General features: G+C 43.0%; 3 protein-coding genes and 1 non-coding gene across 7 annotated transcripts; 2 read left to right on the forward strand and 2 right to left on the reverse strand.

The window, feature by feature from the left end:
• Window positions 1-203: 203 nt before the first annotated feature.
• GUCA1C (guanylate cyclase activator 1C) lies at window positions 204-30728 on the reverse strand. Of its 2 annotated transcripts, none has more exons than XM_033146696.1 (4): window positions 30531-30728; window positions 8735-8884; window positions 4156-4243; window positions 204-471 (listed from the first exon to the last, which is right to left on the reverse strand). In XM_033146696.1, exons 1-4 carry the CDS (start codon window positions 30726-30728, stop codon window positions 341-343), a joined length of 567 nt encoding a protein of 188 aa, XP_033002587.1. In that variant the 3' UTR covers window positions 204-340. The 2 variants fall into 2 exon arrangements, with proteins under 2 accessions (XP_033002587.1, XP_033002588.1); XM_033146697.1 differs by having other exon boundaries at window positions 204-493; window positions 4123-4243.
• Window positions 30729-51158: 20430 nt separating this feature from the next.
• MORC1 (MORC family CW-type zinc finger 1) lies at window positions 51159-101860 on the reverse strand. 2 transcript variants are annotated; one of them, XM_033146699.1, is made up of 27 exons: window positions 101722-101860; window positions 97163-97216; window positions 94820-94854; window positions 93072-93140; window positions 88315-88402; window positions 86660-86768; window positions 86241-86400; window positions 84712-84817; window positions 83084-83209; window positions 82015-82094; window positions 79692-79765; window positions 74147-74211; window positions 72775-72918; window positions 71128-71282; window positions 68096-68224; window positions 67248-67353; window positions 66535-66667; window positions 65782-65847; window positions 63583-63804; window positions 62651-62743; window positions 59747-59813; window positions 59018-59120; window positions 58100-58246; window positions 57271-57361; window positions 56674-56724; window positions 55588-55770; window positions 51159-51767 (listed from the first exon to the last, which is right to left on the reverse strand). In XM_033146699.1, exons 1-27 carry the CDS (start codon window positions 101790-101792, stop codon window positions 51708-51710), a joined length of 2787 nt encoding a protein of 928 aa, XP_033002590.1. In that variant the 5' UTR covers window positions 101793-101860; the 3' UTR covers window positions 51159-51707. The 2 variants fall into 2 exon arrangements, with proteins under 2 accessions (XP_033002590.1, XP_033002589.1); XM_033146698.1 differs by lacking the exon at window positions 94820-94854.
• A 1319-nt stretch (window positions 101861-103179) lies between these two features.
• C4H3orf85 (chromosome 4 C3orf85 homolog) lies at window positions 103180-108866 on the forward strand. 2 transcript variants are annotated; one of them, XM_033146700.1, is made up of 4 exons: window positions 103180-103299; window positions 105878-106011; window positions 106960-107045; window positions 108137-108866. In XM_033146700.1, exons 1-4 carry the CDS (start codon window positions 103251-103253, stop codon window positions 108252-108254), a joined length of 387 nt encoding a protein of 128 aa, XP_033002591.1. In that variant the 5' UTR covers window positions 103180-103250; the 3' UTR covers window positions 108255-108866. The 2 variants fall into 2 exon arrangements, with proteins under 2 accessions (XP_033002591.1, XP_033002592.1); XM_033146701.1 differs by having other exon boundaries at window positions 108109-108195.
• A 16427-nt stretch (window positions 108867-125293) lies between these two features.
• TRNAG-UCC lies at window positions 125294-125365 on the forward strand. Its single transcript has one exon. It is a non-coding gene; the product is annotated as a tRNA-Gly (tRNA).
• The last annotated feature ends 18814 nt before the right edge of the window (window positions 125366-144179 follow it).

Below are 144179 nucleotides of genomic sequence, written 5' to 3' on the forward strand. Positions count from 1 at the left end.
GAGCGATTTATCAGCACAGGATCTTCTGGAAATGCTCGGTTTTTCTTCTTCCTCTGTATAGTTCTGTTTTGCTAATTCCCCCATTACAAGCAATGAGAGACTGTCTGTTTTTGCTGCACTAAATAGCTTTTGTGATGCATGTAGACAAATGTTGCGCTCTCACAGTGGCTGCCACATCCACTGGGAAGGAAAAAAGGGGGGAAACAGATGACAGATGGAGCTGAAGTGACAATTCCTCCTGGAGCTTCTTATATCCTGAACAGTGGATGGGAAATGTAAAAGTCAGTGCTGAAATTTAATAGGTTCCTTGTCACAAGTCCCATTTATGTTATGAAAAGTCTCAGACGCTGTGTCTTCGCCCACTTTGTATAATTTTCAGTACATTGGAAAGGTCAAAGCTCTTTGAAATCATTTCCAGGAGAGTTTCATCGCTTTCCACTCCATTGATGAACTCTTCTAAACTCAATTCCCCTAGAATAAAAAACCATAAGTGCTTAGGAATATACACAGGTAATTATAGATTGTAAGAACTATTTCAAAATACCATATCTTTTAACCCCTAAGCTCTTCAATGGAGCAGTAACTCTCAAATTTAGGGAAAATATTATTAAACACCACTGGAAAATTTTTAAGCTCTCCTAGGACTTGGCAAAGACAATGCATGAGTTTAAGGGTATGTCTGCACTACATAATGAAACTGGTCAAGACCAGCATATCCCAGTTGTTTCAAAAAAATGCTATCATGTTGTCGGAGATGCTTATCAATTCAAATCTAGGAACCAAAGTTTAGTCAAGCTAAGCTGTTTAATAGAATTCTCACTTGTCTTCCAAATCTCCTGGCTTCTTTTGGGGGAATATATGATGTTCTCCTTGATTTGGCTTACCTCCCCATCATAACATATTAAACAGACTCGGGTCATCTTAATTCTGTTTTTGTTTTGACAATTTATACACTGCTTAATTAGAATTGCATTTAAGCTGCTGTTCAGCAAATGATTTATTAAGAAATTACATCTAGTACCACCTTAACGCTCTTGGTTTAAGATAAGCTCACTTAATAGCCTTGCTGCCCGTAAAAGTCATTAAGAGAAATTGCTGATGTCAAATTTTGGATATTTCTAATATTAGAGTTTGGAATTAGTTTAATAAATTGATTATATGACTTGCATAAAAAGCCCATTGCATTGCACACCTTTTTAAAATAAAAGTTTTTAAAAAGTAGACTTGTTAAATAGAACAATAACATGCTTTTACTCCAGCAATAATCACCAGCTGGAGCTACTACAAGAATAATCAAAAGAAGAAGAGGAGGAGTTTGGATTTGATATCCCGCTTTATCACTACCCGAAGGAGTCTCAAAGCGGCTAACATTCTCCTTTCCCTTCCTCCCCCACAACAAACACTCTGCATTGCATTGCGACGTAGTATTTTAAAATCCCCCTTAATGCATGTTGTTTTTACTAAAACCACTGCATCTGATACCCCTTTTGCTTTGTACAGTCCAGATGATTTGGTAAGAGCATTTAATGCATTTCTGAATCCTGCGCTGCACATGCAGAGATAAGGTGGAAGGGAAAGAACTAGTGTGATGTAGCATGCAAAGTGCAGGCCAGAGTCAGACTTGGCTTAGATCCAAAGCAGACATGAAACATCTACACCCACCATATATTTAAAGCACATGGCTTTCCCCAAAGAATCATGGGTGTTGGGGATTGCAGCTCTGTGAAGGGGGAACTAAAGTTCCCAGGCTTATTTGGAAGAAGCCATCTGCTTTAAATGTATGGTGTGGAGAAAAAACATGGCAGGTACTTCCGGCGGCTGACGCCATTATGGGTGGTCGTGGGATGCTTCGGCTGCGAAGCACCCAGTTCATTCCGGGGGTTAGGAGCCCTGCAGCCGCATAGCGGGGCTCCGGTTGGGGTGCGGGAAGAGCGTCCCGCACCCTGGGCTCCCCGGCTGTGCCCGTTGTGGCTCCGAACCCTTCCCCCGCACCCCCTGTAAAGGGGGAGTGGGGGTGAAGGGACGACGGAGCCGGGCTATAGGGGACATGCCCCAACCGGGATGGAAATGCGGCGGCAAAGCCTGTGATGAGCGTCTAAGTTCTACCTGTCATTAAGGAGCTGATAAGAACCCAGAGGCTGTGAGTAATTGATTGACTCTTTGTTTTCCTGGAACGCTCTGGGGGAAAGAAGAAAGGCAGCCCGCCTCCCTCCCTTCGGCTGGTGAAAGAAATTAACTCTTTAAGTGACTGCTGCCACATCAATAGAAAGTATTTGGAATTTGAAAACTGAGTCTGTTGAGATCTCCCTTCGGGGGTTAATTGGGGAAAAAATATCTCCGCTTGAAGTTTTGGTCTTTATACTCCGGCTTCGGAGAAATGGCGGCGACTTGGTTTGTCGTGGGAAAAATTTGAAACAAAGGAAGGAAGAGACAGGAACTGAAATCTGACACTCACCCTCTCTCTTAAAATGCTGGACTTCGCGCTCACACTGGCATCGAACTCAGATTTAAAGGATGAGGAAAAGCTCACTATTTTGCAGATGGAATTGCTTAATCGGAAACTACAAGTCTTGAGTGGAATTATTCATAAAAAAGATCTACTTTCCACAGAGGAGGCTTTTCAAAAGTTCTACACAATGGAATCATGCCTTGGCAAAGAGCTGGGAGGGGCGTTTGAAAGATGGTCTGAGATGGCTGGGCAAATCCGGGAAAAGCAACCGGAAATGGGAAAACTTACAATATCCAGACTCCGAGGTGGCAGCTCGGGGGCAAGGGACATGGAATTAAAATTTTTACAAGAAGAAGAAGCAAAAGAAACGGAGGAGCCCAGAATGCAGATGAGAAACGCCCTGAGGCTCGATGCGGGGTTTGCTGTGGATGCTGCCTGGATCTGTGGACACTTGGAGGAAGACAATGGGAGATTTGGCGCTGGAGAAAGACAGAAAAAGACAATGGATAGAGGGGGAGTGGGTTGAAGTATTAAATGTATAATCTAAATGGTCTGCCATGGTATCCGAGGTCGGAGTGTGAAGTCTGTTAATGATAAGTTTATTTTAAATAAGTAAGGAGATATTGAATTTTAAGTTAAAAGCAGCATGATAAAGGACAGAAGAAATAAGTTTAGCTATAAGAATATTTGGTTATGATTTAAGGTATAATGCAAAGATTGAGATAAGTATGTTTTCTTTTTTTAAGTAAAGTTAAATTTTTTACAGAGAAAAGTTGTTAAGGAAATAGTATATTGAATTAAAACCGAAGGTGAAAAGGCGGGGGAAGTCAAACGTCAAGATTCAGAACTAGAAATTTTTTTTTTGTAAGGTTATAAATAAGAAGAAGAATCCTGACTTTATGTGTATTTGTATTTGTTTTTGTATTTGTAGGTGTGGGGTTGGGTTTGTGTTATATTATGAAAATGCTAATAAATTCTGTTTAAAAAAAAGAAAAAAAGAAAAAACATGGCAGGTACGGTGGTACCTTGGTTTATGAACTTAATCCGTTACGGAAGTCTGTTCTTAAACCGAAACCATTCTTAAACCAAGGTGCGCTTTTCCCTAATGAGGCCTCCTGCCACCGGTGCCTTTCCACCATTCGGCTTCTGTTCTTAGACTGAGGTAAAGTTCGCAAACTGGGACATTACTTCTGGTTTTGTGGAGTTCGTAAACCGAATTGTTCGTAAACAGGACTGTTCTTAAACCAAGGTACCACTGTATTTGGAAATCTGGAACAGAAAAATAAGCAGAGAGGAAAAGAGCAAGCAACCTGCCTCCTGCATCTAAATCCCTACCTTCCTCAGAATGCTTTGGTTGAAAAAAATAATTGAAAGGCAAAAGGCATTGAAAGGCATTTAGTTTGGGACTCAGCTATAAAGTTCCCCAGACGGCCTTTCTAAAGTACCTCTAAAGTGAGGCTAAAATGGGGTTTCCATGTATTCCAGCCCATGTTCCTTGGAGGAAAGATGGGATAGAAATGTGTAAAAAAAAGAAAAAGGATCCCGAATAGACCTGCAACACTATTTCCCCCAAATAATCCATACCACACCTGCTGAGAGCTTTGAAGTGGTCAGCTGCTGTCATCATGACGCCAAGTGATTGACAGTTTGGCTGCCCCACCCACCTGTCAAACTGGACCCACACTTGAAATTTTTTATAATCTTACCGTCGTTGTTAATATCTATCTTCTGGAATACTATGTTTGTGAATTCTTCTGGAGTCAATTCTTGGTTGCCATTGATAGCTTGAATGGCCTGAAGGGATGGAAAAAATGCAAACATGTCAGCAGGTCATAATGTGAATAGAATTTATGGCTGCTGTTTCGCTCAGCATCTGAGGCAGGGGTGGGTGGCAGGAGCAGGCATAATCTCCAGGAAATCTTCAGTAATGAGGATTGTAAATTAAATTAATATAACAGAACCTAAAGGATTATAGATCCAATTAGCATATCATTGAAGATCCTGTCGGGACACGTGATTATTCTTAAACCCAGCTACGTACATTTTTATCCTGCCCTGGAGAATGTGTTCTTTCAGAATATTCCATGTCATTTAAAGTAAGGATTATTTTTATACGTATTTTATACGTATGTACATGGTGTGGAAGCTTAAGCAACTTTTCTCATCATATAAATATATACATACGTACAGTGCTTTTTTCTTAAAAAAATGTTTAGGGGTACTCTCATTTTCCTACTCATATTGAAATACTGTCCCTCAATGAGGCCAAACTTAGATTCACAAAATGTTTAGGGGTATACGTACCCCTGCGTCCCCCAGAAAAAAGCACTGCATATGTACACACACACACACACACACACACACACAAACTTAATCCTAAGCATCATAAAAATTTGAAGGTATTTTTCATATTGCACAGGAAAACAGGCTTTACGCTACTAGCCATACTGACTATTACCGCTATCTATCTTCACTACTGCTGTGCTCATCAGTGTTAGAAACCGAGATATGAAAGCTAGGAGCTAAATGGCACCTTAAACCTAGGTGAAGGGTGCAACAACGGAATGTGTAGGCATGCTTTTTTACAACAAGAATACAAAGTCGAACATGAGTGAACTGCAGCTAAAGTATTACATTCATTTTTCACATAGTCTAGTCCTTCCCCTGCCTGCCCCCCTAATATTCTCAAGAGGGTCTCTTCTCCAATCTTCAGAGAGTAGCTGGAAGTGGGGAGGCAGAAAAAGGTCCTCCTTTCCTTCCACTCTTCAGTTTTAACCTGAAATCTTAGATGCAGAGCTCAGAAACTGCTTGCGCTGATGAAATTCCCTGTCGCAAAATGCACCTAGAACAATGGGAGTTTCGAACACTATTGCTCTTGTCCAGCTCGTAGCCTTCCCACAGACATGTGGTTGGCCACTGTGAGAACAGGATGCTGAACAAGATGAGTCATTGGCTTGATCCGGCGGCTCATTTTACGCTCTAATCTTGATCTACTTGTCAGAATTTATGGAAGGGAAAAGTGGAAGGGAGCTCTTTTCCCAACTTAATGTACTTTCTTATGACATTTTCACAATGCCCCAGTTCTGGCTGGGGCTGATGGGAGTTGAAGTTCCAAACAGCTGGAAGGCTCCAGGTTGGGGAAGGCTGATACAGAGCCATGCTAGGGAAGGGGCATTGTGGGAAACTAAATCCAACCACATGGGGCTGCTGAGAGTGCCAGTTCAGAACCTTTATTCAGAGGCGCCTAGCGTGGGTATCGGCAGTGGGCCTTGACAGCTACCCAAGGATGCCAGGTGCCGGCACCAGCCTTGTACAGTATAATTCCCTCTCTTTCACCACATTGGGGACAGGGAGATCTCATTGCAGGCCCATGTTCCCCTTTCCCATTGATTTCTGGAACAAAAGAGAAGCCGTGAGCGACCGTCTAGCCCAGGGGTCTGCAACCTTTAAGACCAAAAGAGCCACTTGGACCCATTTCCGAAGAAAAAAACAACAACTGGGAGCCGCAAAACCATTGCGACATTTAAAACAAATACAACACTGCATTTTATTTTTAAAAATCCGATTTAAATTAAAAAAAAATCTGATTTAAATAAAAAAAATCCATTATTTTTTTAAAAAAAATCATTCATTTTTATCCACCCTGGGGACCACTACCAGGTCATAGCCTGATCCAAGGTGGGTTGCAACAGCATACGAATATTTGATTTGTTTTTTTTAAAAAAATGAGTCCTCAACTGCACACTTGTGTTAAATGTTTGTCCCATGTCTAATTGAAGACTGCTGGCTTTTACAATAATCTTAGTGTCTTTTACCCTTAATATTCCAGACCAGATGCTATGTTCACCTCTTCCAACCTCCTCTCTTGCTAAATAAAGCACAGAATTGCACCAGAGAAGCCTGTGATGTTTGTGCTGACTTGCATACAGGTGGCTTTTGAGTTTAGAAACAGATAATGGAAATAACCAAATTATTTTACTCAATACATAAAAACTACACTATAATGGCTATAAAAAGTTGAAGGTGGTTGTTAATTATAATTATACAGTAAAGGATTATTACTACACTGCCATAAAGATGTGTTTACTTAATAAATTAGTTGCAACAACAGCTGCTACCAGGCTCGTCAGAGTCAGGTTGATGGGGGAAGGTGGGAGTTAAACAAGCACATTTTTCTGAGTATTTTGATGTAGAGGTGTTTTTGTTAACACTTGTGAAGTTACGCTAATTTTTCAAGCATGCTTGACTAGTCTAGAGGAGAAGCTGAATAAAAATGCAATAAGTTCTCATGTCCATTTAGCTCCCCATGACTAGCAAATGCAGACTTTTCTACTCAGAGGTAAATCCCACAGTCTACTCCTGCAGTCTAAATTATGCAACATATTTAACATATTTAACAGTCTACTCCTGCAGTCTAAATTATGCAACATATTTAAAATGGAAGCATAATGTGAAAAGAACAAACCAGCTGTGCATAATACATACAGGTTGCAGGTTTTTCTGTTCTTAAAAGCACCCTTTTATTGCATCGATGCTCTCTGGGTTCAGGCAATGGTAATACCATTGCATCCAAAGGACAATAGTCATTTGACTTGGTCTTTAGTTATTTGGTGTTGCTTCTTCCATCTGCTTTAATTCTGGGAACAAACAGCTGGTCTAGTTCAGCTGCACCCCACAAAATTGCCCTATTATCAGCTGCCTGTGGTATACACAACTGTAGACCTGTCAGCTGCAACATAGTCCCACTTGTTGCATGTACTTTAAAGGTACATGCAACACTTGTTGCATGCACACTTGTTGTAAAGGTACATGCACACTTGTTGCATGTGCTCCCCAGCCTAGGCTGCAGATAATACGGGGAGAATGGCTGTGGAGGCACAGAGCTGAACTTCAGCAGGAGAGCCTCGCTGAAGTTTCTCCCCCCGCCGCGCGGGGCTTCCCCCTCCCTGCCTCCGCTCCCAGCGCGCGTTTACCGGGCTGCACCGGACGGGCTGCACCTGCCTCTGCGCGGCGCCGCCCCCTCCGCCAATGCCACCTGCCGCCTTAACCCCTTGGCTGCCAAACGGGGACAGGATCCCGGGAATCCTTCTCCTCTTGCCAGTGGCTCTCCTCTTCCCACCCCGACCCCTGACGGGGGATTCCCGCCAGACTGGAGCCCCCGACACCCGCTTAGCCATCGGAGCCCGGCTGGGGGGCGAGGAGGCGGGCCAGCTCTCTCGGCGCTCCTGCTTTCCCCATCCAGGCGCCCCTTTTGCTTACCCGGAATTGCCGATCAGCAGGATCTTGAGGTGGGAACGTCTGAACATGGATGCCATGGTTGGCGGAGGCAGCAGAAGCAGCGCCCCGAAGCCCGCCGCGCTCTCGCCGGGGCCCATGACCACGCATGGCTCGCCAGTGCCGCTGGGGAAGAGGAAGAAGCCCGGGCCGGGCTCGGATCCAGTGCAGGCGGCGGCGGCAGAGGAGGAGGCGGCGGCCCCGCTCATTGCTCTCCCCTCCCCGCCTCTGCGCGCTCCGCCCCCGCGGCCAGGAAGGAAGGCAGGCGCCCGCTTCCCTCCTCCTCCTCTTTCCCCTCAGCGGCCCGGCCATAGCCAAGCGCGGCGGCGCAGCCAACAGACACACAACCAGGCCGCCCGGCCGGCAGCGCCTGCCTGACTGAGACGAGCTGACTGACAGGCACTCAGCTCCTCCCCCTTTTAGCGCGAGCGCGCCGAAAGCGGAGGGAAGGCGGGGCCTTGGGGGAAGAGAGAGAGAGGGAAAGAAAGAGGCGGGGTGGAAGGGCGGGGTGCGTGCGCGCGCGTGTGTGTCTGTGAGGAAAAGCAAAGCCGGTGTAGGTAGGGCGAAGCTGGGAGACGCAAGGGCACAGGCGCGCTCTTCTTTCTTCGCGAGTCCCTTCCTCCTCTCTATCATACTTTCTACTGTAGCACGCCTCTTTCTGACTGTGGGAGCGCCCCCCCCCCGCCAAGATGTTGCGCCGCCCTCAGCCTCCGGAGGTGCTCAGTCTTTCAACGAAAACATGGAGATGTGGTAGAATGAAAACAAAGTCATTTTCGGCCGCCGGCCAGCTGGAGAAGTGGGCGGGCGTATCCGCCCCGGAGCCCCGGCAGCCCCGGAGCCGCGGCAAAGGTCCAAAAGAGCCGCATGCGGCTCTGGGGCCGCAGGTTCCCGACCCCCGGTCTAGCCAGATAATGACTGAAACAGGCAGTGAACTACAGCCAAAACATCAACAATTGATTTCCCATAAAATGCTTCATGGCAAATATATGCTAACATATACCATTACCTTACCGTGAATATGCTTAAGAGTTCTCTTTTGTCAATAGTTCCATTCCCATCAGCGTCATAGAGTTTAAAATACCATTTCAATTTCTGGTCAATTTTTCCTCGTATAACCAGATTTATTGCAGCTATAAATTCCAAGAAGTCGATAAACCCATCCTAAAGAAGGAAAGAAAGATAAGTTTGTAGCATGTATAGCCCTTAATTTATTCCGGCAATAATATGAATAAGTGGCTGGTCTGCTACAAAGAGAATACAAGCTTAACTGAAAGCATTTTACACTGAAATCCCCCCCAGGGCATTCAAAAAATGTGAATATATCCGTTCATACAAAAGCAATACAGAAAAGCTTTAACACATAAGGGCATGTCCTGACTGGTGACATTAAGATACTCTTTTTTCCTCCTCAGTGATTATTTCTTGTATAAACGATCAAACTTTTGTTCTTAGAGACTTCATAGGCAATTGGTTTTTCACACAAGAAATGCACTATTGATACTCATTTGTTGTTGGGAGTCGGATAGCTGGCAGTTCTACTAGAGGGATACCACATTTTCTAAAACAATCACACTGAAATAACATTTATTTTTTGAGGAAAAAACATTTATTGCTATTGCCATCATCATGTCAAATGTAGTTGCTGATGGCATTGTAGATGAGCCATGCTATTTCCTGCATCTTCCCTATGCCTGCAATATTTTGTGATTTATTTTTTAAAAAAAGAAAGTTCTGCTTTATTTATTTGCATTGATTTTTTTTATTTGATAAAGGATGATTTCTCTCTCTGTACTACTGCTACAGAGTGTCCATAGAGCCTGATAAAAGAAAAAACAAACGATGAACCGCAGAAATGCCACTGTGTGGGGTAGAGCTGTCCATTGCAAAAAACAGCAGCCCCATGTCAAGTCCCTTAGCTTATGCCCTAATGTCACCAGCCTGTGTGTTTGTTTCCTGACCTTGTTAAGCAGAGGTTGGAAGCATACATATCTTAATGGGTGTGGCTGTGTGTCACAAGGTCACATGTCAAGCCTTGCCGCCATCCATGTGTTTGGTGTGCATGAGAAAGGGATCTATGTACATGCTCAAAACAAAATAAAATAAAAGATTCCTTCCAGTAGCACCTTAGAGACCAACTAAGTTTGTTCTTGGTATGAGCTTTCGTGTGCATGCACACTTCTTCAGATGCATGCACACGAAAGCTCATACCAAGAACAAACTTAGTTGGTCTCTAAGGTGCTACTAGAAGGAATCTTTTATTTTATTTTGTTTTGAGTATGGCAGACCAACACGGCTACCTACCTGTATCTACATGCTGTTTTATTTGGTGCACATAGAGATCTCCTACATGGAGAGGGGATCATGGCTTAATCAGGATCTATGTTTGTACGTCATGCTTTCCAGATATAGATGGCAAGGGGGCATGACCATTGAATGCATTGGCCGTGAGCGCAAGATTACCCCACATAGCTTTATGACACACACATGCATTCTTTGAATGCACAGTGGGCAATATGAATGGAACACAGGAAGGTGCCTTATACCAAGTCAGACCATTGGTACATCTAGCTCAGGATTGCCTAGCAGCTCTCCAGAGTTTCAGGCAGAGACTCTCCTCGCCCTACCATTCTTCAATACCAGCTGAGTCGCATCCCAACATTTGAAACAGTTACATCATCACGCAAAAACCAAACAGCATTTTTAAGATGGCTGAAAGTGAGTAAATGCCAAAACATCTGTTTTGTGTGGACTGCATATCTCACTCATGTCTTTGAGCAGCATGTTCCACAAAGGATAAAAGGCAGATGGGGCCAGCAGGCTATACCATCTAGATCAGACTATGTCTCCAGATGTTGTTGAACTACAACTTCCACCCTGTGGTATGCTGAACGAGATTTTACTAATGGGTAGTAGTGGAGGATCCAGACACAGGGATACCATTTTCAGCCACCATCCCTGGCCATTGGTCTGATAAAGTTCCAACAACATTTGGGGGATGGGGGGGTAGGTTTCCCATTTCTGATCTAGATAAACTCTTGAAATTCTGGGTTAAATCACTGCTCCAGTATATCAGTTTAAAATACATTGCTCACTTTCCCATTAACTGAGCAATTGCCTTCTTTTTTATTTTGTGAATTGCGGTACAATAAAAAAACAACCAGTTACAGATCTCTCACGTGTCGTTGTTTCAGTATATGATTGGAAAGAAGTGATAAGCATTAAATACAGATAAGCAATAAGTAAAGCAATACTGTAGTTTCCTATGGATTATTCCCGCCCTTTGGTGTGAGTGACAGTGTACTTTGCTGTGGACTCTACCCTTGCCTTTATGTTATGACCACTTGTAGACCTTTCTTAGACAGTACGTCCACCTGGGGCGCTTGATTCAGCCCTGTTGATCACCACAGTTCCAATGCATTGCTACTTCCTTCCACACATTCTCCTCAGTGGTCCACACAGTGGACAGGGTCCATTATAGGTGATGCAGTCTAGACGGTATGGCATATCTTGGAGTTTTTTAAGCAGAGGTTGGCTGGCCATCTGTCATGGGTGTTCTAGTTGAGATTCCTGCATTGCAGGGGGTTAAACTACAGATGACCCTTGGGGTCCCTTTGAACACTACGATTCTATGAAATCCATCCTTATTAAAGACAGATTCATTTCTTTTCAAAATGTTTGATGGCAGCTGATTTTGTGCACAAAAGCTATGCTGAATGAACTCAATGATTCAGAAGACCAGGAAGGATGTTTACATTCAGCACAGACACCATGTAGTTTTGCTTTAGGTTTCTCTCATTTCTGGAGGAACCTTCACATGTTCACATGGAGTGGGCGGTGAAGCCACATCCACCAGCCTCCATGCACCAGCCAACTTTGCTTCCCAGCCTTTGCTCTCTACACTTTTGGGAACTCCATTTGACCAAGGTTCCTCATAGCACAGAGGGCCTGCTTTTGTGTACAATTTTCACACTTAACTCCCCTTTCCAAAATTAAAACACGTGTGTTGGGGGAGCTCTGGAAAGTCATAGGGATGAGACCTGTGTCCCACTGCCGCCTTGATGGGTTGACAGAACAAGTGTCTAATTTCACTAGAATGAGACTTAAAACAGGCGCCCAAACTAGTAAGATGTCACACAACAAAACAGGATGCTGTTACTGATGGAATTTGGATGCATCAGCCAAAGCCTGAACTGAACACCGAATCTCTGCTGGAGGAGCACACTTTATTTATAGATGCAATCTCACTTACACTCTCCGTCTGGAAAATAAGAAAGCTGAATTTATTAAAGGAAATACAAGTGTGATAAAGCGGATCCTAGTTCTATCTAAAGAGGATGCCTGTTGTTCTCAGCAGGAGACACACACAAAGATATTTCTTCAACCCAAGGGGATGATGAAGAAGGGTGGAATAGGAAATGAGATCAGCAAACCTTTTGTTCCATTTGTGCCACATAAAATCATAGAATTGTAGAGTTGTAAGAGACCGCAAGGATCTAGTCCAACTCTCTGCAATACAGGAATTTCACCTAAAGCATCCATGACAGATCACCATCCAACTTCTGCTTAAAAAGGGGAGAGTTCACTACCTTCCCAAGGAATCCATTCCACGGTCTAACAGCTCTTACTGTCAGAAAGTTCTTCCTGATGTTTAGTCAGAATATTCTTCCTTTTAACTTGAACCCATTGGTTTGGGCCCTACCCTCCGGAGCAGGAGAAAACAAGCTCGCTTAATTTTCTGTGGTCACAGCCCTTTAGACTTGGAACCTGATTGATGTTTGTTGGAGTTCAGCAGTAGACAGCAGGTTTTGACCAGGGAAAGGATCAGGACAAAAACAAAAAACCCCACTTGGACCTATGCCTAGAAATCATTAACCTGTGCCTGGAAACCACAGGAAAAACAGAAGTGTGGATGAACCCCCTGAGAGTATCAGTCCAACACCTGAGAGAAGGCAGCACCGGATTTAGGGTTGTGTAGGCAGCCCCCCCCCACAGGGTGCCAAGCTGAGGGAGCATATTATTATTATTATTATTATTATTATTATTATTATTATTATTATTACAAAACCTATGTTTATATGTGTATCTACTGAAATCCATAAAAGCAACTGTACTAAAAGGAATTATTGTGAAAATAAGAAATATTAGGGAGGGGCACCAAATTCTACTCTTGTTCAGCATTCCCTGTTACCAAAGGCTGTCCCTGGGGAAGGTTAGCAGAGGTTAAAGGGACAGTCTAGGAAGCTTGGAGGTTCCTTTCTCCATGCATTTTGTATTCAGACCTGCCAGTCTTCAATACAAGCTCAGTTGCACCCCAGCACTTCCAACAATTGTATCATTACCCAGCATCGTGACAAAAACAAACAAAAAATTGCTGCAAATGAATAAATGTCAAAACAGAGAAGGGCAGGGGTTAGAGGGGGGAAGGAATTCATTCATCACTGAGCACTAGTGCAGGATTGCACACTTCAAAGTATGGACAAAAACAAATAGCACTTCTTGATATGTAAAAAAGGAAGCCATCTCTTGGTGTAAATAAATAAAAAATGTGAATAATTTGAGTTCCGCTATGGTTACGCTATGGTTTTCCCAGTAGTAATGTATGGAAGTGAGAGCTGGACCATAGAGAAGACTGATCGCTGAAGAATTGATGCTTTTGAATTATGGTGCTGGAGGAGACTCTTGAGAGTCCCATGGACTGCAAGAAGATCAAACCTATCCATTCTCAAAGAAATCAGCCCTGAGTGCTCACTAGAAGGACAGATCCTGAAGCTGAGGCTCCAGTGCTTTGGCCACCTCATGAGAAGAGAAGACTCCCTAGAAAAGACCCTGATGTTGGGGAAGATGGAGGGCACAAGGAGAAGGGGGTGACCGAGGACGAGATGGTTGGACAGTGTTCTCGAAGCGACTGGCATGAGTTTGACCAAACTGCGGGAGGCAGTGAAGGATAGGTGTGCCTGGCGTGCTCTGGTCCATGGGGTCACGAAGAGTCGGACACGACTGAATAACAACAACAATGGTTACGCTCAATCAGTATAATGAAAAGGTCTGTTTGAGGGTTTATCCACATCTTTGAGGTTCTATTAAGTCTGTCCCTATGGATAAAGGTAAACATGGGAAACGATGCTGAAAAATTTCTTGCGTCTTTCCTGGAGAATAATTACTCACAGTTTTGTGCTAGGATCGTTAAGCTGTAACATGTCAACCAAGTTTATCGATACATAGGGCGACTCCCAATGCTGCCCATCTACTTGTGCAATGGGATTTCTGATCTCCTCTCTGCAGCAACCCCTCAACTTCAAAATTGGAGGCCCCCCAACCATCATTAGCAATTCTGCCGGGGGGGGTGGCTGGGGGGGGGGAGATGAAGCCAAAACTGCATTGCACAAGTGGATCCTTGCCTATGCTATGCTGGATGTCACCCATTTTATATAGCCTTCCAAACCTTCCTGGCCCTCTTTCATTAGTTTGATAAACCTGGTTCTGGACAAAGGCATTGAAACAAATTAGTTCTCCCAAATCTCACAACTGCATATTCAAATTATAACTACATATTTTCAGTGCAGTGATCTGTAAAAAAAAATGTATTTGGTGCATACAAGGCTATTAACATACCTGGCTAAATAGGAGGTTCAGCCAAATTCATGAAGGACATTACTGGTGATTTTTCGGTATTTATAAAAGTGCACTATATAAGTATATCTTCTATATAATTACATTTAAGGACAGGAGGATGATCTCACTGGGCCAGAAAGCATGCATCAGTACACCCTTCAGAAGATACATATGCACTAAGTGACCCCCCCCCAAAAAGAGGGGGGGGACTCAACCCTTGAAAACAAACTATCAAACTATATTAGACTTGTATGGTAACATGTCATGACATATGGTAAAATGGCATCAAAACATCCTATATAAACAACCAGATGTGCCAAAATGAAAAAAAAAGATGCAGACAATCACAGAAGCATTAGGAAAAGAAAATGGAGTCATATGAAGTACAATAATTCCTAATATGATTTATGCCTATCCAAGAGGACCTTATTCATGTAACAAACAAACAAGCAGCTCAGTTTATACCATACATTTTCCCCTTCAATCTTGGAGCATGATTTGAAACTATGGTTGGGAGCCTGAGGCAAACTATGGTTATTTCAAACACAGAAAGGAGGAGGGGAAGAATGTGTGCAGATAAGTGTGCAGGACCTGAAGCACATTCCTGATCACCATATCTTTATATCTGATTCAACGTTCTCTGTTCAGAGAATTTCTACAGCTGTGGTTTCATGAAGATATCAATCCCTTCTGTGCTCTGAGACCCCTTCTTGGGCTTCCATTCCAGGAACCTTCAGGCAAGAGGCTGTTCTAGCCTCCCCCGATCTGGTGCCTTCCAGATGTTTTTTAGACTACAGCTCCCATCAGCCCTAGCCTGATGGGGAATGACAAGGAGAGAGAAAGACATGATAATTTTTGGGCACAGGGCTTGTCCACAATTCTGCTTGTGGCGTGCCTAAAAAGCACAGGGTCAAGCAGTTTCCCCCTTGACTCGCACTTTTCCAAGGGAAAACCCACTCTTCAGTGATACATTGGGGGAAATGGCAATGATTTTCCCCAGGAGGTAGGGGGAAGCAGCAGGAGAGAAGTGTGGATAAGCCCACAGTACAAAGTCAAACAAATCTGTCACTACAGAATTCTGACAGAAACTCCAAATTCTGCTTTTTGACCAGTAGGTGGCAACAACATGCCCATATGCTCAGAAGGCTTTCATGCCATCCGAATGGAATCCTTATCTTCCATCAAGTATTGCCCATAAACTTCCAAGCTTATCGTTACAGTACATCCTTGAGGGCTAAAAACTTGAGGGATGATCCAATCCATATACGGGGGGCTGGGATATATGCAGAGAGCAGGCGTCTATGTTGGAGAATTCCTCATGCAAGAGGAAGAAGGTATCAACTTTCCTTTTCTAGCTTCCCATGATTGCAAGATATTTGCACCTTGTGCCAGTTCTGCATTTCTGCAGTAGGACTGCAGCGTCATGGAATATGTACAGTCTTGGGATTGGATGCTATATGTCGCAGAATGTGTGTATAAAGGACAATCCCAGAAAGAGCTACCGCTTTCCCTGCCACATTCGGGTGCACATTCTGTGACCGTCAGTGGGATTTTGGTAGAAAGAAACCCTTGTAAAATGGCTGTAAAATTGGGTAGGAACAACCCCATTACTTGCAGTCACAGTCCTTCAAAGCCCACTGGCCTTGTTTACAGCCTTCAGAGACAGTTGTGCCCATAAAAAAAACAAAATGGGACATGTGAGATTAGAACATTATGCAAGGGTTAAGTAACAAGCACTGGAAGCTTAACAAGGCCGTTATCCTTTTATATTTAGAGTAGCGTCGATAATCCCCAGTTCAAACTGCAGTTCTTTCCCTTCTGATGGCCTAACCAAAACTGATACATAGCACAGGCGATCCCACTGAGACTGCTTAGAAGACTGGGGTGTAATTTTTGTGGGGAAAGGGTTTCTTCCCATGGTCCTAATGCAAAAAACCCACTCACAGCTGCTCTTAGCATGGCGGCGGGGGGGGGGGGGCGCAATGGGGCAGGAAAGACCAGAACAGGATCTCCTTAGGCTCTTGCCTTCAGGTTTTATAAGAGAAAAGTCTGTACCACCCTGTAAAGGAAGAATTGTTTGGTCAGAGCTTAAGAATCTTGAGATGTTTTTCTTGAGATGTGGTGTGGGGAACCTTTGACTCTCCAACTGCTGAACTGCAACTCCCGGAAAGCTTGGCCCAATGACTAGGGATGATGGAAGTTGTAGTTGTCAGGAGCTGCAGTCCAATAGCAGGTCAGCAACATAACACTCGGTGTCAGTGAAGTTAACTCTTTATTCAAAGAAACCAAAACAGTGCAGGAATTGTGCAGCAACTGTTCCCCGTAGGTCTTGCCCCAGTGAGGCAGTTGTGAGGACTGAAGGTCTCTGCCTTCCCACCACTCTCTAAGATTCCTCCCCCAGCAATCTGAGGCTCCTTTGTCTTTTCTCTCTTTGCTCTGCTCTCTTCATACCTCTTTGGGTTGTGGGAGACCAGGAGGGGAGGGGAGCTGGTCGCACCAGGAAGGGGAGACTCCTTGGATTCTTCAGCAGCCTGTCTCAACTCTGTCTCCTGCCCCACCTCCTCTCCAGCCTCTGAATCAGGATTGCTCTCTGCCCCAGCTTATTCCTGCTCACTAAGCCCTGTTGCCTCTTCTGCTGCCGATACATCCTCCTCCCAGTCTTCTCCCAGTCTTTTCCCTCTGACCACTCATCGTCTTCCCACCACCAATCCCCTGGCTCTGAGCCTTCTTCCCTTGGAGTTTCCTTTGGGGGTTCCCCAGCTGGTGCCTCCCACCACTCGTCTGCATCCGACCAGTCCACAACAGGCCAGCAACATCTGGAGGGCCAAAGCGTCTTCATGCCTGTTTTAGATACAGCACTTATTTCATCCCGTATGCCCACATGGGCAAGCGATGGCTTAGCACTGCCCTCAAATCCTGTTCTTCTTGGTACCATTCCCTCTTTCTTCCTTTGGCTTCATGGTCCTCTGACTCATCAGGACTCTGGTATTGGCTCTTGTGATCTCACATGATGTTATTGATGTCATGACACCACATGTGATAAAGTCACAGATGCTCATAAAACCAAATCCATAGAGTCAAGATTAAATTGCAGTGTGGGCAAATGATGCTGAGGGTTCTGGGAGGAAAGGAGAAGGTTCAAACAAGCACTGCAAATAGGTAGCACCCAGGGAACAAAAAAGGCGTGAAAGAGCAGTGAAACAGTGCAAATGTTCAGCCAGTTTACCACTCTGATCAGCTACATATAATAGTAATAATTAAAAGTTTATTATTATTATTATTATTATTATTATTATTATTACCCACTCTTCACCATAAGATCCCTGGGTGGATGAGAACAATATAAAAATATGGATTAATATCAGTTTTAAAAAGTCTAAGAATGTGCTAACATTGGAACCAGTGTATAATAAGTGCAGCCCTAGAATAAAAAAAAAAATCTTTAAATAGACTGCGTATTGTAGTATTCTGGCCATCCCAGTTACCTTGGTTAAAAAACCCCAGCAGGGCTACTGTTTTTTAAATGATCTCCATTATCGCAGCGTATATCATTTATCTACAGTGAAAGGATGAAAAGCTAAGTCACAGCTTCATGAAGCTTATAAACCTGTCAGTCTTCCAGACAGTCTGGGCATTTCTAACCAAAAGCTTAGACCACTAAGCCAACCCCTCTGCCTTTTAAAACACTTCTTAAGAAGCATCAGCAAGATAGTGGGAAGAGGTTAATATCAGGTCTGGCCAAGGGCTGTATTCCGACAGCTTAGAAAAAGTAATCCCACCTTTCATTACCAAATTTATTTCAAAAACGAGATTATCGGAATGAATGTAAAAATTCCACAGGATTGCAATTCCTAGATATGGCAAGACTCTTGCCATCTACGTTTGTTGCCAAATTACAAAACCGTATTGTTATTATTGTTATTTTTAATTGCAAACAGTGCTGGACAAATGTGCTGTGAAAGATGTGCCATTTAATGCCAATGTTTCTGATAGCATTTAAATGTGCTGAAGATTGTACACTTGAGTATTATCAAGAGCCCCCAACAAACGTATTGTATGCCAAAGGATGTGAACAAAAGGGAAATTGAACACATGTGAAATTTAACTGATGTCTCTCTGTTTCCAGTATACACACAAAGATGTATCTGGATGAAAAGCCTTCTTTTCTTCCTAATACTGCTGGAAAATGAGCCCCAGAAATGCTGGCCTGGCTCACAAAGAGCCAGACTAAAGGCATAGTCTGGCCAGCTGAGGAGTTTCATCAGAGCTGGGTTGCAAGAACCTCAGTTTGCCTGGAACATACTTTTCTGTAGACCTTCAGTAGTTGTGAACTGGGGTTACGATGCAATAGCTGGCGTGAAATGAAATGGTTCTACTGCTCTTATTTTAATTGCAAACCTTGGTGTTTTGTTTTACACAGCTTTTTTTAATGATAATTTGAATTCTGTTTCGGGAAGATATTTAGATTTGGAAAGGTGGCTTCGAAGAAGGGCCTTAAATAAATAAATACATCAGACAGAGGTGAGGTACTCCTTGACCTCACTGATGGTAGTAGAGAGCAACCTGCATTGGACAGGTAGTGAAATGTCTTTTAGCAGTGTCTGTGGTAGCTTCAAATATCCTGGATAAATGGTAGTCTGAAGTGTTAACACAGACGGTAAACGATGGATGATAAATTGGACATGGGGAAGATCAAGTGCCCATATGTCGTCACCTGTTTCGGAGAGAAATTGACTATGAATGGAATCATTTCCTCTAACAGGGCCTTAGCTAGGACACTGGTGTAAAGAGATGGGGTAGACTGAATTAGAATTAGATGAGCAATTGTTCTCTTCTTCAGTACTATGTGTATCTTGCCACCTATCAGCAGGTTTACCATTATTCCACCCATTAAATTGTGTGGAAATGAAGAATAAATCCACAGAACGTATAAGTCACCTGTCCTCAATCTGTCTCTCTGTCTTCAATAATCTATGAATCCATAGGGTTGGTATCCAAACCTACCTGAACACCCACCCTAGTCTTGTAAAACTGTACCCTGCTGCGTCCTGTCCTTGGTGCCTCCTTGGTTTCCTGGCTCTCTTTCAGGATAGATTGCATCTTTCTGTCAGCCTACAGAGCCAGATAATGATTCAGCAACTTGCTTATATAGAGCCAGATCATATAGTGTGGTGGATAAATGAATTGAAACAACCAGGAAGAAACAAAAGAAAGAAAGAATGCTTCTATCTACCTATCTAAGTCTTGACTGAGATCCATAGTGGCCAACAACCCTTATGCTAAAATAAAACTAATGCATCAATAGAGCAAAACTTCAGACCAGGAAGAGACCTGAAGGGTTCACACTGAATTGATCCCATACTGAATCCAGTTAAGAAGCCATTGTAAAGGTTACTGAGCCCACTCTGACAAAGGCCTCATCTCTTCTATACATTTAAAGTAGTATCATAGCACTTTAAACAGCCATGGCTTCCCACAAAAAATCCTGCAAATTGTAGTTTGTTATGGGTGCTGAGTTGTTAGAAGACCCCTGATTCTCTCATGAAGCTACAATTCCCAGAATTCCCTGTGGAGAAGGATTGTCTATTGTACCACACAAAGCGGGTTCTCCCATCGAGGAGAGCGCGGGTTGCGGAAGCGTTAAAGGAGCAGTTCTCTGTTGCTGGGTGGTTTGTTGGCAGGGCCACTGCTTGGATTGGTTCGCTGGGTTGCTGGGGAGTTTATAATGTTGCAAGTTAATGATTGACAGGCATTTAGGTTTAAATTCCTTGCACGGGACCTTTTGGTTTCACTTTTGCTGCGTGCAACGGATCTCCCACCCGCCCTCCCTAATTTTAGGGAACTTGCTGCGCTTGACCTTGCTATGCCTGTCATGGGGTCGTCTGGTTTGGAGCAGGGGCCTGGTAGGAATTTTGTCCAACTGGCTGATTGGCTGGAGCCATTTTGTTTTTGCCTACTGCATAGCAAATCGTCACAACTTGTAAGGTTGCGGTTAGGCATTGGTTAAAATTGGTTGGTCTAGGGGTCAGGAATTGGCTGGGCCTGCCCCTAGGAATGCTGCTGCAGGGGCATGGATTTGGCTGGGCCTGCCCCTAGGAATGCTGCTGCAGGGGCATGGATTTGGCTGGGCCTGCCCCTAGGAATGCTGCTGCAGGGGCATGGATTTGGCTGGGCCTGCCCCTGCAAAATTGCTGCTGCAAGGGAATCCTTGTTAAAGGAATCCAGGGGCTCATCTTGCTTTCGTCCGTACCCCCAGAAAAGGGGCTAGGGCCGTGCAAGAGTCCCTGGGAGCATTTGGGGGAGAACTGAGGGTCTGGCACCCAGCTCCTGATTTCTCCCCTATAGGTGTTTACCCTTACTGACTTCGCTGGCTAGCGGGTGTCAGTTCTGTCCCAGGGCGGGGGACAGATAGTCGGAACCAATGCCTAAGCAACCACTCACATTGGTTGTATTTAGATAAAGTTGTGGCCAAAATCATGCCAAAAACCTTAAACTTAAATTGACTGTGTGACGGCTGAATTATTGGGGGTGGGGTTTAGCTCTCCGGAAACCTCGACACGCAACTAAATGATCACACTGCCAAATCCTGCTCATCGCCTTTAAAGAAGTGCCACGGTTTCCAATATATTTGCTCCATACCTGGACACATAATGCACCTTTTAATGTTCATTTCCTTTTCTACACTTAATGTGAAACTGATATAGCTGTAATGCCAAATACCACCTGGCAATTACCTTCTGTACTCTTCATTTGATGTGTAGAGCACTGCCTGTGATCATACATGGGTATCTCCTGCATGTGTGCACCAGCGCATGTAAGAACATAGGAAGAGCCTAGTGGATCTGACCAATGGCCAATCTAGACCAGCATCCTGTTCTCAAAGTGGCCAGCCAGATGCCTATGGGAATCCTGAAAGCAGGACCTGAGCACAACAGCAATCTCCTTACTTGTGATTCCCAGCAACAGGCATTCACAAAAAATACTGCCTCTGATAGTGTTGGTAGAACAGAACCATTAGGGTTAGTAGCCACTGTTAGCCTTATGCCCTCTAATACACTTTTAAAGCTTTCCAAGTTGGCCATCACTGATTCTTTACTCCACATTTTGGAGAAGTGTACTGGGTGTATAGTCATTCACACAAACAGCTGAACATGTGGCAGACTCCTTGTATATATAGACAGAACAACGTGAGCAGCCCCTGTGTCACTAACATCATGGTCTTATGCATTTCAGTGGAACTTACTTCTAGGTAGGGGTGCGTAAGATTGCAGTCTCAGACAAACTGTACTTCTGAGTACAATCTGCATGGTTTGATTGCCCATATATACCATTTAAAACCAACAGCACGTACATAAAATCGATTCAGATCCAATACAGATGCCAACTGCGATAAATATCTTCATTTACAAGACTCGTGTTAACACATGGAGGGCTGATTGCAGACGTGGGCTGCACCTACAGAGAGGCACGATAACTCCTAAAAAAGTTATCCAAGGGGTGTGATGGAGTTGGGCAGCAGTTTGATTCATTCAGTGTTTATTGGTGCTAAGTCTCCCCTTGTTGATCCAAAGAAAATTTGCAAAGAAAATACTAGGCTAGATTTTGCCTTTCCCCCCTTGAAGCTTGTCACTTCCTACTCTGTTCAGACTGCATCTTTTATTTAAATAATGCTTCCTAGCCTGGTGCCCTCCTGATGTTTTGGACTACGATTCCCATCAGCCAGAGCCAGCAAGACCAGCCACATCTGAAGAGCACCAAGTTGGGGAAAAGTTGATTTAAGCACATAAACTCAATGGTGCAGCTGGGTAGTTTTAGACCCTCAGGGCCCTTTATTCACCTTGTGCGTTCACAGTTGTGAAGCGGACAATTAACAGTTTTCTCCGCCATTCCACGATTTACAGCGGTTTCCACAGTCCTGATAATAGGTGAAAGCAAAAAAAGCAGCTTGCCAGCCCTGATTTTTAAAAACAAAACGAAACTCTGAGCTTGTTCAGCTTCACATTTTAAACTCCGTTCAAGCACAATCACAACTAAAGAAATAAAATGGTGTTTGCTTCTGCTGCCCTGATGCTAAACACATTATTTGTCAAAGAAGCATTATTTTGTTGCAGGAAAATATAATTATTTTCAAAGCCTTTTGTCACCATTTACATAACCAGCCAGCAGTCCTGGATTGTAATTTTTTTAAGAATAGAAAGAGAGGATGCTGTGGTGACTAGGATCAGTTGGCATGCCCATGCTGGCCCAAGTGCTGATGCTGGACTTGTTTGCTGTGTCACTAGCATCTAGTGGTCATTTTTTTTCAGAGGATGGGAGCTGTAGGGCCACAGACTTTAGCTCTGAGTTCCAGCCTCAGCTGCACCACTGCATGAACTACTCTATTGTTATTGTTGTTGTTGTTGTTGTTGTTGTTGTTGTTACTTTTGTTATTTTCTGAAGTTACATAACAAATCTAGCCGATCAAAAATTCAACAAAGGAGAAAAGAAACATCAAAATCTAAACTATAACCAACTAATCAGAAACAGAAACACCAAGTAGCTTCTGTGTGCGGACTCTGCAGAAAGTTTTCTAATAAATGCAGAGATACAGTATTTAAATCAATGGAAAGGAAAAACAACATGTAACATAGCTGTATATTGGAGTACCCCCTAAGGATTGTATTTCCTTTTGCATAAGCCTCAAAAAGCAAGAATAGTTATTTTCCCCGTGGCTCATATTCTTTTCTCTTTCTCTACCGAGACAACGGAGCACCAGTAGCTCTCTGTCCCTGGGCATGTATGCCGTTAAACACAAGAAGAAGGGAGAAGGAAACAGCCAATATAGTTGCCATCCATTTTCCAGCAGGAATCATATACCTGTACAGCTAAGGAGAGGTGGAAATTCCCTAGGTGAAGCTTTCCTTGACACTGGACATAAAGTGATCAGAATAGAAGTTTGCCAAAAGGAGAAGTATGTCAAGGACTGAAGTACAATAATTTCTACATTATCTTATTTTAAAGATTTCTCTACCACTTGTCAGAGTTTCAGAGAGGACATTTTGCTTCATTTCCAATTAGTGCAGGCCCTGTAACCTCCAGGTGAAATCCTGTAACTTTTTATAACCACAAATGTTCCGGTTGCTTCCCCCCACCTCCTGCTTTTGTCGCACTGTATTGCCAAAGTGCCCTTTCAGGCAGTAATAATATGGTGACACTGTGGAAGCACTGCAGGACTATGAAAATGCAACGATATGTGGATGGTCCTGTATAAATCCACCATTAATCCTTGTATCCATGTTGCGGAATAGACCTGCAAAAACAATCAAACAAAAAAAAAAACCCAACCCACTAGTCTGGATGGGTCCTTGGGGGTGACATTTAACCATACCCTAGAAAGAAAAGAGGGTTTCAGGGCAATTACCATATAGATGAAATCTGGCAGAAATTGAATACAATGGAATAAACCTTTGATGTTGGACTGGTGAAGCCCTGTATGTGAAATACGAACCTTAGCTTTCCTGGCCTTTGTTAACCTGATGCCCTTCAGATGTTTTGGAATACAACTATCAGTTCCAGTCATTATGGCTAAAATAGAAGAACTAGCAATGTGTGCAATGTGTTGAATGTATTAACACACACTGCACATGGTTCAGCACGATTACTTCTGAATATTATAAACTGGGAAAACCCTTTGTTGAATGTGTGTTTGCTCTAATAACTGTTAATAAGAGTAAAAACACTATGCAAATATTGGAGCTTAATTTCACCAGTATCAATTTCGACTTAACTTTCCTTATTGCCCAAAAATGTTGGTACATGTGAAGTTAGCCATATGAAGAAAAGATAGCATAGAAAGTTGTTATTGCTCTTGTTATTTGTGGTAGGCAGTGTGGCTTATGAGCTGTACATGGCATTTAATAGCATGCTAAACACCTCTAATTGGAATCAGCAGGTAATTTAAGCAGAAATTGCCCCAGAGTGACTTCAAGCAATCACAGCAAAACAACAGAAAGCTAATTGAAATAAATAGAGAAAGCATTGTTACTCAAAAGTGTTCTGTTAAGATGGCTTTCTGGTTTCTGTGAGTGCTACATAACAGTTTCTAAATTAATGTTTATTGTGTATTTCAGTTTCCTTTTCATCTATGCAGTGATCTGAAACTGGTTCCTTCTAGGAAAGGGTATTAAACCTCAATGGATAATCATGTACCTTACAGTGCTACCTAGTACATGTCTACTCAGAAATAAGTCCCATAAGCTTACTCCTCGGTAGGTGGAGATATGATTGCAGTCTTAGTTATAGGTGGCAAAATATGTTGGTGATTTTTAAAAAAGGAAGTCTCCGGGTCAAGTCTCACTATAGTCATGAACTTCCTAGCTTACTTTCGACATGCTGCTATTCTCTCATCTTCAGCCCTCCATCTGTGATGTGGGAAAGATAATAGACAGTGTTCTTCTAAACAGTAAATTCCTGTTTTTACAGTAAAATAAAGTCCTGGTTTTTACTTTTTGAAATATGGCAACCCTAGGTAATGGGGAGATGTGGTGATAAACATGCTAGTTCTGCCCTGAAATTGCAATTCCCTCACTCTCCATGAGCTGAAGGGTGACTTCTGAAGCGGGGAGTTTCCTGCATTTGTGGAGGCTTCCCACACAACTTAAATTATTGCAAAATTATTTTTATGCATTGCATGGGAGTCCTCCATGGAGGTTGGGATGTTGCGGGGAGAGGTAGCACATTCATCACTCCATTCTCTTCTCATTTTCTGATGAGATAAACACCCACATGGAGCTAATAATCCTGACCTACCTTGGAACTGTTGTAAAGATTACTGAGATATGTAACCTATAGGAAATTGAGTTGAGGTGTCCCTTTGCCCAGCCCACCAGTCTTTGCTAGCCTCCACCCACAGAATGATGCCAACATCTCTCCACTGGTGTGTAACTTCCTATTGTGCTCACCTAATGGGTGTGCGGGCAGGAGTAGCACTGCTGGGACCCTTTGGGCAGTAGTCTACAAAAAGCCCTGAAGGGATTTACTAGGGACAGGAAAAGGCTGAGGTGGCCTGAAGCTCGTGGATCCTGAGCTGGTCCCATTACTGTCGTGTGACCAGCATCAGGCCTTGTTTGCCTGCCTGCCTGCCTTCTGCCCCTGTTTCGAAGCAATGCTACTGAATCTAAGTACCTGCATGCAAAGTTCCTATTCAAGAGAAGGAGGCTTATTTCAGGGAAAATGGGAAAGTGACATAAAATTAGACATGCATGTAAATAAACAGAAAATGCAGACCCGTAAGGTAAACAAGCGAGGAAATTGCTGAGGAGCACTGTACATCATTTGTATAATTAGCAAGGACATTGGTAGTCAATTTCAAGAAACATATAGAAACCTATGTTTCTCTCACACTGAGAGCCAAAGCAGATGTGAAGTTAAACGTGTCTTTGCAATAAATGTGCAAGAATTGTTTCAAAGCAAATAGTATCAGCTGGAGGGTGGTAGTTATTGTGATTGTGGCAGACATGGAGGGGGATTTAACTCTTTCATCCCATGTGGCCCTAAGGATAATCTCTTTCCTGAAGCTGGTATTTGATTTGAGGGGAAATTCCAAGCCAATATTAGCTTCAGAAAATCAGGCAACATTTTTCCTGAACAGATTCTCTCTCCATGCCTGCTGTGATCCCATTAATTAGTCACCCCAGTCCTGGTCCTGTGTAGGGGCCCATGAGGTAGAGCAGCAAAGCAGGCCAGTCATTCCAGCACCATGGAGAGCTCCTAGTGGACAACTTGCTCTGATATGGGTTGGAAACTAACAGAGCCCTTCTGTATCTCAGTCCATTCCTTCCAGGATCTGCCCCCTTATGGAGAAGCAGAGTCTTTTGAGGGGCCAGTCCTGCGGCCTGAAGAAAGGCTCCACTCCTTTGCTGTATTGTCTCCTGTCTGATATGCTCCTGGCACTGTTGGACTGATGAGGGACTGCGGGAGGCATTTGGCTTCTCAGGCTTGGGGAAAGACAGACGTGAGGGTATTGACCATGGTTCATGGACACTGGTGCTGTGGCATCTGGCCCAATGGGCTTCTGTCTGTCACCCTCGTGTTCAGAGGCTCTCCAATCATCAACCTCAGAGGCAGGAACCTAGTTTGGTTCCTTAGCTGGTAGCACCGTGGCTTCCAGCTCAGTGTTCTGGTAACTGCTGGGATCATGGCATGCACCCAGCTGGTGATATCTGCATTTCAGAACACCAGCACATTAAATGTAATGATGCAAAACAGCACAGCTAGATTGGCTCCCTAAGTAGTTGATGGAAAACCAGGAACAACTTAAGATAAACAAAGAGAGAGCTAGGGTACGCCACTTTTTATGGATGAGCTTGTCTGGGAGTTTGCACAGATTGACAAGAGAAGCCAAGGATGAACACAGATGTTCAATAAAGAGCACTCTCAGCGGGTTCTTCCCAACTTTACAATTGAACTGACAGATGAGCACAGCAGTGAATCAAATGCTGGTTCGAGCTGTCAGTCATACCTGCCCCACTTCCACTCCATCTCAGTTTTCCAAAGTGCTCAAAGCACTTCCCAAACATTATCTCAAGAGTCTTTACAACTATCGTGTAAACTGAGGCAGTATTGTTAAGTTCAGATTACATTTTGTCTGCACAAAAATGTAGGTTTTTCTCTCAATCTGGAATCATTCATGCTCATCCTCAACATGTTGCTTTCAATTTAGATTGATTCTAGATTCTATCAACCGCAAGGAGGGGTGTGATTACTTGATATGCATTTGAAAACCCTCCCCTTGACTAGGTTATTCACGCGTTTTCCTTCCTGCACGTGCCCCATCTTGTTTGTGAGTTCTAGAAGACCTGCTCCCTGCCTTGTAGGTCATTCCCCACCTGGCCTGGGAGGGCCTTGATTGACTGCAGCTACAAAAGATAAGGCTGCTGAGCAGAATCTTGAGTTGGAGTATTGTTTAGGGGTTTTCTGGAGGGTTTTTTAATGATATTTTTGTATCTTTATTTTAAATCTTATGCTTTATGTGGAAATTATTTAATTTGGTTTGATGTTCTATTGATTGTTTATGACTAATTTTGTTATGTTTGTAATTATGTAATTTTTTTCCATGTTGTAAGCAGCCTTAAGCATGGTTTTACTTCTAAAGGTGGCATACAAATAAAATTATGTATGTATGTGTGCTAATGAAGAAGGAAGTGGTGATTGTGATCTTGGTATACAGCTACATCTGTTTTCAAATGGACACAATGCAGGGTAATGCAGACTCAATCTGCGATGAGCTTTTATTTTCAGAGTGAAACCAGTTTTTCAAGATGCACTTTTCAGGGGCAAAAAAAAAAATAAAAAAAAAATGCAGCAGATCTGGATTGAGTGTGGACCATTTAGAAAAAACATGAACCTAGTCTCCTTCAATTCTAGATTAAACTGTAGTGTGTACACAACCTTAGTGAGTTCCTAGCCAGGATTAAATTTGAACTAAAGGTCTCCCATCTTCCAGATCGTGCATTTGGCCATTAGGTTCCTTGGTTTAGTGCGCTAACCATGTGCACCTGGTGTTCTCCTGTTGAATAGAAATATGATGCAAACCCTAGTTTCTAAAACAATTCCACAACCACTTAATATTAATAGAGCCCCATTGAAATCAGTTGGAGTGTGTCTCTGTAAAGCAGTAACTGAATTGGCAGCTTGGATATGCTCTTGTGCAGATTTATTTACTTACATATTTAATTTTGATCTATACTTTATCTTGCACTTCTGTTCTGAATTTATTTTGGAGGCCAATAAAAAATTATAGCTGTTTTGAAATTGTTATTGAGGTGGAATACCACATGGAACATCAGTAAAGCAGTGGTACATGCTGATAAATGGATTACCCCAATCTGAAGGAATGGCAGGGATGAATCACTCTTGAAATCCCCTAAACCATTTTAAAAGGTGAATGTGTACAGGGAGCTTGAATGCAATGCTTAATTTGGGAGGCATTAGGTACCCCAGGGTTCTATGTTAAATAAAACACTTACATTATGCAGTCATTTTGTTTCATAACCTCCGATAGTTCCTTGTGTTAAATTGTTTAGGACTGGGGAATTAATTATAGGACTACTCAAGCTATTCCAATTGCTTTTTATTTACTTCCCTAAACAGGGCTGTCTTCAGATGCCTTCTAAAAGTCAGATAGTTGCTTATTTCCTTGACATCTGATGGGAGGGCGTTCCACAGGGTGGGCACCACTACTGAGAAGGCCCTCTGCCTGGTTCCCTGTAACCTCACTTCTCGCAGTGAGGGAGCTGCCAGAAGGCCCTCAAAGCTGGACCTCATGGGGGTGGAGACGCTCCTTCAGGTATACTGGGCTTAGACCCCAAATGCCTCAAAAACTGTCTCTTTCCCTACCAACCCTCTTGGCTGGTTTCAGCAACCTCTGAGGGCAACAGCCTGAGACTTAGTGGCAGCCCCTACCTTGTGGAATTCTCTTAACACAAAGGTATGCCTGGTACTTTCTTCCTGATGCAGTTACTGTCACATGATGAGGACACACCCCTTTACCCTGGCCTTTGACACCTGATGTATATTTTTAGGACCACCTTATTATTTTGGTATCATTTTTTTAAAGAAATCTATACCACTCTGCATCTGAAGATTACAGGGTGGTTTATAATATTAAACATACATACCATGATGACAAATAAAAACTGATTTTCAGATTGTATTTTTAAATTGCTATAGCACACCCTGAGCCCTCGTAGTGAAGGTTGACTATGACAACAACAACAACAACAACAACAACATGCCAATAGAGCTACTTGTTCCAGCAGCAGAAGTCTGGGGAGGGAGATCCCCTTGCTGTTCCTACACCATCTTCCAAGCTGCTCTGAAGGGTCTTCAAATCCCAATCCTTTGGATCACATTAGGGGCCTCGGGGAGCTTCAAGGGGAAGAGGAAAACCGGGGGGGGGGAATTACCCCCTTCCCATTCTACCAATGGAAACCTTGACTGGACCAAAGTGCCATCTAACAGCAGTTTGATGCCATTGAATACAAGCCTGTATATGACCAATGAGCAAGATATGACCTCTGATTTTAGCAGACTTAAGAGTCAATAGACTGGTGCCTGAAAAGAAGGGCTCGGTTTTCTTAACATATGTGATACCCATTGAGTATATGTGCCTCTATGCAAATCCTATTGTTAAAGGCAGGTAAGTTGCTGTTATTATTCCGGTAATATGTTAAGAAATTTAAGCCAGTGGTGTTTAATGAATAACTTATTTTCATTTTAATATTTTATATGGGGGGTAAACAATGCCATAACTATTGATTGGAAAGAAAGCTTGCAATGAGTGCATACCAGCAGAAAATAAAAATAAAAATAAACAGATGGCTTGTGGAAAGCTTATTTAAAATGCTGTATATGTTCAGTAATAATACAGTTTCTCGTGGTTTAATGACATGTTAGAAATTTGATTATCTTATAGAAGATTGCATTGACCTGACAGCCAGTGGGACTGAATTGAAATAGCAAACAGAAAAAGGGGTCTTCAAATAGGATTTCAGTTTTGCGAATAAAAGATACTAGACAATCCTGTTTCTTTATAAGCCAATTGTGAAGTTCCCATTAATTTTAATGGAGTAGGGCTTAAGATTCTATATATTCAACAAGACTTAGGGCAGGTCATGCAGCGTTTGTTCAACGCTTCAATTCCCATTTTCAACAGCATATATATATATATATATATATATATATATATATATATATTCTCCTATCTCTATGGGTTGAAACTGTGATAATATACTCTTGAGTATTTTGAAAGTGCTTTCAAACTATAGTAGGAACTGCCAGCAATTGAGATAATGGTTAACTGGGGAAATAAATATATATATGGTTAACATAATTTTCGGACTGGCTTCTTTCTTTTTTCTATCTATCTATCTATCTATCTATCTATCTATCTATCTATCTATCATCTATCTATCATCTAATCTATCTGGCATCTATCTATCTATCTATCTATCTATCTAATCTATCTGGTGTGTCTATGTTTTAAATGCTTCCACATAAGCAGACAATGACAATAATTAGGAATGCTTATAGAGGCAGCCAGACTGAGCATAGCAAAATACTATCTTCACAGCATAGGCCTGTGAGCCATTCTGCTGTTTTTAGAGTGCATTTAAATGGTAGCTACCCTAGCAGCAAGGTATAAAATTGGGCTTACCTTGTTCAAGTCAAATGTGTTGAATACTTGATCGACATAATGATTTGCCTGTGGATTCAAATCAGTGAGACCCAAAAGCGCCTTGAATTCATGCAGGCTCAGTTGCCCCGATGGACACTCTTTCATAAATTTGGTATACCAGTGGTGGGCCTCTTGGGTCAGGATATCGTCCGCAGGTGCTGATCCATTGGCACCCATTGCGTAGCACACAGCAAGTATCCTAAATTGCAGTGTTTTATTCATCTACCTCATTTCTCATCTTCAGTGGCTTCTATCCACACACACACAAACCCTGTACTGACAACTAGTCTAAACCTCTTACACGATGGGGGCACAAAGGCTAAGTAATAATAGAAACTTAAGCAAGATTACCTTCAGCCCCCTGTTTTAAACCAGAAGAGTTCTGTAACATGTATACAGCAAACAGATCCACTCTCTGGATACATTTAAAGAAAATGTATTGGTATCAGAAGACTTCTTATATGGCGCATTGCAATTTTAGTGAAGGCATCTCACCACCCCACCTCACCTGCCCCAAAGAGTTACCAAGCTTTCAAACAAGAACCCAGGACCTTGGGAGCTATTCCTGGCAAAAAGCCAATCTCTAAGCAGTCGTGACTGATAGGTTCCACGTATGCGGTAACTAAGAAGAAAAAGATCAAGTGGGTGATGAGCACGTGCTGGGAGTGACCGGGGAGGAAGTGATAAAGGAAAGAGTGAGAAGGTGAAGCTGAGAACAACTTTGGGTAGATGATACATCCTTAGGGACTATAATAGAGGTGGGAAACTGGGAAACATCCGGCTTGGGAGCCAAATGCAGGTCCCCCTGGGCCTCTCTGTCTGATCCTTGGAACTCTACCTGGCTACCCCAAAATTTCCAGGCCACACCCCTCATTGGCCCTGGTTCACATCCTGATGTCATGCCTAGTCCTGACCTGATACTAGACACAAAGTCCTCAGAGGATGAACCAGGCACCCCACAGGTTGAGAAGGAGCAGCCATGGTCTCCTGGACTCACTGCTGAGGATTCCCTTGAAGCCCCTAGGGAATGAGACCTGCTGAAGAACACTGGAGCTATCAAAGGAGGCAGAGTCCTTGAGAACAGTGAGCCAAAGAGCAACAACATAGTTTGTGTTGTGGACCCAGAGTTATCACATGGTTCATGAGTTAGGTGTCTCCTCATGAGTAAGGAATCAACGAAATTTCTTTCTCTGCCAACAGCTGTGGTTAGGTTGTGGCCCAAGAAGGGTATATAATGCTTCCTTCTTGAGTTGCTGGAGTCTAGTCCCCTGCTTACTGTGTTATATGTTGCCTGAGCACCCTGTGATACTGACCTTGGATTCCTGCCTGACCTTATATCTGGATTGGATTTTGGATCAAGACCGATACACTGTGCTTGACCTTACTTTGTCTGAACTGCATTGCATCTGTAACCCTGTCGTCATTTTGGTAAGAGGCTTATGCCAATTGGGATCCCACCGCCTGAGGGCACCCACCAGAGCATGACAGCTGTGTGTTTCTGCCTGGCTGAAAAGTGTTGTTGAACTCTGCTAATGTCTCTTGCATATCTGGCTGGAGGATAAAGAGGAGTCTATGTAGAACGGAGCCTAAAGTAGAATTTGTATTTGTTGCACCACCCACTTCTGCTTCTGGACACACCCATCACTGTCATGTTGCCCTTGGAATAATAATAATAATAATAATAATAATAATAATAATAATAATTTGTACCCCGTCCATCTGGCTGGATTTCTCCAGCCACTCTGGGCGGCTTCCAACAAAAATCAGATACAAAAACATCACACATTAAAAACTTCCCTGAAGAGGGCTGCCTTCAGGTATTTTCTGAATGTCAGGTAGTTGTTTATCTCCTTGACCTGTGATGGGAGGGCGTTCCACAGGGCGGGCGCCACTACCGAGAAGGCCCTCTGCCTGGTTCCCTGTAGCTTTGCTTCTCGCAGTGAGGGAACCGCCAGAAGGCCCTTGGCACTGGATCTCAGTGTCTGGGCTGAACGATGGGGGTGGAGACACTCCTTCAGGTATACAGGAAGGTTGTACAGAAGGAAATGTGGCCCACAGGCTGAAAAAAGTTCCCCACAAATGTTCTAAAAGTTTCTTTGGGCTTCCATTGGATGTATTTCCTACATCCACTGAGATCTGGGGTGAAAGTCTTTTCCTTTGCCTCAGGCAGCAAAATGTCTTGGGCTGGCTTGGGCTTATGAATTCAACCCCAGTGTAGACTGGTGCTCAGCAAATGTTGATAACGCCCTTAATCAAATATTGATTGAGCCTTTTCCAATCTGGAAGAAGCTCAGGAGAAGTGAGATGCTGATTTGACCCCTCGCTGTTTGGGGGGGGGGCAAGGAAAGGGATCTCTGCCATTGAGATCAGAAATAGGATACATACAGATCTTTCAAGGAACTCTGACTGTACCTAGCTTGAGTGATCCCATATACTCTGGTGATCCATAAAATCATGTCTTGATTTGGTTCTCCAAACTAATTGCCACAAAAGATGAGGGGTATGTATTAGAGGCTGTACTATTCCCATGGTTGCTCTTGCTATTAAAGCGAAGGTTCACTGAGCAAGGCTCACCAGGGCTTAGCCCTAGAACTCCCCCCTCCTGCAATATGCCAATTCAATAAAAAAAAAAAGAGTGAATATATGCAGGTGTGTTGTCTCAATTGCTAAGTAACTAACTATACACAGCTATTAATATACTTTAAACAGTAACACCCTGCTTTTCACCAGGTGGGTCCCAAAGCTGCTTATACTGTATAGAAAAACACAGAAGGATAATGAGATTCTACACACTTGAGCCAAAGGGAAGGACTTTCAGCTCAGAGAGTGTTACATTCCTGCAGGATTAACCTTTAGTATGTATGGTTGGCAGTGGTGGAGTGGCCCGTAGCTAATTGTTTTGGTGTGGACTGCTAGCTATGCCCTCTTCCAGGACAGAATTCTTTTAGTCTCTTTTATGCCCCTCCCTTTAACATAATGTGTACCCCCGCCATATTCACTGTATGATGTTTATATTGCTATTCCCAAACCTGGCAATAGTGCAAATTACAGGTCAATCTCCTTAATTAATGTAATGCCAAGATATTACCAGCAATCCTTGCTTGCATCTTGCAGGTTGTGATATATCAGGTGGGCTTTGTTTGCCAAAGGCAGGGTGCACATAATTTAAGACTAGTTGCAAATCCGGTGGCTTTAAAAAGTGAAATAAATGATGTGGCTTTGATTCCCAACCCCCCTTGGTGTTGAAACAGCATTTTACAAAACATATTGGCTGTTTCTTTGTTTTTTGTTTTTAAATTTGGGTTTCCTCAGGAATTTATTAACTGGATTATAATATTGTACCTGTCTCCCCAATCACAGGTGAGGAGAGGTGAGAGCCAGTGTGGTGTAGTGGTTAAGAGCGGTAGACTCGTAATCTGGTGAACCGGGTTCGTGTCTCTGCTCCTCCACATGCAGCTGCTGGGTGACCTTGGGCTAGTCACATTTCTTTGCAGTCTCTCAGCCCCACTCACCTCACAGAGTGTTTCTTGTGGGGGAGGAAGGGAAAGGAGAATGTTAGCCGCTTTGAGACTCCTTCGGGTAGTGATAAAGCGGGGTATCAAATCCAAACTCTTCTAAATGGGATTCCCTTCAGCACAGCTGGTTTAGAGAAAGGTAGGAGGCAGGGCTTCCCTCTCCGTTGATCTTTGATTTGTGTTTGGAGCCTTCGGAAGAATAGAGATTCATAGCTTCATACACGGACAAGTGGAATTTAACACCTTTTAAATCATCAATTTAAATCATCCATACCTGCACTAAATAGAATTGATAATTTTTGTGTGATTTCTGGCTATACAATTAACTGCTTAAAATTTCAATTAATGTCAGGGGGCACAATTAATATTTCTAGTTTATAGGCTGATTGGCAGTTTATTTGGTACTTAGAGGTTATAACAGATTAAGTTACAGTCAAAACTCGGTTGTCGAATGTAATCCGTTCCGGAAGACCATTCGGCTTCCAAAACATTTGAAAACTGAGGCGTGGCTTCCAATTGGTTGCAGGAGCTTCCTGTACTCAAGCAGAAGCAGCGTCAGATGTTCGGCTTCTGAAAAACATTCGAAAACCGGAGCATTTACTTCCGAGTTTTTGGCGTTCGGAAGCCGAAACCTTCCAAAACGGAGTCGTTCGGAAACCAAGGTTTGACTATATTTTGTTCCCAAGAGGCATTTCTCCATAATTAGATTGATTTTAAATAGTTTGACAGAGAAAGCTGTTTGGAAACATGGGGGTTTCTTGGACTTCATATTTGGGGTGAGGCTGAATAAGATGAATATTTGGCCATGGATCATATGTGCTCCATGATATTTCTTTAGGAATTCCCCGTGTTTTTCTCAAATTTCATGGTGCATTTCAGAAGTTTGCTTGGGAAACCTCTCTCTTTCTTTAAAAAAAAGCTTTAGTTGTCAATATTGGAAGGATTAATTTTTAAGGTCTTCGTTTATACCTTAAAGCATACTTTTTACCTTGTACAAATGATTGGTGAGCCTCATTTTTCTGCAAATACCCTCATGTGTATAAACTTGGTAAGGTGTATAAATTTGGCACCCTTTTATGGATGGATGTTGTTAGGGTCTACAGAAATAATAAGAAAAGGACCAGAGTGGTGTAGTGGTTAAGAGTGGTGGACTTGTAATCTGGTGAACTGGGTTCGCTTCCCTGCTCCTCCACATGCAGCTGCTGGGTGACCTTGGGCTAGTCACACATCTCTGAAGTTTCTCAGCCCTACTCACCTCACAGAGTGTTTATTGTGGGGAAAGAAGGGAAAGGAGATTTTTAGCCACTTTGAGACTCCTTAGGAGGAGTGAAAGGTGGGATATCAAGTCCGAACTCCTCTTATTATTATTTTCTGCCTGTAGTTTCAGTGGCTAGGGAGGCATGGCAAATAATATCTCATCAGTTGCATTTTGACCAATATTTTCATGCTAAATTAACTCCTTGTACCTTTGATCAGTTGATTGGATGGGATGGATAATTTTAGTTCTTTTCAATGCTGCTGTTTAGGTACCACTTACCTGCTTGGGCTGAATGGTATTATCTTCAACTGCAGCCCCTATTGGTGCCCATTTATGGATCATCAGCTTTTAGTTGCCTCAGCATCTCATATATTGTCGGAATACACTTCGTGGATCCGTTAAAGATCCGCGGTTATTTGTTTATTTTAATGGTTATTAAGAACTACTTTTCGTATCCTTCCACTTAAAAGTGAAAGTGGAAGTAAGAATGAAGAGGCATTTTGCCATTAGGATTACTCCGCCTTTAATTTGTAGTTCCAGTGGTTTTTCAAAATTATCAATGGACGTTTATCCTGCTTCCCGCCTTTTTGGAGGGCAGCAACAGTGGTTTTATTGGTTGAAATATTGATCGTGATGTCATATCTGTTCCTAAATAAAAGGCTGAGGCTCCCCGCTTAGGCACGTTCTTCTTTAGTTCTTTCAGTTAGGTCAAGTTTAGTTTAAGGGTTTTTGGGAGCGGGCTGGACGGGCTGGATGGGTTTCTTTTAGTTAGGTTTAGTTTGCGGAAGATCTTTCGGTGAGGTTTTAGGCTCTTAGGTTTAGCTCAGGGCTAGATTTGCGGAAGATTTATCGGTCTAGTTTTATTTAGTTAGCATCGCGGAAGAATTGGCGCGCAGGGACTGAGAGCTTAGGGAAACTTAGCTTAGGGCTAGAAAACGAGCCTATGCGGGTTTGGCCAAAGCCACAAAAGAGAGATTCGGTGTCTGTCGTCAATTGGGGAAAAGGGTAAAGGTTTCAGGATTTTTTAATTTCTGTCAGTAAAACACGTCAAGGGTTTCTTATCTCATGCTTAGACAATATCCTTGGTTTGGTTTCCTTTTTTACTAAATGATAGTGCAGGAGGTTACAAGTAGTTCCAGTTCAGATTCGAGGCATCCATTAGTTTTCGAGGCATTTATTTAGTTTTGAGGCATCCACTTACTCACGCACCTTTGGAGTCATTTTCCGTCTTACTCAGCAACCTTCAGATAGTGAGACTTGGCCGGCGCCCGTGCCCATACGCACGCGGAACGCTGGCCGCTTTTCCCCGGCAACTGGTACCTCGTGCGTGGGTAGCTTAGACTCACGCACGGGGAGCTCCAGCATCGAACCCCGGCAATATATTGCTGGAGGAAATAATTGGATATTTGCAGAAAGCTAAACCCACAATAGTTGTTTATAAATGTTTATTGGAATGTTCTAAGTTGGGTGTTCAGACTCTTAGAGACGAATGGAGTAAGGAATTAGAGGGTTCCATACAGCCTAATAAATGGAAAGTTGCTTTAGCGTCTATATTTAATATTTTTTAGATTTAAAATGGAGACCAACTTAACAAAATTGGATGTTCTGGGTATACTGGACTCCACAGTGTGTTTTTAAGAAGAAATTGATTAGTTCAGAGAGAAGCTGACAATATAATTATGGCTACAGATATACATATATGTATATGGTTACATATAATTATGATAATGCCTCTTTGAAGCATATGATTTGGGCATGTCCTGTGCTGTTTTATTTTCTGGTCAGAAATTATTGTTCAGATTGACTCCGTTTTCGAAAAAGCAAGGCTTTGAGGATGTTCATGCACTCTCAAATTATATTCTTGTGGTGTGGAGACTAGCAGATGGACAACGAAAGTGTCCGTCTTGTGGTTTCAAAGAGATTTATACTTCAAGCTTGGAAGAACAAACAATTTGAACATGTAGCTTATGGTCATCAATCTTGTTTGGATATAAGGACTACCTGTTTTATGTGTGGAAGTCAAGATTGATGGAATAGTTTTGTGTGTGGATGTCAGCTGACTATGTTTCTTTCCTGTGTGTTATATTTGCAAAAATAATGTTGGTCACCTCAGTTGCCAACCCCAATCCTTTACACCTTACCCAACCTTACCCAAGCCTGCCATATCTTCACAGCTTCCCTGTGTCCATCCATCCCTGCTTTATTCAAACTTCTGCTGTTTAAAACTCTCATTTTAAAACCTGCCAAACCTGCCTTCTGTTATGCTCTCTTTCCCCACCCTGGCATTATTCAAATCCATGACTGTGATGTGGCACTACAAATCCTCCAATGGAGGCTGCTTAATGACAGCTTTTACATTTTTACATATGTAGGAAGGTGCATGTAAAATCTCATGCTGGCATTTCTGTCAAATTCTCCTAATAGAAGAATAAAATACAGTAAAAACACATTAACAAAGCTCCATATTAAAATGTTAAATCAGCAGAAACAGGAAGGCACAAAAATGATAGACTCTAACAAAACATCACTAGGTGTTCTGGGCGAATGAAATATGTTATGTCTAGTATTGAAAAAAGCTGGAACTACACAAGCTTCTCTAGAGCAACACAACCAAGCAAACCCTCTCCCCATTCATATTATGCCTAAATTCAGAATATACTTGTAGAAGTGCATGTTTTCTTCTTAAATTCTTCACATGAAAAATCTCATTTGGAGTGAAAACATGTTGGGTGGGACTTCCCTGCCACCGCTCTGGGGTAGCCATGTGGATAAAGTTGGAAACATTAGTTTTACTACTTAAGTATCCATAGACTGTTTAATCCAAACTGGAAACTGGGGTTAATTTGAACAAGCCAGCATCAGAAACCATGGTTTGAACAAAACCTTAGCTAAAGTAACTACTGTGTGCCCCTCTTGAAACAAAACAACAAACTGTAGTTACTTGAAAATGGTGTTGGGTGCTTCCAAGTTCCTTCCAGCGGGGGAGCAACAAAGTTTCCTTCATGTAGAAATCAGCAGAGGGAGCCTTCTTGGTAGTTCGTCCACCTTTGGGTTTTGAAAGGAGTGACTTGCAAGAGGGAATTCTCTGTGGCAGCCCCTGAGCTGAGGAATTCCCACTCCACAGAGATGCATCTGGCACCCTCATTGCACAGCTTTTTCCCTATGCTGAGGAAATGCCCTTCTCTATATGAAACCTGCCCTGGAACCTTTCTGGTGAAGAGAAGGTATGTCTATGCATGACAGTTCACCAGTAGTGCTTTATATGTTTCTCCTTAGGTTAGAGATAATGGTAGATATTTATTTAAAATTGTATACCGTATTTTGCCCTTCACAGAGGCATTGCTCTGTGCTCCTTCTGGGCTGGTTTGTTCATCTTTGGCTGAATAGCCAACTAAAGGAAACTAAGAGTCCTGTCCTTTCATGGGGTGGGGTGGGGTGGGTGGGGACTGAAGATTGAAGCAAAGGATGACACTATCCTTACCCTTGTGACATTGTACAGTCATTTATGTGCAAGGATTGGAGAAGTTCAGAAGCAAGAGTTTGTGAAAAGCTTATTGATGAAGCTCATTTTAAGAAGAGTTTTTCACTAGAATTTCCATGCCAAAAGTAAGTTACTTTGAGTGTAGATTCATTATTTAGAACAGGGAAGCCAAATCTGTAGTTGATCTAAATTTCCTCCTCCAAACTTGCTGTTAGTCCCTCAGCACAATAGCAACCCACACAAAAACTATTTATCATTACTATTTCTCCCCATGATAGGACAAGGATCAGCTCTTTGTGTGTGGGGGGTGGGGGAGGGAGGGAAAGGATGCATATTAGTAAAATGGCAGGGGAGGTTTAAACACCTTTTCTCAGAGCCTGCCCCCTGGGAAGATCTTTTTTAAAAGTCAGGCAATCCAATCACAGAAGTCACATGTTATGTTGTTTTGACATTTAATGAATGGATTACTAGTACTAAAGCTTCATATGAAGTCATTCTGTTGCCTTTTAAAGCTTGCCCTCTCGCATTACACAATCTGCAAAGGTCAGTCACAACATACATTGCTATTATTTTCTAAACGAAAAAACCGGGCAACAGATTGCAAATTGCTGGATGCTATAAAACTCCATAAATTGAATAGGAATGGTGGAAACAGCCCACAGGAACTTTTTTATTTTGCATAGCTCACAGTCCATGGTCCTGAATCTTCAAAGATAGCAGTTTGCTATCTTATACCTCACTGAAATAGGCATGGCTATTCTAAAAAGTATTGTTTGATTCCAGTTCCTACAACTTCTAGGTGTCTGCTTCTGGAAGACAGTGCTGCTATTAAGTTTTGTAAGCAGTCTTGTTTTTAGGAAGGAAACTGAGCTCGTATATAAAGACATGTGGAAGTAAATCTGGAGCAACTTCCCTATAAGGAAGGGTTACAATATTTGGTGCTATTCTTTTAGTTTAGAAAGAGGGTATGAGGAGAATGTCTGGGGAATGTTTGCCATAGCATGCTGAAGTCCCAAGCCCAGATTCTGCCATCTCTAGGTAGGGCTAGGACAGACTCGAGTCTGAAATTCTGGAGAACCACTGCCACTCAACTAGACAAGGCTAGATGGACCAATAGTCTGGTTTTACAGTTTCCTATGCTTCTATAATAGAGAAACATAAAATTATGCTTGGAGTGAAGAAGTTGAACAGAGAGATTGTTTCTCTTCCTCTCTCATAATATTAGAGCCTGGAATCATCCAATGAATATGAGTAGAGAAAGACTTGGGACAGATTCAAGGAAGCACTCCCACAGCACGGGAGATTGCGGTGGAGGAGATATGATTCAGTTCACATTTAACAGCAGTTTACCTCATTTATGCATCCTGAAACCATAGAAGAACTGAAATGTAATTGCCCTTCAAAATTTGCCCTTCTCCAAATTTTGCAGTACATTTCTCCAAACCATGTATACAAATATGCATATACTAGGCAAGGTGTGCCTAAAACCCAGATATTCTTAAAAAATAGTCTTAAAAAAACAACAACATATGAAATGCATTATATTAGGAGAAATTCACCCAACAACTCTGATGCATTTTCATAAAGACTTTTTTTTCAACAGCAACAACAAAATTCACAAAAAGATGTGGAAAACTGAACTTGATTGGGGGGGAAATTAGAATCCAAAACTGACAGATTATCCTATTGCTGCACAGCACTTTGTTAAACTATAGAATGCATTACAAGGTGTAGTGATGGCTTTACAAAGGATCTGGAAGAGAAGACTTATCAGTAGCTACAAGCCACAATATCTATGCTCTACTACCACGGTCACTGGGAATCTAAAATGAGAAGAGTGCTGTTGCACTCCAATCCTGTTTGGGAGCTTGGATGAGATGGGCCTTTGGTCTGATCCAGCTGGGCTGTTTTTATATTCTTACGGATATGTATAAAATGAGAAGACACAACAAAAATTACTATTTTAAGAAATGCTGGTAAGATTTTATTAAATTACTTTCATTTGAGAATTTTATTTTTCTTCAACATGGTTGCTGAAAAATGTCATTCTATGGCTATCGATATAAAACATCAATGCATGGTCATAAACCCCAAAATATCAGGAGAAATACTGCAGAATAATTTGTTTACTGCCACCACGTTTAGAAAGTTTTAAACTGGCGCAGATTCTTTACTGCCTACGGTTATTTCATGTAGATGCAGTTATTGCTAAAAGAAACTGTAAATCTGAATATGAGTCAAGAATAAAATGTGAGCTATTCAGAATTTAAAATAATTGAAAAATAAGATATAAGTGATGCACAATATAATCCAAACAATGTACTCTAGAAATAATTCTTACCTTATTTGAATCAAATACATTAAACACTGTCTCAACATAGGTATTTGCCTGATCAGTTGGGTTATCAAGACCAAGGAGCTTCTTGCATTCATACATGCTGAGTTGTCCAGACGGGCATTCTTTCATGAATTTTGCATACCAGTGATGGTTTTCCATAGCAACGATCTCCTCGATTGATTCATTGCCACCCATCTTGTTGTAAGATGCTTGTCCTTCTCCTCGCTCAAGTCTGCTTCTACACAGGCATCTACCCTCACTATCAATGGCTCTCATCCAACTGGGATACACAAAGAAACTACAAACCCTATAGCTATTGTAAACCTCTTACAGATCATTATAGATGTAGGCTGAGTAAAAATAGAAGCCAAGTGGGATTACCTACAGCAATCCATTTTAATATGGGTGGATTTCATCGATAGGTGCACTCCCACTGGGTTACAAAAATAGCAGTAGTCCTTCTCTATGAAATTGATACATGCTATTGTCAAAAGGAGGCATCATTCAGGCTCAATGGAAACTGATATACCATCTACCATTAGATGTCCTATGCAATGTTTTGCATGGGCAGGGAACAAAAAATTGGTTGCCCCAGTGAGGGTCTGAAAGTGCCCACTGTAAACAGCGCTCAAAAATTCCCATTGTTCTAGGTACATTTTGCAACGGAGAATTTCATTAGTGCGAGCAGTTTCTGAGCTCAGGGTGCAGTGCTGAGGCAAAGATTTCAGATTAAAACTGCCACTGCTGGAAGAAAAGGTGGATTTTTTCTGTCTCCCCACTTCCAGCCACTCTCTGAAGACTAGAGAAGAGACCTTCATAAGAATATCAGGGGGGCAGGCAGGGGAAGTATGATTTTGTTTTTTGCAGTCTTCAGATAAGGACTTCTTGTTGTTCAGTCGTTCAGTTGTGTCCGACTCTTCGTGACCCCATGGACCAGAGCACGCCAGGCACGCCTATCCTTCACTGCCTCCCGCAGTTTGGCCAAACTCATGTTAGTAGCTTCGAGAACACTGTCCAACCATCTCATCCTCTGTCGTCCCCTTCTCCTTGTGCCCTCCATCTTTCCCAACATCAGGGTCTTTTCTAGGGAGTCTTCTCTTCTCATGAGGTGGCCAAAGTACTGGAGCCTCAACTTCAGGATCTGCCCTTCCAGTGAGCACTCAGGGCTGTTTTCTTTAAGAATGGATAGGTTTGATCTTCTTGCAGTCCATGGGACTCTCAAGAGTCTCCTCCAGCACCATAATTCAAAAGCAACAATTCTTCAGCGATCAGCCTTCTTTATGGTCCAGCTCTCACTTCCGTACATTACTACTGGGAAAACCATAGCTTTAACTATATGGACCTCAGATGAGGACTAGACCATGTGAAAAAATGGACATAAGATTTTAGCTGGAGTTCATTTTCAGCTTTGTATTCTTCTTATAAAAAAGCGTGCTTAGACACACCATTGCAGCGCCCATAACCTAGGTTTAAGGTGCCATTTAGCTCCTAGCTTTCATATCTCAGTTTCTAACACTGACTGTCAAATGTCCTAGCAACCAGCGGTGCTCTTTGCCTCCCAATAACTGTAGATCATGTGTTAACAGTATCCCTTCTTCTCCTTAAATATGCCTAAGTTTGTATCCCATGTGCTGATTCCACCAATATATATTCTGCCCTAAGAAGGGCAGTCATGGGACCTTGCTTTTGGCCAGGTGAGTAGCTGACAGCCTGTAACCCAGCTAGCAGTGTTCCCCTGGCCAATGTGGTGTGATTCAGTGCTTGGAACAATCTGGGCTCTAGGAGAATGTGGGAGCCCATCAAGATTTGAGACATGCTGGGATGTGTTCTATGTTACACAAAGGACCAAACTCTACCAGCACATCCCTACAAACATGTGTCAAAAGAACTGAGGAAGTGTCTCAGTAGACTTCGCCAACTATTTAATCTAGCACCCCGTTTCCAGAGTGGCCAATCACAGTGGCGGACTTTGGGCTCTTAAATTTCAGTTGTTTCCTGTGTGGTGCTAAAATTTGGTGCCCCCTGCCTCTCGTGCTCTACTCTACAGCATTGTGTTGGATCTTAAAAGTGAATACCTTGTACTGAATTCTGCCCTTTATTTCCTTAACTTGCATTGCGAATGGTTTCTTTGCTACTAAGAGGGTAGTTTATTGTGCCACTTCCACCCCAGTTCAAACATGGCTCTTATTCAGTTCCCTCTATTTAGGCAGTTTCCTATTCCTTAAAAGATATTAAGCACATAACTTCTTGGAAGAGGATTCATTAATTTGTCAAAGAGGTAATAAGAAAGACGCAGCAGGGCTCCCAATCTTTAGGCTTTATGGCATTAATTTTATCTGATTAATTTGATTATATCTGGATCACATATTTTCACAACAAAATTCATCGGCCTCATGCAGAAGTTACACTTATCAGTTATTGAGCTAATAATTATTTTGCCATCGGATTGCCTGATCTATGAGCCACTGCACCACAAAATATGCCTAAGCATGGGGGTGGGGTGGGATGGGGTGGGGTGGCTGCTCACAGTTTTCACAACAAAATTAATTGCTCTCATGCAGACATATTCTTGGTTCATGAGCTGGTATCTGTATTCCCCCAGGTTGCCTGATCTATGAGCCACTGTACCAGAAAATATATGTTTTATGTATGGGGATGGATGTGTGTTTGATGTGCCATCAGTGTTATGAATGGTGATGCTGTATGGGCCTCATGATCCAGCATTCTTAGAATCTAGATTATGCTGAAGTAGCTGCATACTTCATTTATGCTGAAACGGCTGCCACTGTTGATTGTACTGAGGTGCAGTGCTGTACGTTTTGGGATGGTCCATCAATGTTGGGGGGGGGGGAGGGAAATCCTGCATCACATTTCTTCTCTGTCCTTTTCCTGTGGCCATAATTCAAACAGACACAATTTTACCCTAAAGTAACTTCCATTGAAAACAGTGGGACTTACCTAAGAATATACATAAGAATGCAGCATGAGGGTGCTTATGGGCTTGCGCAAGTTTAGTGAGCTTTTTATTCCCTCTTTGGAACATTCCCCCTTTATTCAACACTGCAAGCTACATTTAAAATAGGGCCATGTTTCCAAAAGCAATTTGGAGTGCGTATTGGGCCAGGCATGTAGTTCTCTAAGGTGTGGCCTCTTTCAGCACAGATGGAAAGCCCATCTTCAAAAAATCTGGCTTGTGCTTCCCTTCTATCAAGCAGAGCTGACTCCATGCTTGAGGGGTGGGGGCCATTGTCCAAGTGCCCTTTTGTGAACCTCCCCATACATTGCCGGACTCTTTCCAGCCCTTTGCCAGTGTTCCCTTTCTGGTGGGGAGCACTGGTAGCGGCATGCAACAGCAGTACTGCAGGCAGCGGAATCGGGAAACTTGCCATTTAAATTCCCCACAAAGCCCTGGGATGGCACTAGCTCAGGAGCATTGTGGGATATTAAAATGGTGGGCTCCGGACCTACCTATTTGGTGCCAATTTGAGCAATGCCTCCCTCCATCCCCAGAAAAGGCACTAGTGGCAGATCCTGCTGGGGTCTTGATGGCTGCCTAATATTACTAATAAATGTCCCTTTACTCTTCAGCAGAAAAGATCTGCTTGGTCTTAAGAGGTGTACAAAACAGGAACAGCTTCACCCTGTCCCTTGATGACCACACCAGTCTATCAGAGGGAAGGGAGAGCCCCTCCTCTCCATTTTCCTAATATCTAATTGTTGCAGCAGTTGCCCTTTGGAGGTCAACAGATGAGACCAGAAGGCAAGCAGTTTCGGGCCTAGTTGCATTCCCCGATGAGGGAATGACAGCTGCATTCTCTTCTGAGATGCAAGAAATTTGGTTTTACTCCTGTTTGATTATACAGTTTTGAATAGGCCACAGCTCCTTTTCCAAGCAGAAGCTTCCAAATTCAACCCCTGGTATGTCAGATTCATTGGACTCTTGAAGGGAGCACTGGGATGTCTCTTTGCCTGTGGGCCTGAAAATACACCACTGAAGAACAAAAGTGCTCTGAAATTCACGAGAATGTAAGCGCCGGCTGGATCAGGCCAGGGCTCCATCTAATCCAGCATCCTGTTTCTCACAGTGGCCAACCAGATGTCTATGGGACACCCACCAGTAGGACCTAAGCTCAACAACACTCTCCTCTCCTTCAGAAGCACACATAGCCATTGATAGCCTTTCCCTCCATGTCTTAAAAGAGTCCATTGAGCTTCCATATGGAAACTGACAGGTAATCTGTCCCCTATTGAAGGCTTTCCCTGGTTGGGGAAAACTTCCTTCTGGTGGACCTCTGCCCTTCATCAAAAGGCTTGGCAGATTGACCTGCCTGTGGTAGCAGCATGCCAAGCAGCACCAGGTGCCTGAATCGAGTCAGCTTTTGAGTTTCCCACAATGCCTCAGGGCATGGGCATTGTTGGAGGTTAAAAGTGTGGCTAGATGCAGCCACTGGACGATGGTCATAATGCCAGGTCATATTTTTTTAGGAGACCAGGGTAGGTAATAGCAGTAGGCCCTGCACCTGCCCAAGGCTGCCAGGTCCCAACAACATTCCTTTTTTTTTTTTTGCATATACTACAATCTTTGACCAGAGAAAAATCTGTTAACATGGAGCTAGGTTTTAGGTCTGCTAGGTCTAGTTGCTTGCTAGAGATGGGCACCATCTCTATTACTATTCATTGAGTTGCACCACTTTCCTTCACCCAAAGTGCATCTAAGAAAGCTCAGGTGACGCGACAGCTGTTAGTGCCTCCTTACCACTGCTGTGACTCCAGTCATTTTGCAATGGTTTTTGTATGTTCAAGTAGTGACCAACTTAAAGTTCTAGGAGCACTGTTATACATGTCATCAAATTAGGACTGTGGCGTGCCCCGAAGAATAGGGGTAACTAACGCAGTTCAAGGGCCTGAGTCATGAACAAACCCAAACACACACCTACGTTTTTGTGGCTTCCCAAGTCTCCCTCAATTTTAGTGATTGCCATAAAAATACTAAGTCCCTTGAAGGATATGCAGTTGCTCTTTTCCCAGATAGTTCATTCAGTAAGTGGAGAGCATAGATCAGCTGAGGAGCTGGGTTGTGCCTGTGTGTGTCCTTGCATGTGAGAATGTGCATGAGGGTGGGTGGACATGCCCACTCCTGGCCACTGGCAAATGACTCCTAAAGGGTTGGCTCAAGCTCAGGGTGGTCCATGGGCCAAAAAAGGGGTGATTGCCTTGCCTTAAGCGTATGAGATGTAAACACGCCTTTTAAACACTATGCCTACATGTCACAGTGAAGTGGAACCCATTGCAGCTGCCTGCACTGTGGACACACTGGGCAGAATCCAGGCTCACTTTACATTCTTTCCATCTCTCCTCTCATCATGTTTTGCAGAGGAGTTTCCAGGCCGCCTCCTCCTTTCCCATCAGCATCACTCTGTGATTGGAGATTGGAGACAACACCGTGAACTAAGTTCGATGGAAAGAGAATGATAAGTACTCTGGTGAGCTTCCCAGCTGAGTGGGTATTTGAACCTGTGTCTCTCTAGTCTTAGCCCAACACTCCAACCACCAAACTGACTTTCAAATACAGGCTAGATAGCTTTGGGTTCAAATCCACATTAGGTCAACAATCAATTGGGTACTGTCGAGGCAAATCCCTACCCTTTTGCTTCAATTTATCGCCTTTAAAATGGAACAACAGAACCGTTGGCTGAAAAACTAAGACAAAATTGGAAAACTACTGAGTACTCTAAGTGCACCAGAGTCACTAATAACAACTGATTTTCTTTTGCTATCAAATAAATGCGTCATTCAACACCATGGTGCAAAATTCCAGAAGAAAAACCCAATACCACTTTTATATTCCACATGATAAGCCACATCCATTCTCTATCACATGGGTATGTTTCGTAGGAATGACTGAACAGAGTTTAAATGATTTGATTAGAAAGTACTTGATGTCTAGCATATTCCGCAGGGAGCCACAGAAATGCAATTGTCAAGTAAGAAGCTGGATTTTCAAAAGAACATGGGCTATAAATTGGTATTTCTTTCATTTCAAAGCATTGCATTCAATGAAACGGTATGATGCCAAGATACATTCCGAAGCGTATTCAAAGTTGTTTAAAGGTGGTTTTTATAGCCAAAGTACCAATAGCGAGAACAATGCAAATGTAGAAGATAATTATGCCTTACCTTATTCATATCAAAAGTATGAAAGACTTGCTCAACATACTTATTGGCTTCTGGAGTGAGTCCTTGTAGACCCAACACTGATTTAAATTCATGCAGACAGAGCTGTCCAGATGGGCATTCCCTCATAAACTTTGTGTACCAGTGGTGAATTTCCAGAGCATCGATGTCATCTGCAGACCCATTGGCACCCATAATGTCCAACATTCCAAGTATCCTTGTTTGATTTTTTTTTTTTTTAGTATATTTTCATCCAAGTGATTTCAATGCCCAGTGGCAATTGCTTTGCTTATAGCTACCATTCAAACGCCAACATGTCATATAAAGAACGAGCTACCGTAAACCTCTTTACAGCTTACTGCAGAAATAGGCTATGTATATATAACTTCCTAGACAGATTACCTTCAGTACCCAGTTTAAATACAGCAAGGTTTTCTCAGTGGGTGGCAGTCTCTTCTCAACCAGAATAAAGCAGTACGATGTCTCTCTGTATTTGTACAGTGCATTGTACAATGATCCCAGCTGTCTTCGGTGTCTGTGCAGATGTTGCTGAGTTGCTGTTTTAAATATCCTGCATTGGAAGGGGCAGGACCTTAGATGCACCTTCTGAAGCTGTGTTGCTACCAGGCTGTGATATAAGTGGCAATTGGGGGGGGGGGAGTTTTCTTAGTAGGGTATTCTTGCCTTAGAGGGTCTCTTCCAGGACTTTGCTATCTCTTTGGTGGCACAATTACTTTTCTGTTCTCCTAGTCTTTAATGTTCTGAATTGTATCATGATTTTTTTTTTAAAAAAATTGCAAGCCTTATTACTTTTTTATGTTTAATTACACCACTTTTGAGGGATGCTGTGGTCTAAACCACAGAGCCTAGGGCTTGCTTATCAGAAGGTTGGCGGTTCGAATCCCCGCGACGTGGTGAGCTCCCATTGCTTGGTCCCTGCTCCTGCCAACCTAGCAGTTCAAAAGCACGTCAAAGTGCAAGTAGATCAATAGGTACTGCTCTGGTGGGAAGGTAAACGGCATTTCCGTGCGCTGCTCTGGTTCGCCAGAAGTGGCTTAGTCATGCTGGCCACATCACCTGGAAGCTGTAGACCGGGTCCCTTGGCCAATAAAGCAAGATGAGCGCCGCAACCCTAGAGTTGTTTGCAACTGGACCTAATGGTCAGGGGTCCCTTTACCTTTACACCACTTTTATTATTATATCTGATTAGAAACCAACCAATCAACCAAACTCTGTGAACTATTTGGCTGAAGGGCAGTATATAAATGTACAGAATTAACTAAACTGATCTCTTTTGGATACCTCCAGACTGGCATTAATTTGCAAGAGTGATTCAAATGCAGACTGGAGCTTTAGGTTTGTGCATTTGAAGTGGGTTAAAGAGCTGTGTTGTCCCACCGGCCAATTTTTTTTTTCATGTTTGGAAGGTAATGGGGAAATGAATTGAAAAGTGTGCGATGAACAAATGATTAATGGGAAGAGCTGTAAATACCCCATGCATACGGGATGCAAAAAAGGTTGAATGCTCATGGTCATATCACTGCCTTGTGAACAAATCAGAACAAATGCTCAACAAAGACTGGACATAATCTAACCATGCTGCAATCTTTGTACAAGCAAATCAGGATGAGTGTTGAATAAACAGGTTATCGGAAGGAGCCCTTTCTTAAAACAACTATGAGACCTTGGTGTTTAATTGCATGAACTTGGCAGGGTAGCAACTTGCTCACACTGACTTGCTTCCTCGGTGACAAGGGCAGTATCAAACTTCCATATTTAGGACATGCTATTATGACAACTGACAGCTGTTGATTCTGGCTTTCCCCAGTTCAGGCTTCATTCCCTTTACTATATTTTCCTCTCCTCTCCTCTCCGATGTGTAAAACAACAACCGTTTTGCAGCCTCTTAAAAGACTAACCTACTTATAATGGCATAAGATTTAATGAACAAATGGAATCGAGTCCATGAATGTATATGGCACCTATAACTAGGCTACCCATCTGAAAGTTGCTCCTTATGTGTTTTGCCTTTACCGTTTAGATCACAAGTCGGGAACCTTTGGCCTGTCCAGATGTTACTGGACAACTCCCATCAGCTACAGCCAGCATGCCCAAGCTGGAGGGCCAAGGGTTCCCCACCTCTGGTTTAGATTGTTATCATGAGGACAGGGCAAAGCAGCATAACAAGAGTGCATCAAAAGATGAAGTATATTCTCCTTTTCATCACATTACTGTGAAGTTAAGTACATAATGTACTTTAAAAGTCATACTTCCCCACTAAAGATGCATATATAAAAGACTGCTGCTATAGGAAATTTCCCTGCCTCTAAGATCCCAGTGGCTTCAGGTGTCCTCACTGTTTGAAGGTGGGAGATGACCCACACATTTTCTACGGTGGCACTAAGGGTTCAGAATTCCTCTTAGAATAAGTTTATTTTCTCTCTCTCTCTCTGTCCCCCCCCCCATTTTATGTTGGTTTTCCAATGGCAAGCAAAGGTGGTGCTGTTTCAGCAGCTGTTTGGAGTCCTCTGGGTGTGAATGGCATTGCTCTCCAACTGCTGTATTATGTTTTTCTTTTTGCTATATTGCTTCTGAACTGTCCTGCTGTTTATATGACTGGTGGGGTGGAGGGCAGGCATTAAATCATATATGGTCCACTGTCAATTGTCAACAAAAGTGTCTTTGGCAGAAAAGGCCAGATCAGCATACTTAAATAATGGATAGATTAAAAAGTGATAAAATATAAAACTTGAAGCAACATTGCTCATTCTCTAAGATAGTTGAGGCCGGCACACATGGAATTTGGGCGCCCCATATGGTTTACTTTAAGTCTCTATGGTATACGTTAATGTCAGTTGCTTTTTTTTCTGGTGACACCATCAACCTGTGATAGAAAACGGATGTAATTCTTCCTTATAACCTTATAATTTAAGTAGGGTTAAGTTTTAAAATGGAGATACAGGCAAAATTGTCTCTTCAGAATTAGGCATCAAGGCATCCCTCTTATAGTTCCCCACTGGGAAGTGTAAGTTATGAGTTTAAAAAAGGGAAGGTGCCTTTCTGAGACTGTGACCTCAGGATCCTTTGGTAAACTTCATGCTGTAGCATGAGCCATGCGGTTTAAAGAGACTGTAAGCCTATAAAAGAGATTAAAAACAGATGAATGGCCTCAAATACTATGGCAGAGAGCAGGTGAAATAGACAGCAGGAGCAATTCTGGTTTGATGTCATTGAGAATGAGATTTGAGATGCAAGATGACTGTGTGTTATCACTAGACATTGGCATTTTGAGGACTTTCGATTTAGACTCAATATGTCTTTTCTTGTGTGTTTTTGTGTAAGTACATACACAAACACCGCTAGAGCATGCCAATGGCGCATCTAGTCCAGTGTCTTATTCACGTGATGGCCAACCAGATGCCTATGGGATGCCAAAATACAGAAGCTCAGCACATCAGCCCTCTTCCTGTTTGTGATTCCCAGCCACTGGTATTCAGAGGCATACTGCATCTAAGAGAGCACCAGTATGTTCATTATTAGCATTCTGAATGCATCAGAATGTGCCCAGCATGGTAGGGAAGTGTTTGCTGCAACTCCTGTTCTTGGTGCATTTGTACTGATTCATGCACACCTACCCTGCAACTTCAAAATTACATAACTTCAATGCCTGGCACGAGAACATAGTGAATCAGGTCCATATATATATATGGTTAAGATTACTAACATCCAAACCTGCATCTGTTATTACAGGAGGAAAGCACTCAAATTAATCCCCATGGATTAAATATTTCAAGTTGTATAAGTACACATCAATTTGTAACACTTGGCAAGTTGAGCAAACTGCAAATTATCTTCCTTTATTATGCAAGGTGATCTGTATCATGAATACATTGAAATGAAAAGCTTTAATCCCTGTTGGGGGGGGGGGGAAACAAACCCCCAAAATGCCCACTATTTACATTGACACAAGTTAACATATTATGTTTAGTGAGGTTATTATTTCCAAACAAACAAAAAATCTCTTTTAAAGCAACAACAAATGTTTCAGGGTGTTTCCCCCCCTCCACTACATAATATTCACAAGGACCCATTTGGCTGAACCATGTCCACACATTTGTGTGGAGTGTTCCACTGAAATGAAGAGAGCTACACAGCAGCAGTGCAAGTAGGGCTGGATGCAACACCACCAAAATATGGTAGGCAAAGAACAAAACATCCTTAGGATGACACCATTCATATCCTTTCCTCTGCAAGCTCTGCTGTAAGGTTTCAATGAAGACTTTGTCCTTGCATTTTGGCCATACATTATCAAGTGTTAAGACCCTTCCCAAGTTCAGCTTAGTTTTGTGGTGTGAACTATTCACAAGGGACCAATGCTCTTAAGTTTGTCTTACTTCAGAACCTTTTCTAGGACGTTGCCAATGTCTTCCGGGTTATCTATTTGAAGATGCTGAAACAGAATGCAGCAAAGAGAGAGAGGCATTATTATAACATTAATAGGCTCCATGGAAAGCTAATCAAAATAAGCAGTCAATCAGGTCCTTAGGCCCAAACTACACATCACAGGCAACTGTAAGTAATGGAAAAGACAAAATGGAAGTGCCTCTCCCTGGTCATCCCTCCAGTGATAAGTAATCTTTGTTTCTTCCCTGGCAGGGCTGTTGGGCTACAGTCAATGACCATTTCACATGGGGGTGTCGATTCCCAGCCCCCATGAACTTGTGTTTTAGTGTAACCTGCGGTTTGGGTTTCAGCATCACATATTTATAAAATTTCTGTAAATATAACCACATAATCTAATTTCCAACGAGATTATCTTCTCATGAAGATAAAATGATTATAAACAAGACAAATGGACAAAGGGTGAAATCAGTTAAGTAGTTAGTGTTAAAGAGTATTTCTAACACTAATGATAGAGGAGGATTGGAAGAAAATTATGGAGTATTATTAGCATTAATTTGATTTTTAATCACCCGCCCTTTGCCAGAAGGTCCCAGGGTGAGTGACAACCAGGGCTTTTATTCAGCTGAAACACAACTGAACTCAGTTCCGGCACCTCTCAAGTGGGCACCATTTCCATTTTAAGACAAGGGAGGTACCGCTTTTGCTAGAAAAACAGCACTGGTGAGAACAATTTAAAATACAAAATTGGAAACTGTTTAAAACAAATTATAACCACAATAATAGGGTGGGTCTCTCTCTCTCTCTCTCTCTCTCTCTCTCTCTCTCTCTCTCTCTCTCCCTCCCTCCCTCCCTCCCTCCCTCCCTCAACTGTCAAAGGCCAAAGCTATGGATTTTGGGGAAGTGCATTCTGTATGTATCCCGATTTGGACTGCTCAGTTAACAAGGCATCTCAAGTTGGATCATGGACTCCCCGAGCTATGAAACTGCCTATTGGAATCACCTGTCTGAGAAATTCACAACTGCACCCCCCCCCCCAGAAATAAAACCAAGTTGTTGGGGAAACACCTCAAGAGGGTAGGAAGAGGTGAGGTGGGGACAGTATGGAGGGGGTGTGACCTCTGCCCAGATGAGTTTCTGCAACACTCTGGGAGAGGGGGAAGCAGCAGCAAGGTGCAAATGGAGCTAAACTGGTACAGCCCAGCCATGCCCTGTGCTGCTGGGACGGGGGCAGATATCTTTAATCTTGACAAGCTGCCAGCTTCTAATTGTGGTGAATCGTTTTCCTAGGGTACTGCAATCGCAGCGGCTCAGAGGATGAATTAAAAACCCGCCATTGCGGGTGGTCGTGGGTTGCTTCGGCTGCGAAGCACCCAGTCCATCCCGGGGGTTAGGAGCCCTGCTACCGCAAAGCGGGGCTCCGGTTGGGGTGCGGGAAGAGCGTCCCGCACTCTGGGCTCCCCGGCTGTGCCCGTTGTGGCTCCGAACCCTTCCCCCGCTCCCCCTGTAAAGGGGGAGTGGGGGTGAAGGGACGACGGAGCCGGGCTACAGGGGAAATGCCCCAACGCGGCGACAAAGCCTGTGATGAGCGTCTAAGTTCTACCTGTCATTAAGGAGCTGTTAAGAACCCAGAGGCTGTAAGTAATTGATTGACTCTTTGTTTTCCTGGAACGATCTGGGGGAAAGAAGAAAGGCAGCCCGCCTCCCTCCCTTCGGGTGGTGAAAGAAATTAACTCTTTAAGTGACTGCTGCTACAACAATCAATTGAAAGCATTTGGAATTTGAAAACTGAGTCTGTTGAGATCTCCTTTTGGGGGTTAACTGAGGAAAAAATATCTCCATTTGAAGTTTTGGTCTTTATACTCCGGCATTGGAGAAATGGCGGCGACTTGGACTTTCGTGGGAAAAAATTGAAACAAAGGAAGGAAGAGACAGGAACTGAAACTTGATACCCATCCTCCCCCCCAAGATGCTGGATTTTGCGCTCGTGTTGGCATTGAATGATTGGGAGGATGAGGAAAAGCTTACTGTCTTTCAACTGGAACTGCTTGATCGAAAACTAAAAGCCTTGAGTGGAATTATAAATGGAAAGAACTTATTTTCCACAGAAGAGGCTTTTCAAAAGTTTTACTCAATGGAAACAGACTTTTGCAAAGAGCTGGGAGAGGTGTTGGAAGGATGGTCTGAGATGGCTGGGCAACTCCGAATGGAAGGGGGGCCGGTTTCTGGGGGTGGCAGCCCTGGAACGGGAAGATTTTCAATATCCAGACCCCGAGGTGGCAGCTCGGGGGCAAGGGACATAGAATTAAGATTTTTACAAGAAGAAGTAGTATGGCACAAAGAAACGGAGAAACCCAGAATGGAGGGGATGAATATCCTGAAGCTCGATGCAAGGTTTGTTGTGAAGGCAGCCTGGATCTGTGGACATCCAGAAGAAGATAATTGGAGAACCGGTTCTGGTGAAAGGCAGAAAAAAACAATGGACAGAGGGGGAGTGGGTTGAAGCATTAAATGTATAATCTGAATGGCCTGCCACGGTATCCGAAATCGGAGTGTGAAGTCTGTTAATTATAAGTTTATTTTAAATAAGTAAGGAGATATTGAACTTTAAGTTAAAAGCAGCATGATAAACGATAGAAGAAATAAGTTTGGCTATAAGAATACTTGGTTAAGATTTAGGTTATAATGCAAAGATTAAGACAATTGTGTTTTTTCTTTTTAAGTAAAGTTAAATTTTTTATAGAGAAAAGTTGTTAAGGAAATAGTTTACTGTTCCAAAACCGAAGGTGTATAGGCGGGGGAAGTCAAACGTCAAGATTCAGAACTAGAAATTTTTTTGTTGTTGTAAGGTATATAGATAAGAAGAAGAATCCTGACATTATGTGTATTTGTATTTGTTTTGGTATTTGTAGGTGTGGGGTTGGGTTTGTGTTATTTTGTGAAAATGTCAATAAATTCTGTTTAAAAAAAAATGAATTAAAAACCACGTTTGTTTTTCACATGGGTCTGTCTACAAATTGGCAACATTAATCCATTCCAGAAGGTCTGCTATGCTTGCACATTTCTGTGAGAAGTAAGTAAAAAAAAAAAAGTTCGCTCAACCTGCACAGGACCCCCAGACGTTTAACGGTCCATTGATACCTGCGCTCACCACTTTGTTAATTAACCGCTACCACCAACCAGTCTGTCTGGTATTTACTTCGCTCAGTTCAGTCAAGGAGAATATTGGAACAAAACTGTTTTATTTGAAGTTTGGTACAAAAGCATGTGGTTTCTGAATAAACAGTTCTTTCTTGGTTGTGTTCTTATTAACAACAGTGCCCAACGATTTCTCCCACCCCTGTTCCTACTCCTTCCCTTGCCACCTTCCTTCCAGCCTCTCAATCTCCACAACAAGCCCCAAGACCCCGACAAAGACCCCCTTCCTTCCCCGGGAGGGGTTTATATAGCCCACATAACTCCGCCCCCTTAAGGTTCTTACTGGTTATTTCTTTTAACTCCTTCTATGCCATTCCTAAGTTTCGGTGATCGTCACACCCCTTATAGTGAATGAAAGGTTGGGGCGGAGCTTTGTTTTTAACAGATCTAATTTGGCCCCCAACAATGCGTTGAACTGGCAAGGTAGCAAGCATGGCTGCTTTTCAAAGATGAAGATATAGATTCAAGTTGAATCTTGTGACTGGTACACACCGCTTAATGGATGAAGTGGTGGCTCTGCCAGTAAATCATCTACTACCACAAGTGACCTACAGCATTTCTCTGTCCATATTGCGGCCATGTTAGAAATATTAGAATGCATCCTATTTTCTGAAATGTAGTGAAACCAGTTAAATCAACATCAAGCACTGGAATAAACTGTCAGCACTTACTGGATGGATGCTCAGTAGAAATTGTGCTACTTTCTCCTGCAGGTGCTTAATTCGTTCTTCTGCCGCTTTTATTTGCGTCCTGCACAGACTAATCTTTTTTTCGGCAGCACATTTGGCTAGAAGCCCATGGTGCTTTATAGACTGGAGTTTTTCTAAAAGTTGTTCCTCATATTTCAAAAGATACTGTAACAAATATGGATAGCCTTCAAATTTTAGTGCGGACTTTAAAAGCAACTTCCCCTCTAATATACAATTTGTTCGCCCAACTAATCAAAAAGAAGCCCCAAGATATATCCATGTGGTAAATGTATCGTCCACCCCGGGTCTCAGAATGCTGCCCAGGGGGCGAGACAGTCGTTCATTTGTCAATAGCTCTGCCATCCTCTCGGGATGAGAGCTCTGCTCTTGAAATTATAAGTGCATGGAGATGAAGGGGGAATTGCTTAGGGGTGTCTGAGCGCCACTTTATACAAGCACAGAGGTACCTTATCTATTGTCTTTAAAGAAAGCACATGGCCAAAGATGGAGGATGGTGCTGAACAGGCTTGGGGGAAAGAGGGAAGAGGGCAATTCCAAAAGGATTGCAAGAGACCTTTTTCTGTTTACACCACAGTTAATCATTTTGTGTAGATGGTTCCCAGTAGGGTAGTTGTACTGTGGACTGGTAGCTTCAGTTCCATCGTCTCCATGCATCTATTCTAGGGAACAGACAGATAGGTGCACCCCTCAGCCACCCAGATCCAAATTGGTGGTGAAACCGGAATTAACCACAGGATAGGAGACAATACCATATCAACATTGCCTAACCAACACACCTGTTAAGGGCTTAACCCTCAACAGCTACTATCACTTCCTGGCAATTTAGAACATGAGTGAACAAGGAAAAACCCTTAACACAAATTAAACTGCAAGGGTTTTTGTTTGTTTGTTAATTGTATGCAACAAAGACTGTTCTTTTTAGACATTCATTGAAGATGCCAGCTTCTCACGAGTTGAATTTCTCTTCATAAATCTCACATGCCTATGACTGATCCAACAGAAAATCATTTCAGAGAATATGAATTGGTCACATTAAATAGCTTTTACCTGATTCAGGTCCACAGGCACAGCCTTATTCCGCTCAGAATCCCGGTTCAGCTATTGGCATAAAGGAAACAAAATGCCTAGGCTTAGAAAACGGCAGGAAGTGTGAAAATCTTGTATGGTAAAGATGCAAAGCAGTAGCGCAGAACCTGTGCCCCACAGGAGAATTTCATCCAGCTTGAAATATCCAGTACTCCTTCCCACACTGTCCCATCAGGAAATGATTGACTGGGGCAGAAGCACTGGATGCTCTGCATGGAAAGTGGGTGGGTGTAGGAGCCCAACAGTGTTGGCTTGCTCCCATTTGGCTCCTTCCTTGGCTTACTCGTCTTCTTATCAACATCATATCCTGCTTTCCAAGTTGGAATTAAGAAACAGAAGTTCCAAATGCTGAAGAAAATGCAAAATTGGAGCAAGTGTCCTGAAGCTGGACAAATGAGACAGCAACCCCAACATTTTAGTCCCTAAACAACATACTCGGAACAACTTGTGCCTCATACCTGAAATCTGAGTAGTTAAGCGCCGTTGCTCTCTTTAGACTAACTGCAAATAGTTCCAGCGCATTCCCACCATTTTTATTTAATTCAAATGTCCACTCACCTTGAACATAGATAAAATGTCTTCAGGGGACATAGAAGAAAGATGTTCTCTTGAAAGATTGCATTTGGGTAAAAAATATAGCAGGATCTCTCTGGAAAAGACAACAATTGCAACATACCAAAAACAGATCCTTCCATCATAGGTTAAAAATGCTGACTCCAATGTGTGGGGAATTTTTAACACTTTCCTCCCATACTGTTTTCTCACCAAGCGTAGCAGAAGCTGCCATTTGCTTCCCAAATGAGGGGTTTAGGTGGAAAAGGAAAAGGAAAAGGAGCTAAACTGCATTTGTTCCATGATCTTGAACTGGACTACCCACCCACCCCTCCACAATAGCTGTGTTTTTGTTAAGAAAGAGGACCTAACCACATTTTTGAGAGTATTTAATATATGTGCAATTTGGCCTTGAGTGCAAATGCACACTTTCAAAAATTGGATTCAGTGTTTATCTAGCCAGAATGCTAGATTATTCTCAACTGAGTACTGTATTTTTTTTTAAGTAAGGATCTTGATGGAATTAATTACTTGTCTGCAAAAAATAATAATGCTGAAAGCCTTAACTGTTATTAAGAATATTTTTAAGAATCTATACGAGCTGTAGTTCTTGTTGACCATATAATCTATGCCTTAAACTGATCCGTGGAGGACCATTTCAATGTCAATTCCACACAGTAGTGTATATTCATTAAGTATTTCACAGTCCAATAGGCCCATCACTCAGTTGCCATCTTGATTCATATTTAGCATGAAATTAGGCCTCAAAAAGGTCCTTGTTAGGATACAAGGACATCACATTTGGCTGCAAGACTGTACCTTTAGGAATACTTACTTGATGCGAGCTGTCAGTGTTTCTACCATCTTGTTTTCAGAAATGCTCTGGGGATCCCCACATGTGTGCGAAACTGCATCATTAGACTCCTGCTCAGCAACAAGAGCTTGCTCTTTGCTGTCGTCTTCTGAAGTCTCCATGGAGCCACTGAACAGACATACCACAAAGATCAGTTCAAGGACCATACCCCTCCTCCCAAACATGGAAGGAACCATAGCTGTGGGGTAGAACACAGGCTTTGCATACTAAATTCCTGGCATGCCATCTCACTTAAATAGGATCAGATAGTTTTGGTTGAGAACGTGGAGAGATGCTGCCATTCAGAGTAGACAATGCTGAGCTGGATGGATGAATCTAGCCAACAGGAATGTTGTCTGCTTTATTTCAAGACTGGCTAGGACAACCCAGGCAGATGGGCAGGGTGTAAATAATAAAATTATTATTATTAGTCAAACTATTGGCCTGTCTACCATTGGCCACATCTCTCCCAGATTTCTGGCAGGAGTCTTCTCCAACCCTACCAATAGGATTGAAACTGGGAACTTCTGGGCTCTCTGGCACCCACTGTGTTTCAGCTCCCACCACACCCTATTCACAGTGTTTAAGGTGGAATCTACACATATATAAAAACTGTTCTGAAAATGCTTTTCTTATTTAAAAAAAAAGACATCGAATTTTCCATAAGGCTCACCATCACCATCTAGTGTCACATTGCATATTGCACTTAAAACAAACTTAAAACGTTTTATATGCAGCTGCATAGCTGAGTCCTAAGTCTCTTTCTACTGCAGGGCTTAATCTACCTCGGCTCTTTTCATGTCTACCCAGATTTACATTATTTCTATTCCCTATTGTGATGTATACACTGTAAATAAATTAGAACTCAAAACCTTATCCAGCGAGGATCCTGGTACTCACCTTTCCAAGTCCGCTGGTGGCAAATGTTTTTTCTCAAAATCAAAACAACTATTTGGGCTGAATGCACTGGCTCCCTTTTCATCGCACTCTTCCTGTTTTTCTTCTAAGTGAATTAAACATATCAGAAGAAATAGCACACAAGTTAGATTTAACTGAGTTAGCAGGTCTGGATGCGGGAGCCCCATGCAAGCTGCAGTGTGCTTGGCTAAATGTTAATGGGACCGGAGTTCATTCAAGTATGCGTTGGTTCACGAGTTGGGTTTCCAGTAATTTCAAATCCAGCTAGAAATGAACATGTAGGTCAAGTCTGACAAACACGATAGGATTTTTCTAGAAGTCATGTAATACAATTTTGCAGTCCTTGCAAGCACATTCTGAACAACTGACTGTCAACAAGAAGGGCACACACTGGTGCAACACTGTTGTAGTGCAGAAGTCTCTAGGTGACTGTGCAGACACAAAACCAGTGACATTTTCAGCCTGTGTCAAAGATCTTTTCACAGTGCCTGGCACCACAAACACAAATACCTCTTCCGACCTTGGCCACATACCAATGGCAGCAACCATGATGCTATTCCCTTACCATCTGTGGTTATGAGTCCTCAAGCACACCACTGTCTTTAATTCACCTTTAAAGCATTATGTAAGTGGATGTACTGGCTATGACATATTTTAGAAACACGAAAATAGATATCCCACTGACAAAAAAAAAAAAATGACTGATTTTACCTTTGTGCATGAAAACAACGTCTTCATCTTCTGGCGTAACTTCAGTGTCACTGTCAGATATTATAATCTGCAATGTAACATTTTGATTATGAAGAGGTCTTTTCTCAAAATATTTAGAAATACATAGATCTTTGGCATTGGGAACCCCATTGGAATTTTAATTTCAACGGTAGCTAACCTTGTAGTAATCTCTGTATCCTTTTTAACCTGTACCTAACTGATTCTGCTGTAGAACTTCATTTGCATCTGACTATAAGAACATAGGAAGAGGTTGCTAGATCAGGCCAACACAATAATTACAATATTCTGCACATTTCCACCTGCTTAATATAATTCTTGTTGTAGTGTTCAGAATGTTCTTCCTAGCTACCTTCCATTTGTCTGCACCCTACCCAGTAACTTTCAGGATCTTTTCCTGGGATGCAATGTCATTTGCTAAAGCAACTGCAGTTTGACCAGGAGCAAAGCTTACTCCACAAGACTGTGAGGGAAGGCAGTCAAAGTTTCTCAAAGTTCAAACATTGTTGTTTATATTCTTTGACCTTCAAAGCGATAACTAAATATGTTGAAGAGGGATAATAATAATAATAATAATAATAATAATAATAATAATAATAATAATAATTTATTTATATCCCGCCCATCTGGCTGGGTTTCCCCAGCCACTCTGGGTGGCTTCCAACAGAATGTTAAAATACAATAATCTATTAAACATTAAAAGCTTCCCTAAACAGGGCTGCTTTCAGATGTCTCCTAAAAGTGTGGTAGTTGGTTTTCTCTTTGACATCTGGTTGGAGGGTGTTCCACAGGGTGGGTGCCACTAACGAGAAGGCCCTCTGTCTGGTTCCCTGTAACTTGGCTTCTCATAGCGAGGGAATTGCCAGAAGGCTCTCGGCACTGGACCTCAGAGTTCAGGCAGAACGATGGGGGTGGAGATGCTGATGTAGTTCTAAGGAAAACAGAGCATATGTTTGGCACCAGCTTGGCTGCAGTTGTTGGGAGGAGACATACAAGGCGCCATCCAACCATCTTAGGGACTCCAGACTTGACTAGGATGAACCCTTTAGCCTTTTCTTCACCCAAAGATATCCTGCAAGGCAGCAGAGGTTTAGGATCCGAGTTCTCCTACCTTCCTAGGTTGATGAGCCCCATCTTCTCCTTATTTCCCTCTGCAGCATGTGCAGAAACCACTTTCTTGACCATTCGACCCACCATGGGTCTTGCCCACTCAATCCACTGGAGACTGTGTTCACTTGCAGAGATAGTCCCTAATTCAATGAGGGCTTGAAACCCATGGGCTACCCTTGCTGGGTTTAGCCAACCAATCAAAGCCTTTTCCCAGGGTGTGGCCTCTGTCACATGATGACAGCTTCTGGGACCACAAGGTGGGAGCTGAGTGCAGGGTGGGGACCAAAGGTGGACAAACTACCCCAGAGGGAGCACAATGTGTCCCCCACCAGAGGTACTACCCCTCTCCATAACGCCCCTATACATACACCCCTAATTTGATATGGATTGATTGCTAATTATTCTTGTAGGGAGAGCTCTTCACTTAAATATCAAATAATATTTCCTGAGTCACATTGTGTACAAAAGTCATCAAAAGATTTTCCATCATATCTACATTTCAAGTTCTCTCTTTGGGGAGCCCAGCAAAATTGGTTTCAATCTTTTGTTACTGCCCGTTATAGGGCCCTCAATGGCATAAATAATCTTAAGTAATTCTAAGATGTTTGTTTTGCATTGTTTTCCAGAAGCCATGGCCTTAATTTTCTGATGTTTCTCATTATGCTACTTGCCTGCACCGCAGCCTCCCAAAGTAATTGCAAACATAAGACTTGACATATGTTAAGTGTAATCTCACTTGCTGGGATTCTTTTTGTTTTGGGTCGACCACCTGCTATTTACAATAAGTGGCAGGAGCATAATTAACTCAGGATAGCGAACTCTTTTAAATGTGTGCTAATTATACCTGCATAATACAGTTTGTCGACTGCTTTTTTGTCAGAGGAAATAGTACATGTTTCTAGACAAACCAAACAGTTGAGGAGATGAGTCACAAGTAATTAAAGCAAGGAGTATTTCAAAGGAGAGGCTTAGAGTGCTCAAAGCAGCCAGCTGAGTATTAGGGACTTTTAAGTAATTCAGTCGCCATCTATGCTACGTTTTCTGCAATGAAAATTGCTTTTTGGTGCCAGTATCAGAAAAACAGGCAAGGGCAATAAAAAAAAAGTAAATGCTTCACTCTTGCCACCTGTTCAATATATGTGTTTTAGAAGCAGCCATCACCTAAGAGATGCAGGTAATGTGGATTTCAAAGTAAGCCTGTCTCAAGCTACATGTAACCAAGTTGTTTCTTTAACCCTAGGTGTGCCCCAATCAAGAGCAAAAGTCCCCCCTGCTCCCTCCAACACTTTTCTCTCAGGCCAGCTCAGCTTTGATATGTCAAAGAGAACAACCAACTACCAGACTTTTAGAAGACATCTGAAGGCAGCCTTGTTTAGTGAAGCTTTTAATGTTTGATGGATTATTGTATTTTAATATTTTGGTGGAAGCCGCCCAGAGTGGCTGGGGAAGCCCAGCCAGATGGGCGGGGTATATATATATATATATATATATATATAATTTGATATTGGAACCAGACTGTGAGAGGCAAGGCATGGCAGAAGAAGGGTACTGTGGATACCTATCTATCCTCTTTATACATGACTGAAGCAAATCTGGTTCTGAAAGCATGCAACTTCCTCCATGTGTAGCCTAAATCTCAGAATCCAGTCTGATTTGCACAAGGAGGTAACAGGGGTGGTAACAAGGAGGTAAGAAGTTGGCAGGGGGTTGGACTGGATGGCCCTTGTGGTCTCTTCCAACTCTATGATTCTATGATTCTATGAAACGGGCTCTTACGCAAATGATTTCTTGCTTGCTATCCGCTTCAGTTTTGCTGAACTCGAGCTTTTCATTACATGGCTTTTCATCTTGTATTTCAATAGGTGACACCTGCATTGGAATGAGAACAATTAGGGCAATTAATTATAGCTCAACAACAACGATTTAAGTGTTTGCTACATAAATAAAAGAACCTGCCTAGTTACCCAAGATAGCTTACTAATTTAAACAGTGCTGGAGCGCCATGATTTAACAATGACTGTGGCGGTGTCTATTGCCATGGTAGCTAGATGGCTGCAACTGCGCACCAGTGTGCGGAATGTGACCTCTGACACAGAATCAAGCTGCCTGCCCATGAATGTAATGACGATAAGCAATACTAATAATAATGTTGCACAAATATCTGGGAAATAGTCTGAATGCAGTAGTAAAAAGAAAAAGAGCTGTTTCACACATGCAGATGCACAACCTGATTTCTCTACAGCTGATTAATGTACACCTGATGACTGGAAGCTGAATGTGTGAACTGATGCCGCTGAAAAGCATGGCACATGAAGGATGGGAGAGGACTCGTTGCACTGTTTGACACGTCATGGCCATTCACACACACGACTACTGGATGGTCACAGTAATCTAGACATGAATGTGCGTATGTGTCAACTAGCCCAATGCCTTGATCAGAATACCAAACAACCCCCTCCTAATGCCCTGCCTCCTCCTTTTCTCTGAAGTTGCAAACCTGTTCTCTAATCTTCTCTATAGATTATTCTGTTCTGTTCTTTATGTGACTCTGGACTGCATTAAAAAAACAACAACAGCCAAATTTTACCCCATGTTCATTTAAGCAACATATTAATGGGGGAAATTCAAGGTAGAGTAAGAATTATGAAGCACATCGAATATTGTGAGGCCTACTGATTGTTTCAACACATGCTGCCATATGCCTGTACCTCTGATATATCGTGATCCTTCCTCTCCTCCTCCGCTGAAAGGGAACATTTTTCTTCCTGACAAGGATGTTGTCTCCTTTGAGGGCAAGTCATTTGCTTTGCAGGTGGCTCCTTTTGATGGCTCGAGTGCTGTGTGCGTCTTTTATTTGTAGTACTCTTAATCAAATGTCTGCAGGCTGGATGTGGATCTTTATGAAAAGCTTTTCTCTCACACAGCATCTTCTGGGCATTTGAAAGAGAAACTGGCATCACTTTTTCAAGCTTGAATAGAATTGTTCCATTGGTTAGATTCATGAGAGAATAGAAACTATAACTTGTTTGAGGACAAATCTAAAGACTACTGATCCTAAAGATCAGATTATTTGCCAAATTATTTTGCCAAATCGCCTTTCATAGCAGTTCATATTAGGTGAGTACCTGTTGTTTTAAAAGGCTGGAAGAACAGATCACGAACCTCAGAGTCTAGATATACAGTGATGGAGTGAAGAATATATGAGCATACATATACACACATTACTGTCTTTTTCTCCCTCCTTTTTTCCTTCCATCTGTCCCCTAAAGGCCACATTAACACACCAGAAACCAGGAAATAGAAGTATTAACAAGTGGGGCCCTACAACAAATTGTTGCAGTGTATCCCTGGTGTTACCTAAGCCCATGACTGAAAGGGTCAAATGCATAAATATAAGCAAGAAAGACAGGAGTCTTTGCTCTTACTTGGGTCTTGTTTCATGTCCATTTCTTTCTTCCTTTAATTTTCGAACATTTGTACAACCAATCTGCATGGAAGTCAATGGACCATGAAACTTCTACATGCATTTGACCCGGGAGGAGATTTGAGGGGACAATTTGGGTAAATTGACCTTTCCGCAGTTTGAGAGGTATGTCGATTTTTGAATGGGAATCCAAACAGCTGGCCTACATTATTAACAACCGACTGCATTGCAAGGCTGTTGTAAGCTACTCATTCACAGCACAGGTCTTCAACCTTCCCTAGAGCTAATATGGAGGCTTGCTGTAAAATCCTTCCCTCTTGTGGGAGCTGTATTCCAACAGCATCTGGAGGTCGTGAGTTGACATCTGGTAGCAAAGGCCTGTGACTGCCAGGTGAGCAGTGTTCCTTGAGCCATGGGCCTCTTGATGGGCCCAATGCCATCTCCAATATTGTGGGGCTGCATCCAGGCAGCCAGGATTGCAACTCATGGGCAGATGACACGCATTCAGGAGACTGCCCCACCACAAACATGCCACCAATGCACGGAGACTCTCCTGCCCCATGTGATTATAGTCGAGTGAGGCTTAATACCTGAACTGTGCTGGTGTAAATACTAGAACCCACCACGTTAGTACAGAGGTTGCTCTGTATCCTGAGGTTGATTGAGTTGTAGTCTGAAATATTTCAAGAGCACCAGGTTGGGGAAGGCTGACTCATAGCAATTCTCATGTTCCTGCTTGCTCCAGCTCTTGCTGAAATAGCTGAACATCTTTAGGTTGGGTGTCCCTCTCCTTCTTTGTAGGTTAGGTATTGTAAGGACGCTTAGTGGTTGCTCATGAGTAACAGTCCAAGGCAAAGAACTTCTAAAAACTAAGTTCTTTATTGTGCAAGCTATGTACAGCAAAGCAAAGTCTCAAGCGTCCTCTCAATACTCATCAGTGTCCAGGAATGAACTCTTTCAGTTTCTCTTCTAGCAGAAAAGCCTTGGAACCCCTAAACCCCTCCTTCTTCCCTCCTGTGACTGACTATGTAGCGTGGGAACCTGACCTCTATCTCTGCTTTCCCTGTGCTGTTGAGGCTCTCCGACCCCTTCTAAGCCCCTGCATTGCCTTCCTGTCTCCCCCTCTCCGTCCCCGCCTGAAGAATGCGAAGAATGCGAGCTCCCACTGGAAGAGGGGGAGGAGGAGCTCGTAAACAGCGGACGTGGATCCCTGTACTCTAAATGCTCCTGCGACGCCGGCCGTAGCGGGGAGGGAGTTTTCCTGACAGGTATAAAAGAACATTTCTTGAATAAGAACACCCCTGAGTGCAGAAAAAAACCAATTGGATCTAACCTAATGAGTAATACACAAATTCTTAATAGCAATAGCATGCCAAAATAAACGGTTTACAGCCCAATCACAGCCATGTCTCTTCAGAAGGCAGTTCCACTGATCTCAATGGTATTTGTTCCCAAGCATAGGACTGCAATCCAAGTTACTCACATCCTTACGAGTTTTGCTGTCAGCTGTAGGCTGGGCAATTGTATGGGGTGGTATCAAGTGAAGTTTCTGTAAGGTAAGAACAGAGGAATTTACAAGCAGGCATTTTAATCTATTCATAATTCTTATAAACAGAAGCTGTGATCTTATAATATAAATGCAACTGTGTTCTTTGAACAAACAAGACTTGGGACTGCAGAAAATACTTTTCTGGAAATAGTTCTCAGAATTTTCTTTTCTTTTCAGGGGCTGGGAATGCATAGAGACCCAAAAGAGCTCCACAGCTGCTGCTACTACTATTATATTATATTATATTATATTATATTATATTATATTATATTATATTTCCAGTGTAAAAGTGGGGTGGGGGAGAGAGGAGAAAATTATTAGAAGAATTTTGGACCTCAAGACACATAATCAACTCTTAGTTTTTGTGCCTAGAATCCCCCCAATGTCTCTTTACATTTGACTGTTCAAAATTTCAGTCTTGACCCTAAGCACATTCAATAAAAAAGGGAAACCTTAAATTCCAATTATCCAATTCCACATTGAAACTTATATAACGACAGGCAACTCCCTGTTTGCATGGGGGTTGCGTTCTGACAAACTGCATGCGTAAGCCCACCCTGTCCCCGTTCTGACCCCTTCCAGGGCTGGAAATGGTGCACACATCAGTGGTCACACACGTGCCGAACGTATGCAAATGCGGAGTTACTTGTATATGGATGTTTGTACAAATCTCAGGAAGCAGCTCACCTGTTCCAGATTTTCCTGCCTCCATTTACGTTGCCGAATGGCATCTACGACGAGCTTTTCTTTGTCATTCTGTGACTGAGTTGGGTTGAAGGTGCCCAAAGGGATGGGGGGCAAACATTCTGGTACATCACACCTAGTAAGTAATATTAACTTTTATCAACCCAATAGAAAGAAACGGCTACGCCATCTCTCCAAATGGCATAGGCAAGGACAGGCACATAGCCCAGTGGCCCAGCATCTACGTTGCATACAGGAGGTCTCAGGCTTAACCTGATACCTCCAGGTAGGGCTGCTTGAAAAACAGAGAGAGCAGCTACTGGGGGGAAAGTATGTCTGCCCCCTTGAGCTCTTTGGAGAAAAGTTGGGATATACATTTAAGAACAGATAAATTGAATTACACTTCCAATGTTATATTTTAATACACATTAATAAACAGAAGTGGACATGTGTCTAGGAGGTGTCTTAGAGAAAGTTATTTCCAAGATACATGCTAAAGTTGGTATGAATATAAAATACTTGCCACCATTACATCTTTTTTTCATATCATGTTGTGCATTTTTGCACGTGTAAATATATAAATCTAGTTCTGGGTTTCCTACACTTAGGAGATGGTCGGGCAAGATGATTTTGAAGCGTGCCTCATACTATGAATAGTGAGAAAAGAGAGATCTCTGCTGACTAGATAATGGTTTGAGTGAAATGTAAAAGCTTACTTATTCTCGAGAGGGTTAGGATTCTGTCTGCAGTTCCAGATGCCGCGATGCCCTCCGTGGTTTATATCGGTGTCAAATGACAGGAGTCTCCATTTGAGGCAAGCATCTAATGAATGAAATTAACAGATTTAAATCAAAATTAATGATTACAAACAGTAACAGCACAATTGATTTAATACGGTACTGTGGTCGATTGCCTGCATTTTTGCTCTTTAATTCTCAACCCCCGGACAACTTTGGTCACAAATGAGAGAAAAACTATTTAAGCAATGGTGTTTTCTCTTGAAAGAAATAATGGTTCTATAATGGTTCTTTGACAAACAGGTAGCCTTACACAAGATCCCCAGTGCAAATCCTAAAACAGGTCTTTCCCAAAGCCCACCCTAGTCTTTTTGAGCTTATTCTATTCGTGCATCTCACCCCAAAATGACAATCTCATGCAGAGAAAAATTTAAGAACAGGTGTATGTGTGTGTCTTCTTTTTTAAACCATAGAAACAAAAAGCTGGCAACTTGCCTACAGTTTTCTTTATCCCACACAGAGACCTACAAAGCCACTCAAGTTATATGCTGGCAGCCTTTATAACAAAACATGAAGGAGACCTGTTATATTAGCTGCCCCACAGTGTGCTTTTAACAGCAGCAAAAAGTGAAACAAAGGAGTTGTTTATAGGAGGATCCTTTCAAAGAAGAAGAAAGTGAAAAACACAGCAGTGCATGGCATCTGCGAAGAGGAATGCTCGAACGAACATATCTGAAGTCAAGGAACAAAGAGCTCTCATTTTCACCCCGCTGAGTCCTACCTTCCCCCTGCCTTGTCGTCCTATTTGTCCAAATGTAGAAACTCACCACACTGAACAATGTCAGGGATTTCCACGGCCCGCCTTCTCCTGTACTGGATGCTCTCTGAAGGTTTTTCAGACCACTTGTTACTCAGATACCCAAAATCGCTCCAGAACAAGGCTTCTTCTTTTTGACCTCAGGGGAGACAAATCGTTGCAATGTTATGCTGGACCCATTGTCAGCAGTGAGACAACACGCTGATAAGCATTGCCACGTAGCATGGGTATAGGATGGAGGATCGTGAGTGGCGGGACAGATTGCTCTGATGCTGCTCTATAGAAGGCTGCCTTATTTACTTTAACGTAAGGCATTGATGGCTACATCCAGAAGAGAGCTGCTGGCTGGCCAGCGCTCAGACATCTCTGGTGCCCAGACAGCGGGACACTTTCCCTAAGAATTGAAGTACTGTATAACCTAAAGGAATGGGACTCGGTAGCGGGAAAGCCCTGTGGAAGAAGGGAATATCAACAAGTTTTCCTGGCACACTGTTATGAAAGAGAGTGAGGGTCGGGTGAATTTTGTGACTGCAGTTTAGGGCTTATCTCAGGAGTAGCCAATGTGGAACCCCTCCATATGTTGTGGGACTACAACTCCCATCATCCCTTGCCACTGACTGCACTGGCTAATGGAAGTTGTAGTCCTTGTTGACTACCACTGGTTTAACGAGACAGGAAGCACACTGCAAGTGTGGCATATATATATATATATATATATATATATATATATATATATATATATATATGATTACAGGCCTAGGGTTGATATTCATTGGGAACGCAGGACATGGGAAGGATTAACCCTACACCTGCCATGCTTGCAATGAAAAGACACACACACTGCAGTTAGGCATAGGGTGGGAGGAGTGTCCTAACTGATCTCTTTCCTGCAGCTAACTGCAGTGTGAATTGGGGGGTGGGTGGGTTGAATATCATTACAATTCCCTTAAGAGGAAATAGGTAAATATCTCCACCCCACCTTTATGAGCATTGCTTCTCCATGCCAGTAATAAAAATGATAAAGAATGTGACATGATTGCAAGTGGCACAATTAGCATTAGCCTTTCATTTATCATAGTCCTACACACTTTGTGACCCACTAATCTGAATTTCATCCACCAGAGGCTTCACGTCTTATATATAAAGCAAGAGTGCACACAGAGGGGGGGGAAGAGACTATAATTGCTACTGGCACTCAGCTATTGGAGAGAGTGCATCTGTTGTTTCATAGTTAACCAAGGAAAAGTATTTGGAAGGCAAAGTCAAAGACGGGGAAGGGGAAAAAAGAAGCAGCTTTGGTACATTATTTAAAACATTCAGAATTCACATAAATATTAATGATTAAAACCAGATTTTTAAATGGGCATCAGAGCAATGGCATTCAGATTCTAAAACGCAGGTTATCAAAACCATTTGCATATGCACACAGATCTGATTTTGCAAAAAGAATGCACAAACGTGTTTGCCTGTTCTTCTAGCCTCTCTGCTAGGTGAATAGCAATTGCTTGTCAGATTTCATTAGCGAGAAATATCTTGCAGTTTCCCATCTCCTTTCTATTCGCCCCTTGTTTCCCATGCCTTGCTTCTTCTGTTTGGAGAGGCTCATTAGCAGTAATCAAGCCATGCCCGGCCCCAAGACGTTTTGGTTCTCTTGCCATTATATTAAAATTGTTATCCCTCTAATGGGATCCTAAAATGGCTGCATTCCTCTCCGTTAGATCCTGAACTTCCTGCATCTCCTGTTCTGTTCTGAATTTAATACTTAACATTCTGAACTACCCAGGACTAGCTAGTGACCATTTTAAAGCATAAACTGGCCATTCTGTCCCTCACCACTGCTTTGGGCTACCCTATGACAAGCCTTTCAACCGATTCCTATGCATGTTGAGTCAACTGGTGTGTGTTTTTGTGAACCTAAAACCTAAACGGGTGTTGATATAAATTTTGCATGGATTGCTGCCTGCATTTTTCCTTATTGCATGGACTCTACCATGTAATCAAAGTCATTGTAGATGCACATTTTGTATCTTCTTGGTGTGTTCTTCCTTTTTTAAAAAAATGCACCTTTGGGCAAGGTGATCAAGGAATGTATCTGCTTATCTGAGAAAGAATGGGTTGAAAAGAGGCTGGGATGAAACATGAAGCCAGGGATGTACTTAGAAAAGGAAGGGGGTGGAACCCACAGATCGTCTTGTCACTCAAAGACCACAAAAACCTGGAACTGACCCTAATATCTAATTCTCACATTTTGCTGCATTCCACACAATTCTCTGTAAAATGCAGGATATATTTGAAATACAACAAGAAGAAAACCACACGGAAGGAACCATGCCATGGCCGCCCCTTGTCTGGCCCTGGAGTGGTGCTTCCATGGCCCCCCAAGCCTTCTGACTCTGTAGCATTATTACATTACTGGCAGCAGCTGGCATGGAATCAGAGCGCCTAGCAAATAAATGGCTCCCATTATCTATTACGAGTCGAGCAAACTTTTGTGTATCTCGGTGCAGGAAAAGGACTGAACCAGTGCAAGGATGAGTCAGAAGCTTAGTCACTCAGCCACTCTGATACATTAAGGGTAGATGTTCACATAACGTGCTTTTAAGGCCAGAATTGTAACTGCCCAAAGGCTCCTAATGCTTGAAACTCACACATTAGCAGCTCAATTACTGTTCAGGTAGCCCCTGAAAGACCTTTTAAAGTGTCAAGAGAGCCGGTATTTATTTATTAAAAGCTTTTGCCCTATATGACAAATCAGATGTGCAGGGACCATTTAGACTGGACAGGGATGACTTTGTTGCACTAAGCTGTTTGCTTAGAGGAGCTCACCACGAAGACCCTCTTGTTTTCAAAACTGTCACCACGCACCCCATCAAGGAGGGTCTGTCATGAAGTGGAGGCTCCACCCTGTGAATTATTCAGCTCACAGAACAGCACATATAGGGCTGGATTTTATGGGGACACCATGGGGCTGCTCAGTTGTACGTTTTGGTACCCTCCTGCTTAGACTACTGCAAGGCATTGCACATGGGGCCCACTACTTACTTAATCCTATGTCTTTCCAATACTGAACAAGACAGTTTTCCATTGCCTTCAACAAGCGGTTATATTCCCTGGCGTTTGCAAAGGCCTGCTTGTTGTGCGTTGGCTCCATGACTTCGCATGGCACATCCACGATCCCTACAGCTCCGGAACCAAAACTGCAATAATAAAAACATACTTTAGATTACACAGTGGGCAGGGCCCGATTTTAGATGTAGCTTCACCACAAACTGAGCTTAAAAAAAAATTAAGATACAGTGGCTGAAGTTCAATTTGGTAAAATCTTATAATATTTAGGATTTAGAATAAATAATTTGGATTTATAGTGCGTCCAAACTGCCAGTGTGGTGTAGTGGTTAGAAATTTGGACTAGGACCTGGGAGACCAAGGTTCAAATCCCTGCTCAGCCATGAAGCTGACAGGGTGACCTTGGGCCAGTCACTGCCTCTCAGCCTAACTTGAGCCACAGGGTTGTTGTAAGGATTAAATGGGGTGGGGGGTGGGGGAGGAAACCATTTACACCACCAAGAACACCATGGAGCAAATGGAGGATAAAATGCAATAAATAAATAAATAAATTACAAAGGCTCAGGGCAGGTAAAACGATTTGCCAGTCTCAGTTAGCCATACAACCACCATGCAAGGTAGTCTGCATATTCCTGTCTGAAATTTAGTATCTTTTTCAGGGCCCCCGCTTCAGGGATCCCTGCCAAGTGAAATGAGATGGTGGCTCCAGAGGAGAGGTCTTTCTTCGTGGTGGCGCCTCAGCTATGTGGCATCCTGCCCAGAGATGTTTGCCTGACACCTTGGAAGGGGTTGCCTTCCTTTTCCCCATCTTGTGTTTGGACTATATGTATGATTTCTCAGGAGAGAAGGTTCAAAGGGCAAGATAGAAAATAAAAGAATACACATTTGACTGTGATGGCACCACTGCAGAATTAAGAGACAGGATGCAGCCACAAATCTGGAAATGACCCTGCTCCAGACACAGTAGAGAGAGATCAGCAGGGCATTTACACCTGTGTGTCTTTGTGCAGAGCTTCGGTGCCAGAGTGGTGCTATGCTTCGGGTGTCAGAGGCAGTATGCCCCTGAATGCTCCTTGCTGGGAGTCACAGATTAGGAGAGAGTGCCGTGATGCTCAGGTCCTGCTTTCAGATTTCCCATAGTTGGCCAACTGTGAGAACAGAGTGTTTTACTAGATGGGACATTTCGTCCAATCCAGAAGGCTCATATTATGTTTTCAACCGGTTGCTCACCCAATGTGTGACAACCCTTTTACGTCACAGTCTGAAAGTTGCTATAAATCACTGCCAACCAACAAGGAGGATTTCCTCCCAATGCCAATACCAACTACAAAAGATGGATTTAACTCAAGACCACTTTCCCTCCAATGATTCAATGCAGAGAATATAGTTTTCTCTCCACCTTGATTTCATGCTTGCAACAGCCCTGTGCAGGAGGTCGGTCTGGGAGAGAGTAACTATCCCAAAGTCACCCATTAACCTTTGAAATAATACTCAAAATGACGCAGAGAATATTTCTATCTTTAAGGAGAACTTTGGAGCAAGCCCACTGGCATGTAGCATAAATGCATTTTCAAGTAACCCTGAAAGGTGGCCCTAAAACGCTGAAAAAGGAAGAACACTTACTAAGATCCTCTATTCTTCTGTGGCCCCACTTTCTCAAACATCTTGATCAAGCGTTTATTGCTGTAGATAAGCATGCCATATTGACTTCTGTTCAGAATGTTGACTCCAAATGTTAAGAAGAGCTTTTTGGGTTTTCTCAGATTTCTAAACAGAAAACAAAAGACTTTATAAAAGATTTCCCCATTGCACTTAACTTCATTTTGAAGGCTACTGACTTCCACAAGTAAACTGCATGCATAACTATGGATTTAACCAAATTTGATGTGATAAATCATCTGATTTTGCTCTGAGGCAAAAATGTTTAACTCATGCACTATTATTAAACAGATATTTATGTTTCAGAAGTATATCTCATGAGCGATTTCCAACATTTCCATTGAGACTTCCGTCTCACGAACACTTGACAGGAAGCACCACTGAACTCATGGTTAATTATTCTGAAGTAGGCATGGATAGGTTTCACTGTATGACTCCACAATGATTTTGAAAATTGCCTCAAATGCAGGAGACGTTATAACGGCATTAGGTTGGTGTTCCAATTAGAACTACAAACCACACTACTGAGACGATGGCCCCATCTGCACTACACGTTTCAAGCAGTATCATACCACTTTGAAATGCCATGGCTTCCCTCAACAAATCCTGAGACCTGCAGCTTGTTAAGGGTGCTTAGAATTGTTCTCCTGAAAGAGTTACAATTCTCAGAGTCATTTAACATCAATCCCTGACCCCTGGTCCTGTTAGCTAGGGATGATGGGAGTTTTAGTCCCCAAACAGCTGGAGGGCCAAGTTTGGCCATGCCTGCTCCAGCCTGTGGGCCTAGTTAGGCCTGGGAGGCCTCTCCAGCTGGCATGTAGAGCAGTTTTGTCCAAGCCGCAACCCACCTGACATGCATCTGACATCATACATGACACCAGGTCTGGTGCAAGCAAAGTTGCAACTCCCTGATCGTCAGAGCCTACAAAGCCACATCCCTTTGCCTGTGTGGTTCAATTTCAAACCTCGTGGGCAAAGGGAAACCCTTCACCTGACACCATGGTTCACCGAAAAACATTTTCCCAAGTGATTCAGCGCTGAATGTCAGCCCCATTCTTCGTAGTAGCCATACTGAACAGTGGCTTTCAGTGTTAGAAAGAGGCTTCCCTTTTCTCCTTACGACGTAAAGTTTGAACAACGGGGGGTAAACTCTCAGAAATGTTTCAATGCCTACAGAACTGTGAAAACATAATGCCAGGAATATATAGCACCCACAGGTGCCCATGCTTTAACTACAATTGGTCATTTTATTGGGCTTTTTTTTTTGCACTCGCTCCCCTTTCTTCTGTCGCAAGACCATTCAACCAAAAGTAAACCACAGTCTCGTTCAACTTGCCTCTGCTTGTCTTTCACTGTTTCCCTCATTTCCTTTTCATTCTCCATTGCGTCCATTAATGCGAGCTGAGCACCCCCATCACCAGAAAGGAAAGAGCAGCATAAAGGAAGAGCAGTAGAATAAGTCACTTTGAGCACATATTGCATTCCAAGAGCCTCCCAGAGATTATTTATCTGTTTCATTTACACCCCACCCTTTTTGCATAGGAGCTCAAGGGGGTGTACATGGTGTGTCCCCCCCCCACTTAATCCTAGTCTTCCAAATCCTAGTTTGGCTCTCTAACCACGACACCATGCATTATCCTAAAAATAAGCATTCTTCTCTGTGTTACACTTGTTTACTGGAAACTCTTGGATTACAACTCCATCGCGTTCCTTCGGGGTTTGACAACCTTATTTTCTGTCAAGGGCCACAACGTGCTCTCAGGTTCTTGCAAGGAGGGTGCATACCTCTGGTGGGTCATAAGGTTAGTAGAAATCAATAGCCTTCTCCTACATGAATTTTGTCTAATTCTCTTTAAAGCCACCTATCACTGCTTCCCAAACCGGAATTAAGATTGCCGGAAAAAATATCAACAACCTCAGATATGCCGATGATACTACCTTGATGGCAGAAAGTGAGGAGGAATTAAAGAACCTTTTAATGAGGGTGAAAGAGGAGAGCGCAAAATATGGTCTGAAGCTCAACATCAAAAAAACTAAGATCATGGCCACTGGTCCCATCACCTCCTGGCAAATAGAAGGGGAAGAAATGGAGGCAGAAAGATTTCACTTTCTTGGGTTCCATGATCACTGCAGATGGTGACAGCAGTCACGAAATTAAAAGACGCCTGCTTCTTGGGAGAAAAGCAATGACAAACCTAGACAGCATCTTAAAAAGCAAAGACATCACCTTGCCGACAAAGGTCCGTATAGTTAAAGCTATGGTTTTCCCAGTAGTGATGTACGGAAGTGAGAGTTGGACCATAAAGAAGGCTGATCGCCGAAGAATTGATGCTTTTGAATTATGGTGCTGGAGGAGACTCTTGAGAGTCCCATGGACTGCAAGAAGATCAAACCTATCCATTCTCAAAGAAATCAGCCCTGAGTGCTCACTAGAAGGACAGATCCTGAAGTTGAGGCTCCAGTACTTTGGCCACCTCATGAGAAGAGAAGACTCCCTAGAAAAGACCCTAATGTTGGGAAAGATGGAGGGCACAAGAAGAAGGGGACGACAGAAGATGAGATGGTTGGACAGTGTTCTCAAAGCTACTAACATGAGTTTGGCCAAACTGCGAGAGGCATTGAAGGATAGGCGTACCTGGCGTGCTCTGGTCCATGGGGTCACGAAGAGTCGGACACGACTGAACGACTGAACAACAACAACAAAATCACTGCTTCCTGTGGGAGCGAGTTCTGTAGTTTAATTATGGAGACTGTGTGGAAACTGATATCTGAATAGGGCTTAAAAGTAAGTAGTTAAATTGCCTTGTCTTGGACTGTGTCACGTTTATTTATATACAGCGGCTAGCATACTTTTCACACCATGCAAATATTTAGGTGTTGCATTCAAAGCATTAATCATAGTGATAGTTGTGGAAGGCTTGCAAATCAGCATAATGGGGATTAATGTATAATAGTGAACGTTCCTATGAATATAAATGATAATTTGTGCAGGTGCAATTAGTCTACATAATTATCACACTGAAAGTCTTCTGAAGTGGAATGTGCCTTCTAAACACTCTTTAGGAAATAATTGAATCTGAAGCCAATGCAGCTTAATAACGACTTTTAAGAGTCCTCAGCAATAGTAAATAGGCAATTAACAGGATTGGAAAATCTTCCCCACTGTTTAAAGGTCATGCTAGGCAAAACTTTCAAAAGCCTAGTATTAACACCGTTCATGGCCTATATTTCTGAGCAATTATCTTTTAAGTCTATCCAAGTAACAGAGCCAAATGTGGAAAAAGTTGACACTCTACATTGGCAGTTGTGGGCCAATAAAAGCGGCTTGCGAAATAAAGCAGACTTTGGACACAATTCACTGGGAAATCACTCTATTCAAGGCCAGTGAAATGTAAGGGATTGGTATTAGAGATTCTGCTTAATTTTTTTTTTTTTTTTTTTTATAAGAATTTATTGGCATTTTTCCAAACAACATATACCCTCACCCACACCCACAAATACAAAACAAATATGACAAATACAAACAGTGTCAAGATTCTTATAGTATCTTTCTAAAAAGAAAAATTTCTTTTTCCATATCTTGACCATTGACTTCCCCTGCCTTTTCACCTTCGATTTTATATCCTTAATCTATTTTATAACCATTTATTATGAAAAAAAAAAAAAAAAAAAAAAAAAAATTTAGTTCAATTGTATATTTACATCAAATTATCTTTTCAACACCTTACTAGTAAATACATCACCATAATAATACCTCATCCTAGTTCTTCTTAATTCAATCTTATCAATTTCTTAACTTAATCTAAGTCTTAATCTTGCTCCTCGCATCAAATCTAATTCTTCTATCCTTAAGATTACTGCTAATAACATAAAAACTTGAAATATCTCCTTTCATATACAAACAAAAATATAACAGAGTATTGTTGACAGTATTCACCCTCCACTTTCGATTTGCCGTGTTAGACTACTTTAAATTTTGTTTAAGACTTCACCCCACACCCCCTCTGTCCATTATTCTTCTCCTGGTGGCATCGGCACTGAACATCCGTGTAACTTCTCTCTCCCAACGTCCACAGATCCAGGCACAGTCCATGTCTCTTCTTGCCACGAGTTCAGAGGTGTCCATCTCATCATCTCCCTGCTTCTTCGGTTCTTTGTAACGTTCCTTTTCTTCTTGTAAATACCTTAATTCTCTGTCCCTGGCCCCCGAGCTCACACCCCGGGGACTGGATATAACAAATCTTAACGTCGCCTTGGGGCTGCCACCCCCAAAAAGCGAATTTCTTCTCCGAAGTTGCTCACTCAGTTCTCTCCATCTTTCCATCCACTCTCTCAGCTCATTAGCAAGACATTCTTCATAAGTGTCAAAAGTTTTAAAAGCCTCCTCTGTGGGCAATTGGTTCCCTTTCAGATCCCCACACAAGACTTTGACTTTTCTATAAACAAGTTCCACCTTCAAGGCAATGAGTCTCTGTTCATCTGTTAGTCCAGAGTTCAATACCAGTTCAAGGACAAAACCCAGCATACTGGCAGAGGAGGAGGAAGTGGGTGTTGTATTTCTGCTCTCCTCTTTGTTCAACGCCATTTTTCTGTGCTGAAGCGCAAACACCGCAACTTTAAATGGAGATATTTTCCTCTAATTAACTGCCCGAAAAAAGAGTTTGCCAGTCTCATGTGTCAATTTTAGCTACATTGAAACCAGTTCTGTAGCAGTAAACCCTCATTTGGTTACATTCTTCGGCTCGAAGGGAGGGAGGCAGGCTACCTTTCCCCTTCCCCCCGGATCGTTCCAAAAACGCGATTTTTAATCCAAATCTTTACTCACGACCACCGGGTTTTTAGCTCCATTCTTCGCAGGTAGAACTTGGACGCTCACCGCGGGCTTTGTCGCCGCATTTGCATCCCGGTTGGGGCATGTCCCCTGAAGCCCGGCTCCGGTTGTCCCTTCACCCCCACTCCCCCTTTACAGGGGGGGCAGGGGAAGGGTTCGGAGCCTCCGCGGGCACAGCCGGGGAGCCCAGGGTGCGGGACGCTCTTCCCGCACCCCAAACGGAGCCGCGCGCTGCGGTAGCGCGGCTCCTGACCCCCGGGATGGACAAGGCGCCTCGAGACCGAGGCAGCCTTCGACCACCCGGCGATGGCGTCGCCGCCGGAAGTCCGATTCTGCTTAATTTTAAGAACCTGGAAGTGGTTTACATGAAATAAATTATGCATTAAAAGGCATCAGTAAAAGTCAGAGTTAAGAATAAATTAACCTTAAAAATTAATTATTTAACATTTGTAAAGTTATTCACGAAATAAAAATAAAACCAGCAGTTAAAAATATTCATTATAACATATATGTACATATTAAAATGTGCATCAACTCTACATATCTGGTTAGGTTTTCCTAAACAAAAATGTGGGGGTTTTTTTGTTTGTTTTTTAGCAGGAACCATAGCTGTCAAGTCTCCCTTTTTTGTGGGAAACTCCCTTATTCCAAGCCGTTTCCCGCTGCTATCCCTTATTGTTGATATCCCTTGAATTTCCCTTATTTCTGGGAAGGAGAGTTGGAGTCCGGGGACTCCTTGGGTCCCTGCCTGCCTGCCTACCTCACAGGACTGTTGTGGGGATTAAATGAGGACTGGGACCAGGGAGCTCCTTGGAGAAAAAGGTGGCATATAAATACCTAATAACAAACAGACAGACAGACAGATATATAAAGAAGAAGAAGATAAAATAGACGAATGTTTCTCGGCAACAGGTGCTCAGATTAAGCATTGCTGCCCCTAACTGGAGGCAGAGCAGTGGTCCTCTCCTCCTGCATGAATTTGCCTAATCCTTTTCTAAAGCCATCCAAGTTGGTGGCCATCGCTGCTCCCTGTGGCAGGGAGTTCCAGAGGTTAACCGTGTGCTGCGTGAATAAGTGCTTTCTTTTCTCTGCCCTGATTTCTCTTTCCTGGGAGCTCTATCCTGGTGTAAATTAATTTGTAGCCTGGGGGGATTACCACGGTGTGGACTGTCCCCAGGGTAGGTGAGGGTGCTGATCCCTTATTTTCAAATCCGAAACTTGACAGCTATGGCAGGAACCAAAAACAGAACAGCGAAGGCGCCTGCCTATTGTTCACAGGCTGGAAGTTCCAGAATGCAGATACTGCAACACTAAGAGATTGATTCCTTATAAGTGCAAACATTGGGTGGTGCATGTGGAAGTGCCCATTCTGCAGACTGAAGTGGCACACAGACGGTAATGAGAGCCAGTTTGGTGTAGTGGTTAAGAGCGGCAGACTCGTAATCTGGGGAACCGGGTTCGTGTCTGCACTCCTCCACATGCAGCTGCTGGGTGACCTTGGGCTAGTCACACTTCTCTGAAGTCTCTCAGCCCCACTCACCTCACAGAGTGTTTGTTGTGGGGGAGGAAGGGAAAGGAGAATGTTAGCCGCTTTGAGACTCCTTCGGGTAGTGAAAAGCGGGATATCAAATCCAAACTCTTCTTCTTCTTCTTCTTCTTCTTCAAGTAACATCATGGACTGTGTATCAGAGTCCTCTTCTCCAGGTCCATAAAGGAACAAGGTTTTGCAACATCAGCCCCTACGACAGGTAGGTAGCTTGAACACTTGGGATTGGCCAGGTTCTTACTACGAGGAGCCTAACCTTTGCGGCTTCTTTCATTTCTCGCTCCAACCCCTAATTCTCAGGAATCCTGAGGCAGAAGATAGACCTTCCCAGCCAGATTTACCTAAGTCTGCCCCTAAAAGGTGGTTGCGTTCATATGTTCTTGCACAGCTTTCATTCATTTCCCCTGGAGGTTTCCCAGGTAAGACTGTGCCCTTTGGGTGGGCGGGGCAGGAAATAACAGCACACCCTAAATATCTCAAACATTTTTATCCTTGTTACTATACCTCAAGTTTTTCCTGGAAGACGGAGTCCTGTGACTGCTGTAGCATGAACTTGGCTTCTTTCACAGCATCTTCAGCTATAAGTATAAGCAAAGGCACCTGTTAAACCACGCCAGAGAGAAAGTAACCTGATCTGCCACACACAGGAAGAACACAACACGCCATTAAGCAAAACTCTGTTTGGCACCTTGGCATTAAACAAGTTCAGGTGAGCACACACTTGCCTTCCCCTCCAACCTAAGCACATTTGGGGAAGAGTACTTTATTTCCTTTCTGACTTCCCTGTTTACAATCCCCTCCCCTCATCCCCCCCAGCCATCTGTACATAAAACTCTTTAACTCTAGATAATGCTTCATGCATTTGAATAAATGGACAAAAAGCCTATATGCCATAATAAATTTGTTAACTTTATTAGCATATTGCCATAATAAATTTAACCTTATCAGCATATGTGCCACCATAAATTTGCTGACTCTTTCTGTAGAACGGGATAAACTTCTGGAGGCATCTAGGCCCAATTGAAAAGTGGTGTGGAGCAGGGGGGCAGGGGGAGAGGTGTCGGAGACTGTAGAAAACTTGCAACTGAAACCTTCCCATTCATTTCATGACATTACTACTTTTCAAGTGCAACTCCATGCAGCTTTATTCAAGCCAATTCTTAAATCCGCCACTTTTGCATTCCAGTAGTATGAGTGAATTATCTACCAATTTTCCTCAACATGCAGCGATATTTGTACTTGGCACTTGCTGTGGTGTCACAATTTTAAGAACATGCAGGATCGGGCCAACAGCCTGTCTAGCCCAGCATCCTGTTCTCAAAGTTGTTCATCCAGATGCTTATTGGGAAACCCAAACACAGGACTTGAGCACAACAGCACTCTCCCCACTCTTGTGGTTCCCAGCGACTGGCAGTCATTCACTCATTCATTTTATTGGTACGCTGCTTCCCCACCAAAATAAAAAAAATAAAAATCATGCTCAACAGCAAAGAAAACAGGAAGGCATTTCAAACAAACACTAAAAAAGCAGTTTCACAGCAATACTGCAAAACCGTAACATAGTAGCTATTTCATAACATAGCAAGTATAGTAAAATACAAAAAAGGCCACATTTCAATACGATAAATATAACATGATTACTTAAACAAAATGCAGTATCCAAGAGCAAAAATAACAAGGAAACTTCACAGTTTCACCTTCATCCTAGAAACACTCCTTTCGGGATGTTGCTCATTGCCCCTCTCCTGCAGCCATTTGCAAGGCTTCCAAGGGTGAGGCCTGGGCTACCTAGAAAACCCCTCCCATTCAGAGGCACACTGCCTCCGACAGTGGAGGCAGAACAAATCATTAGCAATTAAAAGTGAAGGTGCCGGTTTCAGGTAGATGTTCAAACCTTCACTGACAATTATCCAAGATTAACCAGGAACATAGGTGGAATCTACACACATAAAAAAACATTCTGAAAATGCTTTTTTTTAAGCGTTTCTTTTTAAATACGTTGAATTTTCCATAAGCTGCACCACTGCCATCTAGTGTCACATTGTATATTGCACTTAAAACACACTTTAAACGTTTTATTTGCAGCCGTGTAGCTGAGTCCATAGTCTCTTTATCTGAGGAACAATGAAAACAAATTCAAAGTCTATTACGAATTCAGGCAGGCAGTCACCTATATCCTCCACCCTCTTCCAAATGACCATCTGATTGACATCTGATGCTGCCTTCAACTTCCGCATTCTGTAGTCCAGGCATCCCCAAACTTCAGCCCTCCAGATATTTTGGACTACAATTCCCATCATCCTTGACCACTGGTCCTGTTAGCTAGGGATCATGGGAGTTGTAGGCCAAAACATCTGGAGGGCCGCAGTTTGGGGATGCCTGCTGTAGTCCAAGTGATCCCCAACCTGTTCTTTGAACACAAATCCCAGAAGTGCTTAATTCCATCAGTATTTGGTTTTCTGGAGCAGATTTTGAGGATGAGTTTAATTGCAAAAATGGAAGCCTGTTGTATGCATGGAATGATGGGCACTGGATACAACCCAGTTTTTTCCCCAGGCTATCCAAAATATGATGCCTACATCATTCTTTGTGTGCTAAACCCGTTGTTGTACCTATTCAACTGGTGGCCCACCAAGTGCAATGGCAAAAGTCATCCCGCAATGGGAAAGAGATGCATAACTAGATTTGCTCCACAGATGCCGGAAATTATTTGCTGCGAAGCAAAATTAGAAGTGATGTGCAAAAGCATCCCTTTATAAACAAAGCTGGCAACCACTTTAGAGAGCACTTAGTATTAAAACTATTAAGGTTACAGGACAATGCCTACCAGCCTTCACATCCATTTCTGCCTTTTGCAATTCATTTCTAGCAACATGTTTGAACGAAGATGATATGTATGGATACATCCTGTGAAGACAAGAAAAACAGTCATGGATAAAAGTTATCTGACATGCCATATGAAAAGACAAATCGGTATAATAACCCAATGAAGTTGACCCCTATTATTTCCATTTTGCAGATGGGAATGGCAAGGACTTCCTTGCACAAGCGAGGACAGGGTATGCACAATCTTTGTGCCCTACAGTAAACTGACTTGGCACAGGCCTCAAAAGTGCATGAAATGCTCAAAAAAATCAGTTGTGCCGTCCACAACCGATAGAGGATTCAGGACCATGATCTACATGGTGACAGAGGCATCATTGAGATTTCCTTTTATTCCAAGGACGGGCATTCGTCTGTTAGAATTTATCTGGTAAATTGATTTATTTTTAAATGTTTTGGTGGTATTCAGGTGTTTGTTTGTTTGTTTGTTTGTGTGTGTGTGTGTACTTGCCAAATATGAAGCACCATCCACTGCACTGTTAAACTGTATATTTAAGATCCCTCCCTCCTCACTTCACAGGCCCTCCATCACTCAGTGCAGCTAGAACTGGATCAGATCCTATCATTGCTGGAACTTGTATCAGAACATTCATGCAGCTTGTTAAACCGTACTTCAAATGCATATTACACGTTATAAGATTAGGAGTCCATTAAAAAAGGACCTCTGTAAGTGGCCTATAATCATTTAGTGGCACCTTTACAGAATTGCCTGAGCAACTTTCACTCAAGTGAAAACATCCACAGAAAAACAAACAACACACCCCTCCTCTCCCCACAGTTCGGTGATTATCTTATGTAAAGTGTTCTTTGTTCTGGGTCAAAGTGTTTGGTCACAGCTGATTACTCCCAGCCTGCCAGTGTGATTTGAACTTTGCTTAGATTACAAATTGCTCCGCCATCAAAGTCAATTTCTCTCCATGGCCAAAAAGAGAGAGTAGCTAATGCTTTCAAGCACACTGCTTTGGAAATTTAAATATCTAGCTTTATAATAGTCTTAGGAAAAGCTGGCTCACCTGGGTCTGTAAAAGCAATGCGGCAAATGCTTGGTTTCTACTTCCTTGGTTTGAATGAATATCTTCATTCGTGGGTCTAAGTACAATATAGCTGTGTAGGCTCTCAGCGACTGTCGTTCTGGAAGGCTGACACAGAAAAGTGTTTAAGGCAGAATAATTTTAGGCTCACAAAGGGAGAACTCTACTGGATAGAGGAAACTGGGCACGTAATCCACTTGAACAAAAAACAAACAAACTCAAAACATGTTGTCACTTAAGTGCTCTTGAAGCCTTTCAAGGTGCAATGCAATTCTTTCCCAAATCGTAACTTATACATACATATCTGGAGGAAGCATGAAATTAAACTAACTTTCTAAAACTTTTAATGCTGGCAATTCTACCCACCTTCCAGGGAAGAATTTAAATACCGAGTGAAATAGACCCAACTAGAGATAAAGGTCTGCTCATTGGTTCGCCAGAGTCCCATGTCAGCTGCTTTAGTATTTCTCAAGGAAGAGCAGGATATAATTAAAATGTGGCAAATAATAATAATAATAATAATAATAATAATAATAATAATAATAATAATTTATACCCCGCCGATCTGGCTGGGTTTCCCCAGCCACTCTGGGCGGCTTCCAACAGAATATTAAAATACAATAATCTATTAAACATTAAAAGCTTTCCTAAACTATTGTGAATTAGCACATGATCTTTGTGAGTATGTTGAATCCTGCACTGTGTTGCTATAGGATGCATGACCTTACACCTGGGTAAAAATGGAGCTATCTTCATGCCAGCACAGCTTGGGAGGAGGGGTTATACAGGCAATGACCAATTTATGCACATCCAATTGATGCGTGATTGCGCGCATGGTGCAGAACCTGGAAATGACCTGAAAACGTCACAAAAAGGGTGGAATGGCGGGCGGGGCGGAATGTTTTACATGAGCCCTGCAAGTAAATGCAGGGATCCGTAATGTAACCCCTGTGTAAATCAAGGATTGCTTGTACAATAAAGATTGCAGTCCCTTAATAAATATACCAGGTTGAGGAATGGGGACAGGGGGAGAGAGAGCATCAAGTTGAACAGAATGTTACACTGGCCACCCTACATCTAGCCACTGGAGAACCCAGGGGGCGTGAGCTGACTGGGCCTTCTTGGCATGCACAGAGGCATCAACACCCTGCTCTCTGTGCACCCAGTGAGCTGAATCACATCCATTGTTTGAAGCTTCTTTTAGGATGCAATCCCATGCACACTTTCCTGGGCATAAGCTCCACTGAACACAATGGGATTTCCTCCCAAGTAAACAGAGATAGGTTTGCACTGCTATTCTCTCTCTTTCTGCTCCTAATCCATTAGAATTTGCCTGTCATGGGGAATACATGGAAGAATTTGGGATTCGAAGTACACCGTCACAAAATTAAAACAGGTGTTAAATTCCATTCACCAACATATTTTAAGTGCATTCTGTGATTTCTAGTGTCCAAGCAAAACAGATTGTTTGCAAGGAGCATCTTCCAAATATATATTTTCATTCATACCCTTTGTCCATTCAACGTATTGTTTGCTTGCTCTGTAATGAGTCTCTATGCTACTCACAAAATGTCCACAGCATAAAATCAGAAAATGACTATGAAACTTACTTCTCCGGTGCCACAGCAAGCAACATATCCTCCTCATCTGTTAGGATATCAAGTTCTGGCTCAAAATTGAGTGTGAGTTTCAGATTGTATATTACCAGCAAGGTTCCTACGTGCGAAGGTTAAAATTATTACTGAAATATCAGTTTTACAATTCTTATGCCAGTTAAAGTAGAAGAGAAGTAACAGTACAATAGATAATTGCAGTTAAGCAAATTGGGGTCCAGTCACAAGATTAGACTCCCCTCCTCTCCCCAGATTAATATACTGTTAAGAGTTTGGGGAGGTGGGGAGTAGTTTGTAGGCAGAGACCTTTCTAATGCCTAGAATAGCGAAGTCAGCCTGGTAAAGTAAAGTAAAGGGACCCCTGAGTATTAGGTCCCGTCGTGTCCGACTCTGGGGTGCTCATCTCGCGTTACTGGCTGAGGGAACTGGCGTACAGCTTCTGGGTCATGTGGCCAGCATGACAAAGCCGCTTCTGGCGAACCAAAGCAGCGTACAGAAACACCGTTTACCTTCCCACCAAAGCGGTACCTATTTATCTACTTGCACTTTTTATCTGCTTTCGAACTGCTAGGTGGGCAGGAGCTGGGACCGAGCAACGGGAGCTCACCCCATTGCGGGGATTCGAACCGCCGACCATCTGATCAGCAAGTCCTAGGCTCTGTGGTTTAACCCACAACGCCAACCGCGTCAGTCAGCCTGGTATAGCCTGCTAAATATTGGAGTTTAAGGTAACAAAGGGAGTGACAAAGGGGTGGGCCCCTCTCCCGCAACTGCCTGTTACTTAGAAAGACAAAAGAGAGTTGAGTTACGTGAGACAGAAGCAAAGCTCCAGACTGGAAAGGCAGAGAGCGCACCATGCCTGATTTCTGCTGGAAAGACCCTCCTGGGGTGCTGATGCTGTGAGCCCCTCCATCACAAGCTCAGGTTGTATATATGTGTAAGTAAACCATATATCCTAAAGATACCACAGTCTCTTATGTGCCTCATTTCCAAAAGAAACACAAACCCTGGGTAAGCGCCTGGAACCCCCTGAAATATTGCACTGAGAGATTGGGGTGGCATGCAACAATACTTTGTCATAAGTCTAGGCGAGATTAATTCTTTTTTTTTTTAGGGGGGGGGGTCTCCAAACGGAAAAGTCTATCAGTGGCTAATACTTGTGGTGGCTGTGTACTATCATCAGATCAGTGGCTTGGGAAGAACTGGAGAGAGCCATTGCCCTCCTGTCCTGATTGTGAGATTCCCATAGTCATCTGCTTAGCCACTGAGGGAACAAAATGCTGAACGAGATGGATCTTTTGTCCGATCTAGCAGGGCTCTTATGGAGTCAAGAGAACGCTGCCTTTGCTGGGGGGAGGTGGTAAGGAATGGTTTGTTTGTATCTCATTCATGTGAGAGGAGCCAACTGATGAACAAAGATCCAAAATTATTCAGGGGAGAGGGGCACCCTGGCACCCATATTTAGTCCTCAAAACGCTAATTATAATGCATTGGTTAATTAGAACTTTCGGGGATAATAAAGTCACCTGTTTTTCCATAAATGGCATCAAACTGCTTCATCAGTTCAGCATTATTCTTAAAAGGTGAATATTTGTAAATTATGGACAACTGTGTAGCAAGCATTTCTGTAGTGCCTATTATTGGCTCTCTTGTGTGACTTGACCATGAAAGAATTGGGACTATAACCTGTAAAGGGAAACAAAATGAGAGTGGACCCAAATCAGAGATATTCTCCTTCACTCACACCTATCACACCCGAACAGGTAACTTTAGACAGTGCTGATGGTAGTGTGAATAGCACACCCCCTATCATATACCAGCAGCATTTTGAGTTTTATTAACGATGTTCCATTCCAGGAAGTCCCACCCCAGGAGTTCCGGTCCTGATGACACCATCGGCAAAGCAGGATACAAATATTTAAATGACAAATGAAGACAGACATACCTCACTGAGACCTTCTGTTTCACAAAACGTCTGAGACAAAAGGAGGCATGTCACTGTATTCTCTTCCTTGGTGAATAATATTAAGTCTTTCCCTATGCGCATGGACCCTCTATAGTAAGGATACAGGAAAATACAATTTTTGTAATAGCTGCATTGTCTGGATGTTAACACCCTTAGGACAATATAGGCAGTAATATAGACTAAAGTGGGTGTGCTGAAGGCAGAAAGGGATTTCCCATCAGCTAGCGAGCCCGAGGTTTCTCTTTACTTCCTGTCTGCACTATGGAGGACTAGGAAATACATTGACAATCCATTCCCTTCTAATACATTTAAGTTATCTACATAAAACGGTGCTTCCCAAACGTGTGTCTCCAGCTGTTTTTGGACTACAAATCCCATTATCCCAGTGGTCAGGGATGATGGGAATTTTAGTCCGAAAATAGCTGGACACCCAAGTCTAGGAAACACTGCAATAAAATGTAAATACTGCAGACAAATTATTGATGAGGCCCAGTCATAGGGACCATGAGACTCTTTTGTTACAACAGACACAATGGCAACCAGTCGGCTTCCAGTTACAATGCAAACTGCTGATTATGACGTCCAAAGACTTCATAGAGCCCATTATAGGGTACGTGTGGCCCTTTAGATCAGGCATAGGCAAACTCGGCCCTCCAGATGTTTTGGGACTACAACTCCCATCATCCCTAGCTAACAGGACCAGTGTTCAGGGATGATGGGAGTTGTAGTCCCAAAACATCTGGAGGGCCGAGTTTGCCTATGCCTGCTTTAGATGCAGACGGACTGCAACTTCCATCATCCCTGTTGGTTGGCCATGCTGCCTGGGGCTGATAGGAACTGGAGTCCAACCACCTCAACAGGGCCACAGGTTGCCCATCCCTGCCTGACACAACTTGGGACCAAGTTATCTGAAGTATCATATTGTCCCATGAGTCTTCCGGGGCTTTAAGATCTTCAGGAAGGGCCTTTTTTCTCTCCTGCCAGTGTCTTGAATTACATATGGCAGGGTATCAAGAAAAAAGTGCCTTCTTGGATAGCTGTTGCCAGGCTCTGGAATTCCTTGCCAAGAGAAGCCCACCTGGCCCCATCTCTTAATAACCTTCTGCTGGCAGGCAAGGACATTTTTAGTCAAAGCTTTGGCTTATAAACTGGTTGGCCATTATAAATATGGTGCAATTGGTTCAAGTAGTTTGTACCGATGTTATTAATTGGTTTTACCTGATTTTTTAATTGCTGTTTTACTGCATATTATGTTATTTTATTCCTAATTAATTTGTTTGCCGCCTTGACCTTGAGCACCATCTGGTGGAAAGATGGGATACTATTTCAATCATAATAGTATTATTATTGGGGAGGGTTTTTTTTGCTACTCTCATGCATATGTTTCCCTTGATGTAAACCACTTTACATCGAGCCATTTTAAAAAAAATGAAAACCAATATGCAAGACTGCAAAAACAAATAAACAGTTTCCCTCAATCCCAATACTTAAATATATAATGCAAGCCAAATCATCTTTACGGTCACGATTGGGAAACAGTTTTTCATTCAGCACAAAGTTAACAATTCTGAATCTTGCCATTAAAGGGGTGTGTGTCTGACAAACAAAACTGACAAAGAACAAAGAACTCTTACGATTTAAGCCCGTTGCCATAGCATCCAATCATGTCAGGCCTGCCCCGCTTAGAGGATCTTCCGAAGTGCACAAGATCCACAGTTTTTCCTGCAACAGATTTGTAATAAGGTTTCCCTCTAGGGTGTCCTCACTAGAATTCATTGTTATTCTAGTCCTTCACATTTATTAGCTTGCTTTACTCTTCACAGCAGATGTGGGGTGCCTGTGGACCTTCAAGTGTTTTTGGAGTCCCACCAGCCCAAGCCAGCATGGCCTATCACCAGGGATAATGGGAGGAGGTGCCATCCTGCAACTTCTGGAGGGCTACAGGTCCACCACTCCCGCTTTACAAGCTTTTAAGATAGGTATTTTTGCCCCCCCCCCCCCCCCGTATTGCACACTGTGAGCTGAGGCTGACAGATTGTGGCTTGTGTAAGGCTACCTATCAAGCTGGTTGCAGAGGTGAGCTTCAAATCCACAACCTGCCGACTCAATGCTCTTAGCTTTGTTTCTTATAGCTCACCGCTGCCAATGTATTTTATAAATGTATGTGTCATACTAAGCCTGCACTGCAGGGGGTTGGGTTAAATGGCTTCCGGGGTCTCTTCCAACTCTACAATTCTATGGTTCAAAGAATACTTCTGAACAACTAAACCTCCTATGGTTTTCCCAGTAGTAATGTACGGAAGTGAGAGCTGGACCATAAAGAAGGCTGATCGCCGAAGAATTGATGCTTTTGAATTATGGTGCTGGAGGAGACACTTGAGAGTCCCATGGACTGCAAGAAGATCAAACCTATCCATCCTTAAAGAAATCAGCCCTGAGTGCTCACTGGAAGGACAGATCCTGAAGTTGAGGCTCCAGTACTTTGGCCACCTCATGAGAAGAGAAGACTCCCTGGAAAAGACCCTGATGCTGGGAAAGATGGAGGGCACAAGGAGAAGGGGACGACAGAGGATGTGATGGTTGGACAGTGTTCTCGAAGCTACTAACATGAGTTTGGCCAAACTGCAAGAAGCAGTGAAGGATAGGCGTGCCTGGCGTGTTCTGGTCCATGGGGTCACGAAGAGTCGGACACGACTGAACGACTGAACAACAACAACAACAACAAACCTCCAGCACAAGATCTCTGCTGTTAGCAATAGTCAGTCACTGCTTCCTCCACCTCCCAGGGGAAAGCTTGCTGGAGAAGGAGGGATGGCATAGTTGTCAGTGGATAAACGTAACATCCGAACTGTTTGTTGTGGTTTAGTAGTAGTAGTAGTATTAGTAGTAGTAGTATTAGTAGTAGTAGTAATTTTATTATTTATACCCCACCCATCTGGTTGGGTTTCCCCAGCCACTCTGGGCGGCTTCCAGCAAAATATTAAAACATAATCAAATGTCAAACGTTTAAAACTTCCTGATACAGGGCTGCCTTCTGACGTCTTCTAAAAATTGTGTAGTTCTTTATCTCCTTGACATCTGATGGGAGGGCATTCCACAGGGAGTGCGCTACCGCCGAGAAGGCCCTCTGCCTGGTTTAGGTGCAAATATCCTATGCTATTAACTACATAATGCTCATAGTTTGCACTACAGTAACAATTTGATGGGAGAATGTGGTCCCTTTCTCAACGGATGTGAAGAATGCATTTTATCCCCTTTTGAACTTATGAAAATGGTTGCTATGGCATGCAGCGTGGGAAATAGCTGTTATAAATTTGACTAGTAGTTCCTGGATCTATAATATACAGCTGTTTCAGCTGAGGGGGCCTTGACGGATGTGGCTTCTCCTATTCCTGCCGACGGATGTGGTTTTAAAATGTGCACTATCTGACTATGATTGCTATGAGATTTGCTGCTGATCCTCTGTGATTTTTGTTCTATGGTTGAATTTCATTATTTTTTTTGCCACAGGGCAGCTAGCCTCCCTCTCTCTGTGGTGGTTTCTCTCAGGCTTCGGAATGATAGGGGTGGTACGGTTGAAGGATGAAAAAATGTTAACCTGCAGACCAAAGGTGATCTGATAAATAAAAGAGTGGGAAATTCAGAAGTAGTTTAAGCATCTTTTGTGTGAAATGCTCCACGGTGTTTTGACAAGAAAACTCTTGAGCTGTGTAGACTCCCCCTCCCTTCTGCCCCCCTAAAGGGAACTGTAGTGTTAAGGGTGCTGGGAAATGTAGTTCTGTAGGGGGTAAATAATAGTTTCCTGGATTTTTTGAGGGAAGCTATGTGCTAGCTTTAAACATATGGTGCGCACACAGTACTAATCTTCCTTCTCCTACCACCAGATAAAGAGAACATGGCTGACGTTTTTCAGTCCTGGTAACAGTGTGGCCTGCGTAAATAAGGAGACACCAGCAAATCCCTACAGAGTGGAAGGATGGCTGTATATTTAAAATACGGCATGGCTGGGCAAGAGAGAACACCTCACTTCCTCTCCCCATAAACTGAAATAATCTCTGTGAGGGGAGAAAGGAACGACAGGTGTTGAAATCTCCTCCCTCCATTTTATAGTGATCCGGCCCAAGTCAGGTTAGGCTGCAACCATGGTCACAACGTCACAACCATCAAAGAGAAAGAAACTCTTCAAACTTTCTGCTCAGGCTTGGAGCACCTGTCTGCCAAAGCATGAAAACAGAACCACCGTCTCCTCATCCTCGGTCCACGCAGCTAAAAATACCAACCTCCACCCTTGTTTGCAGCTGCTTCAAGCGGCTTTTTACGTAACGAACCAGCCCCACCTGCTGCTCGCCACTGCAAGTACAAAGTCGCCCTTCTTCCTTTCACGGTGGAAGTTTGCACGCCAAGTTTCAAAGAATTAATTTGGCACAGAGGGGATTCTCAGAACCCCCGAGACGCTCGTTCTGGGAACAGTCTATTTCAGGCGCTGGTTAACCTAAGCTGCAGGAGACAGACACCGCGTTATCTCCTTGGCACCAGCTCCAAGCAGCCACGATCCCTTCTTACTGATTAAGCTGTTTGTACTTAACGACACCAGAGGGGGAGAAAACAGTTGACTCCTGGCAAAAGGAAGCCACCAGGCAAACAAGAGAGAATTGAGCTTATTGACTTTCACCACTTGGAAACCTACCTCCAAGTGGCGCAGATATGAAAAGCTAAAATGATGAGCGGTTATTTAGGGCAGGTGAATAAGGGTTCTGCATTGCTTGTGGGACGACTGCCAGCATATGACACCTTGCTCTCAGGTTTGCACCGGCTGCCAATCTGCTCCCAGGACAAGTTCAAGGCTTCGGTACAAGGCCCTATACAGCTCAGGAACAGGACTGCCTTATCCCTTATAGTCCCAGTAGGTGACATCCTCAAAGTATCAGAAGGCCACTCGGAACAGTGTTTGGGATCAGCCTCCGTGTCAAGATACGGCAGGTGCCCACTAGCTGTACTTTCCAGTGGAAAAGGTTATTTTTGTTTTGACAAGGTTTCCCAACTGGATGATTGGGAAAACAACACAGGGCGGAAGGGATAAGGATTGCCTCTCCGAGTTTAACAGCCCAGACCAATTCAGTGCCTTCCACTCCACCCTTGTCTTTGCCTCTAAGCTTTAAGAAAGACTTTGAGTGCCTCCACCACCACCCTGCCTGGAGATGCTGAGGACTGAACCTGTGACCTTCTGCATTTGAAAAACATGCTCTGGCACGAAGCTCTGGCACGAGGCTGCTGGTTCCATTTTAAACTGTGCCAAACCAATCCCATGTGAACGCATCCTCAGGGTCATGTCAAAATCTGTCCTGCAGATTCTCCAAGACTTTCTTCGCTTGAGAAAGAGGATTCCATTTCCCTGCCTCATTCCCAGGCACTTGATGATTTCTTTAGAACTATAGTTGGTACAGGGTTCTGAGCTTATCTTATTAGTGTGAGGAGGTTAAGGGTGATTGGTGTTTTCTTCCTCATTCAGTAAACAGATCTCCAGCACTCTGCAGTCTCCCTGCCCATGGCTGCCCATGTTTCCTGACCTGAAATCTCCTCACCACAAGAGTTTCTCATGATGTCTACCTTCCCCTTGGCTTTGATGAAAGCACTAGCACCCAGAAAGGCTACAGAGTGCAGGCCGCTGGTGAGAAGATTTTAAAAATGAAAGGAAGGGCACTCGCAAACAAACCCCTAGCCACCTTAGAAGTAAGGTGAAAGCGTCAGAAACCCTGCACTCCACTCGTGTGAATTTCACCAAAATTCTCTGCTTGGATAATTTTTGAAGGCAATTTTTCTCCACGTTAACTGATGGAGAAGGGTTGAGGGGAAAAACACAGGTGAAATTTCTGGCTCAGTGCTAGCAATGCTAGTAGTTTCTCTTGAGCTGTCCTCAAGAGACACAAATACTCCAATAAAAATAGTTCTTTGGGACTAATATAAACTTATTTGAAAAATTTCTGACCCAATAACAGTATATATAACACCAGCGGGAAACCATTAAGCATGCCACATATCAGGTCCATTGCCAATGCCTGGAAATTTGAGGACAGAACTAGTACCAAGGTTGGGTCTTCATATATGGATTGCAGGGATTTTGACCAGATGAACCTTGGGGTCCCTCCCAATTCTATTGTTCAAGTATTGGAATTTATTGCATTTATATTTTACTTTTCCTGCAAGCCAGCATACAGGGCTCTCCCCTGTTTTATCCTCACAATGATCCTGTGAGGTAGGCTAAGAGAGTATGAGTGGCCCAGTGAGTTTCATGGCTCTGTGTGGCTTTGAATACGGGCCTCCTGAGAACCTAGACTGACACCGTCCCAGCACCCAAACACTCAGTTAAACGAATACAGGAGTATTAACTCACGAGGAGTCATGCCACATCCATCATCCAGAAGGCACAGCATAAATCCTCCTTGCAGGCTCTCATTATTCACTGCAAAACAAAGTTTGGGAAAAAAGGAACCGGCTCTTAATAAATATTTGGAAACCATACATGGGTAAGGAGGTTTGCAGAAGAACAAACAACCAATAGGTCAAAAAAGAAAATTCCCGTAATGGGAAGAAAATAAACAAACAGTTGCCCAATGAAGACCGAATGTCCTCCGTGGGCACGGAATATTCACTGTTGATGGGAAGAGGTGGGTAAAAAGAGGGAGGGGGAGGAGAATTGTATGATTTCCTTGGAAGGGAGCATGGCCCGCTGGCTGGAACTTTGAACAGGAAGCGTTCTTCATTGCAACACTTGGTTGCCAGTCCCAACCATTGCTTCACCTTCTCAGTCGAAAGTGTATTCGTTGGCTTTAAAAGAGGACAAGGCCACCAGTGACTACTAGCCTGTCAAAGGGATCATGCCTCTGAATATCAGCTGCCGGAAAATGAAGGAGAGGAAGAGTGCTGTTGAGCTCAAGTCCAGTTGCCACAGGTCGGCCACCGTGAGAACAGGATGCTGAGCCACTGGCCTGATCCAGCACATTATTCTTTCGTTTTTAAAGCACAAATATCTCCCCCACCTTTTGGTCTAAGTTTGCAAGTAATGCATCTGCTGGTGGTGTCATTTCAAGGCCCCTAAACAAACGGACCAAGTTTAACAGACTGTAGATTTCCTTGGAAGGCATTCCAAGCAAACGGAACGGAGATTGCTTCCAGTGTTCTCAAGATTGCGGTGCATAATTGTAATCCTGGGCATGCCTGGTTACTATGCAGCGAGTCCCATTAAACTAACTAGGATAAATTTCCGAGTTAAACTTGCTGCAAAGGGATCAGGATGCAACCGGACTTTCTCAGATACAGTAGAGCTAATGGACAGTAGACCATTATGTCAATTAGTGAAGCCAATGGCCATGGGAGGATTTGTATTAATTAGCATGCATGGGATTTTGCCAGAGCCACGGTTTATTTCTCTTAAAGGGGTTTCCTTTACAGAGTTATGTGCGAACAAAATAGAAAATTCTTTCCAGTAGCACCTTAGAGACCAACTGAGTTTGTTCTTGGTATGAGCTTTCAGTGTGCATGCACACGAAAGCTCATACCAAGAACAAACTCAGTTGGTCTCTAAGGTGCTACTGGAAAGAATTTTCTATTTTTTTTCGACTATGGCAGACCAACACGGCTACCCACCTGTAACTAGAGTTATGTGCGCACTACTAGACCTTTAACTATGTCAATTGGTTAACTGTCGTACAAGACAAAAATGTTTGAGATCCCCCCCCCCCGCCAATATATTTCTCAGTAGGAAAATCATGCCAAAAGGTCAAAATTATATTCACGTCAGAGACATGTAGAATCTGCCAAATAGTACATTTTGGCACAGAAACAAATGTGCAAACTTTAATGCTATGCTGTTTGTATTGTAATTATTTGTATGGTTTTAATATATTTTTATGTGTATTCTATCAATGTTTAATTGTTTTTACATAACTGGATCCCCCCATGTTTTCAGCCATTCTTTTTTTCTATCTGTAACCCACCCTGAGTCCCTGTCATGGAAAGGCAGTGTTTAAATAAATATATCATCACCATCTACGAAGCAATTTCTTCTCAACGAAACAGATAATGTGACCAAACTAAGAAGCATTCAGAAACAGGACACTGGCCCGTTTAGACACAACTTACCTGTATATATGTCAAGTCTTGTGGCATCCGCATCTCTGGAAATATTGTTTAAATATTGTTAAAAAAGGTTTTAAATGAAAACATTTGCGCAAGTAGACACATGTAAAGCAAATTCACTCTGTTACTGAACAGTGTCTATGCTAGCTGGAAACACAAAAACTGCACTTACTTAAATCATATGAAATCACTTTTTAATTTTTTTTGGGTAAAAATCAACTTTATTTAAGTTCTTTTAAAACAAAATATATATCCAATGCAACAAGGAAAAAAGAAAAGGAAAAAAATAAGAAAAACATATCACAAACATACCTAACAGAAAAAAATATAAACAGTACATACATGAAATTACGTACAGGATAAAACAGTCTTTACCCCCCAACCCCCGTGTTCACTTCCAGCCATTCAGTTATTGAAGTTAATGTAACTACATCACTTTGTATACCTAATTTTGTCTTTATTCCTTATTTGAATTTGTTTTGGGCCCACTTATACAATTGTTAGAAGGTTGGCTCTTTCTACTACATATATTCCTATATAATTTTTAAATGCTTCCCAATCTCTTTCTATTGCCTGTTCTGTCACTCCTTTGACTTCTCCTATTTTCCTAGTGATTTCATATGAAAAAATAGGAAAATCATATGAAATCACTTAAATGCTAATGTACATATTCTGCAACAGTGGTTTTAATTATATTGAATGCCACCTTGGGCTCCCAATGGGGAGGAAAGACAGTATAGAAATCAAATCAAATAAAAATTACAATGCAATAACAACTCACTTCAATGCAGTATCTACGTATGGGGAAAAAGAATATAAATAAATTTAACTAAGCCAGTGGACATAACTTATTTTTTTAAATATCAGACTTCTAAAGTAGTATTGTGCAAAGCTAACAGTCTCGAATGAAGTTGTAAAATATGAAGCTGATCCGAAGGAAAGCGTTAAAGCAGTAGCATGCAAGCCATCCTGAAATTATCAATATACCATCCCAGACTGACAGTGAAAAGATACTAACCGTGATCCAATAACAGGATTGTCTGGGCTTGAAATCCCAAGGGAGGCAACAAACCCAGAGAGGAAGCAGTGGAAGGTGAATTTCACAAATTGATTTGAAATAACCAACCACTTTCAGAGGGTGGAAGAAACAAATCCTTTAACTAACCCTCAAGACCAGGGTTCAGCAAACTTTTTCAGCAGGGGGCCAGTCCCCTGTCCCCTGTGGGGGCCCGGGCTATATTTGGGGGGGGGGGAATGAATGAATTCCTATGCCCCACAAATAACCCAGAGATGCATTTTAAATAAAAGGACACATTCTACTCATGTAAAAACACGCTGATTCCCGGACTGTCCGCGGGCCAGAATTGGAAGGCAATTAGGCCGGATTCGGCCCCCGGGCCTTAGTTGCCTACCCATGCTCAAGACTCAATCTGCTAGGGGTCCAAGCTTCCTGGTAAAGCCGCTTGGAGGGAGTGCAATGATGCCACAATTGCAGAAGTCTTGTCCCCTTGGCCAATAAGACTCCAGCCTCCAAGGCTGTAGTGCTTCCAGATGAGTGTTCATCACAGGATCAATGTTGTTCCTATGTGCACTTTTCTTTTTTTCGCAGTGTCCACAGAACGTCTTCCGACCAAAAAGTCGGAAAAGTATTCCGCGCGCCCTCCTTTAATCCAAATTTACTCTTTCCAAGGAAAATTGGGATGCTATCCAGACTATTGCTATTTTAGGGTGGGATTCAATCACACAATGGGAAGTTCCAAGTTGCACTACTGCAGTTGATTGGGACATATTGTGCAACGAACTCCCCCCCCCCCAAAAAAATAATAATTCCAGAAATTTTGCACTGGGCAAATGATGTGGGAAATGCACTGGGCAGTGTGGAATAACATGTGCTTCAGTCATCTAACCTCCCCTCAAACCAATCAGGAAGAATGCTAAATAAACAGGTCTTCTGGAAGTGCCCTCTGATAAAAGCAACACCGCTACCACCTGTTACCAATGACACGTTTGTGATGACCTCCCCTGTGATTTTAAGCCCATCTGGAAGCAACAGTATTTGGCCATCACAGCCACAGAGGATAACGTTGTTTGATTCTGTGGATAAGCCCAAATCCGAAGAAAAGAATTGTGCTGCAGGTGAAATAAGCTTTCCTATACAACACTGAGTAAGGAAGGAGTTTTCCAAAGCCATTTCCTACATTTGAGATTTAAAATCTGACAGCTGCCTTCTTGCGCCAAGCTGAACAGAACAAAACACATCTATTTCCACAACCTAGCATGACACACTCTCTCAAGCCCCAAGTACAGTAAGCAGCATAAAATTTAGTTCCTAAAAGTAGTATTTACCGGGAATTGTCAATCAGCTCAGCGATGGCTCCAAATAAAAAGTCGTGTGTTGTGCTAGAAAGAAGCATTAAGGGAGTTTTAGAAGAGAGAACCTGGAACAGCAACAAATCGAACACTTAAGTGCTATTTTGCATGCCTGAGATAAAAACACCCCCTCTTCAAAACGTGGAAATGTTAAACAGGGCAGGGGAGAGAATGCTTGAATGGGGGTTCCTTCTACCTTGACACTTGAAATACAACTGGAAGGTGTGCATGCAAAAGGTAATAGCAATGCTTCTTCCTGAGCAGGTTGCATGATAACAGGAGACAGCAGTCTTTATGCAGCCCAGTCCTATGGATATTTACTCAGAGGTTCGATGGGACTCCACATTCAAGCGCGACTTGAGTCTTAATCCAATCTTTAATCAAGAGATAAACGCCACTTAATTCAATAAGACTGACCTCCCCAGATAAAAAGTACAGACAGGATTGTGCTGCGAGAGTGTTACTGCCAAGATAAATATATTTTGCAATGGGCGACTGCAATGTAACAGATTTGTTGTAGCATAAACTCTCGCGGACTGCATATCATTCTGTCAGTTTCATGGAGGGTCTCTTGTCTTCCATACAGATTTGCTCAGGTTTTACACACTGCCATGCAGGCCTTGCTCTCTGGGCCATCGCAGACTGCATGTCACAGCTTCCTTTTGTTTGGGAAACCTGACTCCACAGTGCTCCAGATGCTTGTTAAGTGTATTCAGCTGAATGTGCTTAAAATTCTCCTTCTGACCTTCCCGCCCTGCTCAATATAGGAAGTCTGTGGTGGGAGTGAAACACCTCCCAGACAGTTAACGTCATAACACCTGAAGAGGGCTGCAGAAACAGCTGGGCAGAAATGAACTCTGTGGTTGTGTCTGGAGTCACCAAAACAAATGTCTGCACAGAATTCAAGTGGCAGGCCATTACAAATTAGGCCTGCAATCCAAGTTGTGCAAGTTCCACAAGTTTGAAGGAGGCAGAAAGAACACAGAAACACTGGAAGCTGCCTTGTACTGTCAGTGATGCATCTAGTTCTGTATTGTCTACACTGATTGATAGTGACTCTCCAAAATTTCATCCTGGAAACATTCCCAGCCCTAACAGGAGATGCCAGGGGTTGCATCTGGGACTTCTGCATGCAAAGCATGTGTCCTGCTGCTGAGCTATAGGGCCCTTTCCAAAAGAAAGAAGGAAGGAAGGAAAGAAAGAAAGAAGGAAAGAAAGAAAGACTTAGGACCTGGTGTGGCTTGTTACAGTACATTTACAGTACTAATTTCCATGTAAAGCTGAAAATATAGGCCAAGTTTCAGTGGGTAGGGGGGGGGGAAATCTGGCTCTTGCTGCCAAGGCTTAGTCTGAGCTATGGGTGCAATAAGCTTTTCTGGGCCCAGCACACTGCATGTTGTGGACTGGGCCTTCCACCCCACCCACAACATATTGACAAAAACTTCTACATAGTTACAGAACTGCATCAAAATTATTTTGAGCAAATCAAAATCATTAAAAACAAATTTGATTAATGGAAGCCTCTAAATGTAACTTTGTGGCCCATGAAAAAGGCAGAAGATATAAACAGGAAATAATAACATGTAGTTTACTGGGAGCTGTAAAACAGCCAAGGCCACCCCCCCGCCCCCGCCCCCGCCCCAACTTTATGATGACCTGCATATAAATGCTACTGACAGGCAGCAGCCTTGCTAAGGGTGGCAATTTCTTAAGCCAGCCCTGCCCAGACGCTTTAATCTATATATAAAACACATGTCAGCACAGTGAACTTGGCTTGCCTCGATTGGGATAATCAATAAATAAATAATGGTTATGAACCTCACGCCACAGGAGATATTTGTGGGATGCTGTTGTACCTCTTCAGGGGTACCAATGTATAACACCAGATTCGATTTTAATTGGTTCTGAAATGACTGCATTGGGATTTTTTTATTCTGCTTGTTGGGAACTGTTCTTTGCTGTGGGAAAATAAATCCACCCTCAGACTTTCCCTGCATGGGTGCTGTATATATTGAACAAGAACAAAGAGCCACGTGGCCCCATAAAAACTAACGTATTTATTTATAGCAGAAGCTACAGCAGAGGGAATTTATTTTATGAGTCATCATGTAATGTAATAAATAAAGACACAGAACTTCAGTGCAATAAATGTGTTTGTCTTTAAGGTGCTGCAAGAGAGGGTCTTTGGCTATGTATACACCAGTGGCTGGAAACAAGGTGAGGTTCCCCCCCACCTCCACTGTGTTCCTTGCACATTGGCTGAACACACCAGAGAGCCGACAAGGACGCCACCACCTGATGTATTATGTTCCATTTCGTTTCCCCATGTAACTCCCCTGAACTCCTATTAATGAAGCTGTCATCTGTGCATGTGCAACAGCTGCCTCAAACGTCCACACCTCATCTTATTTGTGAAGCGCACGTGACTTGCGTTTTCAAATCAGACGGAAGCTGGTTTGAGGGGAAACGCCCCAAACAGAAGCATTTCTCCAAGAACTACAGGATAGATATGGACTATGGCTGATGTCATGGGTGCGCCACTATGGGACTGTGCTGGAACCAGAGTAAACGGTAATGTGTACACACTGCCTTTGTTTTTCCTTGCTGTAGTATGTTAATGGTGCAATCCTATAGGTGTCTATCCAGAACAAATCCCCCCTGAATTCAACAGGACTTGCTCCCAGGAACATTTGGGCATGTGTATAGGATTGCAGCCTGCTACCCCTGACAAAATCTTTGGACTCCTATTATGAGCTCACCCCTACTGGACAGAGAGGGCTGGGAAGAGGGGAAGGACGTTGCCTTGGGAGTTTGGAAACTTACCGTTCTCAACAAGGGGAATTCATATTCGGGGAGGCACACGCAGCTTACCCATCACTGAGTTGCTATTCCCAGCAACGCTTAACAAACTACAGTGCCCAGAATTCTTTGGAGGAAATGATGTGCTTTTGAGTGTGCTTTAGAGGTAGAATATGGTGCACACACGGCCTGTGGGATCCTGTACATGTTCACGTGCGTGAAAGCTCCACTGATTTACTCAACTGCAATTTATTTATGAGCAGGATTGGGCTGCAATTTTGTTCTAAAGGAGGATGTGCAGCCACTGGGACTTTAGGCAAGGTGAAACGGGGTGTAGAAGCTACTGCAGGGCCTTTCCAGGATCCTTACCCTCCATGTTGCTTTTACCGTGGGGACCCTCTGCACAATTTTTTTTTGCTTCACTTCTTCATATGCTCTTGGAGCAAACCAGGGGATTCTTCTCCCTAATGAGCCTAGGAAAGGGACTGCGCTCCAGAAGATGTGAGACGACAACACTCCTAACTCCTGACAACTGAGTGGGCTGGCTGAGGCTCCTGGGAGCTTCAGCCTAACAACATCTGGGTGGCCACAGGTTCCCCAAGCTCTGGCCTAGGATTCACCCAACTGCACCTTCCCCTCTTCCTAAGAACTCTCACATGGTCCTCTCGAAACACAGAGAGCCTGGTGGCAAGGCACCTCCAAGACACACACACACACACACACAGCTCCAGAGAGCCCCCTTAGTGGCTCAAATGTCTTTTAAAAACTTGACTGGAATGCACAAGACTTGTCCCCTTCTCCGGGAAAGGATGGTAGCTCAGTGGCAGAGCATTTGCCTTGCATGCATAAGGTCCGCCGGATCAATCCCTGGCATCTGCAGGTAGAGTTGGGAGAGATGCCACCAAATCCAACACAGGTGCTGCCGGGCAATGTGTTTAAATGGTGAGCTAGGTAGACTAGTGTTCTGACTTGGTACAGTATACTGCTTCCAGGACATACAGATGTAATCCGTGTTTCCCCCCCTTAAAAAAATGTTTAGGGGTACTCTCATTTTCCAACTCATATTGAAATACTGCCCCCCAATGAGGCCAAACTTAATTCACAAAATGTTTAGGGGTATGTGTCCCCCATGCATCCCCCCCCAGAAAAAAGCACTGGGTGTAATAAAACAGAGGGATAAGATAGTAAGGTGTTTCTTGCTCATAGTGCTCAAAATGCTTTGCACAGAGCATTTATAAAACAAACACTGAATTTAGCCAAAGTCTCTAGGGCACAGTACACCACCTATGCTTTTTATTCTTGGAACATCAAGTTGGCGTTGCCTCATTCTTATTTTTAAGTGTGCTTTCCTTTTACTTTTTCTTGACCATGCCCTCATTTCAGTAGGCTACATATGGAACAAGCTTCAGTGCCAAAAAATACACCTCATTCCTGCCATTTAGAACAAGCATCCCACCTGGGAAAGGCTGAGGCCTTTCCAAATGGTCTCCTCTACCCTTTTAGAGAGTTTTTCCACTCTTCCTTTTAAAAACAAACAAACAAACAAACCCCTCCAAATTTGGACCTATTTTTAGAAGCATGTCCCGTTATAGGAAATGCAAAATTCCTTTGCAGGTGTTGGGACCACCCCCCTCCTGCCCCCACCCTCCTGACCACCATGCCTTGGTGCAGCCAACAGCTAATGCATTTTGGCCTGCATAAAACCAAACTGAAGAAGCAAAGGTCGCTCCACTTACGAGTTTGCATACAGGTACTCTAGCCTCAACCCTGCCCTGCAAAGAGCGCTGTAGCGCGCAGCGTCGGCCATCGCCGCGGGGCCCGGAGCGCACGGGCCCAGACGCAGTCGCGGGGCGCCCCCTCGTGGCCAGCGTGCGACGACGCACCTCCAGGGCCCAAATCAAGACTTGGGGGATAGGAAGGAGGAGGGTGGCGACGCCCTTCCGGCTAAGACCGCCTTCTGATAAAGCTGAAGGCGGCCGAGGAAAGCCAAGGAGGCAACAGGACGCTAAAGCACGAAAAACGCCCCAGGAGAAAGAGAGAGAGAGAGGCTGGCTCCGGGCAAAGGAGGAGCCAGCCTAGCTTAACAGAACAGTTCAGGCCAATGGCCAAGTTAGTCCACCATCCTTGTTTTCACGCGGACCAAGCGGATGCGCTTGGAAAGGGCGCAAGCAGGACGTGAGCCCAAGATCGCTTTCTACCTGAGTTTTCTGAGCTTGCTTTCCACGGGAGGGAGACCTTTGCTAGCCTTTTCCTGCAGGAACTGCAACCCCCAAATCAAATAAATAACCCGAAGTTACATATATATGAATATACCAAAATGGAAGAGAAAAAAAGAGAGAGGGGTGGTATTCAGTCTTTCTCTGCATTCACCTGTTTGAGGTCAATTAGGAAGCAGCAGATGGCGTGTTTGTTTATTTGTGGAAACAAAGGCGTGTTTGTTTATTTGTGGAAATTTATATCCCACCGTTGCTCTGCAAGGAGCGCCGTGCGGCGTACAGATACATTATTTAAAAGCAAAACACAACACGCAGAAACATTCTCTAAAGAAGCATCTTAAAAGCATTTGCATTAAAAAAAAAAGTCCCATAATTCTGCTTCCTTGGTGGCTGGAGTCCTTGGTCCCGGATTTTGGAACTCATTTGTTAGGGATAATAATTTATTATTTGTACCCCACCCACCTGGCTGGGTTTCCCCAGCCACTGGGCAGCTCCCAATATAATATTCAATACACAATAAGACATCAAACATCAAACACTTCCCTAAACAGGGAGGCTAGACTGGCTCTCTCCTTGCTGCAGAGGAAGACTGCTTCATTCTGGCAAGCTTTGGGGAACTGAATTCACAGTTGAAGATCTTATTGGGCATAACGCGGAATATTTGATCATTTAGTGGTCTTAAGTGCATGCCCCAAACCATAGACAGGACTCTTGCAGTAGAAGGTAACTTCACCAGTTCATGAAGCAGCCCCAAAAAATGGAGCATATTTGATACTGCTGGTACTAAAATTTTAGTGGGTAAGTTCGGGAGGGGGAGGGGGGAAGGGGACACGTCTGAGTTATATCAAAACTTCCATGTAAAAAGTCCGAAGGTTAGAAAGAGGTCGGCGAAACATGTCAATGCAACAGTGGACCCTGCCCTCTGCCTGCATAACTCTTCCGATGGACATAGTAAATGATTGATAAAGCGAAGGGGACCTCGAGTACATAAAATACCTGGGTTTGAGTGTTAGATACTCTGCTGGAAAGGTTGCCGAAGAATATACACCATGTCTGCTTCTGCGCTTCAGGTTGCTACGTGTGCTGTGTTGCTCACAGGTAAGCTTTTAGGCTCTGGCATCGAAATGATTAATCAACCCTAGTCGTGGAATGAAAAGAATAGACAAAGATCGGTGAAGGAATTCACAGTTAAGCGAATAATAATCATAATGATAATAATCATTTGTTATTTGTACCCCGCCCATCTGGTTGGGTTTCCTCAGCCACTCTGGGCGGCTCCCAACACAATATTAAAAACACGATAAAACACCAAACATTAAAAACTTCCCTGGGTGCGCCTCTAAAGTGCCCTTCAGTCCTCCGGATTCACTTTCCGGGGGAGAGTATAAGAGCACATGTAACAGATCACAGTAGAAAAAGAGCCATAGAGGAACTTAAAATCAGATTTCATTTCCATGTGGCCTCCTGTAGTGCAGGGAAAGCATTATCTTTTAATTGAAATACTTCTGGGGTAAGAATGAAGGAGTGTTGCCCAGCTCTTTTGTATGTTGCACTTAGTAACATTAGAACGGTAGTGTTGGGAAGGATTCGTAAAAACTAATACAGCCTTCTCCGTCCACCCACCCACCCACCAAGAGATTCAGGACATCTGCTGCTTTAGCATTGCTGCCAGCTGGGCACCCAGCTTCTGCTTAAGAATCTGTAATGATGAAGGGTCCACCACCGTTCGAGACACAGCATGCCCAAGTCATGACGCTGTTACAGAAATTGGTGGTGCAGCCACACTTGGAACCCTGGGTACAGGTCTGGGAATCACACGTCAAAGAGGGTGTTGGAAAAGGAGCAGAACAGGGCAACCCAAATGGACAAGGGTCTGGGGGGGACGTCCCTGTGAGGAAGCGTACAACATTTGTGGCTGTTTAGCTTAGAAACGAGGCAAATAAGGGGATGAGCAATGCAGGTATGTAAAACAATGTCCGGCGTGGAGAAAGCGGACACAGAGAAGTTTTCCTTCCTCTCTCATAATACTTGGAGCTGGGTCCATTGTTTTGCTTATTTGCTTCACAGAACGTATATACAGCTTGATTGTGACAAGGCCTCTGAGCATTTTACAGAAACCTAACATTAAAAAATTATCAATAAAAACAGGCATTTAAAAATACCGCTATACAAAAGATAATTAAAGTCAGCAGTGGCTAAAAAGGAAAAGAACGCATGGATAGACATGCCTAAACAAGCAGATGCAGGAAGGAGTACAGTGAAGGCGCTTGTCTGATATCAATAGGCAGGGAGTTCCAAAGCACAGATGCTGCCACGCTAAAATACCGATTTCTTACAAGTGTGGAACAAGTACAGTGGTACCTCGGATTAAGAATTTAATTCGTTTTGGAGGTCCGTTCTTAACCTGAAACTGTTCTTAACCTGAGGTACCACTTTAGCTAATGGGGCCTGCTGTGCCGCTACCGCGTGATTTCTGTTCTCATCCTGAAGCAAAGTTCTTAACCCAAGGTACTATTTCTAGGCTAGCGGAGTCTGTAACCCGAAGTGTCTGTAACCTGAAGCGTCTGTAACCCGAGGTACCACAGTATTGTGTGGCACCTGTAATGGAGCCAGTTCCGCAGTTTGAAGTAGTCAAGGGGTGTGTGTGGATATGGGCTTAGGATCCCCACAAACCCACAGCACAGATCCTGCAGAGCATCTTCATTCAGTTGACTTCGCTTCCTGCTATGCTCCTGGGGATACATGGAGTAGGTAAAAACAAATAAGCGGGAGCAAAATTCTACATGTGTTGGTATCAGAACACATACGTTGCGAATGGATACATGTGCCTTAAACAGACCTCCCCTTGTCGCTACTGACTGGAAAACCGCTCTTAAGTGCTCAATTGGAGCAAGCGGCAATTCCAAGTTTTCTCTGGATTAACGTTTGCTCTGATTTAGCACTAAAGAGTGGGTTTCCCCTGGGAAACGGGTGGGGCAGGAGGAAAACTGTTTGGGCCCGCACCTGGAAAGCACAGGTCGAGCAGAAAGCCCTTCGGAGCTGTGCTTTCTGGGCATGGGACGAGCGGACGTTTGGGCGAGCCCTTGGTGCAGATTCATATCGGAAGCTATCCAGGCAGTTTAAATCGCTCAACTCCATTGCGGTGATTTGCCCTTCATATCGGTGCACAGTTTTTAGTGCACTTTAATGTGCTGCTTTTCAGTGCCTTGGCTTTTCAAAGTTTGATGTTAAAACATCACTGTGAAATCTAATCTAACTGCTTCGTTAATGTAGAGTACTAATCAGTGCATTAATCATGGGAGAGATTCAGCCAGCTAGTCCCTCTAGCGCAGTGCTTCCCAAACGTGGGTCTCCCGGCTGTTTTTGGACTACAACTCCCATCATCCCTAACTAGAAAGACCAGTGGGTCAGGGATGATGGGAATTGTAGTCCAAAAGCAGCTGAAGACCCAAGTTTGGGAAACATTGCTCTAGTGGAAGGACTTCAGCTGGTGCAACAGGCCCCCCCCCCAAACAGAGAATGTGGGGAGAAGAGGGGGAATTCTTGTATCTGGACAGCTGACAACTTTTCTGGTGGAATGATTACCATGATGCCATGTTAAATTCCTGCCCATATGTATGGAATCTGCACGTTCTGTTAATCCATGACTGTGATTGTTGTGCCTTTGCCTTTTCAGGGGTTTGGGGACTACCATTTGTCTCCGAGGAAGAAGCCAATGAGTTCTTAGGACTTAAGAGACAAGCACTTTTTCCAGACTATTGGGACCCAGCTAGCCCCCAGAATGGCTGGGGTGTGACCGTGGCAGAACAGGTATTCACAGTTTTCTGAGATTTCATGGTAGAGCTTTGAGAGATGGTCAGTGTGGTTTGGGGGGCGGGCGGGCAGAGGATTTGCATTGCTCACTGGCAGATTTGATGGGTGGTGTGGGTCTGCGTGGATTTCTCTGTCTAAAAAAAAGGCAACAGTAGCCCTTTTTAGGAGTTCAGAAATGTGGGTATCAAATGTGAATGGGTCTGGGGGAGAAGTACCCCCCCTCAACTTGTTAGAATGCCTGTCAAGGGCTCCCAGGTCTATGCAGACATGGCAGACCTTTACAGACAGATGAACACAGTAGGTCAGGGATGAAACCTGCCAGCAGCAGGATTTCACCACCTTTCCACATTGTGAATGCCCCAAATGCCTCCCCAAAGCCCGTAACCTCTATTTAATTACATCTAACTTTTAAGTCATCTCAGTTTCTCCAAAAAGGTATTATTCCACAAATTGACACGAGTTCTGGGAGGCTTAAAACCATGTTCTATTGATGTTACATATATAATGAAACTATACCAGGTGGATTGAGAGGTTCTGCTTTTCTTGTCTGTTCAACACTCTCATTCGCAGGTTTTTAGTTTGTCCGTTAATATTGCTTGAGATCTGGATCTCACAACTCTGGGATTTATTGTTAATGGGCAAAGGGACAATATCCATAATGCATGAGGTATCATGGTTGAGAAAGGGTTGGTTACATTAAGAATGCCAAGTACTTTAGCATAGCTAATGCTAATATTGCTGGTGTGTGTGTGTGAAGTGAATGACAATTGTGCCGTGTAATCTGAGTGTTGGGTTATTCCCCCCCACCCGCAGGGAAACACACTTGAGGGCAGAGCAGGCTGTGAATTGATTGTAGCAGCAAAGTTGTGGGAGGGGGCTGTTAACTGCTTTCCCATTCCTGAGGGTGGGTTGTTGCTTCTGGCATTAATCATTTGTTCTCACCAGGCCAGCGAATACTGGACATCACTGAGGACGTCAGCACAGTATTACATGGATTTGGGACCTGTCGCATTTGATACCGATACAGCCAGGTAATTTGCATGTGTGTGAAATTCAGAGTCTGTGTGAAGGAATCTCTGAACCTACTGCATTCAGTGAAATGCATCTTAAATTCAAAGGCAGGATATAAAATGCCTGAAAGAAATTTGCATCGTTTGTGTGTTACTGCTGACATTATTGGCCTAGGTGAGCCAGCTTACAATTCTCTCTCTGTTTGTGTTCCTTAGACTTGATATAGATAGATAGATAGATAGATAGATAGATAGATGAAGAGGAGTTTGGATTTGATATCCCGCTTTATCACTACCCTAAGGAGTCTCAAAGCGGCTAACAATCTCCTTTCCCTTCCTCCCCCACAACAAACACTCTGTGAGGTGAGTGGGGCTGAGAGACTTCAGAGAAGTGTGACTAGCCCAAGATCACCCAGCAGCTGCATGTGGAGGAGCGGGGACGCGAACCCAGTTCACCAGATTACAAGTCTAGTGCTCCTAACCACTACACCACACTGATAGATAGATGATATAGATAGATGATAGACAGACAGACAGACAGACAGACAGGTAGAATTGGAAGGGACCACAAGAGTCATCTAGTCTAACCCTCTGCAATGCAAGGAATCTTTTTGCCCAAGGTGGGGCTCGAACCCATGACCCTGAGCTTAAGAGTCTCATGCTCTACAAAGTGAGCTATCCCACAGGCTCAAGCCATCCCACTTGCTCTAGACGTGTGCATGTACAAAGGAAAGGAACATAGATCAATGGTAGAGTATATGCTTTGGGTGAGAAAGAGCCAAGGTTCAATCCTTGGCGTCTCCAGGTGGGGCAGGGTAAGACGCCAGTCTGAAACCCCCAGAAAATTGCTGCCAGTCAATACTTGACAGTACTGAGGAAGATGGACCAATAAGCGTGGGTTGGTCTTTTGCAGATCACGGGTTGTATCCAACACTGCATGAACAGTGCTGCATTCATGCCATGGGACTTCCACTTCCTCTGCTTTCCTTCTGCATTCACAAAATGTGCTCCAGAGGAGATTTTGAGGGTTTGCATGGGGCTGTAGGGGAGAAAAGCAAATGTTTCTATGTTAAACCTTTTGCAGGAGTCTGACAAAGAAATTCTGATTACAGGGACCACATTAACTCTTACATGGATCTGTTACGGGAATCGGGAGCGCATCTTCCGCAGCGGAAACGTAAACGCCACATCCTTTCTGGACCTGAACCAGGCGAGAATAATTGTGGATAAAGTCCATTGTTTATGCCAACTTGACTGTCAATACCTCAGATGAACTGTACTATCCAATGGAAATTCTTTTCATAGGGTCCAAATTAACTCTCATATGGATGTGTTGTGGCAATTGGGAGCAAATCTTCAGCAGAGGAGAAGTAAACGCCACATTGTTATAGTGGAACCAGACATTGATCCGATCCCTCCACTCGGATTTTAGTCCATTGCTTATGTCAACACCTCGGGCAAATTGTACTACCTAATGGATAGTCGGCATCCTTTGAGTCAACAGAAACATCTTCAGAAATACTTGGATTAAAACAGGCATAGGCAAACTCGGCCCTCCAGATGTTTTTGGCCTACAACTCCCATGATCCCTAGCTAGCAGGACCAGTGGTCAGGGATGATGGGAATTGTAGTTCCAAAGCACCTGGAGGGCTGAGTTTGCCTATGCCTGGATTAAAATAACAAGAGCTGAATCCATCAGGAAGCCATCCATCTTTCTCAGAAGTATAGCAGGTGCCCAAGAGGTGCCTATTCATCTCTTGTACAGCTCTTGTTTGCCTCAGGCTGTAGCCTTAGAGCTGCTTACCTGGGACTAAGCCCTATTGTATCCCGCACATCTGACTGGGTTGTCCCAGCCACTCTGGGTGGCTTCCAACAGAATTTAAAAGAACACAACAAAACATCAAAAATTAAAAGCTTCCTGATACAGGGTTGCCTTCAGATGTCTACGGAATATTGCATAATTGTTTATCGCTTTGACATCTGACAGGAGCCCATTCCAAAAGTTGGGCACCACTACCAAGAAGGTCCTCTTCCTGGTTTCCAGTAACTTCAGTTCTCTTGATGAGGGAGCCACCAGAAGGCCCTTGGAGCTGGACCTCAGTGTCCAGGCTGAACGATGGGGGTGCAGATGCCCCTTCAGGTATACAGGGCTGAAGTCATTTAGGGCTTTAAAGGTCAGCACCAACACTTTGAATTGAGCTTGGAAATGTACTGGGAGTCAATGTGGATATTTTAGGACTGGTGTTAAATGATCCCATTCTTCTTGTATCTTCAGGAAGTGTTGGTTATTCTTACCATCTCTCTGCCATCTCTTCCTACCCGCAATCACCACTTTCGTATTTCTTCCTTATTTTGTTTGCCTTGTCCTTCCTTCTTCCTGTACAGTATTTACTATTCCAGCTTCCATGTCAAATATTCAGACAGCAGTTCTTAAACATTTCCCCTAAATAACTTACTTGAGAGTTGCTGGGAATTTCAATGGACCACTAATAAACTTTGTTCTAAAAAATCAAAGCACACACATCAGCCTTCCTTTATTAACCATAATTTTGCCCCTCTTTTCTAATGTGATGGATGTGTCTGCTTGTGAATGAGTAAAGTTTTGTGAAGTGGGCTCTAGTGTTTGTCAGCTTTAGCTTTGAGTCAGGCTCAGCTTCTTTGTTTGAAAGCATGCTGGCTGCCCACCATTCCACAGGACAATGATAAAAAGTGCTTCTTCACACCGCACATAGTTAAGCTATGTAATTTGCTCTCACAAGCAATAATAATAATAATAATAATAATAATAATAATATTTATTCCCTGCCCATCTGAATGGGTTTCCCCAGTCACTCGGGCAGCTTCCAACACATATAAAAACTTAATAAAATGTCAAACATTTAAAACTTCCCGATATAGGGTTGCCTTCAGATGTCTTCTAAAAGTTGTGTAGTTCTTGACATCTGATGGGAGGCCATTCCTCAGGGCGTGCACAGCTGTTGAGAAGGCCCTCTGCCTGGTTCCCTGTAACTTCACTTCTTGCAGTGAGGGAACTGCCAGAAGGCCTTCGGAGCTGGACCTCAGTAGGGATGGACAACAACTAAAAGGTAAAATGGTAAAGGACCCCTGGATGGTTAAGTCCAGTCAAAGGGGTTGCGACACTCATCTCACTTTCAGGCCGAGGGAACCGGTGTTTGTCCACACACAGCTTTCTAGGTCATGTGGCCAGCATGACTACTGGTGCAACAGAACACCATGCCAGAAACCAGAGCGCACAGAAATGCCATTTAACTTTCCGCCACAGTGGTATCTATTTACTTGCACTGGCATGCTTTCGAACTGCTTTTGTGCTTTTGAACTGCTAGGTTGGCAGAAGCTGGAACAGAGCCACGGGAGCTTTCCCCGTCACAGGGATTTGAACTGCCAACCTTCTGATCGGGAAGCCCAAGAGTCTCCGTGGTTTAGACCACAGTGCCACCCGTGTTCCTTCAGCCAAGGATGGCCTTAAAAGAGGATTAGACAAATTCATGGAGGATAAAGTTTTCAATAGCTATGTTCTACCTTTGCTGTTGGAGGCGTAATGCCTCTGAATATCAGCTGCTGGGAGTCACAAGTGGGGAGAGACCAATGTTACAGTCATGTCCTGCTTGTGGGCTTCCCATAGGCATCTGGTTGGCCACTGTGAGAAAAGACTGCCAGACTAGAAGGGTCTTTGGCCTGACTCAGCAGGCCTCCTAGGGAAGCTGTGCTTCCCAAGGGAGTTCTAGTTTTTATATTTTAAGAACTTGGGCTATGAAACAAAGACATACTACAAAACTATGTATCTTTTCTCATTAGTCTGCGAAGATCAAATCACCTGTTACCTGTATGTGTGTGAAGAAAACGCAAAATCTTTGGAAGGGATTTCCCTCATAATAAGAAAACCACCTAAATCTCAGATGAATAATAATAATAATAATAATAATAATAATAATAATAATAATAATAATAATATATTTATACTCTGCACCTCTGGCTGGATTTCCCCAGCCACTCTGGGCAGCTCCCAACAGAATATTAAAAACACGATAAAACATCAAACTTTAAAAACTTCCCTAAACAGGGCTGCCTTCAGATGTCTTCTAAAAGTCAGATAGTTGTTTATTTCCTTGACATCTGATGGGAGGGCATTCCACAGGGCGGGCACCACTACCAAGAAGGCCCTCTGCCTGGTTCCCTGTAACCTCATTTCTTGCAGTGAGGGAACCACCAGAAGGCCCTCAGAGTTGGACCTCAGTGTCTGGGCTGAACATTGGGGTGGAGATGCTCCTTAAGGTGAAACTAGAAGTGAAACCTGAAGGATTTGTTATATCCAAGGCAAAAACTAGATACAACAACAGATGAGGGCCAAAATTTCAGCTCTCATCCCTCCCACTCCTTCTCCATAATGTTCCACAGGACCAGTGTGGGGCTTCATCCTTGTGTGCCTGCTGAGGTCCACAACTCAGCAATCATTGCTAATCCATGGAGCTCCCTGACCTGCTCCTCGTCATCTTTTTGTTGTTGTTGTCACACACACTATGGAAGTGAGCAATGACAGGAAGGTAGAAGCTTCCACTTGCCCTCCCCTTTGGCTCTGAGCAACCATGCCGATTGGGCGGTCCAAAGGTATGGCAAGCAAATGAGCAGCAGCGACAGCAGGAAAAGTGGGCTTACTAAAGGCATCCTATTCCTACCCAAAAGCCTGGAACTGGCACCGCTGTCCTCTGATCCTCCACATGTGCTGGTTTTCCTATCCATTCTATAACACACACATACCTCCATGTGAATGTGGAAAGTCACAACACAGTGATGTTGCGATATTTGTACACTGTCCCTAAACATTGCGCAGGGACAGGGAAGGAGAAAAGTGACAGCCTGTTTCTGATTGTAGCTCTGTCTAGTTCCAGCCTGAGATATGTAGCCATTAGCCCTAGGGGGGTGGGAAAACCTTCCAGTGGCACCAATGGGAGCTTTCCCCCCAATGGTAATTGCTTTGCCAAGAAATGGTGCGTGTGTGTTTAATCTCTGACCCTCTCCTGCGGTGATTAGGCCTTGTGCCAAGAGCCCTGCAGAAGTGCAAACTGAGTTTATCTGTCTTATAACAAATTTCACTGTTCCCTGAAAAAAGACACCATGCAGCAGAATATATTGCATTTGAAATGGCATTGAAACAGCAGTGGCAAATTAGATCATTGGATTGAGGTTGCAGAGTAGCACATAACTGCTCTACCAATCATATGTTCAATATAAATAATGCATTTATGCATGTTCCTGTCTCATTATCTTGTGAAAGAATCACTCTTCACTTTCCAGTGCAATTATTTGTATAAAGTGCCCTTAATGTCACTTGCCATGTCTATCTATTCTTTCTCTTTCCTTGTTCATTCCACTGGGACTTCCAAAAATCCTGCCCCACACCCTGGAGCTGATACTCTAAAGCAGGGCTGGTGAACCTGTGGCCCTCCAGATGTTGGGACTACAACTCCCATCCATCCCTGACCATTGGCCATGCTGACTGGGGCTGATAGGTGTTGGAGTTCAACAGCATATGGTGGGCCACAGGTTCCCCAGCTCTGCTTCAAAGCAACAATGGCTAATCCACAATTGGAGGAAATATCCAGCCTCTAAACAATAGGATTATGAATCTGGGTCTCTCAATTTCATGTTCAGAGCTCAGTAGTGGCATTCAAGAATATGCACTTGCCCAGGAATATTCTGCTATGAATTTCAGTATTGTAAGGAAAACCCCTTGCAGTCTAAAGCCCAAGAAATAGTTTAGGATTAGCATCTATGCCAGAGAGAAAGCTGTGGTTTTCTAGAAGTTGTTGGACATGTTAGTACTAAATAAAAATAGTATTTTGGGATAAGATTTATAACGAGTTAAAGAAGGTAATGAAAATTACCTTTAGTAAGAAACCAGAGGCATTCCTTTTGAGCATGACCAATGAAGAGATTCCCAGTCAGGATAGAGTATTTTTCATGTATGCCACAACAGCTGCTAGAATTTTATTGGCAAGAACCTGGAAGGGTGAAGAGATCCCAACAGTGGAAGAATGGCAGATGAAGTTAATGGACTATATGGAACTCGCTGAACTGACCGCTAGAATCCGAGACCAGAGGGAGGAGAAGGTGTCGCAGGATTGGAAGAAATTTAAGGACTATTTACTTAAGTGTGTAAAATTGAACATTTGAATATTTGAGCAGAACTAACTAGAAGAATCGGCTGTAGCAGGTTAATATTAGAAAAATTGTTCGGAAGAAATTTATGTTGTGAATGATTTAATGGTGTGAGAATACTTTAAGATATTGATCATAAGTGATGATTTATATTAGATTAAGTAATTTTAAAGAGTATTAAGAGATTTGGTTAATGTTATTGGAAAAAGATATAAAGCTACCTAAAGAGTATATATGATTTTAAAGGCAGTGGAGGGAACAGGGGAAGTCCCCTAATAGATAAGCCAGAAACAAGAAAAGTACAAAGATAGATGTTTGTTAAGGTTTGTATATGTTCTTCTTTGTTTGTTGTTATGGTTATTATTTCTATTTTGATTATTGTTTATTATGTATTGTGTTTTTACTGTGTTTATGTTTATGTAATGTTTTTTCTTCTTTCTTTGTTTTACTGTAAAATAATAAAAAATCTTTTAAAAAAATTGTATTTCCCCCCATTTATTTATTTGCTTACTTTGTTAAATTTGTATCTTGATTTTCCACCAAGCTAACAACAAAAAATAGAAAGCAATAAAATAAAATACAGTAAAACAGTAGTATAATAAGCCCCTCCCCACGCAAGGTTAAACATCCATAATAGCAATAAAAACAATCAGGTAAATGCTAATTTAGGATTAATCCTATGAACAGAAAACATAAAATAGACCAGATCTATTCATCCAACATCATCACCACCCCTCCATCACTGCTGGCTCTTTCCCTGGGAAGAAGGATTGTTAAACCAAACATGGTTGGCACCATGTCAACCTCACTGCTACCTGCCCTCTCCCCTTCTGCCTCCCAGTAAGCAGTAGTAATGTAATTGACCGGAGGTCATCACCCTCTAGTTGTTGTTGTTGTTTAGTCATCTTGTCCTCTGTCATCCCCTTCTCCTTGTGCCCTCCATCTTTCCCAACATCGGGATCTTTTCCAGGGAATCTTCTCTTCTCATGAGGTGGCCAAAGTACTGGAGCCTCAGCTTCAGGATCTGTCCTTCCAGTGAGCACTCAGGGCTGATTTCCTTAAGAATGGGACTCTCAAGAGTCTCCTCCAGCACCATAATTCAAAAGCATCAATTCTTCGGCGATCAGCCTTCTTTATGGTCCAGCTCTCACTTCCATACATTACTACTGGGAAAACCATAGCCTTAACCATACGGACCTTTGTCGGCAAGGTGATTTCTCTGCTTTTTAAGATGCTGTCTAGGTTTGTCATTGCTTTTCTCCCAAGAAGCAGGCGTCTTCTAATTTTGTGACTTGATTTCTACTAGACACCCTCTAGTAGAAATACACAAATGCATGCACAGAGGCAGAAAGAACGAATCAAATATCATCATCATCATCATCATCATCACTAAATTGTGGCTGCAGCTGAATGCCAGCACACCATCTATTACTGTACGGTTTCTGTATCCAGATGTATGTGATGAAAGGGGAAAGGTTGTAAAATAAGTCTGACCACCTAAGAATGCCAAGGAAAAGCCTCCTTATGGCGATTTGTTCCATGTTAAATCATCGTGTCAATCGGGGATATAAATTATGACCGAGGAAAAAATGAATCTGATAATTTGGGAATTTGTAATGTACATGCATTTTTTAAAAAATATTTTTTGTGGCGAAACTTGATAAATGTGTATTATTTCTGTCAAGGAAGCCTGACAGCAAAGGAATATTATTACAGCCCTCTCTTTCATACTTGTCACGCAGGAAAAATAGGCTTTGAATCTCGAAGCGACTGTTAATATGGGTGAAATACAGCAATCCCCGCAACTGATGTGACATTATTAATACAAATGTTTTGCTAAGATAATAGCCACTGCTACTTATCTGCCAGAGCAATTAAAAAGTGCTAATAAAATAATATTGAGATAAATTACACAGTGCTTTCTATTATAGAGCCGGATACAGGGAAGGGAAAAAAAACCTTTAATTTTTTACAGCTCAGGCCACAACTTGTTAGGAATTCATTTTTGCAAGTAATACCATGATAAATTTTAATAGTATAGATAGTGCGTGCTTCATTGCCACATTAATTATGCATTTAAAATTCTGTGGACCAACACTTCCATGGAGGGGGACACGCCACCTGTCTGTGTTGCAACCTGAGCCAAATTGCAAAGGTGCCCAATACAGCAAGAGTGGCAGCATTTGACATTGTTATTCTACTCCAGCCTCTCTATGCATTAAATTGCTGTCATGCTCCCTTACCTTCCTGGCTTATGGAGGGAGGAGAAAGAGTCTCAGGGATGTGCTTCCAGGACTTCCAGGCCCAGCTGATGTTTAGTTACTGGAGCAGTTTCTCCACATTCCCAACTAGAAATGATATCTGGCTCTGGTGTGTTAGTACACAGGGCTACAAACAAAATGACTATGGCCCTGATCCTCTGTGTGCTGCTTAGGCAGCAGTTGACATTCCATGGACTCAAACATGGCCTCTGTCAGATAATATGCGAGAATGCCATCATCATGTTTGCAGTGAGGTGAAAGGTTAAAAAGAAAAGAAAAGGTAAACGATCCCTGAACGGTTAAGTCCAGTCAAAGGTGACTATGGGATTGCGACACACATCTCGCTTTCAGGCCAAGGGAGCCGGCATTTGTCCACAGACAGCTTTCTGGGTCATGTGGCCAGCATGACTAAACCACTTCTGGCACAATGGAACACCGTGACGGAAACCAGAGCGCATGGAAACGCCATTTACCTCCCCACTGCAGCGGTATCTATTTATCTACTTGCACTGGCAAGCTTTCAAACTGCTAGGTTGGCAGAAGCTGGGACAGAGCAACGGGAGCTCACCCCGTCCTGTGGATTGGAACCGTCAACCTTCTGATCAGCAAGCCCACGAGGCTCAGTGGTTTAGACCCCATGCTTACTTCAGTCATTTGATCTTCCCCAGCTCTCTTCAGCCTCTGTAGGTTACAGGTTGCTTCTGAAGGAAGTCAAATTTGCATCGAACTTTTTAAAGCTATTTTATATAAATTATTATTATGATTATATATTTATTTATATAATGTCATTCCCCCTAAAAGGGACTCAAGGTGGCTTACAAATAAAAATAAGAACAGCTAAAAAACATGGGGGGGAACAATCTTTTTAAAAAATTAAACATTGATAGAATTAAAACTATATATTTATACAGTCATACCTCGGGTTATGGCCGCTTCAGGTTGCGTGATTTCAGGTTGCGCACCGCACCGATCCCGGAAGTAACAGAACGGGTTACTTCTGGGTTTCGGTGCTCGCACATGTGCAGAAACACTAAATCACGCTTTGTGCATGCGCAGAAGTGCCAAATTGCGTCACACGCGTGCGCAGACACAGTGGTGCGGGTTGCGAACACTGTGAGTTGCGAAGGTGCCTCCCGCACGAATCGCGTTCGCAACCCGAGCGTCCACTGTATACTCATATTTGCACATGTGAAATTCTGTTAAAACCATACAAATCATTACAATAAAAACAGCACAGCACCACCCCCTTCTTTAAAAGCACTCAGTTCCCAATGCCAGTTGGAACAAGAAAGGAGGAATCTAGTCTAACTAGACAGATGGACCAATACTCTCACTCAGTTTAAAGCAACGTTCTATGCATATGGTGTGGTCCTAACTAAACTATGTGCATGCATTGCATTAAGTTATTGCAACAAAGGCCATAATCATTGCTGATGTGATGATGTAGTTATGTTCAGACCAACCTTAGGTGAAATTTTGTGCTCAGTTTTGGACTTTTAGAAAAGTAGTTAAGAGGGGAAAGTTTAGGATAGCTTACTGTTTTCTTGCTTGTTATTTAAGTCTGTTTTTGCCTTTTCTCTACAAGAAAGAGACAACATTCTTTAATAATATTTTTTTTTCTATCATAGTCTTTTTGCTATTCCAGTGCAGGCCATTTGTCTTCTTATTAGCATAGGATCCAGCATCTACAGAACAACATTATTTACTCCAAACCATTGCAAAACAATGATGAAGTGCCATGCATTTAAAACAAGAGACTCCGTGTGTTTGTGCAAGGAGCATCTTCAGTAAATGGAAAAATAACTAGATTAAATGGGATGCAGGGCAGCTTAGATGTGGATATAGGAGGGAGGGGGGTGCCCCATAAACACAACAGCAACCAAGATTCTTCCTTGAGATTAATTGGTGTGTTTTGACATGCTCTTAATTATTTGCAGTCACATGGAACTGGCCCAGCTGCTTTCCGCATCCACAAAGAGGCAGAAGGAAGCAGGAAAGAAAACGTGTGTGTTTTGCTGCATCCAACAATTAAAACTACAGGGCAAAAGTCAAAATTCTGCTAAGCATAATTAAACAAGGAATTAATGGCAAGTCAGTTGTGCAATGAAGCAAACACAGCTGGGCTGAATATAAGAAGCCCTAGAACTTTCTATTGACAGACTGGAAATTACAAGATCATGAACAACGCTATACCAAACACACAAAGATCGTAACCGGCTGAAAAAGTAATCTCAATTCCCCATCATTTTTACATATAAACAGATATAATATAGAACTCAAACATAATAATACATGGGTACAACTATTCAACTGCAAATATATGACATCAACATGTGTCAATATGTATAACGAGATCCACATAAAACAGATCAAGGTCCCAAGGCAGACAAAAGTCAAGCATAGATGTGAAAATTATAGTCTTGCCAGTCTGCAACATGAAAGTTGCCACAGAGGGGTGTGATAGATATTGTGGAGCATGACGCAGGTTGTAGAGGCTGGCGATGGCACTGTAGTCTCGCCGCTCCAAAGGATACAGGTGAAGTTGCCACAAAGAAAACGCAAACCAAAAAAGGACAAGGTTACCCGGATTACAGTCCTTGTTTCGCCAAAATTGGCTTCATCAGCAACAAGTATGCTGTATGTTATAAAGAAGTACAAAATCAGTTTTATAACCCAAATATATGTTATCAACCCGCAAGATAAATACTGTTACACATACCACTCAAAGTGAATGCGCAAACACAGATCAACAGGAGTATAGAGGGTAGAACAAACATACCATGTAAAGAAAACTATATATAGGTATTCAACCACGAGTCACAGGTGTTACCAATTTAGATTTTTCTGGAAAGCCCTTAAAGGGACTAACAAAAATGCTGTTAGTTAAATTAAAAAGTAAAAATGCTTCAGACTTAAAGATAAAGAATGTACATTGAATATGTGTCAGACTCAAAAGAGCAAAGGGGGAGAAGAGACAAGATCTTGATAAAAGTAACTTGTTTACATACAGATGTAGGTGACACGTTATTATAAAAATATATATATGTAAAAATGATGGGAAATTGAGATTACTTTTTCAGTTGGTTACGATCTTTGTGTGTTTGGAAATTACAAGAGGCACATATCATAGGAATACAGGAAGCTGCCTAATAATAATAATAATTTTATTTATATCCTGCCCTCCCCAGCCAAAACCGGGCTCAGAGTGGCTAACAACAGTAAAAATAGCACAGTGTACATAAAATCACAGTCAATTAATTAAAATACATTCTAAAATCAATTCAGAATCAAATTAATAGCAACCATTGGGCTAGAGTTCTATGAAGATTACAGAAGGAGAGAGACTGTGGGTTAGACTGTGCCTTGGCCAAAGGCCTGGCAGAACAGCTCCATCTTGCAGGCCCTGCGGAAAGATGTCAAGTCCCTCAGGGCCCTAGTCTCTTGTGACAGAGCGTTCCACCAGATCGGGGCCAAGGCTGGAAAAGCCCTGGCTCTGGTTGAGGCCAGCCTAACCTCCCTGTGGCCATACTGAGACAATGGCCCATCTAGCTTAATATAGACTACTCTGACTGGACTGGCAGAAGTTCTCCAGGATTTCAGATGGGAGCATTTCCAATCCTGCCTAGACAAACCAGGGATCGAACCTGTGACCTTCAGCACACAAGGCTCTAGCACTGAGCTATGCTCCCTGCACATATCCCTGACAAGTAGAGCCCTAAGTTGAGTTACAAATGCTGTGATGCTGCCCAGGCACTGTATATGGTGCCTTGCAACATATTTACTGCTAAGAAAAGGAGACTGTAAAGGTGGGATGCAAGCATATTAAGTGGCATTCCCAAGTTAAGATGCAACACTTTCAGGAATCTACCAGGAAGCAGGTGGGGTGGGAATCTGCTATAGTGATCTCTCTGGACTTTGAAGATTTTTGTTTGTCCCAGTATCTAATTGTGATATTATATTGATTTATCCCATCATTTCCTTCAATTTGTGAAAATTTATTAAGAATGTATTGAGTCATTAGAATGGTCGAAATAATGTTTTGCTGTTGAAAACTGCGGCTAAGAGAGACTTAGGCAGCCAGCCTGGTGCCTGACATATGAGACTCACATCAAGGTCTTAAGCCCAACACTTTGTCTAATGTGCTACTTTGGCTCACACAAGCTGCCAACAACGTGCAAAAGTAATCCATGATTTTCACGTGTTTCAGAAAATACTCCTACAGTAAATAGATATTTTGTGTAGTGAAATCCCACAGTTTCAGTTTCTGAGATGAAGAGGACCACTGTTTGCTTATACTTTGTTCAATCCATCATATGCATTTTAAATAATGGAATGCATTTCTTAGTTTCCTATTTCCCCACACTCTTCTTCCGAGTGTTATATACCCAACTATATATATGGAAATTATTCATCATCTTATTGTATTTTTCTCCCAATATACAAATTCTTGCAAGTGATTTCCCGTAACATAATGCATATTTGTAATGTTATATTCACAAACATGTTCATTTTTATACACAATTTATCCTAGTGCATGCATTTTTCTACAAGTTACTGGGCTGGAGAACTGCATTACAAAATTCAGAGCAGTGCAAATTTGGAAGGAAGGCTGAACATAGTGTTTCGAAAAGTGCCAAATGGATAGGTTTGCCTTTAAATATGAAGTGAACTAAATTTGTCCCACTTCTCACACTAGGTACAGAAATGTTTGTACAAGCTGAATAGAATGAGTGAGAGAACCAATTTTGCATTAAGTATCAGAACCTCCCAAGAACTGGAATCAGCATGTAATGACAGACCACAAACCCTCTGCCACAACCACACTCTATGTGATAAATAGGCCTGATTTTTATAGTAAATCTCCTCCACCTAGAGAGTCTGTTTATCACTGCTGTCCTCTCATTAAAACAGGGAGCACAGAAGGAGAAAATGAGCTTTCATCGCAAAGGCAATTGCTTTCTTCCTCTGATATATTGCAAATATAAGCATGCAAAACAACCGTGTTTTTCATGTGCATACATAGAAGTGGCCCCTGCCCGGGGGGGGGGGGGGCGGGGGGAGAATATGTGTGTTTTCAAGTTTGTTTTCATTTAAAAGTACAGTAAATCCCTCTGGTACTAAAGAATGTGTTCCCTGCATAAGCAGCTGATTTGAACTATAACCAGCTCTTCAATTTGCAAAGCAATGCCTCGAAAATCGCTCAGGTTGTGAGGAAAGTAAAGGTTGTCTAATGCTGCTGAGTCCACTTTAAGATCTTTTCAGCAGTTGTGCAATTTTGGAGACACCATATTGGAGCCTCCACATCGACCTAATTTCAGCAAGGCTCTCAAATACAGAATCACATGAGTCCATTAATATAAGTGCTAGTCTGATATAGGCACAGAGGCTCTGTTCACATTTTGTATTTCTTCCCCTCTGATATTTCTTGCCTTGAAAAATAGTGCCCCATATTTTTTTCCCAATGAAAGTACCCTTCTGTAAATTGAACTTGTATTGTGCTCCTCACCGGTTCTTGGTTAGGTGCTAGATTTCCACTGCCATCCACTTCACAGATCCTCAAAGCTTCTGGATGTCACTAGGCAAATTCCATCCTAGCACTGGGGAATCATTGGAATAGGCAAAAACTTAAATAAAGAAATGATTCTCTAGAACCTGGGTGCACTCTCTAGAATAACAACATTCCATCTCTTAGTGTAGGATTTTTTTTTGTTCTGGGGTGTTAAATTTGAACACTGGATTTTTATCTACTTAACCTCAAGACACTCCCCAAACTGTTGCGCTTTTTTTTTTTTAAAGGAGAGCACCAAAGTTGTTGAGCTTTTTATAACAAAAGATCCAGGACAAAGTGCCCCCAAGACATCAATTCCACCTTTGAAATCCTGGTAATGTCCAGGAAAATCCAGATGTATGGCAACCCAACTTTAAGTATTTATTCGGGTTCAGAGCAGCTCCACCCAACATGTGACCCAGATGGTTTCAGTTCAAGAATTAAAGATTGTGATTGATTTTTTTAAGAACACAGAATGGACAATAAAGTAAATAAAAATTTAAGACAACATCTTAAAAAGCAGAGACACCACTTGCTGACAAAGGTCCGTATAGTTAAAGCTATGGTTTTCCCAGTAGTAATGTATGGAAGTGAGAGCTGGACCATAAAGAAGGCTGATCGCCGAAGAATTGATGCTTTTGAATTATGGTGCTGGAGGAGACTCTTGAGAGTCCCATGGACTGCAAGAAGATCAAACCTATCCATTCTTAAGGAAATCAGCCCTGTGTGTTCACTGGAAGGACAGAGGTTCCAATACTTTGGCCACCTCATGAGAAGAGAAGACTCCCTGGAAAAGACCCTGACATTGGGAAAGATGGAGGGCACAAGGAGAAGGGGACGACAGAGGACAAGATGGTTGGACAGTGTTCTCGAAGCTACCAACATGAGTCTGACCAAACTGTGGGAGGCAGTGAAAGACAGGAGTGCCTAGAGTGCTCTGGTCCATGGGGTCACAAAGAGTTGGACACCACTAAACGACTAAACAACAACAAATAAGAATAAAATAAATAAAAACAAACTACATAGAAAGGGTTCTTATGTGCATAGGAAGAGTTTTGCTAGCACTCCTGGCCAAAGCTCCTGAGTCTCAATCTAAGAAAGTGACTCTATGCCACACTTAACTCCAACTCCTGTGCACCAAATATAGCAATTGCCACTAACCTGAAGACCTTATTGGAGTCTTTACACTACTAAAACCTGGATGTTTGGTCAGCATCCTGGATCTGCAGAGAGCTTACACTTGTTATTCTCCAAAATAACTTCCTCTAGGTCATGTGACCTTTGTGACGCCATGCACCAGGATGTAACTAGGTGTTTTGTGGTACATCTTGTGGTTTCCTTTTGTCTATGACAATGTCTCCATTCCCCCTCATTTCCTTCCCCACAGTTTATAGCTTCTTGTTCTTTGCTCTTCCTCTATGTGAACAAGCTTGTGATGAATCTTACCTTAGATCACTTCTAGGCTATGTGAAGGTTCCCACAGCAGGCTCAAGGAAATGGTCATTGTAAACACCACGGAGGACACTGTGAAGTGCCCACTTGCCAGGCACAGTATGTAGATTTCACCCATTTATTTATTGAATTTATGAAAGCATCAGCTATAGCTGAGCAAGGGCATTGTATGGCAGGAGCTAAATCCCAGGAGGTAAGTCCACAAGGGTAATATATCACAAGGGCAACAGACATAGTATACTTAGATATTCAAAAAGCCTTTGATAAAGGAAATGAAATGAAATTTATTACGGTCCCAGACCAGCTTCACATACCGTACTAAGCGAACATAAAACACAATAGAATTAAGTTTGAATTAACAATCGAATATCACAATAAACAATACGAATATGACAGACATTAGAAATGTGGTTTAGGTCTTAGTCTCTAAAATATTATCTATATTATGTGGTTTTGGTCTTAGTCTCTAAAATATTATCCAGAGTTTGCATCTGAGGCCTTAGCACAGTAATAGCACAGCTTGTTCCCTGAGTTTTATGGCAGCCGCGGAAAATTTGGCCACCCTTAGCGTGATCTCTGGAACCTTATCCTTTATCAGGGATTTTAATCCTTGAGGTTCAGACCCACTTGGAATTTTCTGTATAACAGGGGTGATAAAGACCGAGTGAATATCTTCATAAAAACAACATCGTAGCCAGACATGAGAGAAGGGATCCCTAGTAGGGAATGATAAAACTTGGTTTGAAAGGTTTCTAAGGGCAGTTCTAGTAAGAAGTGAGGTTGTCCATGGACCAGTATTAGGATCACTGCTTTCTAACTTCTTGCTTTCTAAATGACATGCAGTTAGGGATGAGTAGTGAGTGTCCCAGTTGGTTGTTGTTGTTGTTGTTGTTGTTGTTGTTGTTCAGTCGTGTCCGACTCTTCGTGATCCCATGGACCAGAGCACGCCAGGCACCCCTATCCTCCACTGCCTCCCGCAGTTTGGCCAAACTCATGCTAGTCGCTTCAAGAACACTGTCCAACCATCTCATCCTCTGTCATCCCCTTCTCCTTGTGTCCTCCATCTTTCCCAACATCAGGGTCTTTTCCAGGGAGTCTTCTCTTTTCATGAGGTGGCCAAAGTACTGGAGCCTCAACTTCAGGATCTGTCCTTTCAGTGAGCACTCAGGACTGATTTCTTTAAGCTAACCTTAAGATGGACCTGTCCTGGAAATACTGTTGCTGCTGTATGGTTGGTTGGTTTGTAGTTTACTTTATTGAAAATACGAAAGATTAACGATGGGGGGAAAGGAGGGTTCGTGGGGAGAGTGCTGCTGCTCTCAGAACTGACTTGTAGGCTTCCCATAGGCACCTGGTCGGCCACCATGTGCACAGGATGCTGTCCTAGATGGGTCTTCACTCTGTTCCAGCAGGCTCTTCTTATGCAATGGCTGCCTGCCATCGTTGAACGAGTGCTCAGAAACAGCAAACTCAAGCTGGTCCATGAAATGACCAGTGGATCAGAAAGGTCTCTGTTTAGATGCAGGGGCTTTCTCTCTCTCTCTCTCTCTCTCTCTCCTGACCATTACCCAAATGATTCTCTCTCTTTCTTCAAAATGATTTTAAAAAAGGATTATCACATTTACTGCCTATATACATACATACATGTGTGTGTGTGTGTGTGTGTGTGTGTGCGCACACATAAAATAAAAACCCATTAAAGTATTTCCCTCTCTCCTTAAAAAAAAGAGAGAAGTCAGCAAAGTGTTCAGCAAATTTGTAGCTCCTAGGCCTGTCGACAGGAAACACCCCCCACTTTAATCATTAGGTGGCCTGAGTAAGTTGCCTTTCACCATGCTTCCTTTAAATACTTTTTGCAAATCATCATTTTCTGCCCTTCAGGAGTTATTCACACATTGTGAGCATGAGAAGTAATGGCCGCACTAAATTAAAACTTACAAATGCAATGAGTTTGCTTTAATGTTACCTGGCAGACATGGACAAATTGGAAATTTTACATCATGCAGCCGTGGGTATTTCTAGCAGGCTCTCTACTTTTAACACAAAGTATTCGTATACATACCTTTTCAAAAAAGAAAAGAAATAAAAGAAAAGCTTAAGTTCTTTGAGAATCCCTAGAGAGAATTATATTTAAAAAGTCATTCTGTATAACCAAGATACTATATTCCCTTTTTTGTGTTAACAGCTAACGAAAAACAGCTTGTTAAATTGATTTCTTTCGCTTTGTTTGACAAATGCCATTGGTAGATGTTACTCAATATGGATATTCGTTTTCAGAAGTGTTGAACTGCTGCAGAGTGGCTATCAGCTTGAAATATGTGCATTGCTTGCACAGCAGGAAAAAAGCTTCCATTCTTTGTACTTTTAGAAAATATATATCTTGAGGAACTGATTAACATGGGGATAGGAAACTTGTGACCTTCCACATTATGTTGGACTACAACTCCCATCATCCCTGACCATTGGCTGGGCCTGATGGGAACTGGAGTCCAATATATGGAGAGCCACCGGTTCCCCATCCCCTTGTGGTTTGAGTTCCATGAGCTTTAGACCATGTGCTGCTAAAGTGATGGTAAGGCACTGGTAAACACAGCCTGCACCACCTGAAATTCAGCATTCATAGAAGTCATACACCTATTTATTTACATTTCTTATATATCTCACTGTTCTACTTGTAGAACCACTCACTGAATGCAGCACTGCATTAAACAATGTTGTTGGACTCGAGCTTGCATCATGTCTTGCCACCGACCATGCAGGATGGGGCTGAGGGGGCTTGAAGTCCAACTGCATCTTGAGGGCCATAGGTTCCTCATCTCTTCCCACTGGGAAGAGCTGTAGCTCAGTGGAAGAGCATCTGCCTTCCATGCAGAAGGTCCCAGGTTCAATCCTTGGCATCCCCAGGTAGGGCTAAGAAAAGCTCCCTGCCTGAAGCTCTAGAGACCTGCTGGCAGTTGACGTAGACAATACTGAACTAAGTGAACCAGTTTGTTCGGAGCCCACCAATCATTCCCCTCCACTGGAGGGAAGGAAAAGGAGGTGGAGTTAAAGCACAAATCAGGGCAATCTGTCCTTAGACAACCTTGTCCAATGCTCATCCCAGAGACTGAATCTTACCATAAAAGATATGAACAGTATTCCCCCCTAAGTAAATATATGGCTTAGGGACGTGATGGAAATTAAATCAAAGTATGTGTCAGCAAAATCAATTCAACTGCATACTAAAAAAACACGGTCTTCTATAACCACACAATGTAGTAAATGGGTTTCTTGCTGTCCCACAACCTCTCTAATTTAAAATAAAAATAAAAATGACATTAACTTTAACCAATTTACCACTTCAGTTCACAGCCTACCAAATCAGATACAGATAGCATAGTGTATATATTAACATGGAGTGAGTGCAGCAACAGTGCCACTTTTCATCACAGTCCAACGCAGTGTGGTCTTTAACATAATTCAGTGCTTAATATCTAACCTCTTGCTGTATTTCTCATATCATGGTCATTTGTGATTAACAGGTTTATGAGAACAAAGCTTTTAAAGCTAAATTTAAGGGCTGAATCTCGTTCTGTGTGAACTACCCTAAAATATACTTCTGTATGATTTAAAAACACACCACCAGCACAATACTTTTTAAAAAATATATATTTTTTAAAAAAAAATCACATTATGGAAGGGTGCGTCTTTGTGGGGAATCATGTTGATAGGTTTTATTCTTAGTTTGGGTACTTCCTTTGAAGTCTTTGCTTAGATATCAAGTGATGGTAGTTAATAAGTTGAGGGGAAAGTTCTAATTTTTGAAAGTTAAAGCACTTGCTGTGGGTTAAACCACAGAGCCTAGGACTTGCCGATCAGAAGGTCGGCGGTTCAAATCCCCGCGATGGGGTGAGCTCCCATTGCTCGGTCCCTGCTCCTGCCAACCTACCTGTTCGAAAGCACATCAAAGTGCAAGTAGATAAATAGGTACTGCTCTGGCGGGAAGGTAAATGGCGTTTCCATGTGCTGCTCTGGTTCGCCAGAAGCGTCTTAGTCATGCTGGCCACGTGACCCTCAGCTAGTAAAGCGAGATGAGCGCTGCAACCCCAGAGTCGTCCGTGACTGGACCTAATGGTCAGGGGTCCCTTCACCTTCACCTTTACCTTTTAGTCTTATTAGCTCTATACCTTTGGTTTCCACCACTTACCTGGAGACCAGCAGATGGTGTATGAAGCAGCCAGGTGTCAGGCTGGTATCAGCAGCTTTATAGAGCCTAATGCAGGCATGGCCAAACTTGGCCCTCCACCTGTTTTGGGATTACAACTCCCATCATCCCTAGCTAACAGGACCAGTGGTTAGGGATGATGGAAATTGTAGTCCCAAAACAGCTGGAGGGCTAAGTTTGGCCATGCCTGGCCTGATGGAACCGTATTGGCTCATTGAGTCACTTGACCCTGGTTGGCCTAGAAGCTTCAGTTTTACAGTGGTACCTCAGGTTACAGATGCTTCAGGTTACAGACTCCGCTAACCCAGAAATAATGCTTCAGGTTAAGAACTTTGCTTCAGGATAAGAACAGAAATCATGCTCTGGCGGCGCAGTGGCAGTGGGAGGTCCCATTAGCTAAAGTGGTGCTTCAGGTTAAGAACAGTTTCAGGTTAAGAAAGGACCTCCGGAACGAATTAAGTACGTAACCAGAGGTACCACTGTACTCTCTGGACATCTGTGGTGGAGATGGTGGGGACACATCAGAGATCCAAAGACAGTATCACAAGGGCCACTGTTACACAGTTAGAAATCTCAACAATCATGAAAATAACAGGAGTAATCCTTAATGACTCTTGATAGCAGAAAAATCCACTCATAATATCAACAGTTGCTCAACATTTGGACATAGTTCCAGTATACATCACAAGGTGTTGCACTTATTGTCCTTTTTATATAAGGAAGCAGATAAACAGTTCCAAAAAGAATTCAATCTGTTGAATGAAGTTCATAGAATCCCTGATATGGGTTGTCCCATGGCTTGATCTATAGCCAGTTTATTTATGGCAGATTCTGAACATTCCTTTTCATATGGTACCAGTAATCCTTTTGCATCAGATCTGGTGTTCTATTGTTGCTTCATTGATGATATCGTTTTGGTGTTTAAAGACCCCCAAAGGTTTCCATACTTTTTGGTCTGGATTAATCAACCACCCCTCTCTTTGGTGTTCTCCAACAAGACTAGCCCGGCGCCCATTCTTTTTTTTCTTTTTTTGGATACTTCAGTTACACGTTCTGTTGGGAACTGTTTATCTGTTTCCTTATATAAAAAGGACACTGACCGCAACACCTTGGTACATTTTAAATCACATCACCCCTACAACCTCAAACGAAATCTACCTTTCAGCCAGTTTTTATGGAGAAAGAGGAATTCCTCTATTCCCGAGTTATACAAAGGGTGGTGAGGGAGTTAGAGACTTCCTGTGATGGCCTGGGAGTCAGACTCAGATGCTGAACCTGAGGGATCCCAGCCTGCACAGGATCCCCTGCCTCCAGAACCAGCAGAGCCAGGGCTAGGGCTTGAGCCTGAAGGATCCCCACCTGTGCTGGATCCTCAGGTGCAGGCATCAGCAGAGTCTGCTCTGGCTCCTGATGGGAGGGAGGACCCATTGCCTGCAGGTGCTCCACTCCCAGCCTCTTCAGAGGAAGCTGAGGCGACCCATGGGTCCAGTAACCCACCAGCCTCTCCTGAGCTGCAGAGGCTCAGGGCAGAGAGGCGAAGAGAGCTAAGTGCTTACAGGAGGAGTGCTCGCCTCCAGGCCCGGATGAGAGGCGAGTCTCCAGAGGATCGGGGCTGCCCTAAGCATTGGGCCAGATAAAAGCCAGCCAGCCCCAGCCCAAGTTGCATGAGCAACTTAGCTGCAAACATATGCTTGACCCGCAACCTCATGCCTGCACCTACCTTGGACCTTGGCCTGCTCCCTGCCTCGCTCCCCGCCGGACTGACCTCCTTTGGACCCCTAGACCCAGGACTGGACTTGGACCTCGCTTCACGAACAAACCCCCAGGGCCAGCACACTTCCCTGAGAAATAGAGGCTATCCTCGTCCTATCATTCATAGAGCTAGAGTGAGAGCAGAAGCATGTGACTGGCGGGACTTACTTGTCCCCAGAAAAAGAACACCACAGAGACGCATTACATGTTCTTTTGAATATAGGCCTCAGACAATGGTGACCCACCAGATTATAAACAGGTACTGGGGTATTGTGTCTAATATTGCTGGCTGTGACTCTCCACCCCTGATAGGGTTCTGTAGGACCCATAATTTGAAGGATTGTTTAGTGCATAGTGATTTTAAGAGACCACAAGTAATTTCGAATCTGCCAGTGGGTCACTTTAAGTATGGGAACTGCTTGTTCCTAACAGTTCAATTATTGTGAAATCTACTGGATTTACAAATCGTGCCACCAGAAATGTGATTTATTTGATAAGAGTGTACTTGTCAGTTGGTATATACTGGCGCCACATCTTGCCCAGTGAAGACCTGAATCTTGGAACATCACTCTCGGATTCATGGTAAAATTAAGGAAGCCTCATTAGTTGAACACTTTATTCAGCATAACCACACTTGTGATGATTTTCATTTCTTTGTAATAAAACATATCCGTCAGACCCAATCAATTGGTGGGAACATGACCAGATTGCCTTCACAGATTGAATCTAGGTATATTTATAAACTGAATACACTGGCTCCATATGGTCTGAATTCAACAATAGAATTTGCAGGATTTATTTAGTTGTGTTCAGCTGAGTTTGCGGGAGGGTCCTTACTTTACCTTTAAATTTGTGAGCCCTGTTCATATTCCTTAAGGAAGACTAACAAACAGAAGGCTGTCTGCCTCTTTTCTGTTCTTCCTTCAGGAAATATGCACACAGGGACAGGTATGTTTTATAAGACATTTCATATCAGTAATGGTGGGTAATATAAATTTTATATCCTGTGATTCGATGAGTTTAGGGAAGGTTTTAAAACTTGATGTTTCATTCTGTTTTTAATCTGTTGGGAGCTTCTCAGAGTGCCTGTGGAAACCCAGCCAGATGGGTGGGGTATAATAATAATAATAATAATAATAATAATAATAATAATAATAATAAATTTATTTCTACCCTTATAGATCTACCCTTTTATAAACTAATAATTGCACACTGTCTACATTTTATTACACCGGTAATGTTGCATGTATGCATTCTCTTCCCATTTTATTTACCTCATATGGAAATAGATGTTGACTGGAATCTTGTTTTATTTAATTTTGTTAGCTCGATGATTAAGCACCTCTGGGGAAGGAAACGTGATGTATACAGGAGCTACGTCTGAATGTTGAGCAACTGTTGATTTATGAGTGGATTCTTCTTTCAAGTTTCAAACATATGAATGTTCATTAAGAAAAAGATTACTCCTGTTATTTCCATGGTTGTTGAGATTTCTGTGTAACGGTTGCCCTGGTGATACTATTTTTTGTTACATTGCTTTGTTACATTGCATCACCAGCCTCCCTAATGTGTTGCTGATATATCAGAAATCAAAGCAGCAGTTCCCCATCTGCAAAATCCCATAGTGTTTCAAGAAGTATGGCATGTGGACTTTCCTGTCAGAGTGTCTGGCTGGGAGACACCTTACTACTTCTCGCAGTTCCCCAAAATACTGTAAATTATTTTGGCTAATTTGAGATCCAACCAGCCATCTATTATGTTACACTTTTATGCCATCCTTCCATCCTTTAATGTAGGTTAGGTTGACTGGTCCAAGGTGACTGATCCAAGGTGTACTTTGTGGCTGAGTAGGAATTTGAATCTGGGCCACCCCAGTCCCAGTCCAGCACTGAGTCTCTGATCTCTCTAACACTCTGATTCGTTAAGCAGAATGGTGATCAAAGCACAAAAGTAGACATCTGCAGACAAGGACCGACATTTCCCAGTGAAATATGAAGCCATTTTGCTCGAAGAAGCCAGTTGTGACTGATGAAACACTGAGATTAAAAAACAAACAAACCAATGTTGCACAGATTGTCATTGTGCTTAGCAAATCAGTTTTCCAACTGGAGAGCATCTGGCACAGAATTCAGCTACACTTAATTGAAAACCTAAACAAAAGTTGGAGAACATGATCTCTGTATCTCAGGAACTTGTGGGATGAATAGCTAGGAAAGTTCCAGTGCTATTTGTGCAGAGCTTTAAAAGTCTTTTTGGAACAAGAACAAGTGAGAAAGGAGCCAGAAAAAGCCTCCATTACTGGAAAGAGATGTACTATATTTCTGTATTACTGTATTACTGTATTGCTTTCTAATTCCTTCCTTCCTTCCTTCCTTCCTTCCTTCCTTCCTTCCTTCCTTCCTTCCTTCCTTCCTTCCTTATAACATAAGAGCAGACTGCTGGACCAGGACACTGACCCATCCAGTCCAGCATTTTGTTCTCACAGTGGCCAATCAGATGCCTATGGGAAGCCCACAAAATGGACCTGAGTGCAGCAGCTTTCCAGTAACTGCAGGGGCGAATGAAGGCTAACCGCCAGCTGTGCACACGTTGCGCCGCTACATATGCGTGGCATCGCTAAGCAGGGCGCATGTGTTGTACATAGTGGTTTGCTGCTGGCGCCGCCTGAGTGCCGTACGGATGGTGGTGGGATCTTCTGCTCGTGGCTGCAGTGGTGGCGGAGGGATCCTCCGCTTGCAGGGATCTCACCGCCATCTGTACAGTGCTCGGGCAGTGCCGGTGGCAAACTGCTATGTACAGCGCACGTGCAGCCTCACTACGTACAACACATGTGTGCGACACCGCACATGCGTTGGACGTAGCAGTTTGCTGCCGGTGCCTCTCGAACGCCGTATGGATGGTGGTGGGATCCCCCACATGCGGCTGTGATGGCGCAATGGCTGCTTGTGCTGCTACGTCTGGGAGGGCGAGACCCCCTGGGGTGCCTTCTTGTCACCCCCAGACATGGCACCGGGGGCGCACTGCCCCCCCCTTGCGACGCCATTGAGTAACTGGTATTCAGAAGCATACAGCCTCTTATGGACAGTCAGGTCATGCATCCATAGCAGTGACCAGAGGAGGAATGACCACTGGGAGGAGTGCAGAGAGAAGAAATGGCATGGTGCATCTGCAGCAGCACAATAGGACGCCTCCATTTGCCCCAGCTGTGACGAAACATGTCTCTCCTGTATCGGTCTCTACAGCCACAGCAGGCACTGGAATCTTCCAACAGTTTGACTTCGCCCACAAAGGGGCACACCTACACTGTTTCCTGAGAAAGATGGATGTCAATGGCTTCCAACAGTGGTGTTAAAGTACAGTCATCAGGGCCATCCTATTGCCTATATACTACATTAGACTACTTGTCTTGTATCATTTACCCTCACTGGCAGTGGATCTGCAAGGTCTCAAGCAGACAGGGGCCTTTTACATCAGAAGAACATCAAAAGAGCTGTGCTGGATCAGGCCAATGGCCCATCAAGACTAGCATTCTCAAAGTGCCAATCAGGGGATTTCTCCTTTTCCTCTTCTTCCTCCCTGTGGTCCAGTTCTGCTCAGTGGTGCCTCCCCTTCCTAGGGCATGTCCTCCAACTCATGCCTGAACTTGCCAGCCATTCAGGCCAATCCCGCACCATCACAGATACAGCTAACTTACGAAACTGCTTACTGTTCTTTCTGAGACACAAACACCCTACTTCTAAACTGCAAGATCATTACTTGTTAACCAAAAAGAGAGCTGCCCACTAGCGAAATAAGCAGGAGAGATCCTCGGCTTTTCTACTTAACTGTGCTTAGCTCTTTTATCTTCAAAGCTTTTTCTTTTATATATATATAAAAAAGCACATGCATTAACTAATTAATCCTCACTACACCCTGGGGGAGAGGGAAAGAGAGACTTATGTTCGATACTGTTATTTCCCAGCTAGTCCAATTAGGCGTAATTGTGTCTCATTTAGGCTGACCATTTAAAGAGTGAGGCAAACAGAGGCAGCAGCAGATTAGAGAGCCTCACACATAAAGCCAATGAGGAAAAAGAAATGGCTGTGAGTGGCATAGCTGCTGCTCACTCTCCTCTCTCAGGTTAACGAGAGTCGATTCGCACCGCCAAATGCCTATTGAGAGAATCACTTCTGCAGACGCATTAGGGCAAGTCATTCTTTCTGCAAAAGTGCACACTTTTTTCCCAGTGGGAATAGATATCGCCCTATCATTGCTACCCCCATAAGCTCAAGACACAGTCCAGCCACCAGCTATCTTCAGGAAAGCCCCACTGACAGGCAGCAACAGGGCTTCAAAACAGGGGCCACAAACAGGGTTTCCAGACTCAAAGCTGGAAAAGGTTCATGTACATTAAATCCAATGCAGCAGGAGATAAAATAGGTGAGGATTTTCCTGCATGTTCCCTCCTATTGCCCATCCTCTCCTGAACTTGCTATAGTTGATCAGTGGTGTAGGTATGTCACACAGTAAGCAGCAGAGGAAAGCGGACATCCGGGCTTTACCTTTATCTCCTGCTGTATTGGGAGGTTTAAAGATTTTTCAATATTCATTTTCTTGACTCTCTGGCAACCCTGCCCATATCCTAACCCAGATGTGGCATAGTGCATGGCCTGATGCAACAAGCTCTTCTTATGGTCTTAGGCAGGCAAATTGCAATTCGGGGTGTGCATAATCTGTACTGAAGCCAACACTCCAAATTCTTCATTCAAATGTTATCTCTAAACTCATCTGAAGAGCTGGGTATGCAAAGAGGGCTGATTTCCATAATACATCCAGAACTTCCCAGCTATGTAGAAGTGACACAGAATCCCTGTTTACTGGCCACTAGGAGTCCAGCTGATCGCCGAAGAATTGATGCTTTTGAATTATGGTGCTAGAGGAGACTCTTGAGTGTCCCATGGACTGCAAGAAGATCAAACCTATCCATTCTCAAGGAAATCGGCCCTGAGTGCTCACTAGAAGGACAGATCCTGAAGTTGAGGCTCCAGTACTTTGGCCACCTCATGAGAAGAGAAGACTCCCTGGAAAAGACCCTGATGTTGGGAAAGATGGAGGGCACAAGGAGAAGGGGACGACAGAGGATGAGATGGTTGGACAGTGTTCTGGAAGCTACTAACATGAGTTTGGCCAAACTGCGGGAGGCAGTGAAGGATAGGCGTGCCTGGCATGCTCTGGTCCATGGGGTCACGAAGAGTCAGACACGACTGAACGACTGAACAAAGGAGTCCAGCTTGGTATTTCTTTGATTCGTGAGTTCCCAACCACGCACTGTCCACGTTTGGAAGTCTATTCCTACAACCATAAACATAATAAGTATCAGCTCAGCTGTCGAGTTGTGACCAAGGCTTAATTTGCATCGGGGCTAACTAGTGCTCACTTCTGATATCTATTTACTTTCTTGGGTGACCTTTCTTTTCAGCAAACATACGACGGCGCCAGTCTTAAGTTCCTATGCAATGCAAATTTAATTTGAGTATAGGGCATCGTTCACAGCGAAAATCAAGCTGCACAAACATAGTGTGAATATTATATCTGCATGATATCTAAAAGTGGGACCTGCAGCAAAAGATTGCAATGTGGAGTGTTCCTTTTGCAGGTTTTCTGCCACTCGTCTTATAGCTATCAGACAACTCTAGCCTGCTTTTCAATTTAAAATAAAATTCCCATAAAACGTTACGGGTTCAGTAAATGTGATTAGTAAAGCAAAAAAAGGGAAGATCTGAATTTTGAATAGTCTTTTAAAAGATCAGCCAAAGCATTGCTTTAAAAACAGCTCAGCCACTGTTATCTCCCCTCACTGTGGTGAAGAGCTGTAGCTTGGTGGGAAAGCATTTGCCATTGAATGCAGAAGGTCCCAGTTTCAATTTCCAGCATCTCCAAGTAGGAATGGGAAGACTCCTGTCTGAAACCCTGGAGAGCCACTACCAATCAATGTAGACAATACTGAGCCAGATGACCAATGACAAGGCTCGGTATAAGACAGCTTCCTGTGTCCCTACCTGTCATGCAGTTCTTATTGTCACTTTTCCTGAAAATACGTATTTTAACCCTTTGGAAACATAGTCACTCTATTTTTAATGCACAACTGATATAGCAAATAGGGAAAAAAAGCACCGGGGGAGGGAGTATTTTCCAGATTCAAATATCGTTTAACTGTACATGCAGTAAAGAATGAAACAACTTCTGTAAACTAAAGTAAGACATTCTTGAGCAATCACCGAAATAGGCAAATCTAGGGCTTTGCCGGTAATCCCTTTTCTGAGAAATTGGAAGAAACAACAACAACAAAAAAGGCTTGTGTTGATTTATTGTGTATTTAACTTAGTTCTAGGATGGAATGTGAATGGAAGAAATGAACTGTAAAGCTTCAAACTGTCTGCTCAAATTGATAGATTAATTTTTTTTTTGAAAAGTTTGAGGCTGCAAATCTGTAGGAGGCAGCTCAGAGACATTAGGACTCTTCTCCCAACAGCTCCCATCGCTCTGGGCATCTTGGCTGGAGCTGATATGGTCCAATCTTAGCTGGAGTTATAGTACAAAACACCTGGAGGGTACCATACTGGGGAAGGCCACTTTAAGGTGTTGTACATACCTCTTCCCCTGCTTTCTAGCATCGGCTTTGCTGACTGTCAGCTTACACATGCATAGTCATTTATGTACCAGTTTCTCAGCCCAAACATCCTCAAGCTTAGTCAAGACCTGTAGCTGCATTTCTCTTAGAGTCAATTGTCTTCCTCTGTATATCTCCTGCTCCTTAGGCTTTCGCCATGTGCTCAGGTACAATGTGATTCATTTGCAAGTTTTCCATTGTGGAACATTGCCAGAAGTTACTTCCTACACCCTTGAGTAAGGGGTGAAACTCAAGAGCAGGCATAGGCAAACTTGGCCCTCCAGATGTTTTGGGACTACAACTCCCATCATCCCTAGCTATAACAGGATGATGGGAGTTGTAGTCCCAAAACATCTGGAGGGCCAAGTTTGCCTGTTCCTGCTCAAGAGGCAAATAGGCTATTGTGGTGCACATAGCCTTGCTGTGGGAATGAGAGAAGGCTTCCATGAAGGAGCATGGAGCATTCAAAGAAGGGAGTCTATGGGAAATGACACTGACAAGGGATATCTTTTCTTTATGTTTGGGTTTCTTAACTTTTTATTCCTCTTTTCAATCAAATGGTGCTCAGGGTGGTCAACAGCAATAATGCAATAAAATGCAATAACAGCAGTTCTGGGAAGAGCAATCAGAGGAATTAATGCAGTTACATAAGTAGGGACACAAGATAAAAAAGCAGCACTCACATATCTGAGTTAAATATTTTGCTGTCTTACATTAAAGCCCTTATTTAGAAATTGAAAGGGTTTGGCCATGGATTTGGCAAATAACCTTATGGCACATTTGAGCAGCCATAGAGTTTTCTCAGTATTCAAAGAAGAAACCTCATTTCAAAGAAGAAGAAGAAGTGAAGAGCCATTTTGAAATGAAACGAGGTTGTATAAACAGATTGCTCCGCCATCAATTTTCCACTTACAAGCACCAAGGGGCTCTTGTTTGGCGTCAATAGCCAGGCAAAATGAAACACAAGACAATGAAAGAATGGTGGCCACCCCTTGTCCACTGACAGAGAAACCAGATGCCTTGCATGCCAACAACAGCTGATTGCGTACGATGCTTCAGAACAAAAGGAGCACTTCTGGGGAATATTTCATTTCCATGGGTAAACCTGGATTCCAATGTCACAGTATGGTTTGTTAGATCAACCCTCAAAGCTTTTGAAATGCTCCAGTTTTGAGTTGGTCAAATATGCCCTTAAATTCAGGTAGGTAGCCGTGTTGGTCTGACGCAGTCGAAATAAATTAAAAAATTGTCCAGTAGCACCTTAGAGACCAACTAAGATTGTTCTGGGTATAAGCTTTCGTGTGCATGCACATTTCTTCAGATACGAAGAGGTATCTGAAGAAGTGTGCGTGCACAGGAAAGCTTATATCCCAGAACAATCTTAGTTGGTCTCTAAGGTGCTACTGGACATTTTTTTAATGCCCTTAAATGTTCACAGACCTTTACTAGAAATCAGAATTATTATCTGACTTTTGCATCATCTTTCACCCTGACTTTCTTGTCAGGCACATGAAGTGTACTCCCTGCTATGCAAATCTTTGTGGGCTGCATCTGGAACTCAGTTTGGTGGAGAAAACAGGGTCTTATAGCCCAGCATTCTGACAGTGCTCAACCGGCAGCCAGTTGACTTTGGGGTAGGTCATCAGAGGCCATGAAGGCAGCAACCCTCCATCTTGACTGTCCCCAAAACATGTGGCTCCTCCTCTCTGAGAGACACATCCCGCAATGGGCATTCGGTTGGTTGTTAAACATTTATAGAAGAATTAGTACCTGGATTTGATTGTTTTCATGCTACCTCCCCATATACTGCTGCAATCATGAATTTTACATTGGATTAGATTGTTATATTGGAAGTCTGCAAGCAAGGACTGTGTTGTTTTTAATCTTTGTAAAGAGCCTTCAGAAATTTTAACAGCAATCATCATCAATTATTTCGACTAAACTGCTTCTGAAGTTCCACTTAGGTATAACAGCTAATAAACATTGACAGATCTATCATCCAGGTGTATCCACAGGTTCAGGACTTATTACTAGAGTCTATTTTCAGCGACAGTCCTGTGCTTCAGTTATTAAACTGAATGCTAATGATAACACTGCAGACACTGTCTTTAAGAAGGGAAAAAGGATGCAAACAGCTGAGTCACTGGATATCTCCAACCAGAGCTCTGCTCAACATCCAGGGTTCCTTGTGGTGCTTGCTTTCAATCTGAGGTAAGAATTATATGACACTCAACAGCTTGGCTCACATTGTAATGTGAGCCACAGAAGAACTCCATCCTACTCACCACCAACTAATTTACTAAGTTATTCACTCAACCCTTAACCCTTTCTTCACGTGAGAAGAGCCTGCAGACCCATCTAGTCTTGCATTCTGTTCCCAAAGTGGCCATATACAATATACCGGTACCTGTGGGAAAGTGGCAAGCAGGACCCAAGCACAAGAGCACTTTCCTTTCCAGTGGATTCCAGCAATTGGTATTCAGAAGGGTTACTGTCTCTGACCATAGAGGCAGAGCACAGCCACTGTGGCTATGAGCCATTGACAGCCTTGTCCTCCATGAATTTGTCCAGTCCTCTTCTAAAGCCACCCAAATTGGTGGCCATCACTGCCTCATGTGAGCAAGTTCCATAGTTTAACAATGTGCTGTGTGTGAAGAATTACTTACTTTTATCCATACAGAATCACCCAGAGCTCCACTTCACTGTTAACCTTATGGAACTGCAGTGTCTGTGGTTGTGGAGAGCAAGCAGGTAATCCTTTCCCTCCATCCCTGGCACATAGGTCGCCGCCGAACTAACTCAGGTGGCAGGGAGAGAGGGAGGGACGCTGCCTCTGTTTCCATCTCAGCATCAACCATCTAGGTAAGGGAAAGGGAGAGAGTTCTTCTGGTGCTGCTGCTACTAGTGTTACAGCAAAACAAACAGCCAGGTAAGATGGTTTTAGAGGTGTGTGGTCAATGATAGCAATTAATAGGAGAATTTGAAGAATGGATTCAGACTCTGTCATGCCATTCTTTCAATGGAGTGGAGCTTGAAAAGGGCTTGGGGGGGAACACCTACGGTAGTTATTTTCTGATTTTTTGGGTAGAGATGAGGAACCTATGGCCTTCCAGATGTTTCTGGACTCAAACTCCTATCAGTCCCAGTAAGCATGGCTCATGATCAGGGATGATGGGAGTTGTATTCCAGAAACACCTGGAAGGTCAAAGATTCCTCATCCCTGTTTCAGGGGAAATAGTTCAGTTTATTTATTTAAATATGCTGAAAGCGACTCCTCAAAATGCTAATGAATACATCATTACAATAAGAGCCAAATACTAAATCATTTCAAGTACAGCAACCCAACCAATCACTCTGTTTGATTATCAGAACATTATAACATTTTAAAGCCATCATGAAATGAACTATTGATCATGAAAGTGTATCAGTTAATCACAAATGAGATAAACATTTGCAATGCAATTGCACGTCAACAATAATTTAACCAGTAGCCACTGCATGGCAGTGCGATACGAAATAGAACAAAAACTACCAAAGTGTGTGCATGTGCGTGTGTGTTTGTAAAATGCCAGAACACTGGGCATGTCTGCCTGTCTGCAGAAGAACTCAGTTAACAGGTGTATTACCTTTTCCTGGAAAACTCTAAATGCCAGATGTGTGGAAAGGTGATAAGCATTTCTACTTGCCGGGTAGAATGATCTCCCCTTCCCCTCCATCTCTACCATGTGCTGCTCTGGGGGTTCTGCTGAGCAGATTTGGGCAGGATGCAGGAGGTGTGTGAGGGGAGAAGAGGGGCAAGTCCCATTGTGCTAGCAGGACTCATTGCACTGGCTTTTGCTAGCACAACAGCTTAGCTGATTCTGGCCCATAGCAATTAATACTATCAAGTGCATAAAGTATTTATAAAGGCCCTTAAAGTGCACACTTTCCATAGCAGCTTGATAAAAAGTGCTTTTAAAAAAATCACCTCTTCATCAGTCCTCCATGTATCCAGACACAATTCTAAATAAAGCCCAGGACAGGTGGGCTGATCACTGCTCCCCATCATGTCAAGGCTGTGGAGCTATTTTGTGGCTCAGTTGGTTTTATGTATTTATCATGAACATGCATGTCTTGCCTTTCTCCCTTTGTGGGACTGAAAGGGCCATAGGCCTACATGAGATTCTCAGGAGGTCTTCTATCCAGGCACTGAGAAGACCCAGCACTCATTTAGTTCCACCAAGGTGGCTGCCTCATGTGCTTTCAGGCCACACCTTTATGAATGGAAAAGGGCAATATCTTCTAGAAACATAGAAAATGTGTTCACATCACCCCAATGAGACCTAAGTTTCTCTGGAGATTGGAAATATTCTCTCCCCATAATGACTGTATTCACCAAGATAAAAAACAAACAAACTTTGGGTTAATAAAAAAGCACACTTGAACATCATGAACAATGACAACAGTTCTGTGCCCAGGCACAGTTCACTAGAGGGAGCACTAACACTATTTCCTTTTCGACGGCATCATCTTTTTACAGAAATGGTTGAATTGTAGGTTGATGTGTTTTCCATTTCTAAAATCTAAATGACAATAATAAATGGGCTGAGAAATCACCATAATATAATTGGGGGAAGCTGTCTCTTCAAAAGAAAATGGAAGTATTTTGATAAGTGTGGTTCTATTAAATAGATCCTGATTTGTATGCTGAGGCACCAACCTTTGTAAAGCTGACTGGTTGATGTTTCCCTTCATAGTTAATCAGGGACTGGATCAAAGTATGCTAAATGTTCCTTCCTGAAAGGGAAATCTCTCTCCCCAGCCTTTGAAAGGAGACACCCTACAGGTGAGGGGAATGGCAGGTAAGTAGTTTAGAGGTAGTTTGCAGCTTGAACTGGGAGGCAGAAAAAGAGAATGAGCAAGCTGTGATATGGCCAGAGATTAAACATCTCAAGAATGCGGGAGCTCTCTTAAGGAAGCCAATGTGGGAAGGAACAGAAGCTCTTCTACCTGCCATTAGGATTCTGCATGAGTAGTAGATGGCATAGAAGGGCTGTGCTGCTCACTTGACCACCCTCTGACAGAGCTGCTGCTGCTGCTGCTGCTGCAAACTGGGGTATAGAAGGGACAAGGTGGCTGCAAGGTTGGCACAGTGCAAGCACACCAGCAAAACCAATCCAGTGTCCCTGCTGGTGCATTTGCACCATGCTGATCTCATTGTACTATTCCATCAAACTGTCCACTACTGCCTGATTAATTTCAGTAAGGGCCAGTTTGCATATTTGCAAATAAAATACTGTAAGTCTCCAGTGTCATCTCATCTAAATGATACTAAACCTTTTAGTATTACTACTGGATTTCTCACCACTTGGGGAAATGAAGAACATGTGTGCTACTGGCCTTGGATAAATCCTAGCAACACTCCATAATGCATTTTTATTAGGTGAAAAGCACTCAGCAAAACATTCTCTTCCTCTAGTGCACAGAAGCAAGAAGTTTAAGATATCTCCTGATGTACGATGACCATGAGTCCTGTTCTACCAAGGATAGTCCTCATTTGCAGGGTTGTCAGAGGACAACCCTCTCCTGAAGAAGTCATCTGAAGTACTATCCTAGAATAATAATAATATAATAATAATTTATTATTTATACCCTGGCCATCTGGCTGAGCCTCCCCAGCCACTCTGGGCGGCTTCCAACACAATATTAAAATACAATCATTCACCAGATATTAAAAGCTTCCCTAAACAGGGCTACTTTCAGATGTCTTCTAAAAGTCTGGTAGTTGTTGTTCTCTTTGACACCTGGTGGGAGGGCATTCCACAGGGCGGGTGCTACTACCGAGAAGGCCCTTTGTCTGGTTCCCTGTAGCTTGGCTTCTCGTAATGAGGGAACCACCAGAAGGCCCGCGGCGCTGGACCTCAGTGTCTGGGTAGATCAATGGGGGTGGAGATGCTCCTTCAGATATACTGGACCGAGGCCGTTTCAGGCTTTAAAGGTCAGAACCATAGAAACATAAAGTTTGAAGGGACCCTAAGGGTCCTCTAGTCCAACCCCTCGTAATGATTGAATCACAGTTAAATAATCCCTGACAGATGGCAATTGAAATACTGTTTATCCCCCAAATACTTAAAAAAAATTCCAGTGAAGGAGAGTCCACCACCTTCCAAGATAGTCAGAAATTTCTTCCAAATGTTTAGTCAGAATCTTCTTTCTTATAATTTGAATCCATTGCTCCATCTTTTATGTGACAGTCCTTCAGATATTTCAAGATGGCTATCATATCACCTCTTTTCCAGACTAAACATAGCCAGCTTCCTTCCTGCCCAAGTCCAGTGAGCAGGGGCCTCTAATTTGCACACCAACCTAGACAGCAGACTGAAGGCAGCTGGACTGAAGGCAAAGAAGTCAGCTGCTCTGAGTCCTTCCCACTTTGTTGAGATGTCTTCTATTTCTATTAAAGTTACAGGCATTATTTCTGAATGTGCTATAAATATGAATTAGCATATTAAAATTTAATGCTGACTGGCATCCTCCTCCTTCTCACTGGTGGTGCCCCAACTGTGAAATTCTCTCCCATCTAAAATATGGATGGCTCCATCCCTTGTCACCTTTAGATGAAAGCTGAAGAGGGCATCTATTCATTCAGGCATTTGATGGGCATTGGTGTCTGTTGTGATTGTGTTTTAACTTCCTGGTTGTAATACGAGCAGAAGCTGGTTGCTGGATGGGACTCTGCTGCTTACCAGATGGAAAGGAAGGAGACTGTGGGGAGATTGGTGCAGTGCAAATGTACCAAGGGGAGCACCAGAATGACTCCACCAATGTGTGTCTGTTTTATGCTCCCCACTCTCTGATATTGCTTTGCAATGAAGGGCAGGTAACAAATTTGTCAGATCATCAGTTAAAATTAAGCAGTTTACACAATGAGTCTTTTAAAAGCTGGTGACATATTTCCATCCCCAAGAGTCAACTTTTCTCCATATTTTCTTGTCCTGGAGTACCTAAGGCTGCTCCTTTTCTGCGCACCTAATGAGTCCCTTGCAGGCTGCTCCTTTTGTTTTCTAGTGATTCAGTCAAAGCCATTTGTGGCATGAAATGCCACTCATCATTCATAGTGGATGATATATTTCTCTCTGTATCTTTCTCCCTATATATTCTAACAGCTCTTTTGTGTATATATATTTTCTCTGGCACTTGCAAGTGTACCAGTTTCTTTCAAAACACACCACTCAATCATGAAGAACGATCTGTGTGGTACAGGAAGTACTACATTTCTGACTCTTTCAGTTCTTCAGAAGGGCTGGGTACCAGTCCCCCCCCCATCAGCTCCATCAGGGGATATGCATTGTATAATGGTATACAAATCAATGAATCTAGCCCTTTCTTTTGGGACAGCTGCTTGAAGATAAAGTAAACCAACCCTCCATGTAGTGATGGTCTTCGACTGGAAAGATGCAGCCTAAGGGAAAAGGCTGGGAGGAGAGATGAGGGCAACAGCAAGGTGAAAGTGTTGATAAAGAATCTAGAATGCCTAGGAATGGATGTGCATGATAATCTGAAAAGAAGCTCATTGAGGTCCAACCAGGGCTCAATTAGAACCATTGAGAAGAAGTAACAAGTAAGGAAACAGAACCAAGGTAACTGGATAGCATAATTATTGGAACTGGGCGAGGGACTGGGAGGGAAACCAGTCTGGTGTAGTGGTTAGAACATCTGAATAGCTTCCTCAGACATCCCTGCATTGTCAGTGATCTTCAGATTACAAGCTTTCCTACCATTCATTGGTACCCTTTAGTTGCTGGGTTTTGTAAAGAAGGATAGTGGGATCCTAATACGACTACTGTAAAATTAAGGAAAAGCAGAGGTTGGCCTTGCAGGTTTTATTAAGGGTCTTCCTCACTTTACTTCCCACCCCCTGTAAATGTTAAGTCTTGATGGTTGGGTGTCATGGTCACTGAACTTGTTCTATGAACACATTGCAGGAGAATTTGTGCAATATTTTTCTAATTTTCTTTTTTTACAGGACTTTTACAAAGATGCCCAGGGAAATATGAAATATTACTTTTACTGCCAGAGTGAAATATTCAATAGAAGCAACTACAGCATGAAACAAAGTGTTCTGAATACTTTTGGGAGGATTTTTTTTTAAGGAAAGAACCTCAGGTTGGAATTTCTATATACTTTTAGTGGTTAAAAGCAAGTCAATATAGTTTGCTAAAGGAACAGGAGCAAACAGTCATGAATAAAGAGGATGACAGCAAGGAAGAAATCTTCTGTGACTTCTGAATTCACCTTTATAAATATTGTACCTTGTGCCACATTCTCTGTAAGCAAAATGGAACAAGTGTTTCCTTCCTCAACTCTCAGATATGTACAAAACTGAATAGACACACTGTGTCTGAATAGAATAACTCTGAGCTCTTTTGAGATGTTCATCTTCTGGGTTCAACCAGTATAGAAGAATGGGGAGGCAAGGGTAATAGCTTTGCCTCTCATCATTTTTCCATCACCCTCCATGAATTAAAGGGTGACTATCTGCAGCAGGGGGCCATCTCTACTTCTGTTCGCTCTCTGTGCAATGCGAAAGCCTTGGAAATTAGGGTTCTATATAGTCATGGGGCGGAGCCAACCAGGGGCCCACCAGTGAATAGAGCCTCGCTGGTGGACTGTGTATTGGCTGTGGCCACAGCGGTCAGCCAGAAATGCATAAAAGCCATCTGCGCCTGACTCCCTAAGTGCAGTGGCTGAAGAACAAACCCTCCCTCCCCCCCTTTCATGCTCCTGTAATTTTGCATCATTAGCCTTTTATTGCATTCAAGGTGAAGGCTTTTGTTATAAAATCCAACCTTATTTTGCTTCTTGGGTTCCTTGTTCCTGGACCTCTTTGAAAACAGTTTGGACACCACTGATCTAAACATCGTTTGTTGGTTAAATATCATTATCTGCTCTTTTTGTTTTATTTATTTTTAGTGTTGATCTTGAAAGTTAGGGCTTGCAGCCCTGCATAACAACATGCTTTACATGTAGAAAGTCTCAGGACCAGAGGCAGCTGGTGGAGAGGAGTTGTGCCGCACACCTAACCCCTAGTCAACCATGTTGCTGTGCTTACTGGAATGGAGAGGACGAGATG

This window comes from Lacerta agilis, chromosome 4 (assembly GCF_009819535.1).
Source record: "Lacerta agilis isolate rLacAgi1 chromosome 4, rLacAgi1.pri, whole genome shotgun sequence".
Taxonomy (NCBI): Eukaryota; Metazoa; Chordata; class Lepidosauria; order Squamata; family Lacertidae; genus Lacerta; species Lacerta agilis.

Excerpts from the sequence above, each read along its gene's own strand:
- MORC1 (XM_033146699.1), bottom strand. The coding sequence starts at position 101,792 with ATGGCCGACGCTGCGCGCTACAGCGCTCTTTGCAGGGCAGGGTTGAGG. Across the intron at positions 74,212-79,691 it reads TCTTCCAGGAAAAACTTGAG|CTCGCATTAATGGACGCAAT; the intron begins GTATAGTAACAA and ends GGGGGTGCTCAG. Across the intron at positions 62,744-63,582 it reads AGGATCACGATATATCAGAG|GTGTCACCTATTGAAATACA; the intron begins GTACAGGCATAT and ends ATTCCAATGCAG.
- GUCA1C (XM_033146696.1), bottom strand. The coding sequence starts at position 30,728 with ATGGGTGCCAATGGATCAGCACCTGCGGACGATATCCTGACCCAAGAG. Across the intron at positions 8,885-30,530 it reads ACACATTTGACTTGAACAAG|GATGGGTTTATCGACTTCTT; the intron begins GTAAGCCCAATT and ends TTCCTTCTTTAG. Across the intron at positions 472-4,155 it reads GATAGATATTAACAACGACG|GGGAATTGAGTTTAGAAGAG; the intron begins GTAAGATTATAA and ends TTTTTATTCTAG.
- C4H3orf85 (XM_033146700.1), top strand. The coding sequence starts at position 103,251 with ATGTCTGCTTCTGCGCTTCAGGTTGCTACGTGTGCTGTGTTGCTCACA. Across the intron at positions 103,300-105,877 it reads GTGTGCTGTGTTGCTCACAG|GGGTTTGGGGACTACCATTT; the intron begins GTAAGCTTTTAG and ends TTGCCTTTTCAG. Across the intron at positions 107,046-108,136 it reads TTTGATACCGATACAGCCAG|GGACCACATTAACTCTTACA; the intron begins GTAATTTGCATG and ends TTCTGATTACAG.